The sequence below is a fragment of the Haliotis asinina genome, chromosome 5 (assembly GCF_037392515.1).
Source record: "Haliotis asinina isolate JCU_RB_2024 chromosome 5, JCU_Hal_asi_v2, whole genome shotgun sequence".
Lineage (NCBI taxonomy): Eukaryota > Metazoa > Mollusca > Gastropoda > Lepetellida > Haliotidae > Haliotis > Haliotis asinina.
The window spans coordinates 66,467,014-66,611,192 of NC_090284.1; the positions used below are offsets into that span (position 1 = coordinate 66,467,014).

The 144,179-nt window shown below is 40.2% G+C and overlaps 2 protein-coding genes across 3 annotated transcripts; both read right to left on the reverse strand.

Annotated features, from left to right (window-relative positions):
- Nucleotides 1-7,166: 7,166 nt before the first annotated feature.
- LOC137285097 (class A basic helix-loop-helix protein 15-like) lies at nt 7,167-56,228 on the reverse strand. 2 transcript variants are annotated; one of them, XM_067817305.1, is made up of 2 exons: nt 56,105-56,228; nt 7,167-16,162 (listed from the first exon to the last, which is right to left on the reverse strand). In XM_067817305.1, the coding sequence occupies exons 1-2, from the start codon at nt 56,138-56,140 to the stop codon at nt 15,467-15,469; spliced, it is 732 nt and encodes a 243-aa protein (XP_067673406.1). In that variant the 5' UTR covers nt 56,141-56,228; the 3' UTR covers nt 7,167-15,466. The 2 variants fall into 2 exon arrangements, with proteins under 2 accessions (XP_067673406.1, XP_067673407.1); XM_067817306.1 differs by lacking the exon at nt 56,105-56,228 and adding an exon at nt 30,412-30,549.
- A 48,518-nt stretch (nt 56,229-104,746) lies between these two features.
- LOC137283988 (monocarboxylate transporter 10-like) lies at nt 104,747-111,972 on the reverse strand. Its single transcript, XM_067815654.1, has 6 exons — nt 111,747-111,972; nt 110,076-110,310; nt 109,194-109,533; nt 106,410-106,779; nt 105,695-106,169; nt 104,747-105,467 (listed from the first exon to the last, which is right to left on the reverse strand). Exons 1-6 carry the CDS (start codon nt 111,970-111,972, stop codon nt 104,747-104,749), a joined length of 2,367 nt encoding a protein of 788 aa, XP_067671755.1.
- Nucleotides 111,973-144,179: the final 32,207 nt, after the last annotated feature.

Below are 144,179 nucleotides of genomic sequence, written 5' to 3' on the forward strand. Positions count from 1 at the left end.
AGATGCTTAAGTGTTACAGTGAAACAGTGGCTAGAACGTCGGTAAGACCCAGTCTTTGCGAGTTAAGTACTACCATGTGCAAAATGAATACCGTGAGACTGTTTCAGTGAGAACGCCGATGTCAGGATCAAGTAGTAATACTGCACCAGAAACGTGATCTACATTTAGTGATGTAAAGCGGTAAACCTCCATGACATGCGCCGAGTGGGGACCTTTAGCATGGTAGTCAAGATCTTTAGAGGATCACCATTTTCAACGTTAATACAGATGTATATTTATCTTTTGAAAGAACCCAAGGCAATTATGCTTAAATAGGTCTTGAGTGGACAAAACAGCCCTCAACAACCCCCAACCCCATTCCACGCACACACACACACACACACACACACACACACACACACACACACACACACACACACACACACACACACACACACCACCACCACCAATCCCCCAACGAACAAAAAGTGATAATAATGCAACTATTCTTGTAGTAGCTCGTGTGTGATTCGCTTGGTACCATCACTGTCTGGTATGTTTCCAGTTATTGGGATATGAGATTGTTTCACTCTTTAGTCAGAACATTGCCGAGTTCCTATCGGATGGACGTCAGAACACTTCGTCTTTAGAGGTAGCTATTTGCAGCTGTTTCAACATGAACTGGATAGAGTTGTGACCCGACGTCGCTGTCCAGACCAGACAATGGTCTCTTACACTACGAAGAATGATGAGGCCGCGGATATTGTCCACGAGGACAATGTCCGGTCAGAATGCATCAGCATACTGCACATATTCAGTAACGCACCCGACACCATGTCCCGCTGTAGCGATCCTACCGATCCTACTCCCGCTTCAGAACATTGGATCATTTTGCGGCGCTGGAATCCGAAAATCAGTCCTCTTTTTCGGACAAGGGACGTAGATCTGAATATAAACATAAACATTTTGATAGTAGTTCCTTTTGGTCGATTTACTCTTTCAGTGAAACGAGTCCTTGTCAAAAATACTTTAAGATAGGATAGGATAGTTATATAGCGCAAATATCCGTGCAACTAGTGCTTGCTCTAGGCGTTGGTATTTGTTTCTCTTTGTACCCTACCGTACAAAACATTGTTACATCCACTTACCATGCCAAATTTCAGCTCCATGGAGGCTCTCATCACCGTGATGGGTACCAGGCAGTAATAGAAGATACCGTGCACGAGTGATTTCTCTCTTATACAGTCATTCTTCACATACAAACGTTGACCCTTTAGTTAGATATGAAACGTGGTCAAGGTATTTCTGGATACGGGATTGTCTGTGTTCTATTTAACATTTCATCAGTGAATAGTTCTCTAAATCGTGACGCAAAGGTGTATGATCTGGGGCAGTGCTGGCAAGCACATAGATTTACGCGACAACACATTGGTGCCGTCACGATTGCCTCTTTTCAAGACAAGCCCAAACCCATTTTGAAAACAGATCAATAAAGAGTGCATAATTCACCGCTATACCTTCATGTATTCACCCTGAAACGAGAGAATGTGTGGAGGTGTACAGTTTGTCACAGCATATTCGTTCAAGCGGTACCTCTACAATTAAACCACAGACCACAAAGCGATCTTTGCCCGTCACTTATGAAGCAGTTCAATAAATCAATCTCCAGTATCAACGTCCTTTACCAAGGTATCCATGCTGTGGACGTGATCAACAAGAGTGCAAATCAAAATAGCCTCTGTGATCTAGCTCCTGACTGGAGATTCTGTTCCCATTCGCCAGGCATTAAAAGGATAAAATAATTGGCCAATGTGAAAAACGTTACTTCCTCACGCGAGTTTAAGCTCTGTCTATACACATTTGCATAAATATCAATCCAACGCCACCCGCATTATTGGTGTTAAACATTATAAAAACTCTACCTCTTGTTGTATTTTGTATGTTTTATAACCTAACAGTATATATTTAAGGTAGTAGGTGTAACATATTATACTCTGATTAAAGTAAAAAGAAAACAGAAATTACTTGGTGACAAGTAACTTGCCACCTAAGAGAAATACCAACAGTACCGGAACGTTTTGTCACCATGACAACGCTACCGATTTGATGGTCTCGCAGTTCTGAAATAATGATTGTTATGATAGTGTAGCCACCCCTGACGCAGATAGCATCTGCCAATCTCTCCTCATATTGGCAACCAAGCGTCGATTTCTCAGCATTGAAATCCATTGCCATTCTTCATTGTGTACCTGTGCCAATTCTTGCAGTTTGTGAACGGTAGGATCTCAAACTCAGACCTGGCGATGGGGTTGCTGGAGACGAATATCGGACGACTGCAAGGGAATGGCTATCAAAATGTGGCACGACGATGGTTTTCTGAATTTCCTATTGAAAACGCCGACGAATATCCCAGGTGCTGGAATGAGATCCCACTAGCCAACCCACATCGGCCACATCATTACTACGTCACCACCAGAGGGTTCAGCTGCAACGATTATCTTCTTTTAGCATCTCTCCATGGTCACTTTCACATGTAGCAGGTTTGATCAGATCAATGAAACCTTCGCCATGTCAAGTTTTTTGGGAGCCCGCACCAAGGGCACCACAGACGTTCCTGCCTGTGTCCATCTAACTGCAAACTCCGTCTGGTGATACTCGACCCGTGAAGGTCCGGGGTAGAATAGGCCTTCAGCAACACATGCTTGCCATAAAAGGTGACCATTGCTTGTCGTAAGAGGCGACTAACGGTCAGACTCGCCGACACGGTGGACACATATCATCGATTCCCAACTGTGCAGATCGATGCTCATGTTGTTGGTCACTGGATTGTTTGGTCCAGACTCGATATTTTACAGACCGCCGCCATATGACAGGAATATGGCAGGAGTGCGGCGTAAAACTAAACCCACTCACTCGCTCTGATGATGTTGCTCCCACTCACCATTGCAGAAGTTGCAAGATCCTTTTTTCACCATTGGACACCAGCTACTCACAACTGATGTCGACCTTGTCGAGCTGGTTAATGTTCAAGTTAGCACCAATGTTACCACAGAACATCTTTGCGTCGTGCACGCAAAGAAACTTGCCACCGTATAATTTCAGAAAGTTTACTCCTGGTCATGTACACAAAAGTTCATTTTTAGCATTGTCGTCTTTTACATCAGCAGTGTTGCGATTGCTACCAAGCTGCCCATAGGTTTTAGATGTTGTGTGGAGCACGTTTTGAATTAGTATTCCAGATTGCAGGATTTGTATCGCCTGTTTGGACCAAAGCTTAAAAAATAACTGCCCCAGGATTCGCTTTCTGATTTATTAATACAGCTTACAACCCTAAATACTTAGGATCAGCTTAGGATCAATCTTCAGCTCTCTCTTGAACCGAACGAGTCCAGAACGATGTCTTAAATCTACGAGAGGCGAATTCTATTAAACAGCATTTGGTAAAAGTGGCGGTGTTGTTGACAAACTGATATGACAGTGTCATTAGAATCTGTTGTTGAATAAGTATAGAATAGAATAAGGAATAAAGAAGTATCATATCCATGACAATTGTCCTCATTCTTCATCTCCTCACCTTCTAGAATGCCAGTCAAAGAAATGACTGTGGTATTTATGTGATATACAACGATTCTCATTTTCTTTTAAGCCTTTATAGAATTACCTAAACGTCTACGTCCATCCTGATGCTGTATGTAGTCGTGTTAAACTGTCTTTTCAGCGTCGAAAAGCTGAAAACATCCGTCTTTAGACGTACCTTTAATAGACCATCCAACAAAGTGATCTTTACACAACAGTCAATGGGCCGTCCAACAAAGTAATCTTTATACAACAGTCAGTGTGCCGTCCAACAAAGTGATCTACCCAACAGTCAATATGCCGTCCGACAAAGCTAATTTTGTACAACATTTAGTGTACCGGCCAACAAAGTGATCTACCCAACAGTCAATATGCCGTCGACAAAGCTAATTTTGTACAACATTTAGTGTACCGGCCAACAAAGTGATCTACCCAACAGTCAATATGCCGTCCAACAAAGCTAATTTTGTACAACATTTAGTGTACCGGCCAACAAAGTGATCTACCCAACAGTCAATATGCCGTCGACAAAGCTAATTTTGTACAACATTTAGTGTACCGGCCAACAAAGTGATCCACCCAACAGTCAATATGCCGTCCAACAAAGCTAATTTTGTACAACATTTAGTGTACCGGCCAACAAAGTGATCTACCCAACAGTCAATATGCCGTCCAACAAAGCTAATTTTGTACAACATTTAGTGTACCGGCCAACAAAACAACCTCTATACAACAGTCGATGAGCCATGCTTCAAAGCGACCCCTAATCACCATGAGACCTCCCACAGTGTCTTCGGTAAAACATCCAACGTACTGTCCTACACAGTGATGTCGACGCAATAGTATATATTCCCTCACACATAATGACCTCATATATACCATTACTGTAAATGGACAGTCCTTCAAAGTGATACCAGTATAACAGTGAATGTGTCTATAGAATTACGTAAAAACATCTACCTTCCACGTTATGCTGCATGAAAAATGTTTTTTCAATGTCGAAACGCTGAAAACATCCGTCTTTAGATGTACCTTTAATATACCATCCAACAAAGTGATCTTAATACAAAAATCAATATGCCGTCCATATGCCGTCCATCAACAGAACTACAAAGTGATCACAGTATCACAGTGGATGTCTCAGCCTATAAACCGGTCTCGGTATAGTACAACGCTCAGTACATAAACTACAGAGTTTTGATCACAGAATACATTAAAAAACAAAACAAAAAAACCCCCAAACAAACAAAAACAAAACGGATAATTATTCTGTAATCAGCAACCATTAGTAACATTAAAACATTATATAAACATTAACAATGTGGACTGGCCTATCATGACTTATCATGTATGATATATTACCGTTGTTGAAACGTTTGAATGCACCTGTCCACAGCTGTAAGAAGACTCGCATGTGCGTGTAAATGCAAGTATGTATCTTTGTAGAATGAATGTACTTACTCTTGTGACTAAACTTATTGCATCCTTTTATAGATCTAATGTATTTACTCTCGAGAATATTATTACATATGGCTTCGACTGAAATGTCACGACTCACCAATATATTTTCCCCATGTTATCTATGTATATAATGAATGTACCTACTTCTGGTCAAAGCCACGCCGGAACTGTTGCCATTATTTACCAATATGCATAACGCAAAGTGAAAAGAATGCATTGTCTCTATGAACACAAATACTTACAGTAGTGGTTCAGTGCCATGACTTACCAACCCGCTTAGCCCTAAGCGAATGCTCTGTAGAAAGAATGACATTTTCTTTATGAATACCATTTCTCACAGTCAGTATTGACCATGGCAACGGGACTTACCAATACGCACAAATGTATACGTATATTGTATTATGTTAAATATTATGTGGATAAATGTACCTACGCTTGTGAATACAAAATAATGAATAAAAAACCAAAATGTAACCAGAAAAAAACAAACAAACCCAAAACAGTAATCCCAATACAACAGTGAATATGCCGGCCTACAAAACGATCTCAGTACAACGTTCAGGGTACTAAACTACAGAGTGTTGTCAGTGTAACAGTCAATGTGTCGTCCTACAAAGTGATCTCAATAAAACTGTCACTTTCCGTGCTACAACCTGAACTCAGAAAGTAGCCCACAGGTAGAAGTACAAAGCTCTCTGTTTTCACGGCATGTATCATATATCATCAGGAATAGATTGCAATTTTATCAGGTTCATATTTTGTCAAAAGATTAATGTACGTTGTGTTTTTGAGAGAAAATAGCAGGCGTCATTATCATGGATATAAAAAGGAGATGGCGGCAGAAATGGATACTTATATGAACTTTGTAAGAACAATACAGAAAAAATCGAATGAAACATGAGAACAATAATGGACGCAGTAACCGAGAACAGACTCCTACGATGTTTCAGATTTAATGAGGTCGGTCAGTGCTTACCTATTGTTGTTTTCAAAGCTTATTCGTATCTTTGAAAGGAAACATAAAGAAATTCATTATCGCTCAAGTTACAAATGATCGAGTTAGTTAAAACTAACGTAAAAACGATTCCAACTACCGTACGTCGAATGTAAAGGTCTAAAAGCACTATCACTCCCAAATAAGTTAACTAAGTGGCGGTTGTTTAATTAAGTGAGTGAGTTTAGTTTTACGCCACTCTCAGAGGCAGTCTAGCTATATAGCAGCGGTTTGCAAATAATCGGGTCTGGATCTGACAATCCAGTGGTTGAAAGCATGAGCACCGGTCAGCGCAACTTGGAACCGATGACATGTGTCAACCAAGCCCGCGAGCTTGACCACTCGATCCCGTTGGTGTCCACTTATCACAAGCAAATGTTACTGAGGATCAATTCTATCGCAGATCTTCACGGATCATATAATTAAGTCCTGACACTGACTGTAAAGAGATGACGTCATTCTGCTCATGACGTTACAGTTCTGACATCTTTAGGTCTCTCGCGGACACATTACCGGTGTCGCCGGCGCGTGACATCGATGGACCATTCAAGGCAAGGGCACCCAATGTACACAATAGGCACTGAAGGCGTTGTGCCAATTAAAGGTGATTTTTGGAACTTATTTGTATCATTAGATGAAAACGTCATTTAAAGGCTTAACATAACGTTAACGTTAACATGATGTTTTCGTGTATGGTGTACCAGTTCTGAGATGCTATGCATTTCTTCAGGGTATTCAAACGCCAACGCATGCAGCCTAAAGAGAAGCACACAGTGCCGCATTTTAGTTTTTCAAGTGTAACTGTTCGTGTGGAGTGTATATCACATCACACGATTAACAACAACATCAAAATAAAAACAGAGCCCCAACAATATCTTCAGGACCCTGTTCTACAAAGCGATCTTAGCATTGTGATCCTACGTCTATGTTCCATCGTGAAAATCACGATCATCTTAGTATTACCGTCGTTTTGTAGTACGGGGCCCTAAGTCCTGCTGTACAAAACCACCTTAATGCACATTAAGACTACCTTAAGTCAGTGTTAAGGCATGGGAGTTGCGGTCAGCTAGGCGCTAAGATCTCTTTGTACAACGGCACCCAGACCACTAGTAAGCAAATAGTGACACTGTAAATAAAACACAACACAAAACGCATGTAAAATCTTAAGGAATTTTATTATGAAATTAAGTTTGTATGTATATTCATATGTATATAGATATATATTATGAAAATTCAATAAATATCGCCTTTTCTTAGCCAGATGTGTTATCTCGCCAGTAGCGTAACAGGGAACAACGACAGGGATATAGTCGGGCTCCGGAAAATACACTCATAGATCACTCAGTAAACAATTAGACGAGATTTATAACAGTGACAGGGGATGCAATGATGATGGAAGTAAGATATTAACAACACTGGAATCTACATCTGACAAGAATCGCATTTACACATTATAACAGACATGAAATATATTATAGCGTATTTCTAATGTACACAATTTCTGTCAAACAGCATTCACGCCACGTATTATATCAACTTGTGCATAAAACAAACCATAATCCATACAACCTTTTGATACGTGGTAATATGCTGAACAGCAAAAGAAACGGAACTATGTATTTCCGGTCAAGTTTGTAAATAGAAGACATAAACATGAACGGTTACGGTTAAGAATTTTCATTTACTGAAACATGCGTTTCTTTTCTTGTTCAGTATATTAAATTTCAAGTTTTGTTTTGCTAGGTTATGTTTGACTTTAAACAAACACACCAGGATAACTAAAGCACGTGCTCTGATATATGGTTCTTAAGTTCTTTCACTTGCCGTAAATACTTTTACTTCCATACAAGGTAACAAAGAATTGTTTACAGTCACACAGCAGTATAGTATGTAAATCGACGAATAGCCGGTCCCCTGATCAACAATTGTGGTTTGCGGATATTTTTTCATTTGAATACTGACCTAGTTTTATGTGAATTCTCAAGGTCCTCGTGGACAAAATGCCACTGAGATTTCACGAACAGGTGCGGCAAAGTGTTTCAATGGTTGTAGTCACGATATTCAAAGCAATGGCTTTTTTGGCCTGGGAGAATTATTTTGATAAACATTTGCTCGTTCTCGGGCAACACACTCTTGCCTCACCTTCCCTTAGTTATCTGGTAGGGATTACGAGTCCAAGTTAGTCTTCCATTCACGCTTTCATACAACGGTCATATAATGCAAATTGGACATGTGTATTAATCGTTCACGGCTGACCTACTGTCAACTTCGGGTGTTTCCGGATGAATCCGCCACGTCAAGCTCAAAATATGTTCAGTATTCAGCATCACTGATTAATTTGTTTATCAAAATAAAGTTGCTTGCTGCGAAAATATTCAATATGCTAACTGATAATTGCGCACAATCCGGAACATCCCGAGGTTGAGTTACTTAATGATGTGAGAAGCGCATGCGTAGAAGGAGATGGATGAATTGCACACGTGATCTACAGCCAATCGGAAGACTGTTTGCACCTTCTTTGAATCGTACAAAAATAGTTCTTAAATATCACACATTCAAGTCAATGCACAAAATAATGTCAGTTACACAGGCGTTCTTTTGGAATGTGTCACGCTGTTTTGGTCAGATTTGCTCTTTTTATGTATTTCTTTAGAAACAGAGGAATATTTCACCGATGTAAACCAACTTCAATGTAAGTCTCTTGAAATGTTTGTATGTATATCAGATGACGCTGATAAACTTGTACCAATGGATGATTGAAATTAATCACGAAATCAATGAAATATACCTCTTATCGGAAACATATCAACATCAGCATAACTGCAATGTACAACAAGAAAATATAATGTATTTTAAACATTTTCAAACAAAACAAGTGTCAATAAAAGAAATCAATTTCAGGCACAGTAATGGGAGGTGACATTAAACATCCTCCCCATATTTTAATAATGGCAGTATTAACATCAAAGAACGGGATCTCCCAATATTAAAAATGGGGGTGTCAGGATGTACAGGGAAATGTATACGACACTGACTTCCTAGTACAGGTTTTATAGAACTGATATCTAACAGTTTCAAACAACTATCTTACAGAATAATTGTATCAAAAATGTAATTAACATCTTCAGATAACGTGGTGTTCATGCGGGATGAAGCCTGGTTAACGAGTGTATGGGACGCCATATATCAATGGGGGGTGTACCAAGGGTGATAGGTGGAGCAATAGGCAATGGGGTGCATTGAGCTGTCATCTTATACTGTACTGTTCTGTTCTCTTATTTGTCTTTGAAATAACGTGGATAAAGTGAAAGATAATTGCAATACTAACGTTTATCATGATTTGAACAGTTAACCATTATCAGCTCATAGTATCCAAATAGCAGATATTAAATCTCATCAGTCCCATCCGGCCTGATTTATCCTTCATGCGTTTCAGCTTTGTGGATATCAGCGTGGGCAGGTATATTTCAACGCATAAACATGAATAAAAGTCGTGAAATACCAGAGGTCATGTTTGATAACATATAACCAGATTTATACCAATGACCCAAATCAAATTCGAACCCTACGCAGATAAGCGATAGAGGTATTCACAGGTCAAAATACACCATCATTCAAAATATACACAAATGACAAGTCAGCTAGTCATATTTTCATCAGTGTGCCCAAACACCAAATCACCCAACAAGCAAACTGACCTTTGAGGCTGTTGTATCTTACTTGGGTAAATTACACCAATTTGGTCGGTGCGTAATTAGATCAAAATTGTTGTAAATTCGTGCAATTATGCCGGTGCCTACTGCCGCCACAACGGCTTATTCTGAAATAAACACATGTTCTGACGCTGTAGTAACTTCCTAATTCATAATTAATACATCAACATTGGAAGTTATGAATGCAAAACGTTACATTAACGTAGGTATCATTATGATATCAGCATTGTTGTCATGAAAGGACTCGATATTGCACAATCGACAAATCACACCCCATTCAGCATTCCTTCCCCAAACAGCAGACTGATTAATACATGATGACAACCACACAGTTCAGTCATTTGAGCTGATCATATACTGTTTCTGCAAAGTCATTTCATAGTAGGGACGAATAAAGGTTCTGACAGATATTACCGATTGTCCCAACAATGAATTGTTACTTGAAACAGATTGCTGAGGTTATTTTGAGCCGTTTCTATGACAACATCATTTTACTGTTACAGGAGTCGATAGGCAACAATGGTCACGGTGTTATTAAAAGTTCTATGAAAATGTATTTATCTCGTTCATAATGCGTCACAATTGTCAGCGAACGTGACGCCTTTGTGGTAGTTGTGAAGTCATCACATGGCAGAGAGTGAGTATGTAATTAAAATCAGCAATAACTTCCGATTCATGGTCATTACAGCTAACTACCCTTGCTGGAGAAACACGATATGGACAATGCGGTAGAGAATCGAACTCGGCAAATTAATACAAATTTGAGAAGAGCTATGCCATTTTCGCATCCTACACACAGTAATATTTACCCAGTGGGTTGGAAGGTTGAGCCTGGCTAAAGATCAACCATTTCCCTATCGATTGATGGAGCCGCACCCAAATGTCCACACTTGAAATAAAGGAGAACGCTTTCGAACACGTTAAACTAATAATTGAACTTTACGCTACCTCGAGGAGAAATAGCTTCCCTACAGGGGAAGATGTCTTTCCTCCTGTCAATTACTGATTTACACACTTCTAGCTGTTTTTTAAATCCGTGAAACATAAATAAGAGAGCATGGGAGATCTCAGGAATCTGAGGAAAAACATTAATGGTTTAAGTGCTAGTTTGCCGGTGCCTAAAATAGAAACAGACTCTTCAAAAAGTATTTCCAAGTAATAAAAACATCTCGATTTCGGCTGAATGACTATTAAACTTAAATCAAAGAGGAAAGTTCACGAAATGGACCTTCCAAAAAAATCTATTTATTTTACACAAACATACGCCAACGTGGCCATCTAGAAATGTTGAGTTTGTTGATGAAGATCAAAAATCTTGTTTTGGGGACAGCAAATCGAAACCTTTAAACTTAGTTTGATAAAGGTTTTGTCGATCTATATGTGCCTTTACATGGATATGAAGATCAGGTGACAAATTCTTTTAAAGAGGAACTGCCCACGCATGGTTCAAGTCAAGACGAGGAACACTGTTTTATTACATGCCAAAACATCAATCGAATATCTATATTAAACCTATTGCCACGGAGGTAGAGGGCATGTGTATTTCGCCTATAACGGGATCTTGTAAGGACCTGCCATGCAACCCGCAGACAATCAATATGACGGAAACTGCCCGTCATCTCACTATGCTAGCTACACTCTATGACAGCGATTCTCTAGTACAAGGATGGTCACTAGTGGTCAAGAACTGCGGCGTGGTAAGCGTAGTCACCGAACTAATTGATATTGACCATGCTGGACGCTGGTCATTACCGAAGCCTTGCAGAATACTCTATTATATGCGCATGGGTACTATTGGGAAGCGAACCACTTTTAATCTTTGGGAACATTTGATTAAAAATACACTTGTCTTGGAGTATTGAAAATAGTTTTGATGTGTCAGACGTTCGTTCATTTAGAAGCATTATTCTTAAATAACGAATCACATTTTATATTTCTGAATTAGATTTGACAAACAATGATTCCCTGGGACGCGAAAACTGGTACCAACTGGTCAGCTCGATAAAGAACAGATAATGCTCAGGTTCTGAATATTGACTTTCATGCTAAAACTGAATTATATTCCCACGGAATAAACTCCATTGGTTGGATAGTGTATGGTTCGATAGATCTAATTTCTCCTGATGGTTTTTATGAAATCTAATCATGCCATGGCATAGAATCAAGGGACGAATGGTAACCGCGGTACAGGTCGAATCAATGCTCTTTGCGCAATAGGCACCGTGAACTAGAATAAACACTAGGGAGGCTGAACGGCCAGAGAAGTCCCATGACAATATGTAGCGGACAAAGTCATGACCCCAAATCCCTAGGCTTGACGTGAAACAGGACACACCTAGAACAAGAGAAGGGTTGGCGTTTTACGTCACAGGTTAGACGTTGGCAGGATGGATCCAGCGTTCCAAATCCTATAAACGGCGCTACAAGTTCGTTGTCAGATGGTAAATGATTTGGTCGCCAATACACCAGCATGGTAAAGTGAATTCGTAATTCGTCGCCATGCTGATGGAGTGCCTTTCATCTCAGGAATTTTGCATGTTTTTTTGTTAATCATGCAATTATGGACAATAGCACCATAAATTACAAGCCGGGTATTTATAGCAGAATGGAAGCATATCGGCTTCTTAACGAACGAGACACGCTCGGCATTGTCGTGTAGCGGATGAGTGAGAGAATAGGTCGCTTTCACTGAATTACAAGCCACCTTATAGCATGTCTATTTGTAATAACTCTATCGATCCGGTATTGAATTTTGCGTAGGATTTGTTAAAGCAAATTTCCTTTCCTTTCGAGGGCTCGCCGAGCATATCAAACGAGAGTCGCTGAGTGGGGTTCTTAATAAGCGTAAATTTGCATGTTTCATTCGAGTAGGTCGCGTTTGGACAACACGTTCGATCATCAAGCCATGCCGTTCATCCTAAGTATCCTTCATCACCTTAGGAGTCACTATGAAAATTGTTTTGGGCCCTATCAACAAGCGCAATATTGAGGATCGTGTGTGTTCGGGCAAGAGTCTGGCAGTTATAGTCAATAAATTCGCATTTGCCGCCGTTTTAAGTCGTCGAGATTGTTGCGACGACGTCGACGAACCAATTAGAATTTACTTCTTTACGTCTGGCATACAATGGCTCTGTAAAGAAGTTAAAGTTGTTGTGTGGGTAATGGCATGTACATATAGTCCTCGAAGAGTCATGTGTGCGACTTGGCAACACGACTAAGCTTTTACCTGTGGAAGCCTACTTAAACGCCGGAACGACTTAATACACGACAGGTTGTTATGAAAAGGGACATATCTTGTCCCGCGAGGAAATATATTATGAGATTCTGTGACCTTGGAGTTGCTCCAGGTCGGTTTGTGCAGTACGTTCTGAATCTGTCCGTTCATTTCTGACAGTACAACAGCACCTGAGCCTGTGCGAACATACTGAGTGCGAGTACTGAGAAGAAAACTGAAAATTGCAAACACTGATTAGTTTCGTTCGAAAGAATATAAAAATAATATTGAATCCTAATAAGAAATTTTCGCATTGCTATGGGTGTGACGATCGTTTTTCACTTTCATCCAGAAACACCGTGCCTTTGTTCTTACAGGAACCTGAAGCTAATTATGCCTAAGAAACCTTATTTCCACAGCTTGTAGACGTGATTGCTGAAGACATTATACTTCGTTACCAGTGCGTTAGGAGGTCTGGATAATAATCTTAAAACAGTTTCAGGACTGAAATTAGTACACGATATCAGATTAGTGATGAACGGATATTGAGACATCGGCTTCTGTTCAAAGAAAATTAAAAAAACAACAACATAACTTTGATCATCAAGTAAATATCTTTGATGGTTGTAGCAAATCTATATTTTTTATGAAGCTTGAAAGCGTAGGATCTTTTGGCCTCGTACACAATGGCAATGTTTCTCAGCATATCAATTTCAAAAATGTGATTTCTAAAATTAAATCAGATTGGTTTCTAGAGAAGTGGCGGTCTAACTTCTATAAAATGCAGAGACTGTTGTTGGATGTTGAGGAACTGGAGCGAGTGTTCAAAAAAGCCCGTCAGAACGGGCTCTTGGCGGAAACCTGCCCCCGGTATACGCGAGATGGCTGTACCTACCTCGAAATTGAATACAGTCTGTCATGGACGTTTTCATAGCCCATCAGAATTGCATGTTATTGATTCTGTGACCATAACGACACCATGGCTTATCGGAATGTGCTTCTTCAGTGTATTCGGACGAGGACATTCCACATTGTTTCAAAACCCAAAGGTGAGCCAAAATTACTTGTTCTAGCGTCTTGTTGTTCTGCAAGACACCCCAGTACGACTTCAATGCGATTAAGCAGTTTGGAACAAATTTCATTAGACTACAATAAACACGGTATTTATGTTTTAATTCTCCTCAGCTCTGTTTTCGGTAATGAATTGTTTATCAAGTATTTGGTATCTAGGTACTGTAACCAAAACACACCTTAGGACATAGGATAAGCCTTATACACAATATGATTTCATCATAGATAATCCACCAGTTTTAGGGACATCAACACATAAAGTGAGAATATATAAACGTCTTCGGAATAATGATAATGGTAACACCATTCCCAAGTGGAATCATACTTTTTGTGGCCTTATACAACGACTCTAAGACGACACTTTAACAAAATAGTTTCGTTTTATTGAATAAAAGAATAGAATCAATAAATATATCAATCTGACTGGATTAGACACCAAGTTCAATGATAACAATATTATAGGGGCACCAGATGTTGTGAGCAGAGTTAGCTCCCTTCGGTCAGTGTCGTATACATTATTTTATAATGGAAATAAGTTATATGACCTGTATTTGTGAACATGTACTCATTGCTGAAAGAACGAGAGTCGAAGAGTTAGAACGACTGAAGTCATGATAATGGCAATACTACAAGGTAATCTAAGAATTATCTTACAAACATGAGTATTGAAATGTACAACAGTTGTCAGTTTCAAATATACACAACATTGAATCCTAACCCACTCTTATACACTGAAATGTAATCTGAAAATATGCTGAAAAAATAAATGACTTCTTTTGTCAATTATGACCCAGGCATATCAAAATGAGGTGACTATACTGATGGAATGATAGGAGAGTGTATGATAAAAATTCTATTGATGAAAAGCGTAAGCTACAATCATGACTGAAATGCATGCATTTTGAAAGGCATTTCTAAATTCACATTTCCTCTAATATTACTGTGGACCGTTCCCAGACAGACAAAAAGAATACTTACATTTGTCTTATCTGAAAATAACAATTGGTCAAAACAATATCCATCGATAAATGTACACTAACGTATTTGAAAATAATCTGAACAATGATCTTCTTGTTTCAAAATAAAGGCTTTGTCCATTTTGAATTGAGTCCACTTGTGTTGGAGGCCACATCGTAGCTCATCTGGCACCTCTTACCTTTATGTTGTGTAGTTCAAGACATGAGTAACACGATAGAGTCTAGGTAAGGTATTGCTCCGTTTGATTTTTCACTAACATGATGCTCTCGCGTCATATTTTATACAAAACGCGATGATCTTGTTAGATATTTTGTGGACCGTGAAGCTCCCTTGCAGTTTGTCTCCAGTACGTGATGATCTCATTTGATTTTCACAAAAAGGTACTCCAGCAGATTTGGAAAGGATTTATTTGGAAGAGTCACAATGTCGGATGAGCTTGTTCGGCCGATGGCACTGGCCGATCACTTAGATGATGATAGTTTAAACTTGTGTGACAGGAAAGTGGACGCTCTCTAGTTCATCGTCTTCCTGTAGTTCATGCGAATTGCCATTGTCTGAGACGTCAACATCCAGACCCTGCATGGGCTCAGTGTCCAGCTCGTTACATGACCGAGTTTTACCGGATGTATTGTTTACACTATTCATGTTGTCGTCTTCATCCTCATACTCAAGATCATTAAACTTACTCTCAACCCCCGTCTCCTCGAATGTGAACGGGCGATTTTCTCCACGCATTTCACAAATCACATTAGTAAGAGCCTTGATGTAATTCTTCGCTAAAGTCAGCGTTTCAATTTTTGACAGTTTCCGGTCAAGACGGACGTGGGGAATGACCTCTCGGAGTTCCCCGAATGCGTCATTGAGACTGTGCATCCTCATCCGTTCCCGTTCATTGCTCTCAAGACGGCGCAGGTTTCTTTCACGGGCACTCACTCCCTTTTTCCTCCGCGCTGCTTTGCGTGTGTTCCTCGGCTTCTTCTCCGCTATCTCCTCATTTGTAGAACTTCCGGAATCTGAGGGCGAACTGGGGTTGTCTCTCTTTGTGCCACGTTTGCGCATGTCAAAGTCCTGGTTCTTTAAGCTGGTTATGCCCCAAAGAGAATCTTCACTCGCTAGATCGTCGGACATGCCTAATTCTATGTTCCTACTCATTTCCTCCGCTCGAGAACGCATAACCTGAAAAGATAAGAAATCCTACTTAGAATATGTTACACAGAACGTCAGAGGTCACAAGGTTTGTGAGTGGGTCACACAAACATCATAACAAGGCATCGATAGCTATACTTGGGCCACGATTGCCATTGCATGAACATTCATGGATTCAACAAAACGTCAGCACGATTACTAGGCAAGGTCAAGGTCAGCGGTGCAAGAAAGTGATGCGACCATTTCGCGTGATGAAAGGAGCGGCATATCTGTACAAAATAAAGGTTTTTAAAAATCCCCTGATAGTGGAAAGGGAGGTAATGCATTGGTTTCTATAGATTCTAAGCAAGATATCTCATATTAAAGAAATATGGCGCTTTTACGTCCAAAGGCACGTGAAGGCTTTCGCACTCAAACCGGAGTTAATTTGGTTTTCAAACCAAGGTCCGCATAATTGGAAATGCCACGAGGCCGACAAGCAACTCATTACAACTTGAATTAGTTCTGAGTTTTTGTTCACCAAGAACTTTCTAACAATTCAGTGCCCGGGGCATTTGTTCCCAAAGTCTTATTTTTAATGACGATTCTCGCGTTCACACTCACAAACATATTTAGAAGTCGCCATTGGTCTCTCGAATGTCCTTGCTTGAAGCCCTGGGGAATGAAGTACATGTCATTTCCAACTAAAATTGTAGGCTTTTTTTAAAGATGTCATTGTTATTCAAGCTCTGCTCTCTCCGCGACGAGAGCCAGTGGTAATTGAACTCCGCTCATATGTACAAGCCGTGAGAAATTAGACGAAATATGATTTTGAAAATGAAAGTAGTCATGTACATCATACTTCGACAGGTGGGTGTCCCAGCCGTGTAATCAACATGTTGTTGAAGCAAGATATTGTCATTAAATATGAATTACATCAGAATCTTCGTGTTAGACACGTGTTCATCAATCAGGTATGAGAACAGTCATACCATCCATTGATTGAAAGAAATCATACAATCATGCATAACATACGATCGTTGAGAGATATGTAACAATACACAGAAACATATATCTCATTTTGCTTAAGCCAAATATCCCCACAACACATAAAGTAATGCGTCTCATCGATCCCAGAAAGAAATATATACACATGAGACATAAAATCGTGCACTCGCGAATATTAAGGCCAGTTACAGAAATATAGCCGGTACAGTTTCGGTGACATTTAACGTCAGTCAAGTCTGGCCTTTGAATTACACACTGCAAGCTACAGGCCTGATGTGACATAGCAAGATCCTTCAACCTCAAAAACAATGCAAGGCAGCTGGTTTCTTTGAGAGTTGGACGATTCTGGTCCATCTGCTTCAAGTATAAGGATTGGGGAAAACAAATCGATCACCACGAATATAAAGCGGTGCGGCAGAGAGTTTAAATGTCACCGCCTACGCGAAGGCGTTTGTGTGTTGTTCCAGACAACTCAGTGAATGGACATAGCCATCTCCAAGCAAATGCCACCAATCGTCTGGACTGACCATCGACTTGGACACGCTGACCGATCGACTAGGTGGCTCGTGTTGACTAACGAACAGCGGCCTACATTTTATAGTATTTTCCGATGGATTTGACGTCATGAAATGGCATGCGCTAACTGTGGAGAGCGTGTCAGTTGTCTAAAGCTTCAGATCTGTGTTATAGATCCGTGCCATATGTATCTGATACACGTGTTCCTGTGGTCGATATCAAAATGAGAACTGATATCAACTGATAAGAAGCATCATCAGAGCATATGAGCCCCCACATCGATCACAGAACTGCGACTGCTGAAATTCTATAGGTGATACAAATTAAAATAGCCCTGAAGTTGATGTCACTGTTTGTGCTTTGATATGGACAACAGATCCATTCAGAGATTTATAAAAATATTTTCTTTCTGTAAAATCGATAAAAGGAACAGATTACAAGAGCGCTGTTGTTATAATTACGCAGTCGAACATCAGATACATTAACGAGATCTACTCCTTTATCACGCTTGGCATATCATCCTAAGAGCTCTCGTAAACAATTTTCTCAATCACCATTAAAATCCCAGTTCACATTACTCTTTTTATTGGGTTATTCACAATCACAGACACATCAGTGGCCCTAAGATTTATCAAAACGCATTAGATAAACAAGCCAGTGATGTTATTAATACTCCTGTACTATTTCTAATGATCCATGCAAAACTGCATCCTTCCTGACTCTATCGTAATAGTGATCAGCATTGACTGAAAGCTCTGTTATTTTAACCTTGGAGTATCGGGCAATTAATCGGGAGCCGGCATCATAAAAAGTCAGCGAGGCAGGTTGATAGGATTTAAAAGTCGTTTTGGAATATTCAAATAATAACTGTCCTTTGATGTCGCCTATGAAAAGATGTCAATGCATTGGTTCATGCTGTGGAAATAGCTTAGAGATCAGCCGCTGGCACAAAGACACTTTTTACACACTGTGACAGGCTGGTATTTATCAAGCAAGCCATAGAGGATACCTTTGACATTTGTGTTTGAACAGACTTCTTAATCAAGCGCTGCTAATGTGGACGAGTTATTAATGTGAGATTGTGATGGTGAAAACGCTGCCGGCTCGGCACACCACTAACCTCTGCTTATGATGAATGTAATTAGTAAGGGGAATGGTGGCAGTTATTTGTGAGTAGTTGTTACGTTTCATGTAGCAGTATATGTCCAGGGAGGCGTACCATTAAACACAAGGGAAGGTCTAATGAGGGGGAGCGAGGAGGTGGGGAAGGGGAAGACTAGAAAACAAATGTCACGTGTTCACATGTCTTACGTAGGAAGAACTGAGTTCAATTTTACGCCGCTTTTAGCAAAGTACCAGCAATGTCACGGCGGGACATACCTGAAATGAACTTCACACATTGCGCCCATATGGGGAATCGTACCCGCATCATAGCGTTAATGCTTTGGCTACCCCACAACCCCAAGACACTTGGAAGAAAAGTGTCATCTATACCTTTATTAGCATATAAATAACACATAATTCAATCACCTGTAACATATTTGCAAAGGGACACCATTAATGAGAACACCTATAGTACTCCCTTCACCCTGTCACAGTCTTCATCAGACAGCTGATGGCATGATGACGTAGATCGATGCTTATGATGTCACTCACCAGATTGTTTGCCTCAGAATCGATTAATTACAGCCTGCCATTTAATATATAGAATATTATCGAGTTTCGACATATAACAAGAAACAAACACACATGAAGACAAACAAACAACCTATGGATACAATACTGTATAAGGCAGCATTACTCTGACGTAAGACGAGGAAGTAGGGCGACAAACATCTCCGCGGCAGCTGATAATGAAACAAACAGTTCCATTTTCTTTTCACCAAAAGGTGTAAGGAAAGTCCTCTCTCAGCTGCAATCGATCGCCTCTGGAACAAGCTCGATTTCCATTCAGTCAACGACTTTAATTTGTCTTAGTTCAACATCTAGGGTATTTCTCCCAAAATAAGCTGGTATTTCGTGGACAAGACCTCTGTAATCTCTCCACAATGCCACCACAGGGAAAAAGCAGGGATGTCAAGTTTGGCCTGAACCTTGACATTTGTGTGTGAGCAGTTTACATTTGTGATGAATGGTAATTGGCCACCGATCAGAATAAAATCAAATTGAGAACGTCTAACCTGAAATACACATGTCATCTCCAGCTAAGAATGGCGTGGTATTTAAAGCCCGGAAAGAGCTTTGCTGATCATACACACACGTGTTTGTTACAAGGTGTCTCTGTTGTCGGTATATCCATGTATCCCTATATCTACACGCCCACAACCTAGCCCCAGGTAATGCAGACATCTTGTATCCATTTATCCAACTACCCATTCAAAAATACATTCATCAATTATCCATTTATCTAACTACCTATCTCCCAGTAATACATCCATATTGCATCTATTTATGCAAGAAGCCATTCCCAAATAATGCATCCATATTGCAACCAACTACCCATCACCAAATAAAGCATCCATCATCATTTATACAACGATCCGTCCGAATATGATACATCTATGCTCTATCCATTTATACAACTTGCTCTACCTACCCATCAACCCACCCTATTCCTCAATCTATCCATCAACGCACCCTATTCCTCTGTCTAGCCCTCAACCCATCCTATTCCTCTACCTGCCCCTCAACTCACCCTATTCCTCTACCTGCCCCTCAACCCACCCTATTCCTCTACCTGCCCCTCAACTCACCCTATTCCTCTACCTGCCCCTCAACTCACCCTATTCCTCTACCTGCCCCTCAACTCACCCTATTCCTCTACCTGCCCCTCAACTCACCCTATTCCTCTACCTATCCATCCAACATTCCTTCCCCTAACCTTCAATGCATTTGACTAGTATGACTGTACGTACTCGTTAATGGAATGTTTGAAACGTTAATGTCACCATTTCAACTATCAATTTATACCTTACATTTCGTGAACAGTTCTTAAATGTCAAAGCATTTTACGAAATGACGTTCAAACATCATTATGTCATCGCTAAACTGTACCTGCTTACATATTTGCAAACATTTGCTTGACGTAAAATCCACGGTGCACATGACAAGTGCGGAAGGCCACCACTGCCCTTTAAACATTTGCTCAACTTAAACCTTAGATTCATTACTCCATTCAACACAACGGATAATGTTTCTACGACTGTTTTAATCCATTGTCATATTTCAAGTTGACATTAATAACATGCAGATAATAATAACGCCTAGACACTAATAATATTTATCGGTTAATTATTTAATGACTCGTTTCAGCCCTCACTGTACGGGTCACAAAGAGATGTCAGTACATTCGTCAAACAGAGGGTGAGTGAGTTAGTCTTTTACACAGCTTTGATCATCAGAGCGTCTGCAGTTTATCATTTAAAACTGACTGCTGGAGTATTAAATGAGTAACACTCATTTGGACTGTGTGGCTGAAATAATGCCGATGTGACGTAAAGCCCAACTTCACAGTTCGAAATATTTGGGCCTTGAAGTAGGACGAAGTTTTGACATGCATTTGAAACATCAGTGATTAACGCCAAGGAAGAGATAGTGTCTGTTAACCCACGGAACACGTTTCGTATGAATGAATCACGGATGACACTGGGTATTAAAGAAAACAGAAATCAAACTGATGATGTAACAGAACCAAGCACTGAAGAAAAGCGACAAGCGGGTCATATCGCTCGGTGGTTCCTCACGTGTCGTTATCGCAATCCACAAGCAGGTCACATCTGTGTCTCCTCACACTGAGAATAAGTATTGGTCCCACGTGTCAATAAACCACAACATTTATCTTCAACTTATCAACACCTTTACAGTTGCATAGCAATCTTTCGATTGTGTGCACAAAATATTTCTTAGTCAGAATGATCTTTAAATGTACAAAATAGAATCTTGCACCTTTTGTTACTGGCGGGGACGTCAACGATGTTCAACGAAGATGATGAGCCCTGAACTAGTATAACGATTCCTTCGGGCAGCTCATACCGTATTTATGCAGCTCTAGGAACCATCGTTGCAGACAGAATCCATTAGCTGAAGCACGCCTTACGGCATCAACAGTAGAGGATAAGAGAATAGTGTTCCTGCGCAGCGCCATCGAGAAGTTCGACCATTAGTGAACCTCGTCCTTCAGCAGTTTTCATCTTTATCGAGGTCGCGTAAGGTCGGTAGACTTAAGGGAACCGGCTGTCAATAATTCCGCCCAAATCAGATTACCGCCGATCATCCAAAATAGATACATTTCTAAAAATAAACGGCGGTTTTACCCTTCGTTATGGACTTTCTGTAGGGACGGCTCGATATGGTTTGGTGGTGATCCATTACAAAACAGTTAGAATGGATCGTTGCTTGTTAAGTACTGAAATTTGATCGTGGTCCTTCTCCACATACTACATGAATAGTTAAGTTATAACCAGATTTTAGATAATCCGTACAAAGCTTGTTAGGAAACCAATTCTTAAAGAATAGTGCTGTTGTGAATTGGCATGTACATGGACAGACTTATTACGTTGTGATCATACACGGCTAACCCAAACCTGGTTAAATCAAACCGATAGTCTCGGTCTTGACGGCTTTCGTTATTCAAAACATGGGTATCAATGATGTTGACAGGGTGTGTACCTTAACAGAATGATATATTTATTACTTAGACACTTCTGTCTCTTAACAACGGATTCATTTATTCATAACATTGATTGTTAATGTTGAGCAGGGTAATTGGAATACCATAACGCACAATATACCTTACTTCCGTCGTGACCTACATATATATTCTGCTCTATCAGATAAATAACGAAGGTAATTTTACATGGAAAATATTACCATGAAAAATACATATAGTTTTACCAAGGCCACTTACATTAATGCTAATATCATAAACGAATAATTGTCGGGATTCGATCCGTGACAGTCGACAAATGTGGGTCAATCTGATATAAGCAGTATCACAGCGATTTGTCCTGTGCAAACAATACTATTTGCGGCAATCATGTTTATATATGTGTGTCGTGAAGCTCAGACTTAACAGAGTGTTTACATGTTGTCAAACATGTATGTTCTTCTGATTCTGTAGTATTTACCATTCCCAGAGATGGCTTAACACAAACCATCGTAAAAAGTAAAGTATTCAGTGTGTGTACCAGTTCATTATCTAGAGCAGACATGCGTTTGAAACGAATATCTATCGGTGATACAATGCTCAAACACACCAGCTTGCCTTCTACAAAATAATGGCCTATATACATGCATAATGTTTCTTATAGATTGTGAGCGTGTGAGGCAGCCGTGACTCCTCATCGTCGGGTGAATGTCAGTTATGAGAGTGAGTATTTATTTATGTTTGTCAGTATATTGCAAAGCAAAAATATGCTTAACTTTAGAATGAATGTGTTATCAATATATCATAAACACTATTAGTCTATGCTGTGTGTTATACCCGAATCAATTACTAACATGTGAAAACCGTAAGATGTAATCATGAAATGTCATAACTGCTTTGTTACAAATGACATTTGTCATTTTATTAAAATATTCTAAATATCCCTTTAACGTATTTCCCGAATTTGCATTACAATGATCATATACATGTCAGTATGCAACTACAAGCTTGATATCTTAAATATAATTCTAGAACCTTATCAGCTATGCACAACAGGATGTTCAAACAAACCCCCACAACAAGGCATGCACTTGGTGAATGACAGCCGCTTCCCTGACAGCAATATATAGTGCAGATACCAAGCGAGATGGCGCAATATTTCAATACAATAGCAATCAAGGGATACATTACCTTTCCAGGGCGACAGACCCGTTGACAGGTAGGTAGATTAATGAAATATGCCCGTATGTAGGTAAACCCAACATACACCTGTTCGCTCTCAGCTTGGCCTCGCACCTACTGCACGGACTTAGTAATAGAGCTCCCACCTGTACGTTCAGGATTGATCTAGCTCAACTGCTGAGTGACAGCTATGTATATTTGTTGTCGATCGCAAAAGTGAAATTGACATGCGTGTCCATTTCAGTCCCCAAGTGCATTTGCGGGCTTTACCTAGTCATTTACACGACAGACAATGTTACATCGATATAAGTACACTATCTTACTGCATGTCGAAAAATCAATTTCTTTGGCAGCAACCATTTGTTTCCAAAAGATAGGACTATTTTGGTTATTATATTCATAACATTTCAAACATCTTATTAAATGCATGAAGCTACATGTGTTCTCGATAATATAATATATAATATAATGATATAATATATAATCCTTTTAAAGTAACGATAATGTTAGTAAAAGGACAAAAGGAAATTTCTGGCAAAAAGATCTAGTTCCTGAATGCCCGTTAGGCAAAACCGAGGTATCAATTTCCACTGCTATGTGTTAGCGGCACTTCCAAAACTTCTGATCATAAAAAGTATGGATGACCTGTCAGTCATTATGTAGAATGTCCCAAGGGTTGAAACGATATCAGTGTTAGACTGACAGTGACTGCTACAACCTGGACCTCAATGACCTGACACCGACGATGCATTGACCTGGCACTCATGATGCAGCGATCTGGCACTCATGATGAAGAGAAAGGGGGAAGCATTGTACTGGTAGACCTGTCACAGCACTCGGCGACGACGGTGCAAAGCATACGTATAATATATGTTTGTACATTGCTGACAGTGAAATGGATTCCCCGCCAACAGACGTGTTATGCACCACGGATGTGAAGTCTTTCGCTTGATATGGGCCCAATTTGCACCCTGCAAATACCTAAATTCTGATGTACAGTTTCTCTGAAGCGTAAACATTAAAAACCAACTTGTTTGTGTCCTTTTCGTGTTCATTGCAAAGTCATAATGTTATGCTATTTCATATCATGGTATATTGCGAACCAAGGTACTATAAGCGGTTGTATATATCACCAGTGTAAGATGGCTAGCATTATGGATATTAATATAATTTACAAGAGTGCACGGTTTCAGGAGACAGCTGAACTTGGCCAGTATATGGTGATATATTGCTTTGGCAACCAATGATGACAAGGAGGATTCAGAAATTTGATGCTTTGTCTTTAAAAATAGTCAGATAATAAGCTGGCCATTTAACTAATCTGAATATTTCAGCAACTTGACGTGACGCCTGGGTCAGAGAGTAAAGGTAGATCATCAACGGCTCAACCCATTGCCTTGTACATTTTAGCAGTGCCATCGGGTGCTTAACAGTGATTTTCAGAGATTAAGTAACTAACTTGTACATTTCAGTAGACCGATTTGATCTCATCAGTTAGTACGGTCACTGTCTCAATCGGTCAGTCAATCAATCAATCAACTAACCTGTGTTCATTTAATTCAGTTCGCGATCATGATCATATTTGTAATCAATAAATGTTCGTCCAGATACGTTATCAATAAACATCAAAAGCTAGGTCATGGCAAGGCCCAACCTTTCATTCTGCAACGACGCCGGGGCGATCGACTACATCATGTCTACATCAAACATCAACAATGTTCAGTGCGGATAACACGAATTCAGCCTGTCTGCTCCCTTGTCAAAATGCAATGTGTGACTGACAATTAGCATGTCTTAATGCTCTCGGACATGACCTTTAGCTGATCACGCTTAGGCAACAGATCCAGATAAAAGGCAAACTGGCAGGACAGGGATGGTAAACGTTGTTGTTTGCACTGACATGCAAATATATGTAAATATGACTATTCGACGTATAGTCTATACGTCAATCACATCATGTCTGCCAGGCATGCGTCATAGATAGGTATAATGGTATACACTCGTACAAAAGAATTTCCGAGAGATCATATTTTTTCATTTTATGCGTAACTGATACATGGTATAGACTTTGCATATGACATTGCTTAAATAGTTGCTGTGTCAGCTGTACTTGACGGGGGTGTATGGCAAACAAGAGCGAGTGTCAAAAATGTCGTTAGAAATATTTGACCAGACACATATAACGTAAACATTTCATTTTTGCGATATCAGTTCGGAAACACGACAGTCGTTTTACTAAAACATGACACCATTCGCGTAAAGGGAAAAAGTGCTTTTTATTATTATTTCCAAAGTACGCCCATACATAGCAACAGTAAACTAGCAAATCTATGGCCCATAGACCAAAATATGTCCAATTAATACAAATATTAAAGGGTGTTTTGCCCACACATTCTAGAAATGGCGTCCACAGCTGTCATTGCGTGTATATCTTGTCAATCTTCCTACCTGTGAATTTTCGACAGCTGTAGGAAATATTGTACATTACCACCTGTCCATCAAGTTAGGATCGGCCACTGAACAGTCGGTGCAAAACAAACACTCTGTCGAAGCACCAGCGCAAACAATGACATGCTGCCCCAAAGCGGCTGGAACTCCGTTAAGCCCTTGGTATATAACGGGATATATACGAATGTGTGCTAAGCGCAGGTGCGCGGTATTGAAAGATCCCAGAATTATATGTGCGTCATTTGCTCGCAGTTCAAGATGTACATGCAGTTTCATGGCCCATGCACCTGATAACGACATGTGTGTTATCTTGTATATTGCAAATAACCCAGTTTCTATCAATATTACATATGTGTCACTGTATAGCTGGTCACACTGCCCTAGTTGTGTTCCAGTTTTCAAAGAATGCCGTTTTAAAATCTAAAATACCATCGGTTGTTTTCCAGAAACCGAATTCTTGCAAGAAGCATTCCCAAGACAGCACATGTGCGACTCGTTCAATAAACAGATTCTGAGAAGCATGTAGGTCAGGATGCTATCTTTTAAAGTTTTCACAACATCCGTGAAATGTTTTGAGGAGCGAAGGCAAACAATCTTGGAATGGTTTCCGTTTTCTTGAGAAATGAGCTACGGTATACATAGCATAGGCTCCGGAGAAACGTGACTAAACTTCATGCGAGTTGTCACAGGGTTAGCAAAAACTAATCCTTGAAATCGGAGAAGCCAGAAAGCGATTGCTAACGATTACCACCAGCTCATGTTCTAACAAATGTAGGTCAGGGAGACATGCATTTATAGATATATAGTCCCCATATTAGCCTGTTTTGATGCAATCTACATGAAATTGACAAGTGAGATGCTATTGCTGTTCCATGCATTTTTACGCAATTTGTGCCATGGCTGTGGGATTGACATGCGAGGGACAGATGGTTAAGACGCTGACATTAGATTCTGCTTCAACTATGACGAAGGAGAGAGTAATCGGTGTGTTTTTGAAACTTAACAACCTCAGCTCAGCCGTACTGCTTGTAAATAGCCACAAAGTTGGCCATTAGTGTGTTATTGATTTTGATCTCTGAAACTGTTCAATGTTATAAAACTGTACAAAGAGGATACTATTTATATCTCACAAACACAACACTCAAGGACAGGCGCAAATGCTTCATGAATTCAGTGTTAGGGGAAACACTGATTAAGATATCATTTCAGCTGAATTGAGTACGTAATATTAATATACATCTGTGTGAGTTGAAGTCTAAAAGATCATATATCCATATCGAACACTTCCAGACAACACTGTTTCTCTTTTACGGATGAAAGAACGGTTTAGAAACTGGGGTCATGTCAATACGATATATTTCCAATCTTGGAATTTATAATTACATGCAAGCTATAGACATTACTGTTATACACAATAATACACTCAATGTGACCTTCATGTGGTATATACCAAGGTTACATGAGATATACATATCAGAAGATAATTATCAGTAACGACCGAAATTGAATGTGGGAGAGCAGAGTTAAGTGTTCACGCGAGCAGCTGTGAGGAGTTAATTTGTTCTGTAGTTCAATCATTCTCGTCACGTGGGAGTTAAACCGCGTGTATTTAGTCACCGAAACCGAAAGTACAAATCTAGTACTACCGCGTGTGCAATCAGTTCTGTTGCATCATCGATTTCTAAAGCAGGGAACCCGCGTGTTACGTCCATACATACACAAAAATAATGTTTTTCCAACAGTCAACGAAACACGGAGCTAAAGCCGCTATGCCACGAAAGCTGAAAAATTGCTGATTCAGCGTTTCGAGAATTTTACTCGTTGATGTAATGTCAAGATGTATTTACTGAATACTGTATTGACTGAATACGCGGTGGTGAAAAATAACATATTGAAATTGATATGGCTCGAGATGAGGTAATTCTATCCTCGATACATGTAGTTGTCTTAGTCTTAGCCTACGTTACTGGGAAATGTATTTGGCTTCTCAATCAGGATGACAGGTGCATACATTTCATGTAGGGGGATCGTGTATGTTGTCGCTGTAGTTGCTCTGCAGCCCGGTGATTGTATCCACTTTACTTCCTACCCGGTGCGACATGTTGATGAAACAAAGCGATGTCCATTGCAATCACATTTCATATTTCTACGTTCAACCCATGGGGATTTCTGTGATAACTGGCGGATCAATTTCGATGTAAACAAAACCATTGCGGGTTTGACAGGAGACTCGAGTAGGCTGGACTGGGATCATTTCGACAAACAAGCTGTGGAATTTTGACAGATAATCAGTGAAAACCTTGGTCATATAACGCTGGACAGCTTTGGAATCGATAAGGATGCGGAAAAAACACCTAATCAATAGCAATTAAGAACAATCGGCATTTCTAGGCCAAGGTATACACACAAGGGATTGCTGTCGGATGTACTGAAATATTAAATCTGCAACCAAAGTGTCACTGCTCTATGCAATAACTGAAGCAAGAATTAATGTCAATCCATGGCCACGGGTGCTAGATTTCTATGAGATCACACGCGTACACACACCAGTAATAGACAGTGTTTGAAGAGGTATTTTAGCTATCGGGCCATTGAATAGTACAAGTACATAGCAGTACAAGACAGATTGACGGCTTGAACTAGTGTGTGGAGGGACAGAAGAGCTGTTGAACCCTTGTGAGGTAATTTACAAGGTATAACACTATTAAACAGAATGACGGCTAAAACTAGTGTGTGATATGGTTGCCGAACTGTAGGTACACTGTATGGTACATGCACAAGGTATAACAATATTAAACAATAACGAATTGAACTAGTGTACGAAGGGAGAGAAGAGCTGTTGGACCACTGTGCGGTACATTTGCAAGGTACAAATAGCACTTGTAGACAGAATAAATGCTTGAACTAGTGTGTAATATGTCGAACTGTGGGTACACTGTAGTGTACATCTACAAGGTATAACAGGGTAAGACAGATTGACGACCTGAACTGGTGTATTACAGTACTCGACATATCAATGGCTTGAACTAGTGTGTGATAATGAAGCTGAAGATTTCATTAACACATCAAGGCGAAGATAAATAGTGTCGCTCACATTGTCTCAGCTTTGATACATCAATTCATAGACCCTCAACGGATGCTCCAAATATTCCTTTTGTCTCGGGGGCGGTATATGTAACACAGGAGAAGTCAAGATATTCGCTGTAGTATCCCACATCTTCACCTGGTCCCCGGTGCGCGCCACGTGCCTCTCGCACGGTGGATGTACATTCGAGGCAAACCGTGAATGGGAAATTTACAATTCAGGAAACAATTCTGACATCCTATATTTGATTATGCGTTACGTTATTATGCCTGACAGTGTCATACAATTCTGGTATTACATTTGCGTTTAATATCCATAAACATTGCACGGAAATCCATTACACAACTTCTCCGTATCACCTGAGGTTACATCGGTATCGGTTGCCCGCCTTCAACAGATGCAGTACGTACTCTCAGTTACGTATGGAATATATTGCTATGAATGTGACATTCGTCTAATAAAACAGAACGAAGGCTCCAGCGCGAACTTGATCAATACACCATTAATACAGTCCAAGAGACAGAAGTTGTTAGAATGTATTTATAGCTAGCTAGGCTAATCCAACGGCTGGCAGTTTGGGCGATTGGACACAGCACCTGTCAAAGACAATATACTCAGTGTGTGTAAAGATCCTCGCCGCGCGAGTGTCTTCAGTCGAAAACAATACAGTTGATATTCGGAAAGGAATCACAGAAATATATTGCTATTTTTGAGGATATGCCGTGCCATTTAATTGCTAACTCTTTGCAGTGAAATCTGCAAGGGTTGTATATATCATGTCAATGACTGACAAGCCGGGTGTTCTATGACCGGCCTTTAATGACCCCTTGCGCGATCTTATGTCATTAGCCTGGGGCAGTGGTGCCTGTTCTGGACTAAAGTGTGTCATCGAGTCACAGACAAGCTACATGAAGGCTTGCATATGTACATTTCACTTCATTGCTCTCAGCACCATGTTAATAGCACACTAATAGTTTGTAAATTACACATCGATAGCTGTAGACAGGGATCTTTCATGCGAGAGGTTAATCATTAAGTGAACGAACATGTGTAAGAGAAATCCGTAGCATGAGTGAGACCGTTTCATTTTGACATCTTTTCACTATATGCAAACAGAATAAAAGAGTTAAAGTCATGAGTAAGCAAGTTTCTCGCTAGACACATAAACGTATGAATGGGGTGGGTTTTTTTCAGTTACAATTGATGCAATTTGAACAAAACCACATACGGAGGATCAGCTGTCAGTGAAGATACCAATAAAGACTTGTAAAGAAAGCTGTAACATAATAGGAAAGCGTTGACACGTGCTGACAGTAAATCATGTATATATCAACTCGTTAATTGCTTCGAGAGTCACTCATGTGCATTGCTGTTTGACAAGCCACATGTCCCTTGTCAGGCAACGATATAGCTTACCTCTGGTTTATGAAAGTCAAATGTCCACTCGGTATCCTTGACCAGCTCTTGGTATTCCGGATATATAGGGAAGCCAGAGTTACTAGTGATGGTTCGCACTGCCTCGTCTTCCCTGCGTTCACAGCAGTGTAAGCCTCAGATTCAACGCCACTCACATATCCCGTTAATACGCGGCTTTTGCCCGTGTTATTTTAATAATCGATCTCTCTGTTTCGATAAGCCAATCACATGTCCCGTTCGCTGTGACGTCAAATCTGTAAGGCTGATAGCAGCTCGAGTTAGCTACGTTAGAACAGGAATTATGTCACACCGATTGAGAAGGACCATTTTGGAGAGAAACAACAGGTTGCCTCACTCTGAACAATGCAGTCCGTCTCAGCCAATCACAGAGCTTATGACGTAGCGACACCGTATCTCCCCCTCCCACTAAATGTTAATCATAAGCTGCACGTCGGTGTGAGCGCTGAGCTAAATCGAAACGGAATCACTCGCTAGCTTCATTCACAGTACTTGGGACTTGGGACTTTTCAGACCGAGATTATGCTGTGACAGATGAGGATGGTCGCGACATCACTCCCCCATTCGCACTCCCTCCTGCCCACGCCGTCCAATCGATCGATGCTGACTTATTCGATGAGTGATCTCCGCGACAAGTGAATTCTCCTCCTTCATATTGGAGAGATGTAAAGTCTCCGTAACATGAAATAGCTGTGATATTTGCGTCTACTAGCAAACAATCCACTCTGAAATAGCGCACAACTGTCCAGATTGTTAATGAGAGATGTAAACACAGTATCCCTGCAGCAACCGACGCTAGATTAGATTCATCGAACTAATCATCTCTCGTCTAGAACGAATCGCTTCATCTTGGATTGTCTTTATTAAAATTTGAAAAATAATAACATTAGGTTCCATGCAGCATCTATTGCTAGTTCTGTTTGTCAAAAGGCTGCCTGTACATGATTAACTCTATAATTCCGATCATTTATAAACACAGTAGGTGTTGTGGTAATTGAGCTCTGGTGTCATTTGCTTGATATCGTTCACAATTGATTTAGACTTAGAATGCTAACACCCTAGTAACAATAATATATAACAGCATAGAGATGGCACAACTGCATACCGTAAACCGCATAAAGGGAAGTGGGTTCAGTACCGTAAAAAATACAAAGGGAATCGTAGTGGACACAGTGTAATTATAAAGCGAACAGGTGCATACCGCAAAGCACCTAAAGAGAAACTGAGTCTCTACCTGTATCTAACGCAGTCAATCCTATCCCGGTGTCATACACTTACATTTAATGTGAAATCTAATTACAAATTATTCTTCACATTTTTGCAACACACACCATATCTATCGTGCATTATTGTTTCAGTTAGAGCACATTTCTCACATAACTCTATGAATTCATACATATGTGTCTGTCACACACACACGCACACACAAGCACACGCACAGGCACACGCACATGCACACGCACACACACGCACACGTGCGCACATACACCACAAGAGTAAGGAAATCAGTAGCCGGTGGTACAGGGTGTATCCATTTCTCTCCAATCGATGTCAATTTGCGATTGACGAAGTCTGTGGAGTTCGGCCAGCAAGGCACAGTGTGATAGATGCTAGATGACAGGTAGATGCGTGAAACGAACGCAGCAGCTGGTGCAACAGGTGCTTGTCGATATTAACAAGATACACTGTCACTCATGTTATTGCCTAGATGCTACAGACTATGACGGATGACGGATTACGGTTACTGTTAAACGTCTGAAATGCACATTTGTATGTGTTTAGTTGAACATGTGCTTGCACAATGATGTAGGCTGTACTGAAAGGGGAATTAATATATGTGGATATATCAACTATAGTTTTCACGTTTACAATTTTAACTGAAGTTATTGTTTCGATATCAGGGTGCTCGTTTGTTTTGTCATTTGTCAATATTTTACCTAAGGGAAACTCTTAAGTGTAGCATCTTAACAATTCGAAATAGACCGTGCATCAAATTATCCGTTTATGACAATATTTACGGTAAAGTCTAAACTGCATTATACAAAAATGGTTTGATTTCTAGCACAGTGATGAAGGTCAGTTCTCTTGCTAAAGTGGCATTACTCACTCACTCATTATAAAATACACTAAAACACAGGAATGATTTCTAATGGGCTTTTAAAAGCTTCCTCGATACTTTATGTCACTACTTTACGAGAACACCAGGCCTGTGACTGTTTATTGTTACTCAATTGCCTTCGGTGTGATCGTGATCCACAGCTTCCCTTCAAACACAAAATACAGTGTATTAAAATTCTTGAGAGGCGTACTGTATGGCCCTTTACATATATCACTTAAAGGGACTCCCAGAGCGTGCTCAAAAAGTTCAGTATAAAAAGGTAATCTGTTCATTTCAAGCGGTTTGCAACAAGGGCAGGTATGATTTATGTACACTCAGTTGTTGAACTCGGTGTAACATATATTCCAAACTGTTAACTATCGGAATTAATTTTGAGGTCACTGAGATGTTTAGTTCTTACTGACGTCAAACACACTTTGATTAGTAGCGCACTCGCATGTATTTCAACAGAACTCTCAGTACGTACTTGAGTTTATGTGTACCTCTAAATCTCGCCACGGTAGCCTAGTGGTTAAAGCGTTTGCTTGTCACGCCCAACTCCCGGGTCTGATTTCCCATATGGGTACAATGTGTGAAGCCCATTTTTTGTGTCCCTTGTCGTGATATTGCTGAAATATAGCTAAAGACGTGGTAAAACTAAACTCACTCACTCACTCTATATCTCTTGTTCGAGACAGTATGGTTAGATAGTTAGCATGACACAAGTTTAGATAAGGATTATGAGATTATCCCGTGAAGGATGATCTACGATGACACTCATATTAATATTCATATTTTCGGTTCCGGACATGTCGAACTCGACGGAGATTTATATAACGCACGTTATAACCGGAATTTCGTCTGATTCCACAGCTTTGGCATCACAGTAAATTCGCTGCAGGAAATAGGTCGATACAATATAGTTTGTTTCTACACATGTAGCATCACAAGGAGTTCGTTACATCCGATTATTCGCTACAATAACATTACTTATCACAACCCATGGTTAAAAGTTAGTTCGTTACATCGGGTGTTTCGAAACAATGACAGTATGGTGAGTTTTCACAGTTCGGCTATTATAATCATCCGTTGCAAAGCCAGTAGACACTAGTCCTTCAGGACTTCATTACACCAGGTTTAGACAACTGGTTATTCGAACCGCGAATATTGCTACCAACATTCTTGGTATCGAATTTGACAATTTGGGCGGAAAGAGAACCATCAAATTAATGGATATCTGATGAATACATGAATACATCAGTGAAATGACAGTCTAGACAGACCTATTTGCTTCATTAATAGCTGAATTCGACCACTGAATTATCAAAATACCTCACCTACCACCACTGAAGCGCCACGCCCTCTATCATCAAACAATGTATCTGACAATATCCTTCAAATCTCGTCACAAACGTGTATTTATCGCAACACGTGGTAGGGCTATTTAGCCAAGACATTTGCTTTTCGCTGGCCTATTGTTTGAACCGATAGCTATCGACCGACAATAAATTAGAAGCGGTGTAACTGACGCGCGTTGCTCGTCCTTTGGGATGGACAGTGTCCAGTTGTGTCCAGTGCTGACAAGCAACCCCTCGGGGGGAATGGGGGAGGTGTCCGGTTCACCGAGCTGGTGTTAGATCAAGTACTGTTTTAAAGTACCTACATGTTTCTTCGAAAATATATCTTGTTTTTAAAACACGCTGTGCTGCGATAATTGTCCCTTAAAGCAGTCTCGCCCGTTTAGTGTCTAAAAATGGTCACAACGACGGAGCATTTACAAGCGAAGATTAATTATTGGAGTTTAGACAGCGAGCCGGTCAATAAATGGCGGAAGTTGCAGGTCCGCCCTCTCTCGGGCTGACGGGAAACTAGGAAAGTCATGAGAAAACTCCATTTGGTTATCAAGTCATAGAGGTATATGTAACAGACATGACAGCGAGCGTTCCCGTGTTGCCCTGCAAACCAAATGAAGATAATTCTAGTTGGCTAAGCAGCATTTGTCAATAGAGGGGTAGTTATCTACCGAAGCCTCGTAATTTCACGACGTGGGTTAACACTTCCGTTGTTTGACGTTACCACTAAGCATAGTAGTCAAATGACGCCATCGCGAGGAAGCGATATGTAAATATTGATGTTCCGTCTCAGTAAAGACACGGCGCCTACGCACGCGTAGTTTAGACGTTAAAGTGAATGTGCCGATACTTACAAGGGTGGGCGTATTTCTGTCTCTTTATATTCAATTTGTTTGGTGTACCGGAATGATGTAGGATAAAACAAAATAGTTCTGTATTCAAAATGAGGGATGGGTGATGTTTAAAAGAATAGAAAACCTGGTCTTCCATAAAACATGTCCTATTACCATTGCCTCGACTGGGATAGAAAACAAATGGCAGCACATTCATCGGTCAGTCAATATAGTTGTCCGAACATACAAATGCGGTTCAATAAGCGTGGAATTGAATTAAAAACGCCTTCAGTAGGTTTATTGGTTTATTGTAATGTATTAGGAGATGCACGTCTTAGCGCATAACAAAGTTACGACATGCCGCAAAGTGTCGATGTGTGTCTTTTGATATCTTAAAATGAGCACGGACAACACAATCATAGAAATATGAAAGTTCAACATGATCTCGATAACATGCTTTGGTTTCATTCAGGGCTCTACATAATTACGACATTCTGAAAAGCAGTTCTTATCGACTTATTTTTTTTTCAAACGAAAGACTGAAAGTTTCCCAGTGACTCCCGTTCGCTGCGGGGGTAATTCGGTCGAGGTGTCTCCGTTGCGGAGTGATACATCGATTCTGTAAATTATCTTACAAGAGCAGACCTGGTTTGAGAAACATCGAAATTGTCAACAATTGATTTGATGAGGCGGAGTTTAAAGCACGGAGAATTCTTTGGCGGCAAATTAGGCATAGTTGATTTGATTCCGACGTGCTTTTCAGGGACGAAGGATACTTGGAAAGATGATCAAGTGAGTTCATCAAAGGACCCTTCTGAGAAGGGCGACTAAATAACAGTAGGCGTTTTCTCGCGGTGGTCAGGAAAGAGGAAACGACGTCGCGTTGGGAGGAAGATGTCGCTAAGGGTGTCACTACAACCAGTGGTGCTTGATAAATCAGACAAGCATGCCGTTGTTGCTTGCATTGGTGTGTTCAAGAGCTACGTACCAGAAAATATATAATCAGCACTTCAGAATACTGTTATTTACGGCGATTTAACAACGGATGGTAAGGGATTTTAGAACTAGCACCAATAAAGCGATTGTATAATTAATCCGAGGTGAGACTGCACGTGTTGTTATTCTGCCTTGAGACTACAATGTAATATTCAAATGCTTGGTTATCTATTGACAGCTCGGTTACTTCCGGCATATCAAATCGTTCATTTCCGTCGTGGAGAAATCAGCAAACCCTTTTGGTCCTCTACACGGCTGTCAAAAGCAGAATGATTGATAATTACATAGTATAGAGAGAAATCGGAAAATGGCGGCTTTTCCAGACCACACGACAGCTCGCATAAGAGGAATAACAGTTTTATTGACATGCGTGGTAGACAGCGCGACAAGCATTAATAGTTGCTATAGCTCCACGTGACTTAACCGGAAAATCCCGAAGGTGGTCGATCAATTTGTGTTTGAGATTAACCTGTCAGTTACGCATTACGAGAGGTGGTGACAAAACAGCTGCCATGCTGTGATACTTTTACAAACGAAGTCGAATGGACCACGGTGAAGACGATCGAAACTAACTTCCTTCGACCTTTCTGGTGATTGATTTTCGGCCTGTGAAGCTGTCTGTTCGAACTGTCAGCGGAATACGCAGAGTATAGTTTTTGTTGTTTTCCAACAATTCAGAAAGCTAGCCTTCCCTACTGTTACATTAATGGCATATCAGCTATGATGCAGGTTGCGGCAGTGTCAATTTAATTGGAATTTTGACATATCTGACGTTTTGTAAAGCAATCAACATGTTGGCATGGAGATTCATTACACGTCTACGACACGAGGCGTACAATTAAAAAGAATGTCGAGCGTCTAAATTTACATATTTTGTTAGTCAGGAGGGTTTTTCTATTGTTGGAAAGATTGGTGTATTTTTCTCAACTGATCCTTTCTTATGCCCGGCGGATGTCATTCTCAGTCACATCCGAGTCGATTTTTATTTCTCATTTGTTGTCTCAGTAATTCCTGGAGTGGAAACAGTATGCTCAGAATTTAAACATATTGAAACACCGTAAACCATATTTTTGCGTCATCGTTCCTCTGCTTGAAATCTAATTCGTGATGTAAAAACATTATGGGATTATTCATGCTGGTGTTTCCCGCCTGTTTCGCCCAATGAAAGAAACGACTTAAAATATTAATTTTGTGCGTTCATGAGGACGTCATGCGCACATTGACCTGATTGCGTGAATCTGGGCTTTTCTTAATGTACCACCGTTTGTGAGTTCTTCTGAGAATACACAAACTGTGAAATTCAACCAATGCGGCAGTGGGGTAGCCGAGTGCTGAAAGCATCCGCTCGTCTAGCTTATGAGTCTCCAAATGGTGTGAATCTTATTAATGCCAATACAGATATACCGTATTCTGCCAAATGGACAAAAACACGCAACTGCTTATTTAACTGAAACTTGATGTACCTGCCAGTGACATCCCTTTAGAATAATGCATTTTGATAATAATGTAAAACAGCTTTCATATGATTAAAGTAATGATATTCATCGGGAGCTTCCAAAGTCTCTCTCTCTTAAATATAAAATTCACAAAATATCAACACTTTCCATAAAGCCGGGGACAAAGGGGTTGTAATTCATCCTAATGTCAATATCTTCAACCACCATGCTCCATTTCAGAATGGACATAACACGTGCTACCTGCACCAACCCACTTAGTGTAAGCCCGATCAGGATAAAATCAAAGCCACCAATCCAATTTCCCTATTAGCTGAAGGGAATATTTTTCCATTTACACCAGTCGAAGCTAAAGAGCTCGCCGGGTGTAATTTCTAGCCTACCGACATTGCGAAATAGACATTTCAGTATTGCTGACGTACAGATGTGTGACATGCGATTGACACTGACATTGACAACACGGTGAACATTCCCTGTCGATACTGACCCTCTTCATTAAATTTCTTCCAATCGACCCAAACCATATTTATAATTAATTCATTAATACATATTATGAATTCAAGTAATAAATATTAATAAGTTAGCATTATTTAGAAAATCCAAAACATTTAAAACTAAAATGGATAACGACCTTTCTCAATATTGTTTGTATTAAACATAAATAATCAATGAATACGAAAAGCCATCCACCCAACACACTTCAATAGTATGGAAATGACGTTCGTTCTTGATACAAGCTGAAAACAGGCTGTACAATTCACACGTTTCGAAATACAACATGTCAACTTAACCCTGTAAACAAATGTCACAGAATACATCCTTCGCATATGCCAGTCATAAACTAAAAGCTATTATCGGCGTTCCTGCAACCTATTATTGGACCACGCACGACCCACACAGAAATGTGACAATTCAAGGGAGGTCACTCTGATTTGGGACTGAATAGCCACGGTGCACGTTTTGCGTTGATAATAACACCAATGTATTTGAAATTAACAAACTCTCATGGCCCTATTAATCCCGGCAGTATTTACTGATTAAGTCAGCGCATCTTGGTTATTGTCAGCTATGTAAATATTACAGTAAATTATGTTTACTGTTTGATTTTCACGAGGTATGTTTGCCTGTATAATATGTTGCCAGTTTTCAGTATTTGCATAAGAATCAGCAGTTATGGCGTGACCCGTAATAGAAATGTGTGCATTATTGTCAATGTACATTCACTTTAGGAGACCCATTTAATTATCAGGGTCAAGGTTAGTGCATTTAGATGTCTCCAGATATGGATCGACAATAAATGTAAACAGTCCCGGCAATGTCATTAAGTGACATATGTCAAATTGATATAAACACTGACAGTGACATGTCGAAATGTCATATTGATCCAGTTTGATATAAAGGGTGTAATGGAGAGTTACTATGCACTTTTGTTGTTTTAAAATATGATGTCTTTGTAAGACACACGCACAGACACACATGGATAAACACGGGATGCGCACACACGTTTGCGTTCTTTAACTTCTTTTAGTGTTTTTTTTTATAGTAATAGTACATATATGCACACATTTTACGGTTGCTCAGTAACAGCATATGATTCATTTATCAATGATTTAATATAATGGGAAAGTAAAATAATTTTAACAGAACAGTGTATATCTGCTCAAATTTCATCCTTTATGAAATAATATTTACAAATGCATGAATAAACGCACATTTCATAGTCAACCCATAATCAGCTAAATATCATAATGGGATTTGAAAGTTCACGTCATGCGTCCATTATTCGACTGGTGTCAGTTGTATGTTTAATAGGACCACGAATTACAGTAAAGTTGAAATGTCGCCCCTCAGTCAATATATGCAGATCAGAGCTACCCATTGCACTCATTAAGTTTACATTAACACATAACGCTCGTGTCCAGTCATGTTCATGAACTCCGTGACACTAATACCCCCGTGTCCCGATATAACGCTATTTAGGCTTATGCTACCGAAATGATGCTTAACAGAATTAGCATTTGTAACAATAAGACGTTAGAAAGAGCTAAAGTGTTTGTGACAATGCATTCGCTGCTTTCCATCGTGCCATTATGTATCTTGCCGGATACGATCTGATTGACCCTCTTCCATATCGTTAGTGCGACCTAAAGACAAATATGGTGTATTTGCTGAGATCTGAGTCTTCTTCGCGCATTGACACATGAGATTTGAGACAGGTAGAAGGGATAAGGCTCGAACCCAGCTCAAACGTTAACGAAGCTCTCGAGAAAAAGATTTACACAATTTCCACTGTTTGTCGTACAAGCAATCGCCGAATGTTTCCCTGAAGTCTAATCTCCTTTAATTCCTTGGCCTACAGAAAACTTAAGAAAAAAATTCGATACAATCTTTTGAAATTTAGCGTGTTTGGGACTTTGAGATTATCAGCCGCGAGCATGTTCATCTGTGTTCTGTCCGCGAATGGTACAGATTGATTCAGCAAAGTGGGGATGTATTGCAAGAATTACCGACGGCGCGAGATCTTTGCCGAATCTAATTCAAGCCTGAATGAATAAAAGAACAATAAAAACATCTAAAGGTATCTAAACACAATGATCATTAACAGCCGTTGGAGTACTTCCACTTGAGGAACAAAGAATTGGTTGTGTATTAATGCACTTAAAGTTTACTGACTTTGAAATCTTTGCTATATTGCAACACATTGCTACGTAATTCAAAGATTTGTTAGGGGCATTAAAGCTATGAAATGCAAAGGGCGGAGAGTTTGCTTTGAAGATGTCGTAATACCTTTCCAAATTTCACACTTTAACTGTGAAGGAAAAGGATTAAAGAAGTCTTAATTTGCAAGTGTGACAACACACGTCCATTGTGTCTTATTTTAGACAGCGGGGGATAAGCCACGGTCCAGCTCATCACCATACATGGACCATAAACAGAGACACGAAAGTATGGCTGTCCGGCAGGTCACGTTAACCTAACGCTGAATAACAATCTTAGTGGCGTCGTTAAGCGGCGCGAGGTGCCGGGATGTCGCAAACAGCGGGCAGTGTCGTAAAAGAAAGATCAGTGGTCTACTAACCTTAATGTTTGTAACTGCTTAGTTGACTTTACAAATTGCACCCACTTGCTAAATTTCACGGGCTAGGTGGCGAGACGTTAACTTAGCACCATAATCCGTCACGCTAGATGCACGCTGAAATTGGGACACGATGGCCAAGTGTTTGACCGCTCTGTACGTTAACTGTTAGATTCCACCTATTTACAATAACGGCCTAAACCTTTGTAAAAGACTTCTCATTAATACCGCAACTGTATTTACAGATAGGTGTATATACAGTTAGACGTATTATATGAAATATACAGCTTTAATATGAATAATATCGAGTATTTCGTTAACAGCCTTATTACCAGAAATAGTTTTGGAAATGTTCAGGAAAATCGACCGCAACACTTCAGGAAATAGCCCCGAAACGTATCGAATGTATTATGAGAAATGGTTCTTATACGTCTTATCATCATATTGTCTCTTAATGCATAAAACACTCAGTGTAAGTAAAAAGATTTGATTTGTACCATGCATTATTCAAGTCGAAAAGGTAATCGGTCAGAATAAACTTGACAGAAGGGGTGGAACTATGCTCGTCCCGTCGTTTAAGGTGCCGCGTTGTATTGTGTTACCTCCCTTGGGCATGTCAGGGTCGTAGGTGGGTTCGAATCCTGGTTCGCCTCGATCATGTTTGTAGCTTCACAGCCCTGCTCGTGGTGTTCACCAAATGATCTGCTTCACCTCGAGATCTCCCCCCACGCTAGACCAACACACATGCCTGCTCAGAGTAAGCAAGTGAGCGAGTATGACTTTACTCCGCTTTCACCAGTATTCCAGCAATATCACGGCGAAAGACACCATGGATATGCTTAAAACATTACACCTATGTGCGGATTCGAATCCGAGTCTTCGGCGTGACGAGCAAACGCTTTAACCACTAGACTACCCCCACCGCCCCGCATGTTCATCGCAGTGTTTAACCCAACCTGGCATTCATAACATAACAATATTTTAGTAACAATAGCAACGCTAATGGAGAAGCAAGTTGATTCTTGTCCAAGAAACAATAACAGATACTCACGACGCAAACCTGATACGAGATAAACCTGGATCCCTGGCAATGAGATTTCTATAATAACATCACCAAGCATGGGATGCATATTTCATGAAGCTCTGCGCAGTATTATAGCGATGGTCATAATAAGGGTATTGGGGCGATGTCACCAGAAAAACACCTGTGCAATGGTACGATGTCAGCATCCAAACAGCTGTGCATTAAAACTCGAGTGTAGAGCCTTGAATTGTGCTAAAACCTATTAGAGATGACATCGTTCTTATTTACAATATATGTAACTCGCGTGGCATTGTATATTCTACTTGTGGAGAGTTTATCTCCACTCCGTGCGAGAGCGGCTTGCTGTGTCAAGCCTTTTACGTAATAAAATGTCGTTTTATGCGATGATTGTAAAATATAGCTTGACGCTAAATATTGTATTTATTGCACGTGGAGATATCACTGTATGTTTAAGGGTTCCTGATAAGATAGTATGAGTGTTGTCCCTTTCGAATACATATTTGGTATTAAGTACCATTGTTTTGGTATTGTGGTTGAGTGAGGTTGGTTTAATGCCTCTTTGAACAGTATTCCAGGATATCACAGAAGAGATGGGGAGGAGGGGTGGGGCTTGAGCAGATAACGGTAATCTTTGCAAACTGCCACCTGTTGCAAGGTCATTTTGATCCGGGACGTTTACGTTCTGTTTCCCACCTACCACATAATCACCTAGAAACTTTAAATATGAAATTTGCAATTCTAAACAAACTGATGTGTGACACCTTCAATATGTTATACTAATCATGCTGCTGAAGGAAAGCTGAGCTGAAGCTCAAGCATGTCTATTGCGAAGGGCTTATGCTTCAATTTAATCGTGACTTTAGATGCAAGGTACAAGAGGTCATTAATTCGATGATGATTCATTTTAAAGTTAAACTGAACAGCAAAAGAAACGCAACTCTAATATCTTGGTCATGTCTTTACAAAGATGAAACTTCATTTGTTTCGAATTTGCGTTTCTTTTGCCGTTCAGATTATGGTTGTGTTTTGATATTTCAAGGCTGCAGCTGTTTCTGTTTGTTTGCTTGTTTTTTGTACTTTTCCTGTCTAAGTAACAGTTTACTGATTACTACATTTCGCCACAGATGACAAATATTAAGCTATCGATCTTCAGAATGATTTGCTAAGAGGTTCCGGAACTCGTAAAATCAATGTCGGAATTTATATTGATGCTGTTGATTGCAAATGACATCAAAACGGTGATCGGTTTGCCTTTCGTGAGGCGCATTCACCCCCACGGGCACATATAAATATTATATTTGTCAAATGAAAGCTGCCACATAGGGAGACAAGGCTCTAACGGCTATGCAAAACGGTGCCGTGGTTCAACAAGGCCATGGTATGACTATCAATCCTGTCAATCAAGTTGCCCTCGTATTTGACAGGGTCACATTCGAGAAATTAACAAGCCATTGACAAATAACATGGCCAGCCGACACCTGACAAGTAGATGGATTAATCTCCTGAAAGCCCACCTGTGTGTGGTGCTTATATATATAAATTTTTTAATTGTTTAATTGCAAAGGTTTTCTTTAGAATTCGGAGTCAACTTCAAATATGTACAGCAAGTTTTAGAAGTAAATATCTACCTGTGCCTATCTCAGTTTGTCTGGTGAACGGAATGAATGAAGAATCAACACACGAATTAAGCCAGCATCAACTCAGATAATGAACAGTATTTGAAGGATATGTTTAATGTGTGGGTGTCGCGTTTATCCCCAGATGGGGGAATGTGGCGAAGGGGGTACGTTGACTTGTCATTTTCTGTTTCAATTAGCAAATGTCTAGGTAAAAATGGACCAATCATGAGGTCAGAGGTCAGTCTGAAACAGAACGCTGTGGTCACCTGGCAACGCGGAGAAATGTTTTATTTGTGTACCATGAACGGGTCCACTAGAACCTGGATGACCTGACAGAGGTCAATGCACTTGACTTCCGTCTGGAATTAGACGAGTTTATCTCTAAGGTGTTTTACCGTTATGTCATGTCCGATTGTCGTGAAAATACCCCAAAACGAGACCTCTCACTGTTACATGTTAAATTATGATTAAATGACATATTACTGCACAACCTTAAACTATCTTTGTATTGAATCTAGTGGATATCTATTTACAAGGTGAATTCTAAATGTATTTTTCCATCTTTTTCACAACATGTTTCTTTTTTTTCTGGCCACATGTGGATGCCGATATCAGTACGCATGTCTCGCAGCTGTGAGGATAAGTTTGATATTATATGCAATTGTGTGATATTGTAATACTGTGTCAATCCTGGGAATAATTTCTGAGTGAAATAAGAAGCTAAGTCACAAACTATTCTATGACTTATTTATACATTTGGCCTGTTAACGCAAGATGTAATCATGTTTCACTGCTAGATTAAAATAGTAAATGGTATATATATTCGTAATCATACTGGGTTATTTTGACACAGCAATGTACTTGCAGATAACATTTCAGATTGCGTTTGCATGCGTGTTATTTCTATACTGGATGCACAGTGATATTTACAGATTGCTTCAAATGAATTCGTTGGTTCACATTTGGGGTTTGTACAACAAACTGCCTTATCTAGATTGCATCATTCTCCAGTTGTTAAGAAAGACATGTAACGTAATGAACACAAAAGAAGTGCCATAGTGCTCTAAATGTATCGAATCAATCGAATATCGGAAAATTTGTTTTCTGAAGAAATGTTCTCCGTTATTGAATTTGACGGGATTTCAGTAGCAGAAAGATCGACGAGTAGATATGTATTAATCTCATTTGGGAAGGATGGTCTGTGATGGCGCTGTTCTTCCAGCTGAGCGTGATCAGTGCATACCTCGCCGCATGAAACTAATACCCACCGAGACAACGCCAGTTACTGAGTGAAATGAATTACAAAAATATCAAATCCGCAACGGAATTCAACTCTCGCCTCTGCACTACGCGACGTCACACCCTTGAAGTCTCGCGAGAATTGAAAGATTGTGAGTTACACCATGACCCCACAGAGTGCCCGGTCTATTTTGGGGATGATTGTCTGCAATAACGCGATAATTGAACGTGGCTTAACGAGAGCATAAACCCCGTCATATAACGCTTGTGGGCCAGTAACGGTTAATTGTAGATTGTAGCCATACTAAGGAGAATACAACGAGGTGTCATTATAAAATATCGTGATATCTGAATTTAAGTCTGCCCCTTTATTCTAGCATTTAAATCCTGTGATAATGTCAGAAAAGACCTTCATGAAATCGTTTATGGTTGCACATAAACCTTCTTATTTTGCTACCTCAGCTGTTTTCTAGGGATAATGTTATATAAGGCCTTGAGTTAAATTAGAAAATACATTCAAGAGGCATTCAGTCTGAAATCGAACGGATCCATTTTCCTTTTCAGCGCAAAAGTGAATTATTTTTATTGAAAAAAATGGATTTGGAAATAAACGCTATTAACGAAGCGTTGGCCGTGACAAGACCTGTCAAATGCAATATGACACCCCCATCTCAAATCTTTACACGGAATTTCATATGAATTACCCAAGGATAATGGAAGATCGATACAAGCTATCTTCTTTGAATCCTCGCCGACGCGTTTCCATTGGCATTTCCAATAAAAACAACAAGACATTATGTTCAGGTACCGTATTTTCTCCGAAGTAAACATTTTCAAGACAACATATTCTGATACACTAATGTTTGACTAACTCACGATCGTGAGTTATATAAGGTAAACGATATTGTAAAGAACTATGAAAATGTAGGGTTGGCCAGTGCGTTGATATATATTTAGGAACGAGAATTGAATATTAAAAATTTAATCAAGCAAGTCCTGCAGATGTACGATACTTCGACATACAGAACATTTCGAAACGTACGATATGTGCCAGATATTTCGATCTGTAGAAGCCTATATTCTGTCTAAATGATCCTCAAATCTAAAATGTGAATTTTCAGGCCAGTGGATGTTTGTTTATTAAGTAGTTTTGGTATATATCATCATCTACAACAAAAAAAAACACGAAAGAAAAGGGCAATGTTTGGACGAGTTTCTTGGAAGCGGACTTTGCAGTACTTTTAAGACGTACCAGTACATTAGTCGAACACGTAAAGTTTCTTTTGTTGTTCAGTATATTACTATAGTTAATCTTGCATGATCATGTCCTACAGATTGACAACAGCAATGTGCAAGATCGGATTTTCCTTAACGTATTCTGAGTTGCATAATGCTGTATTTCGACAACGTAGCCACCAGCGCCTATTGCCCCTATGTATTTCATTACCCCACCGATAGCCTGTGGCGTGTATTGATGTAATGGAGTTCACGACTCACTGAGTCCTTTCAGACTTGCTTTTTGACGTATTGCCGACTGATGTGTTTATGTGGTTTTACAGATTTCCCCACTTTAGATATTGTGACATCCTCACCTTCATCGTGAAGCGCCCATTCGGAAGCGAACATAAAAGACGCTCATCACGCAAGACTGAGTCGCCACTTTAAGAAACAAAGTTCGATATAAAGTCATTTAGAGCTAAATAAAGCCTGATGCTAGATGTTTTAGGGCGATTGTTTTTCATATAAAAGCTGAATACATATTCGCGTCAATTCAGTATCGATTTGGATCTCGAATGAACAACCGGAAGCGGAAATGTTCCTTGGGGTTATGGTCGAGCGGACCTGAAAGAAGACACCTTGTCACGTGGTGTCAATATACTGGTATCCCAAGGCGACTGGGTTGTACCGGGACAATGGCTGTCGATGTAATGCCACGACTTGAGGAAATAGGACCACATTAATAGCCTTCATGTGAAAGGATTTACTGTAAGCATGGTGAGAAGCCCTACTTTATTGTGTCCGGGGAATATTACCCGTATGTTTCCTCATTGCCGGCACTTTCCCGTCTGATGCAACCTTTTATTGCTTTTATTACAGTTGATTTCGTATTTGTACACCAAAAAATGTTCAGTAAAAAGAAAAAAAGGTGTGTGTGTGTGAGTGCATGTGTGTGTGAGTGCATGTATGTGTGTGAGTGCATGTGTGCATGTGTGTGTGAGTGCATATGTGAGTGCATGTGTGTGTACATGTGTGTGTGTACGTGTGTGTACGTGTGTGTACGTGTGTGTGTGTGTGTGTGTGTGTGTGTGTGTGTGTGTGTGTGTGTGTGTGTGTGTGTGTGTGTGTGTGTGTGTGTGTGTGTGTGTGTACATGTGTGTGTGTGTGTTGGGAGTGTCCAGGAATATACTTAAGATATATTCATGTATCTTTGGGCTAGGTCTTCATAACAAGAAAATATCACCCTTAAAATTCATGTTCCCTCGACATTTTCGCCTATTATGTACATATGTACACATCAAAACAGTGTCTACACTCAACTAGATACACCACTATCAACATCTTTTGATGAAAACGATGAAGCAACAACAACGGACACAGGATGAGTGGACATACACCTCGGTACGTTGCTTAAAAGTATCATACAGCGGTAAGGCTCTAAAGGAATGAATGAATGAATGAATGAATTTCTTTATTTCCTCATTCCCTATTTTGACCACAGATCAGTTGCAATGTTCGGATGAATACTTGATTAGCCTTTGCGTGTGTTGCTAGTATGTGCAATAACCTGAAGCATCGATAATTCATAGAACTCATAAACACGTAATTTCGATGTTCCTTGGGCAGCTACATCTTTATAACCATGAACGGCTTTGTCACCGTTAGTTATTCTTACTACTTTCGTAATATACACGTAAAGAAATAAACTTTCTGGCACAATCAATAGAGGTTAAAAATTAATTCAGTAATTAGCGTTTGCAGGGTTCGTGTTATACTGAAAGCCACTAGAAATAATACTATAGTCAAGAATACAATGTACATGTATCAGCCGGGAATGTGCATGTCGCTTTACATTACAGCTGAAGGGCAGTGCATGCGCACCCACGTATCTGAAAATTAGATTTCTGGGATGAAGTGTTGAATAACCGAGGCACAACGTATCTGGCAAGTTGGAGCTGATACTCGCGACTTCTCGTGTTTCTGCCTCGGGCAGACATTGGCTGTACCGGGCAGTGAATGAAGATTTAACAGGCTCATCAATCAGTTGCCATGTTAGCTATGCAGGGTCCACTATACACTAACCTATATCAGCCCTAAACATGAAATGTTAATAAAGGTAGGCTCAGCACGTTTGGCACATCATCATGTCAATGGAATATTATATGTTTCAGTGTAGAAAACAATATGTTCCACGGTGTACGTGGGAAATTGTTTTGTTTGTTTGTTTGATTGTTTTGTTTTAAAATAAAAAACAAAAACAAACCCAAAACACCTAAAAAAACATCATTTTCAAAATCGAGTTCCATGAATGATTTAAACTGGTGCACGTATGTCTCAAAGAATAAAAAACGAAAATACTGATAGTATATGTTCGAGAAAAGGGGATGTTTTGCAGCTCTGATTATGACTTTCTTTGAGTAGAACACAGCCAGTCATAACATACCAGTAGCGATTGATAATGGACAAAATTTGCTGGTGTTGACACAGCAACGTCGCGGTGACGTCACTGTATGCCATTGACGCCAAAACCATCAGTACATTGGCTAAGGTTTCGACTACCTCTTTCAGCACTCATTGAACAAACAGGGCGACTGCACAATGTCAATTTGCTGTGAAATACGAAGTTAACACGAAGCATGGCTCTAATCTGCTCAAACGCTGTCAGAATGTGGCAAATAGGCTCCAGATAAAGTGTCCACACCAGAAAAGGCGGGGTTTCATTCCTACGACTTCTTAAATCCGATAGCTTGCTGTAGACCTATATGATATGACGACTCGCGAAGCATACCGGCGAGTATGTCCCACGTATTCCCAGCGTGTCGGTGGGTCGCAGGTGTAAAAACCACGTTGGACGCGGAAATGTCAAAATGGTGTTTACATAACTGGTGGACTAAACCTAAATCAAATATCTACTCTTTTGCCATTTATAATTACACAGACAATTATTTTTTAAGGATATTGTTCTTTTGGGTATATATACAGCAGAAATTGTCGTGAAACATGGGTATTAGGGAGGCAGCAGCTAACGTCAGTGTCTGGGACGAGTCTCACAAAGCCAGTAGTGAAAGCTTGATGGACAGAAAAGGAGGGCAGAGAGAGAGTGAGTATGACGGAAAGGAGGCAGACAGAGAGAGTAGGTAGAAAGAGAGAATGAAAGCGAGGGAGGAGAGAGGTGGGGGAGAGAAAGGGAGAAGGGAGAATGTGAGAGTAGAGAGAAGGGGGAGAAGGAAAAACGTGAAAGGGAGACAGACATAGAGAGAGAGAGAGAGAGAGAGAGAGAGAGAGAGAGAGAGAGAGAGGGGGGGGGGAGAGGGAGACTTTAACAAATACCTTCGGAAGAGAAGTAGTTTTTGTCGTAGTGACTATATTGTTTTGTTATCTATATATGGTAAGTGTACGTAATGCCGCCATGAAGCAACACCAATAAAACGCCCTTGGACATCTTTTTAAAGAGTTTGATAAATCGACGAATGCCACAAAACGTGTTACTCAGAAACCAGGCGAAGGTGGACGCCAAGTTCAACAATAGGGTGGGAGGTAAAACCACCTTGGAAGCCGAGAAACCAAACAATTTCCACATTTTATCGTTCAGAACGTACACAAAAACCGCTGTTCTTAACTTGCACTCATGCGGGTTTGCCATGCATGCAACACAATGTTGTGTAAATGTTATGGTTTTTCTACTGTTTTTTGATAAAAATATTTCTTGCCTTCGTCACGTCAGCAAACACTTTTAATTGAAACTCTCCACTTTACCAGCATTAACAATCCTATAAATTGGCCTGATGCCTATATGATCGGTGTCAAAATTCATTTCCAAATATTACATTCGTCTCAAATACTTTAATACGTAAACCCACCGATCGCTTCCCATACTTTGTCATTCACGGTGTTAATTTAAGCATACAGCGGACACATGACAATTGTACGTTCTAAAATGATTAATCAAGTGAACAGAATAATTATAACATGGCACCTGCGCACATATATTTATATACGAGATGTTTTCAAAGTCATTTTAACACAGTTTGTTATAGTCCTTAAGCATGCTCCGTGAAGGGTAAGACCGTCATGTATTTTATGAATGGATACGAGTACATTTAGTCGTGAGCGACGCACATAGCATGTCAATTGCACACGCCCCGGGCCAACACTGTGCGGGTATATCCAGGCGAGGAGTGGACTTCCGCAAATACTACTTCTTGCAATAAACTCGGGAAGATTTCATTGGTTGCCTCAATAATTAAACCACGTCTTACGTCACGCCATACTTGACCCTGTCAGATTGTTGCGCCCTGCAGTGTTGTTTAATTATAAATGTAACACTGCTATCTGTGCTGAATGTCAGGTACATTTTGCAGTAACTGAAATGGGAATTTTGACATGACGTAATTTCTCTTCAAAAACCGGTTAGCATGTCGTTGTCAATTTACATCCTAAACCACTAATGATTGAAAGAAACATCGGCTATATCGGGACGTATGACCTATCAATCAACACATCAATTTGATGCCCGATGCAGACACGTATAATCGCCAGCCAGACCTTTTTGTAAGAAAAGGGGTGGGGTGGGGATGGGGGGTGAGGGGGTGTGGAACCACTGACTAGTGAACCATGCATCAGCCTATAGGTCTGCTATAAATAAACTGGTGTACGTCAAAGGGTTATGCATATCCGGGTTGTTTTATTTAGGTATCTACAATACATTACATACTCTTTGGAGGACAAGTATATAGGATATTTTCTTTGTTATCAATCCAATGTCGAATATGAACATCAAGTAAGAAATGACAAGGCCCAAAATCACATTTCGAAGCTTGCAAACTGTGTGTCATGAAGAACCTAAATTCTGCTTGACATATTGATAATATCTCACTTCTTAGCAATGACCTCTACATGCACATGCTTGTTCTATTCGTATGTGAAATATACACGGTATTAGCATGAAATATACATGGGAGTTTTTCCATTGGTGAAATGCACACTGTTTTGATGACAAGCAAGAAACCATGCCACCGGACATCCGATCTAACGAGTCGTGAGCTGGGGACTTGACAGATATCTGTCAGGAGTGTTCAGTGCTGAAATTGACTTGATTGATTGGGTATATTTCTGTACTCTGTGCCTTCACATTTGTAACACAACCCCTCAAATGACTTTGCACAATCACCTGACGCTTGGGTTTAGATCAGTTTATGAATATTGTGATTTGTAGATTACGGGTGATTCTGGCAAAAGTATCGGATTGGGGTGGGGTGGAGTGAGGGTGTGGTGAGGGTAGGGTGGGGGATAATCTTCCTCGATTACCTGTTGAAAGGAGCGAGTGAGTTTAGTTTTACGCCGCATGCAGCAATATCCCGCTACGTGGCTGCTCTTTGTATATAATCGAGTCTGCATCAGATAATCCAGTGATCAACATCATGAGCATCAATCAACGCAGTTGGGATTCGATGACGTGTCATCCAAGTCACCTACGACAAGCATGGGTTACTGAAGATAAATTCTTACCCTCATTTTACAGTGGCGACAATTGAATGATGGAGCGCAAAATGACACTGGGTGTTCGAGAATAAGGTAATCCTATCCTTTACTGTGCGGTGGTAGGTGGTGTTGTAGATTCGGACTGGCATAAATGAATGAAAGTAGTTTTACGCTATAAGGAACAGAACACTTGCATAATGAGTCAGTCAGTAATTGCCCTCGGGGCTACACCAATACAGAAGTATGATAACTGACTGATACAATAATTCCCTTCTGTGATAACTTGACACTTTCCAATTTTATCGGTTATAACTGGCTTTGACTTTGATACTGGTGATGTATGGTTGTGCTTTTTTTGTTTTTATATATATATTTTTGGGGGGCGGGGTGGAGGGTCAAAGAAAAGACTAAAGTGTACATGCATGGCATGATGTTTGAGATTTGTGAACTAATGTGGCGCCCGGGATTATGACATTTGTACGACATCATGCACGCACGCATGTGCATGCGCTTGCACATATACAAGTCGGGAATAAAGACGTTTGTAATGTACTTGCTCGCTTAAGTACGTATTTTCACTAAAATATGCACCATACAGATATCATTATCTGTCAGTTCGTTCCAGCCGCGTTCGCTGTAACCATAGTTTTCTGAAATATCCCCATTTCGAAATATATACCCAAGAAAAATATACCTTGACAGTGAAAACAAACTGTCTTCTAAAACATTTTCCCCACAGTCCCAGGTCCCACAAGCCCTAACATCCACTGTCCAATCACACTGAATGACCTGAGCTCGCTCGCTCGCTTGAAGGTGCCTGTTAAGCTATTGACTGACATGTCTATAGTTTTTATTGCTTTTTGGAGAACGGAGATGGGCTTCACCTCATCAATTTCAACATACATAAAACTGAAGTACAGCATATATAAGGTGTACTGTATGTGCATTTACTCAGGGTAATTAGGTCTTCCTCGGGGCATGTGTTGTGCATTTGTCTAGTAGCGAAAACGACCAAAGAAAAAATGAAGTTGCCTTATATAAACAAACGAATGGGAGATCTAGTCACGTGATAGGGATTCGCGTGATGACAATGACACGAAGAAATGACATTCCGACTGGGATGTGTCGGAATATTTGAGACAAACCAACACAGAAATTGGCGAGATTAGCGAACTGGATCAGCTTAGCAACTTCCTTTGTTTTCTGCCGGTGGTTTGATATTGAGGGGCGGGCTGCTATGATCACTTGCAATAGTTACGAGCTGTGCATTTTCTTTGTTGTTTGAAAATCCTAAATAGGTTAATCCATCAAAGCAGTTAGGCTGTGTTTACCAATTGTTATAGTAAAAGTGCCGGGACTTGGTACACATCCCGGGCTATTTGATGCGTAAGATTTACCAGATGGGATAAACTCTAAAACTGCTAATTACCTCAGTAGCGCTATGAGGAATTTATTTTAGGGGATTATTTGTACCTCATAGATGGGTGCGTTTTGCTCGAGTGTTTATTCAAGGGGATTACCACTTTGCCCATCACTGTATAGCTGACGTCATGGCAAGGTGAATCTAGGAATTAGTCTTATTTTTTCAAAACTTGAATGATGAGAAAAAAGTGGGAGCCAGAGGGTAAATTTATGCATTCAGTTTTATCATTTTTGCTATTCGTTTCGGTTGGTCAATATGATGTAAAACGCTGCAATGTCATTTTTCGATTTCTGTCATACACCGATCGATGATGTAAATATTTTACATAAAATATAAAAGAAAACGTGATGAATATCCGTTATTTCATTACATGCAGTAACTTACTCGTGCATAAACACCCATTTCACTAATGAAATTGACAAATCTTTGAAACGAATCATCCTCGAGTCAATGCCAGAACAAAAATAACCTCAAACGATACTGTTGGCAAATTAGTGTCTTAGGCGCAACAATCAGATTCGTGTGTTGTCTGTTCGTGATGGAATGATCCGGATAGGGATAACGGTATACACGGAATTTAGTCGAAACGACAAGATTAAACAAACATGTCAACAATTGTCAGGTCAAGGGGTCAAGGAGAGACGGTCCAATATGAAATATACACGTGCGGCTTTATTGAAATATGTCATTCCCGCATCTATGATATATCATGTATCAAATACATACTTTCCCGTATGTAGTACAATGTAAATCATAGTTCACACGCTGTGATTGCTACAACTAGACATGCCTGTCAATTAAATGTCTATTTCACACGATACAACACATTGCATTTTGTGTAAGCGACACGCATGTACAGTTCAAGTAGAATTGTCAAGAAACTGAATAGGTTAACATTTAACATCAGTATATAATGACCTCAATCATCACATAGGAAATAAAGATATTTGTAATTGTATACCCCCGTTTACATATACCTTAATGTACACATGCTTACATAAAACATACCATTGCATACATAGACCGCGATTATGTGTGGTTGTTAAAAATCTATTATAACAAGCAAATATGCTGTCGACATAAGTAGGAACGGGGAGTACAAGTGCTGTGAGAAAATATGTGTGTCTTTGAACTAATATATGATTTGGTAAACATATGAACTGAGACAAATAGTAATTTTGCAATATACAGACTAATGTACATATAAGCTGGGTTGGTTAGTGACTTTGCGTGCTGCGATTAGGCTGAGAGTTTGGGTTCGAATCCCGGATGGGACTCAACCCAACAAAAGTACTAGAATCTGTACTTCGCTTAGAAAGTGTAAGATCAAATGTAACATGTATTACACACAAAATAACCTATTACCTATACTGTTATTTGAAAGGTTTGTTTAGCAAACATTTCCGTTTTGCTTCATACGCATATTTAAATGTCTTGTATATATGCTTGACACAGATATTATCCAGGTGTAAATGTGCCTTGTACTGAAGCCAGTTGCACATGTGACTTGAGAGGGAATAACTTTGAAAAAAAAAAAAAAACTTTTAAAGTTTACGGGAGTCAAATTCTTCTGGAGTCGGAGCATTTCTCAGATTGTAAAGTAGTTACTTATACCATGCAGGTGTCACCCTACCTGTAACCGCAGTATCTCCCCGTGCATGTCGATAAAGACCGACATGTTGTGGCAGCGCAGACACCTTGAAATCTGCAGAGTGATCTTGTGATATATTTCAGAGCAAGCAGTTCACTTTGATATAGGGACATGTGACATGCCCGATTGAATTTCATGCAATGTGTTGTTGTTTCGGGATAACAGGTCTCTTGATTACGTGGAGAATAAGTTTATTTAGCGTCAATATCCGGGATGGTGCAGCATTCGCTTTTTACACAACATGTGCGAATAACGTGTTTGCGCGTTTGCTATTGATGATACATTGCGTGCGAAACAAACATTTGACACTTTATCCGTGATCTACAAGATGTAGGCACGTTTTGGTTTCTATTTCAGTGACCTAATCAATTTCAATACACTGTAACAAGGATTTTAGGATTTTTTAACAATTACGGTCCGATTACAGCTTTATTTCAAAATTAGGTGGCGTACACTGCATAACCTTTGTTATCGTCAAAGTGAAAAGAAACATCCTCCCTGTGAATAAATCAGCGAGTCCAAGACACGAAGTCAAATACATCTTGGACTGGTATTCAGCCTTAACAAATGTTTATTTGTTTATCCTCTATAATTAGACCAGTGACATCACGAAATGGGACATGTGTATTTTGTATGCATAATATTAAGCTATATATAGTCCCACATTCACGACAGAAACTACAAGCGATTTACTACAGTGTTGAAGCCTTTGCAAGCCTCTTCAATGGGCATTCAATGGATCTACCCTCCTTCGATCTTGTTAAGTGCTTAAGCACCGTTTTTACGACCATTCACCCAAGCTCTCTTCAGTAAATTACTATTGACATAACTGCACATTGCAAGCAACCTCATGTGTCTCTGTTATATACATTCCCACACCATCGCGTTTTAAGGAGTTACGGTTTTTTTGTACTTTCTTATATCTAGGTCTTAGAAACGTATTGCGAGGAGAGAGATGTGCCCGGTAAAAATGAGCTGTAGATTTCGCGTATTAACGACGTACGGTGCCGTTGTACATGACGATACACCTATCAATCACTGTCAGTGTTGTCTGTGGCGGCTCATGCATAGTGTGAGATCCCAAGTCTGGCGTCGATATGATTCCGAACAATCTTCCGACAATGTTCCGACTATATTCATTGGTAAATACATGGCAAATACCCAGTGATATAAATACTAAATAATTTTCAGATAAAAACTTCAGACATCAACCTTCCGAATATATATCAACAATACCGATGTGTAAACAGTGTTGTAACATGATATAATTCCATTCAAGATTATATAATGGATTATAATGACAAACTGTCGACACCGTTTGATTTACATATCATTACATGTTTCTTACGGAAACATACATGTAATTTTAAGCGAATTCTCCAGATTCTTGCGTCAATAAATTGAGCTATAAATCCTCGTTGAAGAAACTGGGAATATTTTAGAAATAACCTACAAGGCCGACGCTCTGCTAATCACTGTTACGATACTTTTCTTGAATATCAATGACAATAACAGAAGTGACAAGTCGTTATGTATGATCAATCTCTTCGTGGAAAATTCCCTTACCCTTGTCACATAAAGCCACCACAGCTGAAACCGACAGTAAACCGCGACATGTACACATTAAGTGAACTCTGCATCAGTGAAATCTACAACTATTACGAGGTATCCGGATGAGCAAACACCTGTGTTGTGTTTACACGTGCGTCCTGTTCCAGCGTTATCTTACAGTCTGATCACAATCTTCAAACATGGCTTGTAAAGTATACCCCATCGCAAACCAGATTAACTTTTATCTGTAAATAGATAGCCCTCCTTTCACTGTACACATCGTGAACTGGTTGTATATTTCAACGCCATTTGACATGTTTTTTATAAATCAGCTGAGACGTCAAGGCTGACATGTGTAGTATTTATCTAAGCACTGGTTGTAAATATATACACAAACAAACTGTTCAGAGTTGTCATCGAAATAAGGTCAAATGAAAGCATTTCGTCATCAAGTTAGCGTTCTAGTAACTGCATACCAAACCCTGTTTGAAATTCTCGCACGATTTTAGAAAATCGTGACAGTCTTAAAATCACTGTCGCGAAGTCGGGCACACCACATTCATCAAGTTGAAGGAAAGGGACAGGTATATTACAAAAGAAACAAATAAAGGTGCGTGGACAGCGAGAGAAACTACTCACTATATGAAGGGCCGATCTCGACGTCCAATTGTACATGTGTTAAATCCGCAAATTCCTTGTTGAAGATCTTGACAGGCAGCTAAAGGCCTTGTGTGCTACTGTTCGCTTAACCACACGCTGTGTCACTCAATCCAGCTAACTTGGGAATCCTTAGGTGAACTGTTACTTTGCCTCGGGCTGCGCATGCGTCATAGACCACCTATCCCGATAACTTTTTACAGGTTGTGTACTGTTTGGGGACAAACCGTATATAAGCGATGCTCAGTATCAGAGCCCGGTAGCTAATTAATCGTGTATCTTCGATGGTGGTAGTTATAAACAGTTTATTTAAGGGGGTTTGTTTTCATAACTTTGATGACATCACGCGGGGTTGTACGTCTCGAACTGTCCCGAAAAACAGGGAAATCCCCGACGGCTAAATATGACGCGCATTGTTTAGACCAGAGACCGCAGGCTTTTGTTTCCGGAAATAAAACACCGTGAAGTTATTTAACTAGCGCCTTCCTCTATTTACACCCTACATGTCAGTCAAGGAAATGACTTTATTATGGGGATTAAAATTAAACATGTTTAAGATTAGCTGAATGTCAAGGTAGAGATTTGTCGGATGAATTTAACTTAGAATTTCAAAATTTAATTAAGGCGGCTGGGAAATTCATCAAACTGACGACCATATCAATCGATTTCTGAATGAGATAACCAGCCTAGTAAACCCACAACGCTATTCTCTTCCTGTTATTGATTACACAAAAATACCGTTGGGAAATTGCGTAATGGTATGATACATCTTTTATCAACTTCCTTCGAAAACAGATTACATTATTTATAGCCAAACTACATGTATATCTAAACTTCTTTATGTGTAAAATATAAATATAGTATCAAAGGATATATTTGTGTACTTGTCTGTCTGTGAAATGTTATTAATGTGCGGGAGTTACAGTTAAAAGTGTACTTAGAAACAAATCATATTATTTATGCAGATATTGTTTATGTAAAGTGAATTTATATAAAATCTACATTTTTAAGTTATTTAATTTTATTCATTTTTTGTAGGTATGTAATGTTTGGGCTTCTGTTTAGAGCACACCCAGAGCATCCTTTGTCTATCGTAGAAGAGATCGAGAATCAGAGAGAGAAGAGTTAGTGAGTTTAGTTTTACACCGCTTCTAGCAATATCATGGAGGGGGACACCAGCAATGGGCTTCACACATTGTACCCATGTGGGGCATCGGACCCGGGTCTTGGGGTGACGAGCGAAGGTTTTAACCAAAAAAACTACCCACCGCCCCACCGTGAGTAGGAAACGGGGCTGGGAGAAGAACGTAAGTGGGGGTGGGAGAAATTCGAAAAAGGTAGAGGTCTTGTTTAAAGACAACAACTAGGAAGCGTAATGAAATAAAGTTCCGTCAGTCTCGATTAGTCTCATGAAAATACAAAAGTACTTCGCCTATTAGAACGATTATGGGAATACCAAGGTTTCAGCTCTGTTTCAGTACTGGACTGTTCCACTGGAGTATCAGATGTCTCCGACTTATGTCATCACGGTATTTCCTCATTTGTTATGACATTAGACCGTGATGTCACACTACGACAAGTTCCGTTAAAACCATATCGTGACCTCTTATGTGAAGAAGACACATATAAGAGTTACTATAACAGGGGTGCTCACACGACACGCAAAAGCCATTCATAACCTACGGCTTATCGAACAGATTTTACCATGCGGGCTCCGAAGCATTAGAGCAATACGGCACGTAGTGTCCAGAATCACCAATAGTTTATGAAGACGTAACTCTTGCTGATGCATTAAGTCATCAATCAAATGACAACATCAAACTGATTCTTCTGGTTTACACAAGTACAACAGCTACAACGATTTAACCACAAGACTGCCCAACCTCCCCGCAACATATTGTAACCAGAGCCTTTGGGGTAGCCTATTGGTTAAGGCGTTCGTCAGTCACGAAGACCCGTGTTCGATTCCCCACATGGGCACAATGTTTGAAGTCTCCGTCTGGTGTCCCCCGCTGTGTTATTGTTGGAATATTGCTAAAAGCGGTGTAAAACTAAACTCACTCACTATTACCACATTCATTAGCAGACAGTTACTAAAAGAAAATGTTTTGCTGCCCTATGTCTCTTTTTACAGAGCACAGAGTGCGAAAGTTTTATTCCCAGCTGCCCCTTAAAGACGCTAAGTAGTTGTACTTGATGTTACCTTGCCTGTCGTGCGCTGTTGTTTCTCAGCGGACTGGCGCTGTAAAACTGTCATCTATCCAAAATAGCCCAAGCATGAATTATATTCAACTTGTTACACCTACCCACCACAGTTCATATTTGTCTCTGGGGATATTTCCTCCACACCCACTTGACTGCATTTGTAATGCAGCCTTACACACGGGGATGATCCATGCATGATATAACTGTTGCCTGTCATCTGATATCCTGTATCTGTCATCTGATAATCACAAGATGATCATTTATCAACATGACCACAGACATGTCACGTGACCCAGGTCGTTCTCAAACCCACGTGGTGTCCCGTGGTGTTCATAAGATACTCTTTCTACATACATTATAAATCATTCAAAGCATGTGGATAACGTCAACCGTTTACAAAACATTAGCTCTGTATCATAGCAACTCCTGCTAGAAATTATGGATGACAAAAATAGATACGGAGGTCGATAGCAAGAACCACTACCTCCTGTGAAATTGACAAGACGATTCCTATTTCGTTTGGCCATGCAGTCGGTATTGGAAACCTATTACTAGTCCACTGAACCCCTTAGAAGATAAAACATTCCCTACATTCGTCACCACTCACTCTCTCCCCTTCGGCCTGTAACGGAATGACACTTGTCATCACGAATGCAGTTACTATGAAACGCATAGAATCATACATCGTCAAGTTAATCGGAAGAAATCACCAGTGGTAACTGTTGGTATTTCAGATAGTATTATTTCTAACATCACACTTGTTTATGACCTAATCGGACCTTACAATGGGGATTTCATATAGCTGTTGAAAGGATTTGGCGGTATTTTTGACAGTTAGGGTTGTCATCGCTCTATTCAAATTAAAGGTTTCAAGTTAGTTTCATTGAGTTGGAACAGCTGTATCGAAACAGCTGGAATGATATTATATTAACTCCCTCAGTAAGGCCTGCCTTCAGTATTGATTGTGTCCGGGGCAGTGAGAATAGGTTAGTGCTTAAAGTGTTCACCCTCACGCCGAAGAAACGGTTCGATTCCCCATTATGGTACAATTTGTGAAGCACATTTCTGGCATCCCCATTTGGGATTTTGCTGAAATATTACTAAAAAGCGGCATAAAAATTCACTCACATATGATTGTATCCAAATTCCATAACAAAAAATCTGAGATACTCTATATGTATGATTCTAACTGTGTTGTAAAACAACAATCACTCGACACATGAAAATGTAAGATAATGAATAGCTTAGGGATTAGTCACTCGTACAAGGGGTTATTTGTAACAGTCACTGTGGTAGTTCCTCAAGTCACCCCTTCTGCCCCCTGCTTACAGTCAGTGTGTGATGGACTATATTGAATGTGTCTGCGGAATTGGTAAACTCCGCCTGCTGCTTGGTCAAGAGGAGACGGACATCATCACTTTGACACGTCAGCGCATCCTATGTGGCATGCTGTCTAGACGGTGGAGATATACTCAGACGCACACTCGACGGAATGAGGGGATTAATGTGAGTAAGACGGAAGGAGTGACACATGAGGATTTATCCGAGCGTTAATTAGGTATACATGTCGTAGATTGTGGTTAAACCTGTGATGTGGGAGAAGAGAGAGAGGGAGAGAGAGAGGGAGAGTGTGTGTATTCGCTCTCGCGCGCCCATGTGTGTGTGTGTGTGTGTGGTGTGTCTGTGTGTGTGTCGGTCTGTGTGTGTGTGTGTTGGCTACAGAACTTACTAATGTGACAATTACACCACACCAAGCTCCCCTACCGAGTCACAGGTGAATCACTGGTAAATGCATCAGGAGGCTGTTGACTGGCAACTGTTGCTATACGAATGCCCCAGCAATAGCACACCAGTGGACACTAAAACCAGATTTTAGACATCGACAGCGCAATATCACGAACGAACGGTTCACCAAGAAGACTGCGCGACTGCCCTCCCGACGTGTGCTGTTTGACCACACAGAACCTGAAACATTGTCTTTCTTCAACCAATGACAACAAACAGTCGTCACGACTTGTAACAATACGTCATCATTCATCGTTTCCTGGAACAGTGACGAATCATATTGTCGAAAAATGAGACCAGTGTTTTGTTTTGTCCGTTTACATGATGTCAGTCAGAGCATGAGGAACGTGATGGTCTTTTGTTGTGAACTACATCAGCATCTTGGCACAACCTTTTATAAATGTGATCCCGGATGTGTTCAAATGTGAAATAAAACGAAGTAAGCTGTTCTTATCAAAGTTTTCTTGAAAAAGAAAATAACAAACAACATTTTTGCACCTTATTATGTAAATAACGTGCCATTTTGATGGATGGCATTTTGACGAAATGGATTTTTATATCCTTTTAAATGGCTTCTGCAAACTGGCAAAGGTTTGCTAATGGGACGGTCTCAGCAGTGCAGCATACACTGTACATATAAATAATCCGGTGGAGTTGGTCATTATTGTGTTGTGTTATAGTGATGCGGATTTCAATTCACGTCTTGGGGAAGGGCGAGCAGGAACGTGCCATATGTACGCACGCTATCAACCCCTAGGCAGTATTTGGGTTAACCGATCTACCCATTGTGTTCAAAACACGAAACATCCGCATGGGCAGCTTAGACCGTCTTGTAATGAGCAATGGGTGTTTCGTTATCGTGGGAATCACGGAAGGAATTTTAGTCGACGGTTTATGTACAATTAAGTTTGGACAACCGGGCCAACCAATAGTATGAGTGAGTGAGAATATTCCAGCAAAATGGTTGCGGTCTGTAAATAATCTAGTGTGGACCAGACAATCCAGTGACCTGCAGCATGAGCATCGATCTATCGAGTTGGGATAACAAGACATGTGTCAACCAAGTCGTATAAACTGACCACCTCATCACGTTAGGCCCCTCCCAAGTCATTAAAGAGCAGTTGTAACTCAGATCTTCAGGGATGTTCATATCACGAGCACCGGTCCACGCCATTAGACTCTTCTTCTCTAATGTAACCAGAATAAGCAATGTATATCAATCTTTATTAAATAATTGAAGCTAATGTATATTCCCTAACTTTCGAAGGAGATCATTAATTAGTAAAACGTGAGAAGGACGTGTTATGTCTTGAATAATTTGAGGTCAAAATATTGATATTATCATTGCAGTTGTAACAAGTTCGGAATGACAGTATGACAAGGATCTGAGCTGTACTTCACACCCGTAGGGAAAGTGCCAGTCTTCAGCTTTGACATATACTGATGTTACACGAACGACCATGTTTATCACATAGGGGGATAGACACCTGGTAGACAGCACGTCCTCGTTCCTCACACACATCACTGTTCTGAAGGGAATGTTGACAGGACCAAGAAACACATTTGTTACCGAGTGACCTATAAATGTACAGTATCTGACGTCAGCTGACGTCAACAGCGCTGCCCTGGTATGACTGTGATTGAGGTACATACTGACTGCATGTGGAACCTGTCCAAGTATAGCATATGGGGTGTGTGGGTGTGGGTGGGTGGGGTGGGGTGGGGGGGGTGGGGGGTTGAGGGATGGGGGTGTGGGGAGTGGGGTGTGTTAAACGTTGGCTTTATACATAATACCCATGTTGGGAATCAAACATGGACCTTCAACGCGCGTTTCCTCACTTAATATGCTGGTTAATTTGTGCTCGTCGTTTTCATTGGACTGAATTTCGCATGTTTGCGTTTCCACGTATGTGCAACGCACATATGATCTTTATCACGTCTGTCAGTGAATACCCGTGAAGGTCCGGGCTAGAACTGATCTTCACTAGCCCATGCTTGTCGTAAGAGGCAACCAACGGGTTCTGTGATCCGACCCTCTGACATGCTTGGCACATGTCATCGGTTCGATGCTCATGCTGCTGTATTGTCTGATCCAGACTGTATTATTCACACACCGTCTCCATATAGGTGGAATAATTCTGAATGAGGCAAATAAAACCCACTTTCAATGAATAAATCAACAACTCACCTGGGGATTGGTCGACAACCACCTGACGGAGAATGTACAAATATTGCAGTTGTTAAGGTTGTTATTGCAGGATTCGCGTTTTGAAAGCGTTCTACAGTTTAGGCAATGCTCTTTGTCACTGCCTTCAATTGTTTTTAACTTCGGACAATGCCATGTGTCACTGTGTTCAACTGTATGGACCTTGAATTGTATAGGACAGGCAAAATGACATTTTGAATGTTCAAATTTACCATTACATTCATCAAATTACTTTCCAGGGCCATGATTTTCAAATATGATTTTGTTTGGAAATCATTAATGTTTTTAAAACGAGCAGTTATTACATGAAGATTCATGGATTCCAATCAGTTTGTCGGTGTTTCCATCGTGGGCATCACGAGAAGTTTTATGTGCGTGCTGAAAATCATTGCAAAAATACAGGGGGTGCTTGATTAAGTTCTCTCAGTTCTCTGCTGAGTTCTCATATGCATCCGTTGACGTATCCTAGCATCATCACCACAGCACATTTGTGACTGCATCCAGCACAGGCAGACAGTTGTTCAGAGGGTGAATGTCTTCACAGACAGTTGCTCAGAGGGTGAATGTCTTCACAGACAGTTGGTCAGAGGCAGAATGTTTTCACAGACAGTTGGTCAGAGGCACAGTGTTTTCACAGGCAGTGGTTCAGAGGCAGAATGTTTTCACAGGCAGTGGTTCAGAGGCAGAATGTCTTCACAGGCAGTGGTTCAGAGGCAGAATGTCTTCACAGGCAGTGGTTCAGAGGCAGAATGTCTTCACAGGCAGTGGTTCAGAGGCAGAATGTCTTCACAGGCAGTGGTTCAGAGGCAGAATGTCTTCACAGGCAGTGGTTCAGAGGCAGAATGTCTTCACAGGCAGTGGTTCAGAGGCAGAATGTCTTCACAGGCAGTGGTTCAGAGGCAGAGTGTTTTCACAGGCAGTGGTTCAGAGGCAGAGTGTTTTCACAGGCAGTGGTTCAGAGGCAGAGTGTCTTCACAGGCAGTGGTTCAGAGGCAGAATGTCTTCACAGGCAGTGGTTCAGAGGCAGAATGTCTTCACAGGCAGTGGTTCAGAGGCAGAATGTCTTCACAGGCAGTGGTTCAGAGGCAAAATGTCTTCACAGGCAGTGGTTCAGAGGCAGAATGTCTTCACAGGCAGTGGTTCAGAGGCAGAATGTCTTCACAGGCAGTGGTTCAGAGGCAGAATGTCTTCACAGGCAGTGGTTCAGAGGCAGAATGTCTTCACAGGCAGTGGTTCAGAGGCAGAATGTCTTCACAGGCAGTGGTTCAGAGGCAGAATGTCTTCACAGGCAGTGGTTCAGAGGCAGAATGTCTTCACAGGCAGTGGTTCAGAGGCAGAGTGTCTTCACAGGCAGTGGTTCAGAGGCAGAGTGTTTTCACAGGCAGTGGTTCAGAGGCAGAGTGTCTTCACAGGCAGTGGTTCAGAGGCAGAGCGTCTTCACAGGCAGTTGCTCAGAGGCAGAATGTCTTCACAGGCAGTGGTTCAGAGGCAGAATGTCTTCACAGGCAGTGGTTCAGAGGCAGAGTGTTTTCACAGGCAGTGGTTCAGAGGCAGAATGTCTTCACAGGCAGTGGTTCAGAGGCAGAATGTCTTCACAGGCAGTGGTTCAGAGGCAGAGTGTCTTCACAGGCAGTGGTTCAGAGGCAGAATGTCTTCACAGGCAGTGGTTCAGAGGCAGAATGTCTTCACAGGCAGTGGTTCAGAGGCAGAATGTCTTCACAGGCAGTGGTTCAGAGGCAGAATGTCTTCACAGGCAGTGGTTCAGAGGCAGAATGTCTTCACAGGCAGTGGTTCAGAGGCAGAGTGTCTTCACAGGCAGTGGTTCAGAGGCAGAGTGTTTTCACAGGCAGTGGTTCAAAGGCAGAGTGTCTTCACAGGCAGTGGTTCAGAGGCAGAGCGTCTTCACAGGCAGTGGTTCAGAGGCAGAATGTCTTCACAGGCAGTGGTTCAGAGGCAGAATGTCTTCACAGGCAGTGGTTCAGAGGCACAGTGTTTTCACAGGCAGTGGTTCAGAGGCAGAATGTCTTCACAGGCAGTGGTTCAGAGGCAGAATGTCTTCACAGGCAGTGGTTCAGAGGCAGAGTGTCTTCACAGGCAGTGGTTCAGAGGCAGAATGTCTTCACAGGCAGTGGTTCAGAGGCAGAATGTCTTCACAGGCAGTGGTTCAGAGGCAGAATGTCTTCACAGGCAGTGGTTCAGAGGCAGAATGTCTTCACAGGCAGTGGTTCAGAGGCAGAGTGTCATGGCAGGTCGTCAAGTATCAACGGTGCACAACAGACATCCAACTCAGACCACCACGCACACGAATCTAACCTATCAGATATTATTCAGAAGAATTGTCCTCACTTCACACTGCGCATTGCCAGTGACAGGATACGGGTATGGCTTAGGAGAGGTGAACGTCACTCATAGTGTTGTTCACACGGTTAATATATTTTTGGGAGGCACCTTAATGGTCGATCCGCGTTGATTGTCGTTGACGAAATTCTTACCGGTACCAAGTTTTGATGCAAAACCTTTTGGAATTTCATACATTTACATGGTCCTGGACTGGCATTTCAACATGGCAACGAAACATTCTGCAGTTCTAATGCCTACAACACGTCAGTGTCAATGTCATGGACTAGTTATCTAGTTCCCTAGGTTTGAGCGGGAACATGAACACATTTGAGATGAACTGGACAGACGGCTGCGCACAAGTAGAATGAACCCCCGAACTTGCAAAGTCTCGGACATGAACGATCGTCACCACTCGCTCCTTTCTGAAAACTGCAGAAAACGCATCCCCGTATCGTTGAATGTTATATTACAGCAAACCAATCATAGTGAGCTTTGTGATCGATTAAAAATTGTTGAAAACATATGTCGCAATCTTGACATGAAAAAGTACATGAAGTTGTAAATTGAGATAGGTCTATGCACGATAAGCGATTCAAACCTACACATTAAAAGTGCATAAATCACACAATTGTGATGCAAAAATTGAAGTTATGAATTGAGCTGATTCCATACATGGCATGCGATTCAAAATCCCCACATGATATATATCTACAGAGCGGCTTCTCATGTTTTCGTATTAGCTATTTTGTCTGTCGATCTGTTTGACGTTCCAGATATATTTCAGTGCAATATCCACCTTGACGTGATAGATAGCCACGAGTTTCAAAACAATATATTTTCATATATTATTAATCAACGTTTATCTTAGATATTACGATTACATTTCATTTTGGTGAGGATATTGGATCCGTAATATATTTCTCTGTCAAATAAATTATGCATCAATGTTACATATTATAACGAAACTGGCAGACAGATGTATTACGTTCATAGGAAATTGTTGATAACACATGCTTCTTGTAGAACATGCCGTTTCCCTTATATGTATCTTTCGACGTATAGCCAAAATGTAAATGGAATATGTTAATGAATGTTTATGAGGATAAAGTGAATCTCTTCAGGTTTGTCATCAACATCATCATATGCTATGTCACACAAAACACAACCTGGGAAATTTAAAATGATAAAATACAAGAGATGTATGGCTCTTTTAAAGCGTTAACATCACCTTATTTAAAATATACATGAGTAGCTGAGAATAACTAATTATTCTTGTTATTTCCAAAGAGGTATTAATCTCCATGAAACAACCATTAACATAATCAATTTGCAATGGGCTGGCATACATGCAGTCCATGCTCAAAGCGCGTAGAGCGTAGCTAATTGCATAGAGATATTTCAATAGACTATCCTGTGCAAATGTGTTTGTACGGGGATTTGAATGTGACCAAGTCAGTACAGTCACCGAGATTCTTCTGTTGAAGTTTGGCCTAGGCCAGTGGTGCCGAATGGGCAAAGGATCGGTTTCCGTACTGCACCGTTCATGTTTTGGGGACACCAAGTAGAGTTTTATCTTATGCGAACGAGGTGACTTGTACAGAGAAAGAAGATTGGATAAACATATAGGGGCAGTTCCAGGTAGACAGCGGAAGACAATGAATTCGTGTTGTTATGATGTTTATCAGTATTTCAATTACTACAGGAACTGCGTTATAGTTCTCTATTTAAGTAGTTCAGGTGTTCAGACGTCAGTGTAGGCAGACCTGTGGGCAGAATGTTTGCTACAGGTTGCTTTTTATGCATTGACACAAGATTCATATAACGTTGATAGTGCCCCCATTTATTAAGAGAAGTCCTAGCCGTTCGTCGGATTGTCCCGGGGTCACGAATGGAACACGCACTCACTGACCAATGGTGACAACTTCCGGTTAGATTCTCATCATGTTGTCCTATCATTGAGTGGACGTTGTGTTGCCGTCACGGCCGTCACATGAGGTCACCCTCGTCACTGACTGTTTCCACAGTTTCATCATTGGGACGTTTCCATTGGAGATTCTAGAAGGTCATGCGTTATTCTTCGAATCAAATATTTCCGCAATCGACTTGCCATCTTCCTAAATGAAAAAAAGACCTGACGGATAAAAATCCCATTTTTATTTTGTCATATACAAGGATAATACAAAAAATGAAAATCTCCTCCAACATACTGGTCAATGGTGGGGCAGTTGTGATGGACCTTTCAACATCTAAACATCTTCTTACATCTGGCCCCGATTTCTCGAGACCCGTGAAGGTCCCGGGGTAGAATAGGCCTTCAGCAACCCATGCTTGCCATAAAAGGCGACTCAGCTTGTCGTAAGAGGCGACTAACGGGATCGGGTGGTCAGGCTCGCTGACTTGGTTGACGCGTGTCATCGGTTCCCAATTGCGCAGATCGATGCTCATGTTGTTGATCACTGGATTGTCTGGTCCAGACTCCACTATTTACAGACCGCCACCATATAGCTGTAATATTGCTGAGTGCGGCGTAAAACTAAACTCACTCACTCACCCCGATTTCTCGAAACAAACTTAAGTCTGAGTTTTGACTTAAGTTCAAGTTTTTGCTCAAATTTGAGAAATTTCAGGAATATGCATTTTCCAGAAAGAAAGTAAATTGGTATCCAGCTCAACCATAGAAGACAATCTGAATTTGGTGGACAGATTTCTTTAGTTGTTTGGACTTTTTTAGTCTAAAATATGCAGTTGAGATAAAAATTCAGCTGTTTCAAATTGTCAAACTCAGTTTAAGATTTGAGTTAAAACTTAAGTTTGTTTCGAGAAATCAGGCCCTGTTTTCAGATCCCTGAGACCAAGCATTATTGTTTAAATCCACCATTTGAAAGCTGCATACGGTGTCCAGAATATCCAGAACTGCCTGAAATTGTAGAATTGACAACCTTTTGGAAACATATATGCATAAAATTGGGGGTTTTTTTGGTAAAATATAATAACATCACCGGTAGATAATGAAAGTATACCCAGTTAAAGTGTATCCCTTTCATTGAACATATAAATTAGTCCAGAAATGGGAGATGGATTGAGATTCTTACTCGAGTTATGCGTTCTATTTAAAGGATGCTAAGTAGTCCTATACATTTTTAGGATCGGTGTGACCGCCACACCTCGCTTGTTCACATTGTTTGTAGACAATCGAGTAATTGCCGATTAAAATACCGAAAACGAATATGAGTTTGAGAGTGAGAGGTGTAAATAGTAGCTCGTAATTAAACCTATTACTATCAGTAAAACACTTGTTAAACCACGAAGATCTCTTTTTAGAATTGATCTTCAGTAATCCATGCTTGTCGTAAGGGCCACTAACGGGATCGGGTGGTCAGGCTCGCTCACTTGGTTGACACATGTCTTCGTATCCCTGTTGCATGTATCGATGCTCATGCTGTTGATCACGGAATTGTCTGTTTCAGATTCGATTATTTACAGACCGCCACCATATGGCAGGAATACTGCTGAGAGCGATGCAAAAACAACAATCAAGCAAAGCAAACCCAAACCCATATGTTGGGTAGCTGGCCCCCATGGGTAAAGAGATCGAATAATAGTTTACTAAACACTATGACGCAGACAAGCATTATTAGTAAGGACTTGGACTGAGCATACGAGTTTCGAGTAAATAGATATGCGATGAATAGAGTAAAGAGGTTTTTGGACAGCCAAGTTTAATTGTCTACATGCAACCAAGCTGGCGGTGACATCTCTGTCTTTCGGATTCAAATGCCTGCAAGAAAATACTTTTGATAAAGGGATATCATATGTGCCGAATCGTGCTCATTTGCAGACAGATCAGCTAGCTTAAGCAACACGAACTTTAAACAACTGTAAATCCCAATTTTTAAAAATAAATGTGTAAGAAACATGACTAGACCAGGTCCCCGCGAGCTTAAGCTTTCCAAGGGACGGTGTCAAGCATTCTGATATAATTTTCAATCTTAAAAAAAGCATCAAAAAGCAGTTCGCATTGTTCCATTTAGATTCCCTCAAAGCCCGTTTCCTTGTCTATGTCATATTAAACGGTAACTGTAAATCAGAGATCATCCACTCAAGAGTGTATAAGATAAGGTTAGATAAGGTAACATACTCATAGGCAACTCTCATTTTTTATCTCGTAGCGACACACTATTAAAGAATCATTGACAGGTCAACTGCATCAGTATGTATTCGATCGGTTTGTTGTTAGAATCAAACCAGGAAGTCTATTCCTGTTAACCTTGTCTTTATCATGAACCAGATCACGTTATTAACCATGTATAGGATCTGTAAGTACATATCCTCTTTTGTACGTCTAGCATAGCATCGAAGGAGTCGGTGGGATAGCCTGATCGTTAAAGCGTTCCCTCATCACGCCGAAGACCCCGGTTCGATTCCATACAGGGGTACAATGTATGAAGCCTTTTCATGGTAATGCTGAAATAAGGGAGCGGTGGGCGATCTGCCTAAAGCACCAGCCTAGTGATTCAGCGAGGTGTGGGGATCGAGCCCACCTGTGTACCTCATTAGGATGAGAGAGCCAAACTAAAGTCGGTACGCCCATGGAAGCAAGTGTTGTATACTCCCAGGGAGTTGAGATTGATAATACGACGTGAGACTGACATCCAATGATCGAGGGAAACAAATCCCAGCGCCTTGAGCAAGCACTAGTTGCATGCATGGATATCCGCGCTATATACATGTCCTATGATAATATAAATATTGCTAAAACGGCGTAAAACTATACTCACTCACTACCTTTCAGTATCATATGGGCACACACATAACCAAGCTTAATGGCAGGAGTATTGCTATAAGGCGTCAGGTGACAAACCAAAAACTATGTACATTGTGCGCGGATTGCACTGGTGGTTGCCTACAGGCGTACCGTTGCCGCGAACATTTGGTATCATCACCGTATATTGTGATCGCACAAGTGTACGATACCTGTGTACAAAATTTACACAAAGTGTTTGAATATTTGCGACCTGTAAGTCATGAATACTTTTTCCTAAATACTAGTATTTGCGTTGATTTGGGAAAATGATCATAAAGCACGAAGTGTGTACTTTCTTTTGTGCATCAGTTTACTCAGTACGCTGTCTCAACGAGGGCACAAGGTTTACTATATCCTTTGGTTTAGAGAGGTGATCTGGCTACACAGTAACAGTAGGATGGTGATGTGACACCTATTGTTGTGTGAGCAGTGTTTACATACACTTGTCGGCTGAAGCGTGGTGGGTCGCTCGCTTCTGTTCCTGGGGCAGGAATTCGCTTCTGGTATGGGGAAGCAATCACTGCTCAGCCATTCGGACACCAGCTGCGATTGGAGGGGTGGGGCACGGAACAGAGACGTCGGTTTGGAGAAAGAGGGTGGGGTCGGGAGGGGGGAGTTGGTGGTTGGGGTCGAGGTGGGGGGGAGGTGCTGGATTGAATGAAATTTCCAGTTAAGATGGGGTAGAAGAAGAAAATGGTATATGCCATGTTTGAGTTCATTCACAATATGATGACCCCTTAAAGGGGATATTGTCATGTTGGATTATACTGTAATTAGCTGAACAATGGGTTATACTGATGTGAAAGCTATATTTGACGTTAACTTCCGTATACAGTAAATATGCTGACCGTAACTCAGTTTCTACATGACGTGGTAGAACCATTCGTCACTCTTTACATTTATTCTTTAAACATTCCAAGTCTTAAAATGTCTGTAAAATATGAACAGTCAATATTAAATGCAGTCAACTTAACTTAACTGTCTTTGAAATTCTCATTAATAAAATACTTCTTTCCGCGTGTCAGTTATGCACCGGTGTTGAAATGTCTAAGGGTGATAATTGCTCATTCTGAACAAAGGCTCAAAGAGATCAACATATATCTGTCTATATCGATCAAAGTCTCTCAAAACAAGACTCATTAGGATTTTTATTTTGTCACCAGCATTGTACCCTCTCGTTGACTTGTGCCGATCTTTTCCCCCAATATGATATATGTTTACATTTATGAACTAAAATACATGCTATAAATTACGATATTTAACGTTTAAGCCAAATCCAATCGATGTAACATAGAGACGCGTATTCTTCGGCTGCGTTTAAAAAATGACTCAATAGCAAGAAAGAACAATGTCTAAAATCTCTGATTGACGTCACGAACTTTGGCAAAGTTCTTTTCATCCATATAAGCTCAACATATCCATCACAGACAACTAAAGAGGTACAATAATGTTGATGATAAACTAATGATATGTTATTTTATGATACCTTTTTTCACGTGCACTGTCACTTGACTTCTGTGATTGATAGAATAAACTGTTAAAAAACCAGAGTGTGGTAATTGCGTTTATCTGCACCTCGGACGCGAGGGCATGGTACGGTATAACCATCGTAGTGCTCCAACATTGGTAGCAACAATACACTTGGAATAAACCCATTTCCATTTTCGTACATGATCTCCGTCTTTCTAGTTTCGTACTATATGATGATTTATTTGTTTGCTGTTTAACGAAATCGGATTTAACGGTTATCAGATTCGACGACTTGGTTGACACATGTCATCGTACCCCCTTTGCGTAAATCGATGTTCATGCTGTCGATCACTGAATCGTCTGGTCCAGGCACGAATATTTACAAACCGCCACCATATTACTGGAAAATTGCTGAGTGCGGCACAAAACTAAACTCACTCACTCGCAGTATGGGGTAACTGGTCCGGGAGAATAGCCAGTTCTGGCACACATGGTTCAGTAGATATGTCAAATAAGGGTACGTATTAATTGCGAAAAAAGATCATCGTCATTGTTTCATGGAGACACTGCTTTGGGCAGAGATTTCTTATGATTGTGGAAAAGGATTTTGTCTCTTCTACTGCATATACACCTTATACGAGAGGTGTATGGCGAGAACATACGAGAAGAGACGGACATGACTCGTTTACCTACCGGACACAAATTAGGATCTTGAAGTTGACTACGAGTAAGCACATTACGGGTGATACACCTTTTGTAGAACATCGAGTTTCTTTTTTATATACCAAGCTAATGATAGATTGTTTAAAAGACCTGTTAGGGTTTGATGGATGTTAAGTATGAAATACTAAGTTATGTTACGAAGTGGATATAGGTCATGTCACAACGTCTGTCCCAGAGTATATGAATTATCATGACATAATGATTGTAACTGTCTTAGCACATGTGCGACCAACTGATATGCCCGAGCGAAGAACATGAATATATGCATTAAGAATTATCGGACCTTAAGAACATCAGCCACAACGCAGAATGCCTAAGTGATCGTGATGAAGGTGATTGATTGACGAGGAAATCATTTCATGAATTCAAAGTGGCTTAAAATGACTTGCACTAATTCGTACGTGAAAACGCTTCTCATGGAAACTGTGGAAAACCAGTGTTACAGATTTGAAACCTGTCCAGAGAAGAAAAAATGTGTGGGGAGGAACAGGGTGATGTTTTTATTCGTATTGTCTTTTCGTCCTGTGCACACTCAATTAGTTCATCCAGATATCAAACAAGGGATGCGCTACATAAATATTAGCTAATATTATCAACCTCTGTTGTCTCGATTTTTAACGAGATTACGAATGTACTGATTGAAGAGTTCCATTACTCCACTTTTAGCAATATTACAGAAATATGACGGCGAGGGACATCAGAAATGGGTTTCACACATTGTACCCAGCTAACGTACTGAATCATATTTTGGAATGACGTAAACCCTATTCCCTATTCACAAAAATCAAGTCAAAAGGATTATGTCTGAACATTTCATACACCCAAACCGAAACAAAACATTAAAACCGAGGAGAGATCAACACACTGCGCATTCACCGAACGTGTTAGCGATAACTAAGCCTCTATATAAATGGCTTCTTCATAATGGACACTCTTTCCAATTTTAACTACTCCCGGCTGAATGTTTATATACTTCTTTGTCCCTTGGTAATACATCTTGTAATAACAGCCCTGGGCGGATCAGCTTCTGACCACAAAATGCATGAGATCTCTAAAAGCATGTGCTCAAGACATAGTGACGAGTGTCTTCGGTTGCGCTGACCCATGGCATTTTTCACGGCACCTACCATTTATACTACTTTTCTGAAATAGTTGACCATAATCTGACGTGTCATGAGATAGTCCAAGGGTGGGATTCCAAATGAATCACAAAGAATAGACACCGCCAACTTGCATTCTTCAGGTAAGTGAGTGAATATTCAACGTCACTTCGGCAATACTTCAATTTAAATTAACTTTGAATGTTTCGGGACTGACGTACCCTCTCAGGAGGACAATATTTTAATTCTTCAGGTGAAGTCACGTTGGATGATGTTACCACTTCTGTATGGACAGGACCCATCCGTTGTTATAAAATCAGTTGGCTATATGCAAATCGAAGTCTATTCTGACGAGAGATGAGTAAGTGAGTATGTTTTTACTCCGCCTTTAGCAATATTCCAGCAATATCACCGTGGGACACCAGAAACGGGCTTCACACATTGTACCCATGTGGGGAATCGAACCCGGCCTTCAGCGTGACGCGCGAACGCATTAACCATTAGGCTTCCCCATCGAACCCTCACGAGATAATGTCAGATTAGCAGATCCATAAAAGCCATCTTACCGAATCCTTCCTGCCTATGGTATTCCTTAACTGTCATGAGATGTCCCCAAAATGCTGGCAATCTGACGTATTGTTACTCTCGGACAATCTAGGCGGTAGCTGCAGGTTTTCCTGTTCTTGAATCGTCTTTGGGGCTTTTCTTTTCCCGCTTGAACTTCACTGTCCACATCTTGACCTATAGGAACTTTTCAGTAACAGAAAATACCCAGTGACATTTATGCCCTCAGAAATATACAGTTTTCTTGTGCGTTTGGTTTCGATGCTGAATGTGAATTACAAGTCTCTCGTAGTTAGACTCATATCTTTTCAGCCAATGGCATGTCCATCCATAAACTGGATCATGTCATCGACGAGTTGTACATGATCTTCGTTCATCACCTGACAGGGATGTGAAAACAGACCGATGTAAATAAGCTTCGAATCGGAGCCCACCACGAGTAAAGTTTTTAACAAGGTCTTAACAAATCCTTCCGTAACCCTAAGAGAGTCGCACGTCTGTAAAATGTATGGTTTACAGGAGGTTAAATGGAAGGATGATGATGTTTACTCATACTTTACAATAAAGAGACAAATGAAACTTCTGCGACTCTTTAATCATATTTGACCCACATTCACATAACACGTGCATGATGAAAACAACTTCATCCCTTTCTTGGCTCATCAGAGTCACAATAGCAACTTCAGTAGACAAAGGTTATGGCGAACTCAAAGAGTCCATTAATTCTAGTTTCTTATAAGCATAGTTCGTTATACTCATCTCGACTAAGCCATGCATCAAGTTCGTCACATCGAGTTCGTCACATCCGTCAGTTTGTTACATCCATCAGTTCGTCATATCAGTCAGTTCGTTATATCCATCAGTTCGTTATATCCATCATTTCGTCATATCATCAGTTAGTTATATCTATCATTTCGTCATATCCGTCAGTTCGTTATATCAGTCCGTTCGTTATATCCATCAGTTCGTTATATCCACCAGTTCCTTATATCTGTCCGTTTACCGTATCTAAAAGTTTCAAAACCACATTTCATTGTAGGCCAAATCAACTTGTACAAATATTTCAATAAAGAGAGCGTGCTTGGCCAATGTGATCGTACATGTTTGATGACAAACAGTGCATGTAAACAACACGATTCAACTTAAACTAGGTTATTATTCGACTATTGATCACAGGTCAGCTCCAGCAGCGCGTGAAACGTCAGCGGAACGGCCTAACCTGACCTAGTTCCGTCAAATATTTACACCCGAGGGATAAATACTAATCCTTAATACTGCTTTGGAGATTTATTCCCACATAGTGTAAACGATGCCATGTCTCCCATTGCCCGACCCCCGGCAAACTGCCCGGGGGTAGATATGAGGGTAGCGGGTCAATAAAGCAATTATTGCTTGATGGACTTGATCTTCAACAGGGCATTTAGTGTAATGAAAACGTCACGTTTATCCTCCCTCTATAGTCTAAATGTCTCGCTGCGTTAAAAGAATGACGTAAATCCTATAACTGGAAATTTATGAGAGTTTTAAGTGAAACCTTAAGTCCGTCTTACCCACTGTATTTTTGTTAATGATGTCTATTTTCTTTGCAGCTTCCTTCTAAATAAGCTGACAACTACATGAGGACCCTGGGAAATTCTATACAGAGCACATGTAATTAAATACTGAGATTATCTCACGAGGACCGCTAGTGATTTGTGTGAAGGTGGGGCATATAATGGTACATTATTCCGTAAATAGATATTCATAATGACCCGTTATCTATTAACAATGAGCAGCATGTCGTAAAATGTCATCCATTATAGGTTCAGGAACTTAGTCCCCTGTTTCTCACACCTACAATATAATTTGACTCCACTTTTTAATGGAACAGCAAGAGTTTTTCGGTATAAGTGACGGGGATAAATGTGTAGAATGTTTACAACCCTCGCCCTCTAAAATAGTTTAAAAAAAATAAAATAAAAAATAGAATAAAAGGGCAAACAAAAAACCGAAAAAGACAAAAAAGGAAAGCAATACAAAACAAGCAAACACACAGACAAACAAATAAGCAAAAAACGAAAACAAAGTACAAAAAACACAAACCAAAACATACAAAGAACCACAAAACAAACAAGCAAAATCACCATTCTTTTCAACATTATTTAGCTGTATCTTGTCTGATGCTATTTCAGTTCGAAATATGAGTGTTTGAGTGAATATTGTTTCATGCCATCTAAATCCTGTCCCTACTTATTTAAGTAATGGAAGTGATGAGTACACACACACACACACACACACACACACACACACACACACACACACACACACACACACACACACACACACACACACACACACACACACACACACACATATATATATATATATATATATATATATATATATATATATATATATATATATATATATATATATATATATATATATACATATATATATACATACATACATACATATATACATACACACACATGTATATATATATACACACACAGATATACACACACACATATATATATATACACACACACACGCACGCACACACACATAAATATACATATACATATATATACATATACATATACATATATACATATATATATACACACACACACACATATATATATATATATATATATATATATATATATATATATATATATATATATATATATATATATATATATATATATATATATATATATATATATATATATATATATATATATATATATATATTCAGTAAGTAGACATACAACATATATATATTTATGTTTATATGTATATAATGTATGTCTACTTTTCTCATTATGTTAACCCTTAAATGGTGGCATACATTTACTCTTTCAGAATTTCCCTATCTGTTCAATTTGTTCATTTTCCATATATCCATCAACTCATCCGTATTTGTGCCATGACGTTACTTTGACCAGTGGTTCGGTTAATTTGGCAACAGAAGAATCCGTTGCGTGAATCGATACACTTTGCCACTCAGGTAAAACTTACAGGTTTAATCAGCCGCTCTCAAAACAAGGATTACATTCAGGATAAATCTGATTGCCAACAAACACTGAGGGCAGGACGTTTGACTATTGCGCACATCTTGGGTATTCATGATTAACTACCCCAAATCGCGACTGTCGGATCCACCGATCCACTGTTTACACGTGTTGTTACAAAAATGAAATAAGGCAGCACCCAGACCACAGCCAGTTCCACAATGCGTAATCCCAGGGCACCTTCCTTCCGAGATTCAGTTGAAGTTCTGTCAGGCCTGAGGAGCAGTTGTTTCACACCTCAAAAACTTAACTGTCACGTCTCGGAAGCTTTTGTGTCAATACCGCAAAAGCCAAATGTCCAGATGTCAATGTGCTTCACCTCGGTAGTCAATGCGTTTCACTTTAGAGGTTAATATGTTTCACATCATAAGCTGAAACATCAGGCCTCAGAATAATGTAATGTTTCAAGCCACAGAAGAACATGTGTGGTACGTCAGAAGTTCCACAATGATGACAGAAAAAGTTTAAAATGTAAGAATTCAGTTCATTTCCATTAAACTTCAGGGAACCGTTTGTCAAGGCTTTTGTAACCCTAAGATCTGGTGACTTTGCTCGTAGTAGGCCTACCTCCTATACTATAACACTGACTTGCGGCAGTCGTAGCGAAACGCTAGTTGTGAAACGGGGCCATGTTTACCGCTGGTTAATATGTTTGAAAACAATATCTAGCACGTAAAGGAGCATACATCCAGTCACAGCAAACTATCGATTAACATAACCAGAGAAAACAGAGCAAAGACAAAGACATACGCATTGTTTTATGTCGAAATGTCTGATTTCGTCATGGTTAGGAACAATCTCCACATAGTTCAAAGACACCATAACACTAGGGCTATGCTTCCAACAAACTAAAAAATAGTGTATTCAAAAGCACATCCCCCATGTGCACCCCTCATAGCATTTATTCATAGCGAGCAGTCAAAAATATAAAAAAATAACACCAATCAAAGTGTCACATGTCTGTGGGAAATGTACTCGGTATCTTGTCTTGAAAAATGTGAAATGCTTCTAATTTGTAGTCTCTCTTGAGGTGAAGGGAGGGAGGGAGACCGTGACTCCCCATTTCCCCACAAGGAAGTGACCCCTGGGGCACTGTTACCTGACATGTTTATGATACCTCTGCGCGTTAGACATGATTGCCTCTCATCTCGATGTACCTGTGTCAACACACCTGTCAGTCATTGTCGATTTCAGTGTCGGTAACGACGATCCCCTTGCAAGGGTATAGTATACATTTAGCAGTGTAGGGAAAAGTCACATTGGCCTCGATGTTTGAAGCACATTTTCAATCACATGGTCTAAAGCACAAGCAAGATAGTGATCGTTTATAATGAAGCAAATAAGCACATGCATGTGGTTTCACCTTAGGCAAGTGAGTTTGTTCACACTTCGCCCAGCAGAAAATGGGTACCCGGTGGGATAGGTCATATGACTATAACAATTTAGCGCTTAACTAGAAGATTGGGTTATTCGGAGTAATAATGTGTTTGCGCTTTGAGCTTGCACAAGTGTGTGAAAACAGGCGCTTTATAAATGGACATTATTATTTTTTAGACAATAAAACATGCATTTAAAAGAAAACCTTTTCCGGGGTATAAAAACATGTGCGTTATTACCGTCACGAAATGTGATGGATAACCCAGTGGTTAAAGTGTTCGCTTGTGATACCGAAGTCACAGGTTCGATTCCCCGAAATGTTACAGTGAGTGAACCCAATGTCTGGTGTCCACCTCAATGACAGAGTAGACTGGCCACATTCAGCAACATTCCAGATAAATGACGGCGTTTTTTTTTTCAAAAATGATCCAGTATGAGCCAGATAATCGAGTGATTGACATCTCGAATATCGATCTACGTTGACGTGCATCAACAAATCCAGAGAGCCTGTCCACCCGATTCCGTTAGTGAGCTATATCGACGGGCCGGGAATTTGGAGACGTATTCCTACACGGGTCCTCGGGGGTCTTGTATTCCAAACTACAGTGTGTTCTTGTGTTTGAGGAGAATTTCTGCCAGTCGTAATGTGCTGATATAAGACGCCAGGGAAACAACGTCGTGTAGTAAATTGTATTTTATCGGATAGCAAATAAGTGTCATACGAAACCTTATTTCACGTATTTCAGTCAGTAGTATTAGCAATAGAAGTAGTTACAAATGTAGTAGTAGTAGTAGTAGTAGTAGTAGTAGTAGTAGTAGTAGTAGTAGTAGTAGTAGTGCTGGTGGTGAGTGGATGAGTGAGGTTATACTCGAGTCCGGAAGAGACAATCCACTGATCACCACAATGAGCATCAATCTACGCAGTTTGCGATGTTGAGTGAGGGTATAGACGAGTCTGGAACAGACAGTCCACTGATCACCACAATGAGCATCAACCTACGCAGTTGGCGATGTTGAGTGAGGGTATAGACGAGTCTGGAACAGACAATCCAGTGATCAACACAATGAGCAATCTACGCAGTTGGCGAAGTGATAGTACAGTAGTAGTGTGAGTGAGTGTGCATGGTTTAATTCCTCTTTTAGGGTTATTCTAGCAATATCACCGGTAGGCAATGTTTCACGTAAAAAGCGTGTATTTACTGGATTATATGATTGACAGCGGATCATCCTACTCCTACAACGTGGATCGTTGCTCATTCTAGCAATCACTGGGCTGACTGGTCAAGGCAGAATCTGCAGGAATATTGCTGGCGTTAGACACACATGTACACTCTCTACAAGTCTACATCTGAATCCACCAGCTTCAGCTGTTCCTATCATTTCCTATTACAGCTGCCATATGACGAAAGGAATCGCCGTACTTCAATCTTAATGGGGATGTGTGCAGACATATTATAGTTGGACATCAGTTGCAATACGTTTTTTTAGCATGTTCTCCATTTGGGATAAAGATTTCTGCCTATATTACATGAACAAATTTGCAGCTCTCAACATGCTGGATACTTATTTCCTGCAATTTTTGTTGGAAGCAGAGCAAGAGTACAATGGGTTGGTAGAGCAAGAAAGGACGAAAAGAATAAGAACTTGTTGGGTGAGAAACTGGCTTTAACCTGAGAGGCCAATGGCCGTGGAACATTTCATCAGCTGATAGAGGATCTCTGCCTCCATGACCATGAGTCCTACAATTTCTTGAGAATCACCCCACCCATGTTTGATGAAATTCTTGAATGCATCACCCCTTCATTAAATAAGACGTCTTTCTTGGTCCACCCTCTTTTTCCTGTGGAGGCGTGGTGATGTGGATGTTTCCATCTTGAAACTGGTAACGGAAATAAGAATGGGCTGGTAATCAAAGCTGGACATGTCTGCTATTACCACTGCACACGCTATAATCAGAGTGAGAATGTAGTGCGAACGGGATGAAGTGTCTAAATACGAGCTGGTTGAGTTCAGAAAGAGTTAGAAAGGGGTAGTGCATATTAAGAACGTGGTAGGTCTAATTCAGAACGGATATACACTGACTAAGAACGGGGTTGAACTGCTTGTAAACGCTGTTCATATGGGATAAAGGCGCATTTCTTCCCAGTCAATACGTAATGCCAACTGTCTGGGGATGGGGTACAGACGAGGTAGACATACTGACAATTGTTTTTGTTCGAACAAGCATCATAATATATATAATCCTTACACGTTTTGTCCCGTTCAGTCTCGTTTTACAGTTATTGTTCAGGGTCAGGACGTCCTAAGAACTACAAATGTACCTTGGTGTGCCTCAGGCCTAATAGCAGGTGGCATGGCCGGACCAACAGAACTCCATCGTTCGTTCGTATGTGCGACAAGACTAGACTATACAAGAGAGGTTTGAAGTTCCTCTTACAAACAGCATTTGATGTTTTTCTTGATGTTCCATCTGAATAAGCCATTGTGAAAGGAACACCAGAAATGTCAATGTGCTTATCAGGATTGATGGAAAATCCAGCCAGTCTTCCAAATGAATGACGTGTCATGTCTGTACCTTATGAACATTGCAAGCGGAGTTGTTGTCTCAAAGGATATAATTCACAGCTTCTTGCATGCTGAACAGAGCAAAAGGATTAATATCATATGTAGTCACCTGAACTCTTCCAAGACAAACTTTTGGTCACCTTACATCGTCTGAACCTGAAACTTAAAACCTCCTCTTCTACATTGATTCCCCAAAAGGCTGGTAAAGCACCACACAGCAAATGGGTGACAATTTGGGTGTTCACGAAACAGTCTTTACGTCTTGTGAACAGCTTTTTAATGCTATGTATGTACCAAATAATCCAGAGATGCGTGTAGAAGTAGTGAGAAAAACTCCCACCAGTCTAAAACATCTTATTGAGCGAGTTAGCTACCAAATGCACGTGTGAATACAACCAATCATGAAGATTCCTTCACCAGTTGGCCATGGTTGGAGCACTTGTGATGGTCAGCTTATCCCTTTTTTGATGTCGAGAGATCCTGCTCCCCGTGAAATGGATGAATTGACGTCGTGTAAATGTAAAAGGTCAGCATGACAGCAGAGAGATCTATGTCAATGCAGATGAACTGGTTTATTGTGCACAGAGACATGTCTTTTTGTATGGCAGGTGATTGTTGCCCCAACAGCTTTGACTTGTAGATGACTCCAATTCTGACATGATGTAACATATGATGTGAAAGTAAGTGAAGAGGTGAGTTAATAGTAAACTTCTGAATGTATCAAAAGTGATTAAGACTTATCTGACAGACCACTTTGAATAGCTACAACAAGGCCTTTCTTAATTGAGGGGGCACTATCAACATTAAAAGTGTGTTATATCAATACGTTTATGGATAAAAATAACCTGTTAAAAAAGTAAAGGGGGCAGCTGTACCCCTGCTTCCCCGGTCCTGTACAGCCAGAGCTTAGAAGCAGTTATCGGCCTTGAAGCATAGTTTTCTAACACTGTGGGTGATGTTATTTCATCAACTATTTTAGGCAAGTGAAGCTTCCATAAACCATACCATTGAAATTTAGCTCTTTTTCTATACTGTACAAAACATTTGACAGCAAATGAATTGTTTGTTTACATATCAGTGCAAACTTAGTCCTCTGCTATACATAAGTGGTAAAACTACAATGGTGGCCATCTTAGCAGTTATTTGAATTCTGGGTAATATGAAATAGTTCCATATAACATGCCATATAAACAGGAAACAAAAACAACTGGCTCTAGGTGCAAAAAAACATAATGAACTTTCAATCGGAGAATCAATAAAATCCCCTGCCTCAAAGAATAAGCTGTAAAACATGACATGTAAACCACGACATGACCGTACAAAATTACCTGTTTTGTGCCCAAAAACAAAAATATGTCAAATAATTTCTACATCCTTTAGCAATACAGAGAAGTCAAAATGAAAGTGATCAGTTTGATAGTAGTAAAACTATCCATGATTAACTGTGACGTGTTGTCGGGCAGCAAACTAAATGTCATGAAAATGCTCACTGACCCCCACCACATAAAATGGCCTGTGAAAAAAAAAACTGATACCACAATCTGAGAGTATTACAGGCCTTTTCATGAGCCCAAGACATCACACTAACTGAAAATAGTGTCAAATCAAATGATCAGTACTGGGGAAGCAACGACATCAAATTTTTCAGCTGCCTCCTCCTAGACTACTACCAAAGCCACAATGACACGACTGCAACGACTCCCACCTACTCCAGAATCGACTATTCAACCCCATTCCGCTAGTTCCAACATATATTTGATTTAGCATAACTGCCATCCAGAAAAGACATTGCGACTTAAATTGCACAGATAATTCATGAGGAGCACACGTTATACTGATAGCTGAAGGCAGATTACAATAAAATGTCGACCGTCCGAAATGAGTTACGCATTCCATTGCTGAACCCAGTCGCTTTGCATCTTGTGAATATTTATGAAGAAAAATAAAACTTTGTATAAATAATAGTGCATTTGACACCAAGGCATTCTATTCATAATGAGACCTGACTCCTTCGTCAGCATTAGGTTTGGTTCACATTTTAAATGATGATCTTTATTAATGTTTACGCATGCTGGGGAATGACGCAAGCTGTATAGAGATAAACGCAGTATGTTCAGCACAAAACAAGCCAGATCACAGTTCTCGACTTGATATAGGTCTATAAGCATGTTTCTGGGAGTTTCGTCCAGCAGTCTATCATTTCCGGGACAGGCACGCCTTAAACTTAGTTACTGCCTCACCGTCTTCTTTTGGCTGGTTCTTGTCGCCTTTGCGCTGCGACACTTTATGCAATTTTGAAACCAATCTGTTTTACAGATTTAAAATCGATCAGTCTGTCTCAAATGTTTCGTGTCGGGGAAGAAATACTTTGGAATCTGTGTTCAGTGTTGATTGACAAAATAGAGAACTGAAACTCTGTCCTTACAGCTGTAAATATCTGGTGATAAAACGTAAGAGGATTATTAAATTGTTTGCATGTTCTCAGTTTCGTTGATTACACTACCATGACCGTATTGTACGTTTCCGCGTGACTGTAGACGTTATTCAGATATGTCCATTAGTGAGGAGTATCACCCTTAGTTTGATGAGGGTAAGTTTGTTGACACGGTGTAACGTAATACGACTGATGGGTAGAGTTAATCATTACTGGCAAGGCATGAAAAACATTAAACTGAAATACTTCCCGGAAGATTTGTATGAATATTCAACCTGGTAAACTCTGGAGCAGTCGGCATACCGGTACTTTAAACACTGGCGAATAAATGCAATCGGTACACAATAAGCTCAGCTTTAGACTAAAACCTACGTTGAATTGACATGGCAAACATTGGCTCGCTAGTTGACTTGGGAAATGTGTGTAGAATGAGCTAACAAGTCCTAGCATAACTGTGGGGAAAACGAAAAGCAGCTGGCGAGCAGTGAAAAGGTGAATAGAAATGAGGTGTTACGTCCTGTTCAATATATCTGCACCTACAACTGATAGTGAGCGTGGGTGCGTTGGCGTGCGTGCATGTATGCATGAGTGCGAAAGTGCGTTAACGTCCATGCATGGACACGAGCGCGTTAGAGCTAATCTAGACTACTGCCAGTCTCATGGTGCAAACGAACTGAGATATTATGCCTTCACAAGGGCGCTCAAAGAGATTTAGAGAAAAGGTAGGGAAAGGAATTGTTACTAGCAAATAGAGTAAATGTGATGAAATTTGCAAGATGTTGCGGTAATGGTCAAACAAAAAAACATCGGACGTCGGTTCAATATACGGTTCATACGGTTTACACGGTTCATTATATTCCTGGATTTAAACTTTCCAGTCATGAAACACTGGATTTCATCGTTTTTAACTACTTTGACTATAGTTTTAATTTGTGACTGCATAAATTATGCCAAGGCTATTTGAATTTGCACCAATGTAATAGTGTCTGAATCTTATATACTTTTAATATAACATACGGAGAAACGATTTACTAGTAATACCATTTTAAAGGTATACGGTCATCCAAAATATATGATGACATAAAGGTTTAACATGATGACATAATACTAGATCATAACTGAGCTATATTTCAGATGTAATCACCACACAATACAAATATAACTGACATAATCTTCAATCTGTTATCCAGCTCTGATGTGTACATTACAGAGAATGATTCTGCTGTCATTTCAAAATCATTCATCTACCATTACAAGATATTGTCATTAATTCACTGGAAAAAGAACACTTTCTTTTTATTTCTAATTAGCCCGTAGTAGGCCTTGATTACAGCATTCTCACTGATGATGTCATACAACAGCCCTGAACATCACAGTTACACAGCCCCAACACCACTACCTTAAACAACGGCATCTGCATGCCCAGTTCTAAACAACCTGGGGTGGTGGTGTAGCCTAGTGGTTGAGGCCTTCGCTCGTCACACTGAAGACTCAGGTTTCGATTCCCCACATGTATACAATGTGTGAAGCCCTTTTTTGGTGTCCCCAGTGGTGATATTGCTAGAAACTAAACTCACTCACTCACTCAAAACAGCCTGGTACTTCGACATCTATCGGCACAGTTCAATATAACCTGGAGCTACGGCATCTGTCTGCACAGTTTAACACAACCTTAAACCATGACATCTTCCTGCACAGCTCAGCACAACCTGGAAGAATGACATTTTTCTGCACAATTCAGCACAACCCTAAATTAGGACATCTTCCAGCATAGATCAACGCAACCTAGAACTTCGACATTTATTTGCACAGTTCAGCACAACCTGGAATAACGACATTTTTCTGCACATTCAACACAACCTTACCACAAATAATACCATGCAGAGATGCTGGAGTCGGCCATTTTAGATGGAGATACATGATGGCAGAACAGTACCTTGGTTTGTCTACTTTCAACAACAGAAATGTCTAGTCGCAATGGTGTCTGCAGGTTCTGGCGGAGCCTGTTACCTTTGAATGCATTGTAAATAATGCATGCAAAACGTTATACGTTTACAATGCACCCCTTGCAATTAGTTTCAGAATATTTTAGCTGCACCATGTCTCCACATATTCTAAAACTGTTATGAATGGCGATGTATACACTCACTTATATATCTACCCAAACACCGTACAGTCACCTCGACAGATTCCACTCTTTCTTGATTGATTACCACATGACACTTGCTCACACAAACAGTCACAGAAAGTCACAGACTCACGTCCTTCCACTTCTTAATATACAAATGCATGCTCATGCCAAATTTACGGTGATGAGTCATGATCAGCCTCTTCCATTGTCACACATGATTTCATTTTGACGCCTGTAACGAAATCTCGGTTAAGTGAAACCTAATTAAACTGAAAGTGTCATGGCGACCAATCCAGAATATTACTGCAGCGCGATTTATGTGCATATTCCTATTCCCAACAAAAGAACTCGTCAGCTGTTTTTACCTTTGTTGTGGAGAGTATGCACTGTAAAGAAGTGTTCAAGGTAATGCAGAGAAGCTATAAAATGTCACATGTTGATGGTGCTTAAAGTGTCACCATACAAACTTCGGAATTTCAATTACTGTCATCGTCCGTGTTGCGCAGCGAGATTACGGAAGACTCTTAGTGCGCTTGGCAAATTGGTACACGAAAACCTATTTTTCTCGTGGTGGTAAAAAGGACAATACTTGCCTGCAAACCTCTCGCCTGACCTTTTCGATGGTCAAACGACATTTTCCTTCAAGATCTTCACTAGCCACTTGAATAAGCGATATTCATTGCCCCATATGTCCCCTTTCTGCATACACTTAGACTGTTTGTTATATCGGTTAATTTGTACCAATACGCCTTTGGACATTCAGTGCAGAACACCTACACTGATGAACAAATGGCAGTATTCTTGATTTACTATTCACTTTGCTTGATGATGCCCCTGAAGATCCGGGTTAGAACTGATCCTCAACAGCCCATGTTTCACTAACGGGATATGGGTTACAGGATCCTTGACAGTAATACCTGTCATCGTAACCAACACGAGAAAGTTCATGGTATGAGTGAACAACCAAACAACAAAAACAAACAGGACTATGTTCGTAAACAGCTGGAATGAAACAAACAACATGATCATTCGATGGTGATGTATCGGATACGGGTGATGTCTTTTACGCTTTAGTTTACAGTGTATTGGTGACAAAGGTAACCTGAAAACTATTGAAAATTAATCTATCTGTAACCTATCTGTTGTCACGTGTTCGTAAAGTGGCATCGCTATCCGAAATTGGGGACATCAGAAAAAGAAAGAAAGAAAAAAAAGAAAAAAATCTGGAAAGATCTAATAGCAGTGACGTTATACAAAGCAAACTATCTCTTACATAGTGAATATTGATGTTGTTGTTGCTTATGTTGTTGTACAACGAAATATTCGTATTGCTTAACGACGCATTGTGGCGATCTGAGCACTGAGGCTAATATGAAAATACCTTTCCGCATACTATCATGTTTCTAAACCAACCTGGTGCCCGATTGTGCAAAACTGTCGTGCCAGCACGGACCACTGACCCATCGTGGTCTCATGTTCCTGATGATTGATAGTGTTAAAGCTTAATGGAATACGGAAATGTATGTAGGGCACTGCCATGAGTGTGGCACAACCGACATCGGCAGGCTATGTGTGTCCCGGGATATTACCTTCCTAACCCACAAAAGACATGTATCAACTCTAAAAGTGCTTGAAATGGTGACAGCTTTGGAGCATATACTTGTTAAACAATGCACTGACACCCTTCAAAACAACATTACCGTTACATTTATCATGTGAATGGATACTTAAAGTGCTATACTGCGTCACACAACACTAGTCTCAGGGTCGAAAATAGACTTTAAATTGCATGCGCCTGTTTTGCAGAACATCCAACACGATGTTGTCTGAAGGTCGGTATGAAGCCTAGCAAAGATGTAACTGAACCTGATGGGTTATATGTCTTAATGCATATGTTTGACAAACAAAATATGGGTACAATGTGTGAAGCCCAGTTCTAGTGTCGAATCCTAGTTTTTAATCTCTGTTCCTGTATCTTGGTGGTTTCATCAAGTTCATGAACATCGGAGACCCGAGTCCCTAGCATGGTAATCTACATTTCCTCTTTATATATTGCATCATCTTGCATAATTTAAATGTTATAAATTTATAACTACTTTTATTATTATTTAAGTCTCTGATAGACTAGTTGTGTTACTGTCTTTCACTTTATATTTACCTGTAATTATTAAAAATATGTAACTTTATATAGTACAATATAGCTGCAATACTGCCAATGTGACTTAAACTTTTAACTCACTCACTCTGCAAAAATGCTGCTGGCATCAAGGTCACTTTGTCTTTCTCTCACTCACTCTGCCAGCGTTCTTGCAATGGGGACGTCAAACCGATTGAAAACACACTGTCACCATGTAAGGTATGGTTGTATAATCATTAGCATTATTGCTGATCATTGATATTTACCAATCATGAATCAGCGTACACTTCGGAAATTCTATGAACATTTTGATAAATTCTCATTGATCTCTGTGGCATTGATCCTTGCATCCAATGATTTTCACACGGAAATAACTGAGCTAATTCTCACGGAACATATACCGTAATGACATTGAAAGTGAATATATCTACACAGCTTTACGCTTACCTAGTATAAAACCTCTCAACAGTCACGGATTGTATGTGTTAACAACACAGACGTGTAATCAAGGCGTGTGTGGTGCATGTGAATTTCAACATGTTCATGTCAATCACAGAGATGGTGTCACGTCTTCACAACAGAGTAGCACATGCAAGGTCGTTGTCGCCATATCTTCCCATGATACAGTCCCTATAGAAGGTAACAAATATAACTAGGTTAATGTTACACAGGGGCGCCGTCGTTCCGGGTAGTTCCCGACCCATTGAAATCACTCGGACTGATTCTGGGACACTGTTTATGAATCAAGGGTATAGATTATTATGTACACATAGACACATGAAACATTCATTGCAAGCATGTCAGACACACGGGTTTCAGTGTCCATATATACCCGACGTTCTGACAGTTTCCCACAGGAGACTCTACGTCATGTGGAAATGCTGACGCACCTGCTAGCGTTATAAACACTGTGTACGAAATGTGAACAGGTATGCCTGATTAAAACGCCGGTGTATGTAGTCTAAGAAAGGCTGAGAGTTTGTATGCCTTGTTGATATGACAGGTGTAAGTATGGCATGTGAAAATTACAGGTATGATGGCAGTATTTATGCCATGTAGAAATTACAGGTGTGCGTATGTCATATAGAAATGACAAGTGTATGTGTGTCATGTATAAATGACAAGTGTATGTGTGTCATGTAGAAATGACAAGTGTATGTGTTTCATGTGGAAACGACAGACATGTGCCATGTAGATATGACAGGTGTAAGTATGACATGTGAAAATTACAGGTATGTGTATGACATGTAGAAATGATGGAAGTATTTATGCCATGTAGAAATTACAGATGTGTGCATGTCATGCAGAAATGACAGGTGTATCTGTCTCATGTGGAAACGACAGGTGTGTGCCATGAAGATATGACAGGTGTGTGTGATGTACAAATGAAATGTGTATGTATTTCTTGTATAAATGATAAGTGTACGTGTAGCATGTAAACATTACAAGTGTATGTGTGTCATGTAGAATGACAAGTGTATGTATGCCAGGTAGAAATGACACGTACATGTATGTCATGTGGAATTGACGGGTGTGTGCATGCCATGTAGAAATGTCAGGCGTGTGTCATGTGCAGAAAGCAAGTGTATATATGCCATGTAGAAATGACAAGTGTGTGTGCGTGTGTGTGGTATACAAATGGTAAGTCTGCGTACGCCATATACAAATGAAATGTGTATATATGCCATGTACAAATTACAAGTGTACGTGTGGCACGTGGAAATGACAAGTGTATGTGTGCCATGTACTGGTACGCATGCCATGTAGAAACGACAGGTGCGTCTATGTCATTTGGAAAGGGCAAGTGTATTAATGATATGTAGAAATGACAGAGACATAAGTAACATTTTGATATGGGTAGACATATCATAATATACAAAACGGGAATTTCCACACCATGTTGATATAGTGAGTGAGTGAGTTAGTTTGGTGTTACGCCACTTTCAGTAAGATTCCAGTAATATCATGTCGGGACTCATCAGAAATAGACCTCACACATTGTACAAATATAGGGAATCGAACCCGGGTCGTCGGTGTGATGAACAAACGCTTTAGCCACTTTGCTTTCCTCTACAACACATGCTGATACAACATGTATATGTGTATCAGGTTCATATGTGAGGTGGTTATGCGTACAATGGCGACAGGTGCATGTTCAGATTTGAAACGTATAGATGAAAAAATACCTGAGTGCGTGCAATGTAATATGTCAGAAAGTGTTACATGTTGAATGTTACGAGCAGGTATTAAATGTCCTGAGCTATCACCGTGGGCAATGATCTATCACACAACTGTAAAATACTATTTTTTAAGGACGAATAGGACTTTGAAATTGTGTGTCTTCAAATGGTATATAGTCTAAACACTTCTAAGTTAAACGGTGCAGCTACTGTAACGCAGATGCCTGCATGTGGACTCAAGAGAAACAAGAACGTAATTGAGATTTTATAACAATATGCCAGCACTACCACACGAGGGGATACAGAAATGAACACCGCACATAGCGAGCAAATTCTGCAATAACATACGGGGTATCCCACCCAATAAATCGTCTTCTCCACAGTATACAATCTAGGAAGATACATTGCAACAAATCAGACAGAGCCCGGTATAGCAACGCCGCAGTAGCTTCATCACATATGCCATTAAAGCCGTACAGATCGCAAGTGCCCTGCCTGACCTTGAGGTGACCATCGTGACCACTAGCTTGACACCTTGCTCAGAGAGGGGTCGTAAGTCACGAACAGATGGAGCCAGCAGAGTGATCTATAAGACCATTGTAATGAACTTGGAAAGGTTACATGGAACCTCTGTGAAGTCGCTAATGTACACGTGTTTGGACGTGTGCGTTCTTAATGATTGTACAGGCGAGTAAACGAGCGTGTGTTTGGCAGAGTAATGCTAAGTAGAAACTGGTATAGAGTTCATATACGCGGTTTTCGGATGGGTGCGGGGGCAGATGATGCGAATGCTGTTGTTTCTACTGAAGATAATGATCTACAGATGGTCTTCATGGTGATAATGACGAGGAATGGATTCCATCCCGCCTTAATCCCGTTGCACTTGAAACCCGTCCGTTCACGCAGATTGTACAAAACTGGTTTCCGAACATTCCTGATTATACTTCAATGCTCCGCTGCACAAACCTATCTTAGCGCTGAGACTGTCGTAAAGCCATGTTAGAGCATGAGCTCCACGGTCACGTTATAGCTAACATGGTGAGGATGGTGTAGAGATATGTGTGGGTTCGAATCCAGGAGTAAATGTTACCGAAAAGGTTCGCGAATTACGATATTGTAATCCCAAATTAGTGTGCACTACGGTAATCTAACAACGTCTGTAGGCTATCTACAGTCGTGCCTTCAACAACTAGTGCTACTAGTCACTGGATGCGCGACTCCGATGGGTGGCATTAGGAAGCTTTCCACTCCCACAAACGAAAAAGAAGCAATTACCATGAAACTCCCGTGGAGAAATCACGACAGTGATACAATGTCTCTATCACGATCATTCCCAAAGGAGAGCGATTTTTTCACATTTGTCCCGTACCATATAACATATAAATAATTCATAACCAACCAGCAAACACCACGTGTTGTCATAAGTACGATCTAAAAATGTCTATAAAGGCATAATTACTTACGTCACACATACTATCATATATATATATATATATATATATATATATATATATATATATATATATATATATATATATATATATATATATATATATATATATATATATATATATATATATATTACAAAGTCCACATTTGTACATGAATGCTATAGCAAACATTACTGCTTGTTTTAGTCACAGTGGACGGATGGCAGCATGAGAAAGTCATCACGTGCGGTATAACAAGTGTACATGAACAGTTTATACCAGAACAGTTAATTCCTTTGTCATCAGTGGCCAATAATTACTGAATGTAATACATGTCTAGGCTCACACGCATGGCACTACATATCCAATAATAACAATGAACAAGTACATATTTACATGCCAATAACGACAGGTTACGCCGAACAAGCAGAAGGTAGGGGTTGCATTTCGACAAGAATGCTGTTTACATCACGATATTGACGTCAACCAAGTAAGCAAACAAAGATCTGTACTGTCGGTCAATGTGAAAAGCTCGATCTCTAGCTCTGTATTTAATGAAGTAAATATTTGTTTGTTAGGTTAAAATTACGAAAGTATTCCTATAGCATGCGAAAAGGAAAATGTTATATACACATGAGTTACACAATAAATAATATGCAAACAATAATTTGGTTTCATCAATTTTATGCTAGAACTGACCATACTCTCTGACATTCATTTCCTGGTTAAAGCTAATTTTCCCTTCCCAGTGCCCTCAACTCCCCACAGGAAAACATAATGGTCAATCCCTTACCACATCCAGTTTTACTACATTCTTAAATATTCGGGTAAAGTCATTGTATCGTATGTAATTAAGAGCTTTATCGTTAATATCACACTTACAAAACGACTGAATTTTTACATGCTTGCACACTATGGTGTACCTTGTTTAACTTTCCTAAAATGGAATTGCATGATAAAATTGTATGTGTACTTTATTTAACAGATTATGCAAACTTATTGTTGTTAAAGTATATTCTTACATTTACAATGAATCGTCACCAGCACCCATACAGTGCACTGCTGAAAACCCTGGATATGAGCATTTTCACGGTACTTGTTGGGATCATGACCCACAAAATCTCGGAAGGGCCTACTGCTTGTACCAGGGAGCTAATTTCCTGTCGTGGTTAAACTGTTCGCCTTTCGCGTGAAGCTGTCATTACCGTAGCCACGATCTCACCTGAAAGTGAGACGCCCAACTATGACAGCAGCTTTCATAACTTACAAAACGCACTCCAATCTCCTGTGATATACAAAGATATATAATTGAGTTTTTACAAACTGCACGATAGTTATGCATTCAAAGAGAAAAATCTACCAATTAATCTACAGAATCCAGAAACGTAATCCCACCAAACCGTTGAGGCTTCTGTCGTTAAATTAGGGTCAGTTATCTGTCACACTCACCGAAGCAGAACGATCAGTGAACGGATTCCACTTCAAAGCTTCCCAAGTTTGCCGGAAGCTAAGAGCGCCGAGTGCGCATTATTTCAGGCCATTTATATTGACATTTTTTTAAAAACATTGGTAAATATACTGATGGATCGGTTCGAAAAGTAAGCTGCTAATTTCTGGAGAGTTCTCGAGAGTTCGTCAGTACACTATATGTAGGGTTATAATATTTCTTCTTTTGCAAAATTACAAACACGGATGATTATTTGTTTGTTTGGGTTTTTTTAAAAAAATTACTTGGATTAATTACAAAAGTATTCTAATGTTTCATGTTACGCAGAGTTCGTCGTCCTATGCAAGCCACTGGCCGCAAGTAGGTGATTGCACTCAGCAACCCATCTTAAGATCGTGGGCCACGCCAACGACAAACACCAGCTACATCAACGTGAGGTGTCAGACAAGACTTTGCTCAAATGGGTTTTACTTTTCACCAAACAGTGAATGCATTTTGAATGCATACCTAAATTTGATTATAAGGCAAAACAATTGCAATCAAAAGATACCTTAAACGTACAAGCGTCATTTCTTTCTAATCCCTATTAATCCGCATCCAGTGAAATTCTACGAATTATGAACATCCTGTGAGATGGAGCCTCGGTTAGATGGTGTCAAAAGTAGGGTAGGATGTAGACTGCTTGTGTTAGTCGGGTTACTTCCGGGTTTACAGTGCTTGCCTCACAGAGATACCATGCTGCAGTTTTACTTGTACCCCACTCAGACACACTATACCGACTCCCTGATGACCTGTCACTGTTTTATTCCCTTCATGAAGAGCACCAGGACAACATGACGTATCATCTTATCATGAATTGTGGTTTGACTGGCTTTGGCATTTGTTGTAGCTATTGTGGAAGAGGTGTTACCACTTTAGTACCTGTCAATATGAAGCTTCATGTCAAAGCCGGGTTGGTATTCTGACTTCACCAGAAAGGGTACTACCTGTTGTCTTACTAAATTAAAGTCATCAAGTCCAGGAGACAGAGGAACTTGACTATTTCGCTTACTGTAGACTACCTTATGTTCGCGTGCCAGGCGGCCGCACAAGTACGCCCACCACAGCCGACGTCTGGTCGCTTCACGAAAACTCGTTATCGTCAACAACTGTTCCGGAAGCCCGTCTAATTACCGAAAACGCGACAAGACCTTCTGTACAATCTGTTGTGCGATGTACAAAATCAGCAGGATGTTTGACAAACATGTAATGCAAACATCCAAAGCAGAACTCAACACGGAGGCTTGAACCTGCTCTGGAAGGGCTGGTGATCTTCCAGGAAACTTCATGTGTGCCGTTGTAGGATACAACTTTAACATTACGACGGTCTTAAGTCCACGATGTCCATGAGCATCATCTTAACGCTAAGGAAGCTTTGTACAGCGGAGCCTGATACAAGTAGGATTTCTGTCGGTGGTAGACAGATCCTACTTCAGATTAATGCTTACATACCAATACCACCTGTGAGAAATTTGGTAGACCTTTCCATGTAATGAGCACATTCAGTCGTTTCGAAAAGGCAGTATGTTTATTGCAGCAATGTGAAGGCAGGGCGAAGAAAGCGCGAGAGACACATGAACTGCACTATTAACAGGGTAACATCTCCTGATGGTATCTGGAACATGTCATAATTTGAATGAATAGTATATCACGCCCATACTCAACATGGCCGTCACGTCAATCCTAGTGACATTTAATTCATTCGCAGCAAATTAGCACACATGGTTTGTCACCTCTTGACAGTATAAGGTATTTGAAATTAACAATTTTTTGTGTATGCGTTTATTATACCTGGACGGAGAATGATGACGATTTCTTGACCATACTCACATACACTATCACTTGTGGGAAAGAACTGCGCCTTTACCCATTTGACCACTTTGACCTTTGGAGGTATAGCTTCACTGTGTCGTTGCTGTTATGAAACCAATGTCAGAAGACCTATGTCATTTTCAAAGGAATCATGATGAATTCCCTGTCTTTGGTATTTGTTTTCCCGACGGCCCGAGTATACCTGTTCAAACCACGGTCTCTTGTCCTCACAAGGCACAGCTGGGACCATTCGGTCATAAGAACTGTCAGGTTGTACCATTTGCGTCAAATCTTAAGCGCACTCCTCTTAAAAAAAAAAAATAATGTTCTTTCATGATTAACATGCATAAAGTTGATTTATTAGACAACACAAATAGCCTGATAATCCATCTAAAAAATCTGGATCAAATGATGAGTCTGACATTGATCTATCACTCAATGTCCATATTTAAAGGGTTACATTCCATTTAATCACAGACTTATATATCATCATGGCATCTTCTTAACACAAGCCGTGATCTGACTGAAGGAATATCAAAGAGACTCACTAATACAATTTAAACGATTAGATATGCGTTAACCAGGGATACTCTACAACAGGGATAGGTCACTCGCCTGCTTTCTTTACCATTTGTGCTAATTAACGTGTGCCTCGTCATGCTCCAACGCACACATTTTCTTGGCTCGTTCCCAGCACAACTTCAGTTGTGTTTAACAGAACTTCAGCCAGTTTATTGTATCAGTCGGAATTTTACAATGAATGAATCAATCAATCAATGAATTACAGTAAGAGTTAAGAGCAAGAATTATGTGAATGAATGAAAGAAATAAAGAAAAAGAATAAAAGAAAGTAGTACCGCGGCCTTCCCTCCCAACACATGTTAAAGAAAGCAAAAGTATCGCGAGAACAAGTGTTAACATCTGCTGTCCTTTTTAAAAATCTACTTTGAGACATTTTTGTTTACATTGATAATTAATTCAGATATCTTATTGCATGTGGGGAATGAAATGGACATTAACAAAATGTTAAAGGTCACATGCAACGTAAAACACAACTTTGCAGATTCTGGTACCTTTCGGTATGCACTTACCGAAACAAATCATAAAAAATGCCAATTCAACCTATAAAGTTGATAAAAACGCCATGAAAGAAAAGCCCGCGAAATCGGAGTTCAAACGTTTCACTAAATTCCCCCCAGCGCTGGGGGGAAAACTGGTTTCAACGGCTGTGCTGCGCTGCCTCCATAACGCATGCGCAGTGAATAGGTTCGAGGAGCTTGAAACACTATGCATGCCCAGCGTCTGAGGTCGTGAGCAGTAGTCTAATCTTGGTTGTGTACACAAACAAGTAAATAATCTACTCGTTACGTAAAACAACTTGTTGATTGTAGTAAACAGTCTCTGTCACAGAGAAAGCTCAGTGTCTGGTTTATTCACACCTAAATGTCTGTCTGCTAAAGACAACATGCAATACACAGCTTCAATCATTGACCACGTGCAATTTGAACTTAACACCTATCAGACTATACGACATAAAGAAAATAAGTTGATTTACGACTCGTGCACCCGAGTCCCGTGTCTGCCACATTATGTAATTAGGCACGTGTGATACACATGGCATGTTTTTATGTCTGTGGGTTGAAAACAAACTACATTCATTTTTTTTTCGGATGACTGGATCTGACGGAAACTGGTGCAAACTCTTGTCAGTTTCAAGTCCTGCTTTGTACTTGGACGAATGACAGATTCCAGCCACGCAGTAGTTTACCATCCCTACTGACATGATTTTTTATTTGATCGAGCGCAAATTCAGAGAACATGTATTTTCCAAACCCAACATCTCTATATACATTCTTCATGGATAACGACTTCTTTTCGTGTATATGATTTTATTTGACAACAGTATATGAATCCATACTGAAACGACGCATCAAGTACACAAAAAGAAGTTGTTATCCATAAAGAATCTTACTTTCTTGTGACTGGCTATACTTCTAAAATGCCCATCAAACAGATCATCTTTCTGTACACACAACGAACCCTCACCATATATATCAGCAAATGAAACAGCCAATCGGAAACCGTCGTTACACTTGAGTGCAGATCCACCCGCTATGACTGGGTTCGGTCTCCCGAGGGCTTCGTTTCGGGGGAAGTAAGCCCAAGTGCAAAATATCGCACTTTTGAATCGCGATTGTACGCTTATAATTGTGTTATTTGTTTTTTTAAAAGCAGCAATGTATATTGTATGTCATGAATAAGTGATAAATCTGTTTTAATTATGTTTGATTTTTTGGTTGCATGTGACCTTTAACTGACACTGTCACACTGCCCTCAAAAATATAGTGTAAAACTGTCACAAAGCGTCCTAAAACAACTTTCCAGTTTTGTCAAACAATAAGATCAACAAGAAAGAAAACAGTTATGCAACTATATCCCTCAAGCATCAATGGCAAATCAGATCAGATCGGCAATATGTCATATTTTTCACACACCTCAAATACACACTAACATTTCCTTTTAGATTATGAAACTATCACTATTACTTGCAAACACATTTCAGCTGATTGTACATTCCCCTCATATGAATTAAAGGTGTATGTGAAAGATGTTTTTGAGGAAGTAACTAGAAACACTCGAACAATGGCGTGTAGCATTTCAATGGCCGATCAGGACAGATCGGCGAAATATCATATTTTTTACGCTCCTCAATTACACCCTACCATTTTTTGAGTCATAAAACTGTCACTATTACTTGCAAATACCCTTCAATACCTTTACCTTAGGTATGTTTCCCTTCTAAAAATTAAACGAATGTGTGAAAGAAGCTTTTATCGGCACAATTTAGTCTATCTTCGCGGTGAATCGAAAATAGAAGCCAGTGAGCTATGACATACCGACTTGAAACTTTACTACAAATCTGCTGTCCTGATACGGACACTAATACCAATTATTTGACTTAAACTGAAATGACAAAATAGTTACCTATGTTCTGCACTTAGAATTTCAGTTGGTGCAACACTCAGCGAACTTAATCAGCTGTTGAAAATAAACCGGGCTCAATTTTAAATACTACGCTGCCACCATTTTGCCTACACTGGTTACGTAACGACGAGACATACGTTCAGCGGCTTTTCGAGGAGTTTCTTCTCCCATTCTATATAGGCTCCCTGATTTATCTATGCCAATTCTTTTCTCGTTTTTTATTTGTGACACTGTATATCTTTCATAATTAGTGTTTTACCACGTATATTTCCCCCTAACTGTAAATATGTAGCTGATTGCATAGACTTATGCTAATCTTCCTCAAAAGAACGTAAAACATCCTTTGACAGGGACAGTCAAAACGGAGAAAGTTCTGCTAAAACGCATTGACTAGAATATACAACACTCATATTCAGCAATTATGGCATAATGTTTCTAAACGTATACCTCACACATGAGATATGTCAGTTTCTACCTTTCGCTAGACATGCCACGCGAGAATGCACGTGACGTACCAATAAGTCTCGTGACCCGTGTGACATCTCGCGTGACAGGTCGGCAGACATTTTAATAGACTTCTTTCCCTGTAGAAGGCTTCCCACTTAGTCATTACAGAACGCACGCCACGAGCCTTATAGGTTAACACAATGTACCTTACAGATTCGAAACAAATGGGAAGGAAGAGCAGTACAGGCTTGTGCATCTAGTTAATTATGGACTGCATGTTTTGTACTGTAACGGGGGAGAAAATTATACAGAGATGCGTAATTTATTAGACTCTGTCACGATGTGAAGAGACGCTGTTCTGTAACGTCAGAACAACATGAAGCTAAACGAACAAACTGAATGACAAATCGGATCCTTCGTGTACTTGTCCGTGTGGAATTCTCAACAAATAATAGTGTATCGTTACGTGTTTTTCGATTGAAATCTTATGTCACAGCATACTGTGTGGATCTTTGGAATTTGCTTTTGAGTTTGGCATGTCTACTTTAGTGGAGACATTCCAATGTTAAGGAAAAGAAATGCACACTGGACATTGTGAGTAATTGCTCTCCAGCCTCCAAAGCATCAATACATATCCAGATTTCATATGCGACTTTGGGGACTGAAAAAACCATACCAGAGTTATATCTGGGGTGGGGGCGGGGGTGGAAAGGAGAAGGGTGGAAACGGGTCCTGTACAACCCGAGCAGCACTGAGACAGCCGGTTTCACTTTTCAGGGTAGCGGCTTCTTCCGGTTCCGGTGGATTTTCCTTGCAACGCGCTGTAACAAACTTACTGCAGCATGCATCCACTGACGGAGTAATTTGCATATTCTACGTATCGTATTTACCATTTTGTCATCAGTTACAGCACTTATACATTTGATCTTTTCATAGCGTGTCACACAGTGCAGTATGAAGATGGGACATCTGTCCTGCTTGAACAATTACTTTGTATTGCACTGGTGCTTGATAAAAAGCTTACTTCATGATGTATGACCCATACTCACGACAATAAAATCCATCTCATCTACAGAACACAAGGATTACATCTTAAGCAGATTTTTTTACAATGATAAATTATTGTGCATATTTTTGTTATCTGAAGACCATCAAACACGGTTGATTGGCCCGAGGGCCAATATGCTACTTAGTGGTGGATATGAAACAGCTTGACATGCGAGCTGTTCACGAAGGAACAGCCTCTCTATAAACGCCACCGTACTAAGAGCGTATATATACGACAGGTGTGTCTGACAATTATCTGACAATTCGCACAAACTCGGACTGTTGTATTTTGTGCTTTGCTCAGTACAACTCCATTGGCTAAACGTACCATTACAGACAACCTTCTTCTCACAACCACCAGACCTACCCATCTTAGCCTCTAAGATTGGAAGAGATCACTAAACCTCACCCTCGTAACCTCTACGATCGGAGCACAACCGCCACACAACCTTAGAATCTACTATTTGACAACAATGACCAACTCTCACGTCATTAGTCAGTACGATCAGACCACCATGACCAAAGCCTCCTTGACCTGTACGATCAGATTACAAAAATAAACATAAAAAAATCAAAGTTAAAAACCCCGTGAAGGTCCGGTGTTCAGCAATCCATGCTTGTCATAAAAAGGCGATTCTGCTTGTCGTAAGAGGCAACTAACGGGATCGGGTGGTCAGGTTCACTGACATGGTTGACACATGTCATCGGTTCCCAGATGCGCACATGGATGCTCATGCTGTTGATCACTGGATTGTCTGGTCCAGACTAGGTTATTTACAGACCTCCGCCATATAGCTGAACCATGGCTGAGTCCGGCGTAAAAACAAACTCATTCACTCAATCACTCACTCAGATTACAAAAGCAATCTTCACCATCGTAACGTCTTCGATCAGACCGCAATAACGAAAAAACCTCACCATCCTAGCCTATACTATCAGACTATAACCACCACAACCCACACCTCAGCCTCTGCCTACAATTACCAAGTGCCAGAACGCATCCTACAGTACAATCCAGCCCCGAAGCCAATGTAATATAACTGTTATAGACTGTTAAGCGATTTATGGAGATTACAATCAACCAGCCGTCTCACACACGTGCAAGTGCTGGCGTGCTGATCTAAGGGACGTTACTCTGTCAATTCAGGCATTGTCATTGTGGCTCAGTTGTTCCGTAAAACGTGTACAGTCTTCACAATAGAGAATAATAAGTCTAGATTTTATACTAAAACAGATTCCCAAGGCAAAATTAGGATTGAATATAACTCTGTTATAATTTGTCTTCTGTTCCCATCACCATATCTATCTATCTATCTATCTATCTATCTATCTATCTATCTATCTATCTATCTATCTAATGTTTTCTTTATTTCCACAATAATAAACGTAACATACCTGCAGATCGTGCAGCTCGCAAAGGCTGTGCTACAATGATAAATATTTACAACATAATAAAATGGTATAACAAAACAGTCTAATAAAACAGATTATTAAAACAGTATTTCAGTTTTATCACGGTGGGTGACTTCTATGAAACGAAGGATATAAATTTTATAGCATTTCGGGTAAACGTATCACCCGTATACTGCCAAGGGGAGATAACTTCACGGTTGACGTCATCGATAAAGACAGATAAAACAGATCAAATGCACCTGAAAAATATATCCTTGAAAATCCGGTCACGCATTATGATGAAGTAAAAGCGATTATTTGCAGTGACATAAATCCCAGGCTTGTGTTACAAGCAAACATTTTGCATATCCATAGTTAAAATGATCCAAATACATATTTGAAAGCTTAATCACTATTTTGATAATTTAATTTCATGCACTTGATTTTCTGTTCTACTTATGGCTGTCTGGAATGCCGAAATCGATGTAGAGCGAACGCTTTCACCACCCCGTCGCCTCAAATCAGACAACCACAACAGCAAGTGTGAATCAACAATTTATAAGGTTCATCGACATAAACTTATCAGTAAGTTCCCACAGAAACATATCTGTGAGGCGTAACGTCAAAATCAGCTGTTTGTGGGTTCGATTCCAATATTTTAACCGATTATGACGACGGAATATCCTCCAGTATCAAAGCTTTTCGAAGCACCCATCTCACTCAAAATATATCTCAGCGTTCGCTCATTATGGCCATGGTTTGAATGTCCTCTTGTGTCTTCCTCCTGTTTCTGGTGTCCCCATCAGTGGATTTGACGGAATATTATAAAAGCGGCGTTAAACCTTCCTCACTCATTCACTCATGCTCAACAATCATTTAACTGTGATCAATCCTTCCTGGGTGTACTTTGCGCTCTGAAAGTGAAATAGTAGGCGATCTGTTTATTGGCCAGGATCAGTCACTTCCCAATCAATGTGTCAATCATGCTTCATTCTGAGTATTTGTAATACTCTCTGAGCAGCTTCAGAACACCACTATCGTATAAATATACTCCACATGTTTACAATGTACAAACCGGTAATTTCCATTGCTTTCGGGGTCAACACGTCAATTGTCATGTGTGGTTTGTATTAAGTAGTATGATGACATTAAAAAGTGAATAATATGTTCTTTATTATTCAAATACTTGTTATCTCCGATCTAGAGGCATGACTCCCTTTGATCTGTATAATCGCTTAGTTCTCTGCTATCTCCGTTGTGTGCACAAATCCCGGAGGCGACTTGCGAAAAGTACACATCGGAGACAAAGAATTTTTAGATCACAGATCGCTTCATGTTTGAGTCCTTTGGCCGAATGTTATGTCTAATTTTTGTTGGCGTTGAATATACACTGTCAGTCATCCTACTGAAATTAGGCAACTGTGCAGTATTTGATGTTGTGGCATTTTTAATGCAAAAAAATCACGATTTGTGGTGTTTTCCATAATTACTGCTTAACTGTTCACAGGATAATATCGGAATCTGTATGATTAGACACTCGCCATCGTGACACGTCCTTGAAGAGATTTGGTGTCAAAAGTTTACACATTCAGTATCCTGTGTTTCCAACATTGGCGTTGCCACAGACTTGACGACGACGACCACGCGTGGATGACAGTACGCGATTGGAGAAAGCTTGGGGACTGCTATTCACAAACGTTGGTTCAAACAACCAACGTTTGTCCCAATTCAGCTAACGTCAATGGTTAATTCTGGATTTGACGTCACGACGCTAATTTTCACCCTAATCCTGCTCAATAGCACCCCTGCACTGTCATTTGAGCAGTCCAAATCTCGACTCGTCAGTTTCTAAAGAACCAGTCCTATCTTGTCTCATGTACCGTAGATGCTGTCTGGTAAGAACTACCTGTCGGTGACGTTGGACTAAAATTGAACGTTTTAGTCGTCGGGTCCGGATATCAGAGGCTAGAGACTGACCAACCGTTCCTAGGTTTGCTATACCAGGTGTTTGAACTTCACCTGTAAAGCATGCATAAAGAGAGTAAGTTCATTGTGCACAAAGTGCACGCACCATGTGCTATACGTTACATCAAAGTGCATGCAAAATGTTTTGCTGCATGTTTGCTTTACGTTAGAGGCGACTAACGGGATCGGGTAGTTAAGGCTCGCTGACGTGGATGGCACATCTCATCCTATCTCATGCACATGACATTATCAATGCATCCAGACTCGGACATTTACAGCCCACTGCCATATACGCTCTACACATGACGTAGCTGTGGGCGCAAACACATGTTATTAGTGAACAGTATAGTGTAATAACTATTTCTGACTTTAACAAGTCCCGCTATTTAACTTTGTTAAATTTCTCAGCTCATTAACGCACTTTTTACATAGTGGTACAGAAATCTCATCTGACAAATCACATTCGAACCCCCTTTCAAACATTCAAGGTAAAGAACAGTGCATCGATGTCATTTGGGCACTCTTTGACCTAAGTGGTCAGTAGAAAATGAGAAAAGGGAGAAACTCACACGCAAAATGTCGGATTAACGAAACTTGGCTGTATATTAATCACTGTATACCCTATCAAACTATGAGCAAACTAATTAACTGACTTTAATAGTTAAGAAAGGTATGTTAACATTTTGGTGATTGCATTAACGAGATTTCTATCTTGTTGATTGAATTAGCAAACCTATCTTTATTTATCCTTATTTTTTGTTGTTTTTCTACGATTGCATAATGATTAATCAGCGTACACATCTTTTGTCGAAACTGTAATGCGCAGAATAGTTTCAAAATGTGTGCTTTATTGTTAGAACATTTCACCAGTGGTCAGATCTGTTGCCCAAGTTGCAATCTATTCTTAATTTTATGGGTTCACGCGTCTTGTTCTCTGACTTCATCAGGAACAGGTACGTCATTCTTGCCGTGAGTGTTTAGACTTTAACGAGGAAACCAGCTACGTCAGAAGGATCGTGATACTTCCGCATCCTTCGTCTCTGGTCATCTGAGATGATGTAATTTTTATGATGAAAATTGATAAGCAACACGGTACATGAACGCATGTCCATCACAGTCCCCCGTCAAACCTCTCCGTCCTTTCTCATGAAGTCGATAGCTTGAAGTATCATTTCCATCACACTGTTGAAAAAGTCCATCTTATATAGGATCTGTTTCGGTGTTATTTCTTGTAATGAGGAAAAGAATATTGCAGTGAACTTAACCAGAAATATGAACCGTGCATATTTTCGGATCACTGAGATAGGAATAGAACCTACGATGTGCACATCGGCTTTCCGAATCCCAACTTATTATAAAGCTTGTCATAATCTGTAATGTTAACTTTCAGCAAAAAATACGTTCTTAAGAAACAGTACTCGGTAAACTCCGGAAGACTTAGAGGTACAAAGTACAAACGAATCCAAATGCAGTTAATTCTCATATACGTGAACAAGTTCTCCTTTTCGACCCCACTGAAGGGACTTTAAGTAACCATCCGAACAAAACACTCGTACTAACGGCCTCTTGGATGAGTAAACTGTTTGTCAGTTTTCCCTCCGCCCACCGATCGACTGTTCTCGTTCACGCGACCAAATCACGTACAGACGTGACGTCTTGCGATACTCGCGGTGTTTGCGTCCTTGGTGTCCTGACTGAAGAGCTCGTAAATCCATTGTTCGTTATGTTGACTCTTTACCAGCACTCCAAGGAGAGTGGCTGTACTGACTGATAGGACAGTCTTTCAGAATACTAGGACAAATCTTCGCTATTTTCTTGATACAATCACAAGCAACATGCAAGTACCACTGACGATTCAGAGCGGTGAGGTAGGCTAGTGGTTGAGGAAATCGCTTGTCACGCCGTGGTCCGGGTTTGAGCCCTCTATAGAGACAATGACTGAAGTCGCTCGTTGTGATATTGCTGGAATATTGCTAAAAGCGGCGTGAAAACTCATTACACATGGGGTTCCTGGTTTCTGTGGCCCAGTCCGTGTTGATTATTTAAACGGAAACACATATTTTTTACATACTTAATCGGCGCAATATCAAAGTAAAATTTACTCACGGATTTTACGCTGGAAGAAATGAGTGTGTTTAATATTATGACGTCTGACGACCTACAACATGTCTACGGCATGTGCCCGTTCGGCACATAACCAATGTCCCAAGATCAATACAGTCACTTCCTTAATTAATTAACGTCTTTGAGACTTTTGTTCCACGAAAATGTGCCAATCTGAACAAAACATGAGTGACAGCGTTAAATAAGGCAAAGCACAATACAAATTAGCTTTCAGATGTCGCACGCTTTAGGACTGTCAAACTCGATTTTTGGAAGTTTGATTTCTACAGCGAAGTTCCTGTCACTTTCTACTATTGCCAGATTGCTCTTTTTACCTGTAGATTCACCTGAAAATTTACTGACCAAACAAACTGAAAAGCTACTAACTGTACATTTGCCTCACGTACACTGACTGTCCTCCAAACCCCATGCTTGTCTTATTGAAGACTCTGAAGACCAGTGTCAATGCTGAATCCATGGTTCCGTCCAATAAAGCAACACTTCAAATATAGGAAAATGACAATCCTAACACTGAAATTTTACTTTAAAGGACAACCAGCTTGTGTGAAGATACTGTCACGTACGTAAACGGACATAATGAGTCTTGGAAGACAACTGAATTGCTCGCTACATCACAGCCGTGTTCACCCTCCGTTATTTCGATTTCGACATGTCGCTACTTGCAGCTTTCCTAAGAGATCCCTATCCACGACTACACCGTAATATATGAACTTCAACACAGTGCAGTCTAGGTGATTTAACGTCAAATTCAACTTGATTCATACTCCCTAAGCCACGTGACTTCCAACACGGGTACTAATTGTTTAGCACTGACATTACCACAAAGCATCTGTTGTAGATATGAAATATCAGAATGTCATTGATTGTCTTCATCTTTGAAAAGATGACTGAAAACGTCCAATTCCAGACCAGTTCCTGTACTAGTGCTGGATGTTTTCCGAAGCCTGCTTCGACTGGAGCTCTGTATTCCATCTCCCGACGCGTCGGATGTCCGACTTTGAGACTCGGTAGGCACCTGTTGACTTGCACCGCCGGCTGCCAGAACTCCAGAAGGCACAAAACCACTGGAGTGGGTGCCGCTCAGACCTAAATCTGCAGTCCTGTTCAACGTGCCTCTTGAGTTTACAGATCGTATCCGTCGCTCATTTTGAGGTCCAAGAGCACAACTTGGAGTTGGAAGGTTCTGGGTGGACCTGTTGCTTAGCGTTCTGTGACAAGCTTTGGAAGCTTCGTCGCTGCCCCTGAATGACCTGGAGGCCGACCCACTTTTACCAGAAGACATGGACATGTCTGATATCCGTCTGGAAGCGATGGTTGCGAGGAACATGTCAATGTGCTCCTGGAGGAGTTGATCCACGGAACTGGCCATCGATGACACGGGGCGTGAGGAGACTGAGCTGATATAGGTCTCAACAGGTGGTGTTTGTGTGTTGATAGCTTCAGGGGACGGTGGTGGTACCTGTCCATGGGAATCTGTGTTTTGAGCGTGGTATACTGCTTTACGTAATTCCTCCAAGTAGCCATCGATAAAAGGATAGCCTCGTCTCGGGATGGAAATGAACTGGAAAAAATTATAACTTTCTTAACATCGATAAGAAGCACCCACGGTAAGTAAAACTGTATGCACATTTGTCGTTCAATGCCTAATTAAACAAAATCTTAAATAAACCACATGAATTAGTTATATGAAAAAACTTCTGTGAAGACGTTCTGTTGCAATTACTGTCATGAGCTCTTCAAGTACAACTACTCCGTTTTAGAATGGTCAGCTAGTCGTGATGGATTTAGTGAATGTACCTGTGACTGTCCTAATGCATCATCCGTCGGGGCCGAGTTGTGTGTCATGGGATTGGACTCCTCTTCATGTGCATCGTGACCAAATTCAAATGTGCAATTATCAGGAACAGATCCACTCGTAGGATGAACGCCGACATGTTTCTTTGTTTCATCTCGTTTCGTACCCGTGTTCTCTGCTAGGCTATTCTGTTTGGCCGAACCATAGTAGGGATCTATGAAGCACGGCACGCCGGCATAGGGCAGTGTTCCGGTCTCCGGGATGGAGACATGAATCGTCTCATCAGAAGATCCTGAAGCTGAACTTCCGGCAGATCCCCTTGGACGGTCTTCAGCCTCTGTGCTGATGACCCGCATCACATTGGTCGTGGTGGAGGTGCGCTGGGCCCAGGGAACAAAGAATAATATTGCAGCACCAAGGATTACTGGGATGCCAGCGATGTGAAAGGCGACGTTGTAGTTGCCGGTCATGTCGCAGAGGAAACCTGTTAATACGGAAACAAACAGTTTTAGTGAAAACGTAATAACTTGTACAGTTCTCATGATGGAACAAACATTTAAGTTTCGAGCAGGTTATTCTGTGTATAATAAATGGATATTTTTCACGTGTTTCAAACAAGAACATGCTGAGCGAATTGCAGGAATCACATGCTGCCTGGGACAGATGTAAAATGTATTAATTCCTGTTATATATTTGGAAGTCGTTGCCAACAGTCACTGCTCACCTGACACTGGCGGTCCCAGTGTAAACGTCAAGGAACAGACACAGGACATAAAGCACCAGGCTAGGACAGCCTTGTCAGCTCCGATCAGGGAGCTGGTCAGTATGGGGAGCAGCACGACATAGCACCCGTCCACAAGCCCAAGGACGATGGAGTATGTCAGGAGACCGGCAAATGATTCAATGCTGGGAAGGATCATGAACGCCGTGCCTGTGGTGATCATTGTAAGTTGGTGGAGGTGGAGGCGATTCAGGAAGCCATATTGGACAATCTTGCCAGATAGTATACGGCCGATGGTGGTGGCGCACCCCAGCGCCATGAGCAGGTAGGCTGCAGTATCGGCTGATATACCCTGGTTCATGGCATAAGACACCTATAAACAGGACGACAGAATCAAGAAGGATAATCTGATAAAGAAAAATGAAATGCCGTTTACTATGGCTATTTGTTACTGAGAATGTTTGACAATGTATAAAATAGGTAGACCAGGGCCCACTTGCAGAAAACGATCCTAGAGCTACAATTATTGTAAATCCTTAAGATCGCGATCTTAGGCTTCGGCTACAATCGTCATCCACTTGCACAAAGTGATTGTAGGCTAAGATCATTGTAAGTTACAATCAAAACTTACAACTGGTCGGAACCAATTGTAAGGAGCTATGATCATTGTAGTCAGTAGCAAAATGACGTTCAAGTTCAGTCAATTTCACGCAAATAATTAGCTTTACGTTTGGGGATTGCTTTCATATTGGATAAAACTGTATGATTCGCCTCGACACTTCAACAACACGGAGAATGCAACATCGATTTAACGTCTGAAATACCGCTATTTGGGGTAGTGAACAACATCATTATCGAGTCGATATCATAGAGTACAATTCTCACCCGATTCGGTGCTGGAAAAAGTATGAACACCATACCTTTTTGATAAACAAGGAAAGGATAGCAACGAAAGGTGTCTGCATGCGATTAGCAGTGGCCATGACCTTTTCAATAACTCAAGGGCAGCTAATTTTAGTTTTTACGCAAGATGGGAGTTGTTTCCCTTTGCGTATTATACCGTTGCTGTAAAATCTGCCATGCCCCAATACAGTGTATGTTATATTGTCGACAGCGCAGATCTCCACATATATTTCTTTTCGATCATAGACGTGTCAATAATCTACAGTTGGTTAACGTACCAATTTATGTTTCTTTCTGACGAGAGAATGTAATCTATGCATTTTAAATATAATACATGTATTCTTCAAACGGGAAAATACACTTGCTGAGGCATGTGAAATTTGCGTAGAAAGGTTTTTTTAACAAAAAGAAAAAATAATTATCAACAAATTAGAGTAAAGCAATTAACATACTGTAGATAGGTATTTAACAACACATACAAAATACATGGAATAATAACGTTTTCATATTTCCCTGTCATGCATTTTCCACAACACTCCCACAGTCATGTCACACTTTCATATCTTTAAACATCTAATACTTGTGGGATATATTTGGGATTTTACTCCAAATAACAGCGACCAGATGCCAAACTCAGATTCATTGACAGCCATTGACAAATCATAGTACATTTAGGTGTTGTATCATAAGGAATTTTTGTTTATAATTTATGATATCTCTTAATTTTCATGAGTACTAGGTCAGTAACTCAAAACCCAAATTTAATGTACCTGTTTGTATTTCAATATTATTTTATCATAAAACGTGATATTTCTGTGGTTGCAGTATGGCATTCTTAGTTCATAAATAATATTAGTATGTAGAAAAATCAGAGAATAGCCCACGAGGTACGAGTTACCATACATGTTATCTTCCACGTTACCATTACAAAGATATGTGGGGTTTTCTTGCTTTTTTAATTTTTTAAAAAAAATTTTTATTTTTTTATTTTTTTATTTTTTTATTTTATTTTATTTTATTTTTTGCTTTGTTTTGTTTTGTTTTCATGAAAAATCTGCAAAATGCGATTAAGGAAGAAATGTCAGTTGCGTGCAGTAACCAGTTCCACGTTTTATTTGCGCTGCATGCTATGCGCACTTGAAGACAACTGTAGACAGGAGTCGAGTTTAAGAAATTTCTACCTCCAACGTTGAAGATTTCGATCTTAGTTAAGATCGCGATCTTAAATCCATGCTGTCTTAAGATCGTCTTTGTGCAAGTGGATTAGGGCAATTGTATGGTGATTGTAAACTTGATTGTAGGGACCTAAGATTGATTGTAACTAAGATTGCTCTGTGCAAGCGGGCCCAGTCCAATCGGCTGGAATACCTATCGCGATCTGTCAGCTTAGTCAATGACAAATGAGTGAGTATGGTGTTACGCCGTTGTCAGCAATATTCCAGCAACATCACGACAAGGGAGGCCAGAAATGGCTTTAACATATTGTACTCATGTGAGGAATCGAAGCCGGTCCTTCGGCGTGACGAGCGAACGCTTTAACCACTAAGCTACCCCACCGACCCTAGTTAGTGACGAAGAAAGCAGTGGCTTATAAAGCCCACATTAGTGAAATCCAGTGTGCGTCCTATCGTAATCGGAAAGAACTCGGGATGAAGGAAGCAGTGGCGCCCACTCTACTCCAGCACTACTTCATTATCTTTAAGACTGGCCACAGTAACTTATCTCTTGGACCTAAGCATTATTGTATGGAACCTTGTAAAAATGCGAAGAAGTGTTATTGTATGTGTTTTGGACACTTACAGTGAATACAAGCGCCACCGTTTTTTCGGTTTTAAGGTGGACAGGTTTGAATGAAGCACTACGTAGGTATGGTAAACTACTTACTAGATGCACGTTAGGTATGAAATATCCAAACATTACGAACGCCGTTGCCACAGCCCATAACACGAACACACGATTCTTCCACAGCTTTAGGTCTTCAATAAGTCCGCGGATCACAGGCTGACTAATGTTGTCTATCGGACGCTGCGAGCCTCGAGGGAGAGGCTTGATGAGGAGGTTGAGGAAGCAGAGAGCGATGTAGGCTCCCGTCATATACCTGAATGTCATTCTCCAGCCGACAGTGTCAACGAGTCGCTGACAGGCCGGCGCCAGTGTAATAGACCCCAGACTACTACCAGCACATACCAGACCAGTAGCAAGACCAAGGTATTTGTCGAAGTAGCTGTGGAACATATAGATGATTCAATACTTCCATAGTTCTAATTTTTTTATGGCTATTAAACGTCAAACAAAGCATAACTTCGTAACATGACTGTTTCTTAAGTGACTAGAAAATCTAGTGATTGACTTCACGCCCATCGATCTCCGAACATGGGATATGATGCCATGCAGCAAGCACGTCAGCACCTCTGACCTCTCGATGCAGTTAATCCATGGTTTGCTAAAGACCCAACAATAAACCATATATTTACGGAGGAAAGCAGCTCTTGACTGCTCTGTCCGACTATGACGAACATGATCCAGGCTCTAATTTTAGGACGAGTTTTATCACTTCATTGATATAATTTCAATACTGTAAATTGCTTATACTGCCTCTTTAATACGTCGTGCTATAAGTCGTCATGGTTTCTCGGTTAAAACTCCCCTCAGCTAAATCCCACTTATTCTTCTGACCGTAACAGTCCCATACATGACATGACATATAGAACAAACGCAACCTGAAGTACGAGTACGTTGCCGGGTGTTTCCATCAATCAGACCTACCCGTTTGCTATCACCATGGCAGGGTTGATAACAAGGCTGAATCCAATGCCGTAGAGGAAGGGAAAAGTTACAAACATCACATCGATGTTGGTCACAAAGGAAGTGGAGAATACTGAGACAGCGCAGAAGGCACATCCGGTGATCATTGACATCCGGTTTGTGTATCGGCGAACAAGGATGCTGACGACTGGGGCAAACAACTTCATCATACCATAGGTCAGTGAACCCAGCCACGCTACAACACACGCATAAAATTCTATTGGCAGGGGTTCAAGTCAAAGCGCAAGTATTAACTTGGCTGGTACGTGAAGTTCTTGTTTTCCGAGGTACATTATTTCGCTTGCAAGGGTTACGTCCCTTTGTTTGAAACACTGTCTTGCAGAAATGATAAACTCATTCATTATCGACACATATACGATGGTAAACGGAGACAAAAATAGTTTAAGCAGAGCAGTTGTAATCTCCTAAATGTGTGCACATATCCGCTGGCCGTGTGTCTGTGACAAAACACATTAAACGCCCCGCAGGTTTATGGCTGCTAATCACATTTGGAAGTGAGAATGGTGGTGCCGATATTTTGGAGATCTCCGTGAACGTTAAAGGCAAAGTAATACATTCTCACATGTGAAATTCCATATGTACATGTCTCATATTGTGAGTCTGATCTTAAAGCAGATTTTATTTCGTCTATAATACTGATTTATGAATCACAGGATATGCATGATATCAGGACTTCTTGAAGATATATCATGTCGGCCTAGTGCTACCCTCATATGCAAAGGCACATCGAAAGTCCTCCCGAATAATCACATGAGGTATTAGTCTAAATAATAATTGATGCCGGTTCGATGGCAAGGCGTCATATGTTAGAAACGATTCTCCACATACAAACTTATGGGCGATGGTTAAAACCTCAATCGACTCTAAGAAATCCCAGTCCTTTCGTGTATGAAAAGTGTTTTGTTCGTCGACTTCAAACATATCGTTGTAAGCACGTGATCAGTCATGAAGTCACAACTGGGAGTTAAAGTTATGTAGCCTTATATCGGTATCCCTTATATATTTTACACCCGCTTCCATTGTCTTCGGTCTGAAAATCGTTAGTATTTCGTAACTGAGGAATTCTTGGAACCCGTACACCTCTCACACATCTCCGTTACGACAAATATTTTCTTTCAGTATAGATTAGCTACTTCCTAAGTTTAAACTTTGATTTCTGAAGGTATACAATTTACGCTGCACAAACCAAAGGAACAACAACTCTTTAAGGTTGATAAGAAAGGAAGACTGTTCTGTCTGTACTGATGTGCGCAACTTTCATTGGCAGTCACTTCTATGAACAATGAAGAGAGTTGCAATTGAATATGTTCGCCTCTATGGAAATGAAGATCTAAAACATTACCGTAGTGTCGGGACGACCTATCCCCTACAATGAAAAGGGTCGGGCTGGATTCTAGGACACCGGGTACCTTCCACCAGTATATTTAAGAGTGTTCAAGAGTTCCTGCCTTACGCTTTATGGGTTCTTTTCCCGTTTTCAAGGTAATTTTGATGTAGATATGGAGTATACGTACGCACTTATTCTTGAGATATATTTAATATTGTGATACTGATGGCAGGTGTACCACAATAGCGACCGGCAAAGTACTAAGAGATATTCAGTCAGTTTACCTGCTTTGGCTTTGGTGGTTCCAAATTCCTCTACAAACTTCACATAAAACACACCGTATATGTTTATCAAGCCATTGATAAACATTTGGTCGAACACAGCGCATACACAGATTATCCAGGCGGTTCGGCTGTCTTTGATATCTCTACTTCTCCTCTTCTCCTTCTCCTCCCCGTCTTCGTATACGACATTGTCGATCAGTCCTTTCTCAAGCTCAACCGACGCCATTTCCTTCCTTGTGTACCGCCTACATGACTCACATGACAGTTCAGTGTGACGTCATTCTGATGACGTCACAAGCACAGTAGAAATGACGTCATGGAACATACCAACAGTACAGCTAAGCTGCCCTTCGCCCCACCTCGCATATCAACATGCTGGCGCAAGTAGTGAGTGAGTCTGTAAATAATCGAGTTTGGACCAGACAGTCCAGTGATCAATAGCTTCAGCATCGATCTACACAATTGAAAACCGATGATCTTAGCGCTAAGATGATCGTAGCTCACATACTTTAACATATAGATCTACTTAGGACTGTCGTAGTGTTAAGATTGCTTTGAGTTACGGGACAAGTTATCACCCGGATGTTTATCCGAGTCTAACGCAAGTAGGTGTGTGGAAAGATGGATGCAGTCTGAGAGTGGACGAGCGTATTTTAGCAACTAGGTAAAACAAATTCATTGTTTAAATTATTGTTTTCATGCCTTTTCCCATGAATGAACAAAATGTTTTATGAACCATTGTGGATGAACAACATACTCCGAATTTCCGTCTTTTACACGCATGAACTGAAATCTAAGGACTTGACAAAAATTTTCTGTGCGTATACTGTTCTATAAAACTCGAAATAAATGTTATAATTAGTCGTCAGATTGAAAAGTATACACACTGCAACACCCTAGACCCCACCCCCACCCCCTCAACACTAAAACTGAAAGTAATTACTGTGTTTAATTAACTGTAAATGTTGCACTATTTAGACTGATACACGGACAAAGCTTCGCTTGGTGCCCTGAAGGTGTCAAATCTAGAAGCGCAAATGTACATTTACACAAGGGCATTCTGATGAGGCCCAGCGTTACAGTGTGCCGTTGTCACAGGTCTACGACCAATAACACACACTGATGGTACGGATTTTGTCTTCTCGAACTCTCCTCTAGAACTGTTTCTCCTGCCACTAGTTGGCATTTTTGCAATTGTCACTGGTGTATGTTGACGAACACTCAAATCAAGTTCAACCCAACCTATACTGGGTTGAGATCAAGAAGCCCATGACAAGTCAATGTTTGTGTGTGAGGGGCACGCGCGGCGACTCTTAAGAATGTACCGATGTACCATATAGCTGTCAGATCTCCTTGTGTAGGTGGACAAGCTGCCTTCTAATCAATCTCTCAGTTGGTGAGGAAATGGTGATTCATCAATGAGCCAGACTCGTCGCCACTTTCGCGAGTCCTTGACTGCGAGATCTTATTCCATCGCAAATGTTGTCGTCGACACAAACATCTGAATACAGGCATAAATGTCGGTGTTTTGCTTCTAATTAGTTCCTGTAGCCGACCATTGCTGTCAGCTGTTCCGGTGGCAGCAGCATGGAGATAATGATAAAAGACCCGGATGGAGCCTCTCATGCAGGGAGTGGTGACTCCAAGTTGGGCCCAGTGGCTGGTGTTGCAAGCTGTCGATATCCGGAGCCCCGGATTGTGTCTTTTTGTCTGCCGCTTCTCAGGCGAGTTCGGCAGGTATACCGAACTCTAAAAACATGCGCATCTGTGTTTGTTGAAGTGACGAACTACTGTAGTATTTGTGACGGTAAATAGTAATTCACTCAGTAGTATTCAGTCTCGGCAAGCTCACGGCAAGCGTTACGTTGTCTTCTTGATTCAAGTCCTTTTTGTGTCTATCGTGTTTATTAATAATAAACAATACACTGCTTAAAGCTACAAAAGATTCACGGTTCAGTTATAAATATGTGACTAACATCGTTGTCTTGTGTCTGTTGTGATGTGACAGTGTTATACATTGTGACACTATGTTCCAAGTGTTATTTATTATGTCCCTTGGTCTATGTTTTAGTAGTGTTTTTAGTTTATGAACGTATTGAGTTTTGGTGGATATCAGTTGTTATCAGGAAGTAGAGTTGTCGTTCTTGGCTATACTTGACGCAATCCATCATTACATGATGTCATCCTCGATGAGAGTTATATTATTACAGTGACGAAAGGTGCACAATCTCGAGGTATTGGGGTGTCGCCCGCTTTCTATGGCTAGTCTGAAGTTGCTATATCCAAATCTTGCAATATAACGGCGGATGACACCAAGGGGTTTCGCGCTTTGTACCCACGTGTGGAACTGATGTTTTTGATGTGACGAGACTAACCAGAAAACTATCCACCGCGCCCAAATAGATGGATGAATAAATTAGATAACATATGTTGCAACGGGTGTATCAGTCATACTGGCTGTCGGCTCACAGAGCTTCGTCAACATGATTAGGAAGAGACGATTCCAAGCTTCGGATATAAAACTGATGTCCTGGTGGAACTATTGGTAAGTGAGCGGGCAATGACACATTGTAGAATCACACGGCATAAACACATCACGATAAAATACATTTAAAGCAGTAATTTACAAAAAAAAGATAAATTTTGGCACATTTGGTGGAATGCTAAATGCACTTTAACCACCTTTGGGTTTATTTAAGCTCTAAATAGTTGCCAAACGTCACCATACTGACGCCGAAAATGCATTTAAGCCGAATCACACATAAAATCGCAATTTGGGACCAATTTTCGATTGACATTTTAAGCTCTGACAGTTCCCTGTGTGAGTTGAACTTAATCTCATTTAGTTTTTAAACAGAAAACCCACACCAAACATCACTGAATAATTCCCTCTTTTGGTTCATCCCAGTCAGTAGTTTCAGCACAGATATACTTAGGTATCCGAAGGGAAACATGTCACACCAACGTGTTTCTCAATTTGTTTCTCAATTACCTCACCGAATGAGTAACTGATGCGTCCGTAAAATACTTTCGAAAAAGAAACGTTCTCCTGAACGATCGGCTTATACGATTATTCTCGAGTAGTTTAAAAGTTCATATTTTTTTCAGTGTTATTCATCACAAATCTTGGATATTTGGGTTTAAGAGCGAGTTCTAGGTCATTGCTCGTACACAGTGACGTACACGTACAAATACAAGAACGTGCTGTAACTATTCCAAACTGACATCCGCATTCATTGTGTGATATCATGATATCATAACTAAATACCCCACTCAAGCCCCTTCCTGTTTTGGGGGTTTAGGTTAAAGAGGAGCTAACTCCTCTGTGGCTATTTGGTTTGTCATAGGCCCAATGAATACTGTCACACACAGGTCGTAACCTTTGACTCCCAAAACATTTTCTGCTCAGTCCGGTTCTAGTATTAATTCTGTATCTTTCTCATAAATATCTGTAATCCTCATCCAATGCAACAGGCATAATGAATAGTGTCACACACATTTCGTAACGTTTGACTCCCAAACCATTTTCTACTCAGTCGGGCACTAGTGTTGATTCTTCATCTTTGTCATAGATGTCGCGATCTGTAGTCCTCATCCAGGCGTGTTGGTAGGCCAACTCCTCAATATACTCAAGAACTGGCCTCGTATCTAATAAAAATATCCGCTTTTAAGTGCATTATGACCAGCCTATGTTACCGCAGACTGAACGTGCAAGACGACCGTGTGCCGTGCAGATCCTAATTACTGACTCCGTCGAGTTGGTTGGATTTCTTACAAAAAAAAGTAGGTATGCACTCTCCACACATCAAACACAGCCAAGATGTAAAAGAAAGTATTCCAAAGTTGTTTTTATGCAACTAATTTTTCCACGAACTGTTGTTAAATTAACTTTGGACTTAACTTTAGCAAGGTTACAATAGTAACCCATGGCTCCTTAAATGTCTGTGAAAAAACATATCGATCCAGTGAACATTTTGGTTAGAGTAGGATTATAGTAGCAATGCACACCATGCCATTTTTAAAATTCTACGAACATTTTTCCCACGTCGGAAATTTATTGTGTGTTCTTTGTGCTGACGAAACAGGACAGTTCATCGTGTCATTGAAAATCAGGGGCGGTGGGGTAGCCTAGTCATTAAAGCTTTAGCTCGTCACGCTAAGACCCGGGTTGGATTCCCCACATGGGTACAGTGTGTGAAGCCCATTTTCTGGTGTCCCCCGCTGTGATATTGCTGGAATATTGCTATAAGCGGCGTAAAAGTAAACTCACTCACTGAAAATCAGATATTTGTTAAAACAGACTGAGAGGTATAGTTGCTAGTTGTTGGGATTTAGGAAAACCGTCAGCGGAAATGTTGCTTTTCCAGGGTAAAGCATTAATATTAACTGTGTCGTCTGTTTTAGGACAAAGTGATACAAGGCGACCGTCGACACCGACGCTTCTTCTTTCCCATCAACTTCATCTTCAGTAGCCCTTGCTTGTCGTAGGAGGCTATTAACGGGATCTGGAGGTCAGACTCGCTGACCTAGTGGACACATGTCATCGTATCCCAGTTGCGTAGATCGATGCCCGTGCTATTGATCACTGGATAGTCTGATTCAGAATCGATTGTTTAGCGACCCTGGCATATCGCTGGAATATTACTGAGTGCGGCGTAAAACTAAACTCACACTCACTCTTCCCGCCATGGGAATCAAACGTACTTTTACCAAGCAAGCCGCCAAACCGCAGCATTTGATGTTGCATAATAGTACACAGTTAAGGGAATGAAAAATGGTTTAACTGCTCAAATCAGACAGACACGTGGTCGATAGTAGCTTGAACGCTGTTTGCTGCGATCATGTTGTGGCAACATACCAGTTCCACTAACCACGCAGGGGTCGCATGTTTACGTATAGGAGATACGAGAGTCATACGTAGCACTACGACTGCTTTGTGAAACGCGACCCAGAGCAAGACATCACTAGTTAGACAATGCTGGTTGTACGAACTGACTGCAATGGATCGGGTGGTGAGGGGTCGCCATTGCATGTCATCATACCATGATGTCGGGGATCCTTGCTCAACACTGATCAACGTTATATGGATAAAACAAGCATTAGCCCATTAACACACCCGACGTAACCCGAATCATAACCAGCAATGCCACACACTATACCCATGCAGGGAACTGAACCGGGGCCTTCGATGTGGCGAGCGAACTAGTGTGATACCCCATCGCCCTAAGTATTGCTGAAACAGTATCAGCTGACAGTGTTACCTACAGCAGGCTAGTGAAAACTGAGGTGAGCATGCCAAAGTGGTTTTCCACGCAAACCATGTTGATGCCTTGCACCAGCCACTGCGTGATGCCGTCACACCACAATCTGGAGACAATTTAAAAACATCTATTTAACCCTCATAGTTAAGGGAAGCAGCTCACCACATCCGTCCGCCCGAGACATTACCCCAGGGCTCGGAAGCTGGCGAAGCTTGCCTGGCTAATGTGTGTTATCTATGCGGATCTAGCCCTGCAATTACTGAAGTTAGAAGTTTCCTCTTTTAATGTCCTTAGTTCGCGACATCCATAAATTGGAACGTGAACATTTTTTCGGGAATGGCACAGTTTCTTTCACCATGAATAAGGAGAGCAGTTCTTTTCTGGTAATTAATCTTGATCAATGTTCGGTTAAATACACAGACTGCAAGGTGTGATTCAGTCTATAAAGGCTCTGTAATTACATCGAGGCAATTATCGAGGATTACACGCTGTGTATTAAATACGTATTTGTCACTGACACTGACGTGGGACACTCTACCTACGTGTAGATGGCTTCCATGATCACTACCGTTTGCCAAGAGAATGTCTTGCCATGTTGATTGTCAGAACCCCGGTCAAGTGACAGCAAAACGCGGTAACGAGCGTTGGTACTGAATGAGAAACTAGGCCTGGTCACGGAAAGGGAACACAGAAGATATTGGTAAGTGAGTGAATTAACTCTTAAAGTCACAGTGGCAACAGTTCAGCCATATCATGACCATGAAACGTACAGATTAATAAAACATTTTAATGATATGAAAACATGTCAACAAAGGTAAGAAAAATGGCTAGAACATCACATCCTTTTCTATTTAAAACTTGCAGGCAAGCATAATTATTATTCCCTAAGCGACACAGTATAAAAAGGAGTTACAGTGAGTGAGTTACATAGTTAACGTCACGTGGGCAATATTTCAGTCATATCAAAAAGGAGTTATATAGTCGGCAACAACTGAAGACAGATCACTATGCAAGAGACCATGGAGACTTTCAGAACCTTTGCTATACCGGCATAGCCCCAGCTGGATTTTCACCAACCCCTCATCTGTTGGCGAGTATGGACAAGCTTGCCATGAATTATAATTACATATATTCCAGAAGACATGGAGAAGGCACACGCGCATGCACTTCGATATGTATCTCGTAACGTCGAGGCCCACCTCATCTCCTCACCCGCCCCAGGTCCGTTTATGGACTACTAGTTTATAGGAGTGCAGATACCTATGTGTATAATGCAGGTACTATATGCACTCGATTGTCTTATACAGTTGTTATGGATCTACTAATACAGATGTGTTCGTTGTGCTAGCGAAACTGTACAGTTTATTGTTTCATTGAAAATTCTGGGACGGTGGGTTAGCTTAGCGGTTAAAGCATCCCTCGTCACGCTGAATGCAAGGGTTTGATTCCCGACTTGGACACAATGTGTCAAACCCATTTCTGGTGTCCCCCGTCGTGATCCTGCAGCAATATTGCTAAAGACGACGTAAACCTCACTCACTCTAGAATGATTTAGCATTTCGCTACACCATCCTTCTACTATCTTGACACATCCCTTGTGTGCTTTAATAAACCGAGGGGTACGCGGTTTGATGTACCCCATGTGTACCCTGAGCTCCCCTCGAGATAAACACTGCAATGCAGGGTTTAAATGTTCATTCAGGGCGCTGTCATTCTCTTTGTAGTGGAATAAAGATAAAACAATTCCGAACCAATCAAATAATCTTAAGACCGACGCATCAATACATTAACAGATTACATCATTTAGAGCAGAAAATCGTTTTCCAAAAAACGTGAAAGGACTGCGTAATTTGTTCTGTTCTAGAATACAAAACCTTTCTGTTGTCACTAAATCTCCCCGGAGAGATGGATTTGTAGCCGAGATTATTCACACATTCGCTGTTATGAAAGGGATTGGATTCGCATTAAAGGAAATTGTAGAAAGGATTATTACATTCATATTTTTAAGGGGAAATTAATCTTTGGCAAGCGTGAAGTCTTGTTCCTTTCTCAGTCAATCCGTGATGCGCTCAATGACAGATTTGAGGAAATGGTTAAGATTCATTTGTGAAGCACACGTAACTGTGATTTCATTACGATTTAATGCGCCAAGAATAGTGCAAGAAAATGTTGGACGGAACAAAGCTGATTACGTGTTGTTTAAAGAAAGTAATTGATTTTTACGTTATCAATTCCACATGACTAAAGTGGGAGAATCCCTTCCAAGAAACCATTTGTACTTCACTCTAAACCTATAAATATTTCTTTAATTACATACACTTCATCTTCAACTAAAACAGGGTTAAGAACGTCTGCCAGAGAAATTAAACTTCATTGTCTCTTGTTTATTGATTTGGAAATGTGTCTGAAACCCTTATCATTATGCCAGTGTTTATTCCGTCACTTTTTATCTGGTGTTCATTGGGGACCGACGTCCATTACAATTCTACATAACGAAGCTGAGGTAAGCTGTAAATTGCACATTAAATATGACAGATGGACACGTAGGAACGCTACATTGCTCAAACTCTATGGTTTTATCAGATCTTACGCCATAAACGTAATGCTACATGTATATAGCTGGACAGGATATAAATGTGTTTTATTTTAAAAGCTTATTCAAATCCCACCATTCCGTCTTTTGTTCTTAATACATTAACTGGAACTCTTGATCTGATCAAGAATTGTTTTCAACATGGGAAATTGTGACCCGTTCATTATTTGACTGGAATGTTTGACAATGAAAACGCCTATGTTATACGTATATATACTATATTTTGTCACCACAATAATTTGTCTTTGGTGGCCACTTTAACTGAACAATTACACGAATCACCGTACAAAGATCAAACATGATTTAAGTGTTAATCAGAAATAAAAACTGTTTAATCTGAAAACAAAAACATTCTTCTAGAATCATTATTAATAGTCTCCCTGTTAACCCGTCCCGTGGGGATTCCGGATAAGAGGATGTCTCCAGAAACCACAATTTGTTTGTCTGGCACAATGACTTGATTATCATTGTACCCAAAAGGCATAATTTATCCTTGACAATATGAGTTGTTATATTATTTTCAAGCCTGGATATTGCCGAGGGTAGCAAAATCCACTTCATCCAGTTTTGTAGGTTGAGTTCAGGTACTCGTGTCAGTAAATAATCGAGAGACAAACATCAAATCATTGTCATGTCATGTCATGACATGTCATGTCAGGTCCCTGAAATGACAACTTCAGGGGTGACCAGAATGTCTAGGATCACAATGGCATGCATTCACTCACTTCTAGGGTTTGTAAACAAGATCTTCAGATGAATTTTATGCGAAAGCTCAGATCTTTTAACACTGACCATACGACTTTGAATGTTTGATGCATCAAAACTGTTTTACTTTTTTTCTGTTCAGTTCTGCTTCTCTCCAAAACTAAACCACCTGTTCAAACATTGTCGACATATGTATGGGAATCGAGTTTTATTGTCTCCGAAAAATGCTTATCCGACATGTCGCATGATTTGCACTCATATTTTAAACTTTTACTTAGATTCCTCGTTCCTAAACTTCCCACTAAAATGTTCGAAGTATCTTTGGCATTAAAATTGTAAACGAAGGTTAGACCTAATCACAGTTTTTCATGCATCGGTCTACTAGTCTCTTACAGTACACACTGGTTTTCCTTCTCATCCTGCTTATTTGTATGCATGTCTAACGAGACAGCGCTTTCTTTGCGTTATTTGTGTAACCATGCTTTATGTCACACAGAGGAAAAAACAGTTTCCTTTCTCGGGCTATAAAGCATTATTATCGTTATTATCGTTTTACAGACAAAGATAAGAAATGTAGCAGAGAGGTTTAGAGTCATCCGGGCACAGTAAGGCACCAACGGTTCATCATCAGTTCAGGGCCCATCCCAGACAGCGAATGTGACGTCTGCTGGGAAACGCTATCAAGTCGATCCCACCAGGAACCATACGGAAAAATATGAAGACTTCCCAACAGTGCACACGTATTACCCAGATTGCCCATGGATGGACCTCAGAGTGTCCAAGCCACGGGGTATCATTATTGCACCTGAATGTCAATGCCAATACCGTGTGCAACCTGAGCAGAAACTGATTAAAAGTTGCTCAGTCAGACTATATTTACACATATTGTCAATTCCGTCGCATATTACCAGACCATGCTGCTCTAGAAGTGGCTTCGTCCCTCAGAGACGCTACACCCATAACATGCAAATGGCATGAGCACCAAATATTGTGGTAGATGCATACTAAACATATAATTGATATCTCTATGTGTGCTAAATTTTGTAATCCCGTCTGTTAAATCTGTCTGTGACACCTGCTGTATTTGATCGCTGATCACTTCTCCATACTAGTGACTTGCTCGTCCCACGGTCCTCATGTCTTTACCTTTACGACTCTTACAGTCGCCTACCAGTCCTAAAGATTCGATGAAATATTTTCCCTCTAAGAGCGTATGTTACATTGATGACTATGATGAATATATGTGGTTCAGTGGTGGACTGCATTCCCAAATATAATAAGGTTGCCTGCTCTACTGTAAGAATATGGTGTCTAAGCACTCGTTTCTCGTGGTTCTTATGGTGTCAGTGGTAAACCGACAACGGCAGTCGGCAACGGCAATTTCCCACCGATTTGGGCAAATGTATTTTCACGGAAGTGTTATCTGCAGCTCACTAGTAACTCTACATCTAAGATCATCAAAACATTCTTTAGTGTTTTCATTTAGTGACGATATCTGACACGGAAATATCTTTCACTTAAGGAGACACTTTTTAATATGCTACAATGATTCTGTGCTACTGAATCTGTGAAATAAAATGGTTTCATTATATACACTGTTTCTCATGTTCTTTCCACAGAACTGGTCTTTCAAAAACTCCAGAAACAAATACTAAGAAGACGGCATAAAGCGTTGGTTTGGACGTCTGACTAACCTGTATGATTGCTAACTCTTCAAAAAAGTAGGGAATAATGAATATGAGTATGGGTAGGAAGTAAAAACGTTAACAAACGTTTCAAGGACAGACATCTTATGAACGCACCGCCATTTCCCTCTATTACCACCCCTAAATACAACGCAGTAGCCTCATACACGTGCATGTTCGCCCATTCTTGATTTTCACGTTTTTTCAAGAAGGTCGAGAAATCACCTAGAACATTAAGTTTGACACCCATCTTGCATCACATATTTGTTAGTGTTTGTTTCCAGTCGTTTGTTTTAAAATCAAAACCCTATACATGCAAATTACATGCCATATACCAGTCATCTTTCAAAAGCGACAATTCCACATAGCTACGGTTGTAAGGAAGTGCTAATGGTGATGTACTCTCAAAACATTCAATAATATCACATCTACATTGACTGACTCCGATAAATGTCGTAAATATTTCAATCGTAAATAAAAAAATGAAGCTCCCCTACATCTTTTTTGAAGAGTAAATAAAAACTTGTCCACGAGGGACAGTTTAACAACTAGAATATCACAATTAACACTAAAACGAGCGTGAAAAGTTGAAACTAATATCACTGTTTGGACAATACAATTTAAAAACAGGCTATGGATCGCCAAAAACATAGTTACAGATAGATCAAGAAACTTGAAACTAAAACCCAGTGACGAAGAAAAGTAAACCCACCAGCATATCACAGATATCTATTTAAGACTAGTTAGATTTTCACAATTAACATTAAAACGAGCGTGAAAAGTTAAAACTAATATCACTATTTGGACAATACAATTTAAAAACAGAGTACGGATCGCCAACAACATTGTTACAGATAGATCCACAAACTAGAAACTAAAACCCAGTGACGAAGAACAGTAAACCCACCAGCATATCACAGATATCTATTTTAGACTAGTTAATCTAAAACAGTTTAACTATAGAGGACAATAAATATAAAAACGTGCTATGGGTTGCCAACAACTGAAGGTAGGTCACCACACCATGTGGATATATATTACTTTTGCTACCTGCGTGGACCTTAGCTGGACAGTCCAAGACAGTTCACAATCAGAAATGTTTCACCTGTCCCCATTTGGAGCATATTTCCAACATTAAATGACTATACAGACGAAGGTGGAACGTAATTCAGACGTAAAGAAGACATGAAAACCACCGTTCTATTCCGCATGCACCTAACTGCACCTGGGGAAATCAGCAGTGTCTGAAGACGATCGAAACGGGATTTACAGCATCAGCTTAATAGCATCTTGTGGAAGTGTTTCTTGTGCTGTGTTACAGTGAATACATACAACAATGGACCATGTGTTTGTTATGTTTTTTTATTATCTAGTCATAGATATATCACTGTGCAACCACCCTCTAGTCACAAATGTTGCGTCAGAAATTATAGACTGTAGATACATATATATATATATATATATATATATATATATATATATATATATATATATATATATATATATATATATATATATATATATATATATATATATATATATATATATACTTTTATAACAACGAAGAAACTGTCTGGATTGATTACAACACAGCTTGGATGAAGTTGATCCCCTGACTGAATTAATCTTCAGCAAACTATGTTTGTAAGTGGCTACATATGGAAACTGAGGATGAGTCTCTTTGACGTGGTTGATTTCATGCCATCATATCCAGATTGCATGGGTGGGTGCTCTTGGTGTCAATCACTGGATTCTCTTCTCGTTCGTTTACAGACTGCTGTCTGCTGAATGGATTTGAGAGTACATCTAGCGGTTGGCAGAGTGCAGCAAAGATTGCAATATGACGGTATATCGTGTCTTAACATTCAATAAATTGTGCCTGCAGCTCAGTCTATCCCAAACCTTTCTTACTGTTTATTATGATGGATGTGACTGGATTAGGAATATGCTGAGAATTAGTTTCTACTTCCAAGGAATTGGAAGTTCGACCCACCAAAGGCAGCGTAACATTTGTGACGCAATGAGGTCCGTACAGGACTAGGACTCGTATGTCTCGTTTTTCACTGATATTCAAAATATTGTGTCTGAAAAGATATTGCTTGACTGATCATATCACTTTAACAATTATATTGTATATTTATATAGCACTCACGCGACTAGTACATGCTCGAAGTGCTGGTATTTCAGATTAACTCAAATTCATGAACAGTCACACGATTTTTCATGTTTTGCTAGACGATGCGCCGTTGAACAACATAAAACATCGTGGTCTGAAGTCATTGCCCTTTCTTTCAGACATTCTGGTTTATTTTCATTTAGAATCAGTTAGGTTTGGCGTCTGAATGTCACAAAGCGAAATGGAAATTAACTAATGAAGGCAAGTCATTATTAGATCATCCAACTCAATTCAAACGTCATCTGGTTTCCTGCCCTTCCCGTGGGCATGGCTTCAGCGTCTTGAGGATGTTGAAAACAAACTTATCACTTCCGTATACAAAGTACCTGTTACTCGTACAAACATATTTTACCATGGTAGTGCATCTGTCTGGTGGTGCCACGCTCGCTAATGGAAGGGTCTTCTCTTTCGCACTCGTCTGTGGTTTGGAGAGTTAGATGAATGTTGTCTCCGAGGATAGGCTTCCAGACAAGAACTGTAATATGTGACTACTGACATGAAGAGTACAGACAAGAAGAGTGACGGTGTTCTATATGTTCATGCACAGAAAACATTGGGGACAGTGACTATCAAATATCACACAACTGCAGCTTTTATAAGTTCAACCAAATATTTGATTAAATAACTCGGATTCACTTTCCTGTTTCATCTCTGCATGATTAGATCACGTCAAAGCCATAACATCGCATAGATTATAAACAATTTAAGAAACCGCTATCAGTTGATAGGAGCTGAATATATTTATTTGTTACATTAATCTCATTTGTTACATTTAATCTCATTTGAACCTCTTTCCAGGTGCTAAGGATGCATGTGACTGTTACAGGAGAATGTGCCTAAATAGGCATAGCAGTACCTTAACTTCTTGTATTGACATTTCCATGGCTCGGCATGTCAGGTACCTACTAATTAACCTACACTTGTCATTTTGATAATCACACTCTATCGTACATTCACTGTGCTCATCAGGGCATACCTTAATGCGAATACTTTCCATATCTCATATTTAATAGAACAGTTAAAACAATCTGAACAGATACTGCAGCTTTCCCTGCAATTAATATTCATCTTTGTTATTGAGATACGGTTTGCCATGAGTGAAAGAATTTCTAAACAATACACCATTACGCTAATTACAGAACATCTCGCTCGGAATACTAAACGAATATTTGCTACTTACGTTGTTATGAATCTGTCTGGGGATCTTATTTCCCATGTAGGGTGTCGTTGTTGGGGATTTTAACGACTGTTCGCAAATAAATAACGATTATTAATCTATTGGAAATTGTGCTTTACATCTTTGAAACTGTTACGAGAAAATAACTGACACACTCACAAAACTATCGAAGTAAACACAGAATGTTTTGTGCTCTTTGTACGGCTAATATATATTGGCGTATACTCCTTAGAGCTCATGTGATGTATTCAAGTCGTGTCACATGCACAGGGGGCGGTGGGGTAGTCTAGTGGTTAAAGTGTTCGCTCGTCACGCCGAAGGCCCGCGTTCGAATCCCCACATGGATACAATGTGTGAAGCCCATTTTCTGGTGTCCCACGCCGTGATATTGCTGGAATATTGCTAAAAGCGGCGTAAAACTAAACTCACTCACTCACTCACTTACATGCACAGGTGTTCGTGGATGTGACGGCTAATGCACGGAACGTGTATTGAATGTGATGGGAACAAAATGGAACATACACATTCCTCGTGTCAAGTGTTCCTTGGTAAGCCACTACACATTAATGTTAAACTTGACAATCCAGCACCATCATGTTTTATGCAGTTTTAGTCTATGACACCGTCACACTGCCATTCTGTATCACCCCCATGGTGGTAAGTGGTGAGCGACGTTAGTTTGCAAGATATGTGTGTTTCAGAATGAAAGGTAACTTACACATGACCATTGAAATATTACTAACATTTACAGGAATGTCGTTGAACAAAAGTTAAAGGTTCGTAAAGTAATTCAAATGGAGTAGATCTCCTAAGTCATTAATATAAACATATATTAGTTCTCACCGCAGCAATTCAAGTCGTGTCGTATTTTCACTTAGATGCAGAAAGTTCCAACAATTAGCATTAAGAATGATTGATGGGATAGAATGTAGGATTCGTCCAGCATTGTCTACCTCTGTGGGTGTCCCTTCATAAGAGAAAAATGTCTTACATGTCTCTTGGTCGAATTATTGGTTGTGTCGAATTGTTTGAACACGTTACATTATCATGGTGTTATCAGTGACGTTCATTAATCATTTGCATTGTCAAAATATTCTGTACAGTAAAAAACGAATGCATTTTTCGTCTTTAGACTAATTATTTCGAGGAAATACGATAATATCTTTCGTAATGAATGCCATTAAAGTAAGATACCAGAAACAAATCATCAAATAATAATTATTATGTATTTAAGGGAGAAAAGACGGTAACAGTATCAGTCCTCTGATGGACTTGTACAGGACCATTTTCTAGAATCCTTGGAGTATAATCTGTTATCTGTCAGACATGGAGTCCACAACGTCATTCGGTATGCGACACAACGCACCTTGGGAAATGAGCTCCGTCTGAGGCTATAGGTGACAAGTACAGAATCTAAATGTTAGGAACATAAGTCTGCAGTTGTGAAAATATGTCCATTCGTTTAGCGCGATTTGAGTTTCTACAGCTCTATAGTTATCGTTTGAAAGCAGTCAGCAAGTGGTGTATGTGTTTGTTACTTCGATAAATATTTCCATTGTCCAATTATTGTTTTCGTTTTGTATTTTACGCCTAGAGAACTGGTCTGTCGTGATTGGTCATTAACTGATGTTAATGCTTGCATTGTATGATGTTGTCGTAAGTCCGACGAGGCAAGCTTCTTCACCTTAGAGAAGCAATATGGCGGCGGTCTGTAAATAATCGAGTCTGGACCAGACAATCCAGTGATTAACAGCATGAGCATCGATCTGCGCAAATGGGTACCGATGACATGTGTCAACCAAGTCGCCTCTTACGACACACATAGTCGCCTCTAATGGCAAGCTTGGGTTGTTGAAGGCCTAATTCTATCCCGGACCTTCAACGGTTCTAATAGAATTATTAACTGTAATGTCATTTAAGAACTGAATGCCAGTTTGTGTGTTTGCACAGAAAAATGAACGATGTCAAAGCGCTGTATAAACTCGTGTGAACGAACAAAGCTGGACGGAGAGTATTCTGGGAACACCCGGAGAGAAGTTCACATGACCGAGATCGGTTAGAAAACGTCCCCATACGAATGAACGATGTTTACACTCGTATGGACTATTTGAAGGGTTTAAGAGAAATGAACCTTGACATTTAGATCCCATGACCGATTTCCCAGCCAGTCAAAGCAAAAGAATCTGAGTAAACGAAAAATCTGTGAAAGTACGAAATTATTAGATAACATACCACTGTCTACATATTGATAAATATTTTTGGCAAATGGAGTTCTTTCCATCTCCCTTTAGACCAAGCAGTGATTGCCCAAAAAGGAACGGTGACACGGATAACCACAAATACCTCTGTGTCGTCAGTTGTTACATGAGCAAAAAGGCCTAAGGCCATATGTAACAGCGTTTGGAAGCAGCAATACTCCAAATTTCACGGATCATAAAGAGATCAATTTAGTGTGTCAATTTCTTCTATGCATTAATTGTACGGTATGTATATACTAGCCACATGAAGGAACTCTGCATTGTCAAAAAATCATTCCAGTTGATATGTGCCATAAAAATGTCAAAGGTACATATAAACTTTAATGGGGGAGACCATAATACGTCGGGAGAATTTCAATTTAAAAGTCAGTCACAATGACGTAACTAGTCGAAAAGCGCTACATGGGTCAAACGACCATGTCACAAGCTCAATAACGGGTATGTCCAAGATCGGTATTGAGAACAGCAGTGCAACGACGTCGCATAGAGCCTATCAAACGTGCAAGGAAGGCTTGTGGGATGTCACGCCAGATTCTCTCAAGTTCTGTTACAAGGTCAAGGACGTTATGAGGCGGATGAGGAAGGCGGCGTAGACGTCGACTCATCTCGTCCCAAACATGATCTATCGAGGAGAGATCCGGTGAATTTGCAGGCCAAGGCAGTAAGTCATAGCAACCCTTGCCGTATGTTAACCCAGGGTCATGACGTTGCAGAAAAGGAATTGCCACAGGTCGAAGAATATGATCCCATACCAGTTCAGTTGCCCTGACCAATCACCAAAGGAGTTCTTTAGAGTGATGTTATGCCACCCCAAATCATCACGGAACCACCATCAAAGCGATTCCTCTCCAAGACACAGGCCTGTGCATAACGTTCTCCCACACGTATATAGGCACGTTGACGTATATTACCATGGGAAATGTTAAACCTGAACTGATCTGTAAAAACAACATTTTTCCACCAAAACACACGGCCTCGGGAAAACAAGGGTTTGCGGACATGAATTCGGCACCACGTTCGGCGAGCTTGTCGATGACGTTGTGTCAGGATAGGCCGTATGGCGGGACATCGTGGTCTGATAACGTGATGACGTAAACGTTGTCGAACTGTCCTGGAGTAAATACGGCGAAGTCCCGGGATGGTCCGGGCAGCCATAACTGCAGTCTGGAACCTGTGACGAAGATGGGTCAACCTTTTCCATCTGTCCTGTCTCGGCGTTGTTACACGTGGACGTCCAGACGTCTGCGACTCACCAGTACAGAAATGGTGTTCCGGTGGCACTGAAAATGTGCAGCCACTTGTCGTTGAGACATTCCCCCACCGACCATCCCAATGGCCTCATGACGTTGTGCAGACGTTAGCCTTGGCATCCCATGCGTTTCAATAGGCGTGTAAGTTTGTGAAGGATCGCAAGGGCAGGGGTTGAGCTTTCCAAAATGACAGTATTATGTGGCATTCATTTGCTCTGTTTCCCTTTTCCGAACTGCACGTGCAGCACCGTATTGCGAAATACGAGGACGAAAGGACGAAACCACTGACCACTGATGTTGGATACATGCCACTAATCTCTGCGTTTCAGTCCTTATGTGTCTATACAGGTTTGATAAATTTAGATTTTAACTTTTTGTATGCACAGTTTTTTTATGTGCATAGTGTATTTCGAAGAAGACTTCGCTCCAGGCGCTTATTGAAAGATAATCGTGTGAGGTGAAACAATGTACACCAACAGAATGCGTAATTCCTTTAGTAGGAATGTTTTGGAACATCAATTCTCCAAAATAAATGGATTATTGAAACATCAATTCAATGTATCAGTTTCGAAAAAGATCTTCCTCCAGTTGATTTTAGGGTATATCTTTCAGTAGAATCTCAGTTCCAGACGCGTATGAAAGGAAACAGATCGTTTAGAAATAACAACGTGTCCAAAAGGTTGAGACACCTCGAACTTGAGAAGAAAATCATGATCATTTTGAATTATCTTTTCGCATAATTCTCTCTTCCATTTGCCCCTTTACTTCACATGGAACCGTTTCGCTGAAAAGTCGATAGATTTCAGGCGTGGGCATTTTCAACTCAATATTTTCTTTTTTTTCGTTGCTGCTTATGCGATAGAATATTGTTACAAAATGTTCAATTAAACAACAAAAATATCTCCCAAATACACTTGCATTAACTTAGATACCCACTGTAGTGTCCACCTTAATCGGAATGTTTACAGTGTATTTCGTCATGGGATGCTTCGTATCTCAAACACAGCACATCCCCTTTAAGACAACAATGATAGGACTATCATATTAAAGATAATCTATCGATGTAGAATGAGGAAATAGTGGTTGAACGTGAATGGATAGTGAGTGCTGAGCGGGATAAATTTTACGATCAGCAATATTCCAGCTATATGGCTGCGGTCTGTAAATAATCCAGTGATCAACAGCATGAGCATCGATCTGTGCAATTTGGGACCGATGATATGTGTCAACCAAGTCAGTGAGCCTCACCACCCGATCCCGGTAATCGCCTCTTACGACACACATAGTCGCCTTTTATTGCAAGCATGGGTTGCTGAGGACCTATTCTACCCTGGACCTTCACGGGTCAGTGAAAAGATAGACGCAAGTCGGATATCTTGAGAGGGTATGCACAAAGCAATGATTCTTCGGATTCAAGTTTTCAAAGTCAGGGTGCCTGAGATTACGGAGGGTTATTTACATAGAACTGAAAAAAATCAGTATGGAACTGCTAAAACCGGTAGCTATATGTTACGATATGAACGCTCTGTTTATGAGTTCAGGAACAAATACTGATTCATATGTGCAACACATAAAAACATTCCCACAATGTTGTGTACCAGGTTATTGATCTTGAACAATGTCGGAAACCCTGAAAGACTTGCCAATATTTATTCTTTCAGGTTATTTTGGTGTTCAATGGAGACATACGTCCATTGCAAGTGCACATCACTCAGCTTAAGTATGTAGCATATTGTACATTGAGGAGGAACCCGTTAAAATTACATTTCAGAACGTCAACAACTTCTTCTTTAAACATTATAACAGTAATGCTAGACGGTAGAATGGAAAGAATGCTCAAAGGATACAAATGTGTATATTCAGACAGACCAAGGGGTACGTTCAAACACACTGCCAGACTGGAGGTTTATATCAGGCCTTCCTATACATTTCTCTTTGGTAATTAATCCCAACTTTTGGTCTGATTAAAATCCCTAGGTAAATAACATCTAGTCGACATTGGCAGATGTCTTCACTCATTAATTGACTGTCCGACACGTGCCTGGACTGTATGGCACTTTAAAGCGTCTGTGCTGTACGTAACGGTACTCCAATTTGGTCTCTGATACGACTATGCCTCTGATAACCAATTCAACGGATCACTTACATGAAGAAGCGGTATAAATATTAAAGACAATAATCTCATTGTAAGACGGATTAAGTGTTAATCAGAAAATGAAAACCGTGTAATCTGGGTAATTCAATGTAATTCTGAAATGCGTATCACCAGGAGGATACTTTCCACCTAACCATTCGCGTGGGTATTCCGGAGAAGCGCAAGTCTCCAGAAACATATGATTGCCGGATTGTGTGGCTGAGAGACTGGGTTATTATTATACCCCAAAGACTGTGATCTTTGATGATATCAGTACTGGATTAGTTTCAAGTCACAACCACATGACCTGGATATTGTTGAGTGTGGAAAAATCAATTTAACCCAGTTTTCTGTCAAGCCTCGATTCTGCTGAACCGGTAGACTTGTCACGGATGTGATCCAGAATGAATTAATTGTTGTTTTATGGTAGAAATATATAATATCCCTATCAAGGATGTCCCTTGAGACCGTCCTGTCTAGAACCGCGTGTGAAAACCTTCTACATGGCGTGTAGACCAGGCTTTCCACCTTTCATTTGCCCTTTTCTAACAGGTTGGATACCCAATATATTCTACTCACGAGATGCCGACCAGTCCTTGATTTACCCTTGTACTGCCGAGCGGTAACTACAAGTCCCATCTTTGCATGTGATTTGGTATTTGAACCATGGGATCGAACCAGCGACATCAGACAATGGAGTTGTGTATATTAACACTCGTAATAAACCAAAACGGTATGCGATTAAGTGTGTTGAACATAAGTCTCTTAACTACAGGAAATCCTCTGTTGTTTTCAAAGGTCAGTTGTTCCTTCTTATATCTGCTGTAGAAGCCGCACGACAATCTGCACCAGACAGATGTTGCGGATAAGGTGTAAAGGGGTATGTTGAGGCATGTGTCCCTACTGGCCCTTGCTTTACATGTAAGCTGGTCTTCCAGACCTTTTGCAACTACAAAACTAATGACATGGTAATAGCCTGGTCATTAAAGGGATCCCCTGTCACGCCAAAGACTCGGGTTTGATTCCTTTCTTGGGTAACAATGAGTGAGACATATTTCTGGTGTGCCCGTCATGGCAATTCTAGCTGCGACATAGAACCTTACTGACTTACTCACAAACAAAACCTGCGAGTGCTAAGTAGTTCCGATCATCTTAAAATGATATCCAAATCTTGACACATGCTTCCTCAGAGTCGGTTTACAGAACAGAAGTACATTTCTACGGGAGATTCGTTACAGATCTGTAAACTCATACCTTGGAGTCAATGGACTAAAATCAATTGCACACTTTCACCTCACCGTATCCGTTTTGATGTACAATGTCACTCAACGTCTTGGTCTGTTGTAGAGCACTTTTCTATAGTGAAAAGTGTCTCATTAGCAAGGAATTCTCTAGGTTTACGTATGTGATGAGTGAGTGAGTTTTGTATTTAACGTCACATCGGCAATATCTCGGTCGTATCGTGACAAAAACAATTCATATAAGAAAAATGACAACATTTTCAAGAATATAACCTGCCACGATGCGAAGTAAAAGACTAGAGTATCACAGAGATGGGTATGAAACTAGCATGGAAAAGTAAAACATTCTAGTAATTAAAGCAGACAATACAATATAAAACACGGGCTATAGATCACCAACAACTGAAGGTAGATCACCATACTAGGGACCATAGGGACCTACAATACCTTTGCTACCTGCATGGACCCTAGTTGGATCATCCCCTCAGCCGCTGGCGAGTGTACGAAATGCTAGCCAAAATGCTACGATTAAAAACTCTGCAGACTTAAACTCACATCAAATGTTTTGGGACTTACGTACCCTCTCAGAATGGCAAAGATTGTACAATACTTCAGCCCACTTTGAGGACCTATGATGTTTCTGGTACTGTTTGCAAATTCTTTCATTGGCGACATCTTGTTGGAGGGTAGGAGCAGTAGACGTTCACTATAGCTGTGTTGTTCCATGGAACCGTCTCCGGACGACAATACACTCAGCCAAAACAAGGTTCAAGGTTACTGCGACATGACCAGAGGATCAGACACATATTATTATGTCCATCACATGTTGCCACGTCAAGGTGTTCCTAAATAACTTTAGCTCAACGTGGCGCTTGGGTGGTCACAACGTCCTCACCTACGTTTCGAATAGGTACAGTTGCAGCCACAACCTGTAAATGAAGTGAATGTGACTGTAGTAAATGCAACTAAACTTATCTTCAATACCATAAAACATATATGTCTATATATATTAAAGTTTCTAATGATACCTGCTATAGTTACATCTGCAATATCTGTTCGCTAAGACATCTTCAATATGTTAGTGACCTTGCATGTCATCGAGCGAGTCTTCACAGCGTCACCTTCTAAACATTTCTCACCAATCCATCATACTTATGTCATAAAATATATATCCCTCTTTTTTGTGGGGTATGATGAATATATGTGGGCTGCTAGTGGACTGCATTCATAACTGTAATAAGGTTGCCTGTTTTATAGCAGGAAAAAGTATCTAGCCACTGCGTCTGTGGATCCAGGTGCGATTTTACATTTATTCCGTTTTGCCAATATTCTAGCAACATCGCACAAGGGTCACCAGAAATGGGCTTCAAACATTGTACTTATGGCGGGATCCAACCCGGGTCTTTAGCATAACGAGCAAACCCTAAAACCACTACGCTAACCCACCGCCCCTGTGAATCAGGGGCCATGACCATATTCTATAGTGCGTTAAGGAATAAGGTTATTTTACGACAGCCCACCGTCGTCAGTAGTGTGACTCGTGCTGCTACAACAATGGTACACGCCCCGGATGACGGCTTTTATCACTTAAATTAATACTTCACATAGTTTTGACAGAGAAACATTTCCAGTATCAGTAGACGGGGAAACGAGAATTGATCGTAATTCTGGCAAAGACATGATTCAATGCACCTGGGGAAATCAGGTCTGTCTGGCAGCGGCCAGAATTTGATCTTTGGCAATTTTCAGAATCGAAGTGATAAGGTCAGGTACAGTACACCCTGACCTTTGGTCAAGATATCCTGTGGCAATAGCTGTTTGTTTGTCACCAAGAGTCGGTCAGAAGAAGAAAGCAGACTTGGCTTGGGCTATGGCTGCTGACGAAACTGCACCGATTCTATTATCCCAGACGGCCATGATAGATATGATAATGTGAGGATGAAAAGGAAAGATTTTCTCTCGTTGCCGATTTAAAAATAATCACCTAACATAAAGGTAAATCCCTCTCTTAAATCACAGCAAATCCCATACAAGTAGGATCGGTATCAGATATCATTCAAACATTCAATAGTATCAAAGACATCAACATTCCACTACAAAGGGGTTCAATAATTGAATATTACATGCATGTATTCTTTTGAAAACACATCTTGTGATAACAGTGTGCGGCTGCTGATTTCTCAAAGAAAAGGGTCTCAGGTGTTTGTCCCATGTTTCGGTGTACAAATTTATTACCTCAGTCTTTCTATTCTGTTTAAATGACTTACTCGAAGCATATACTGTTATGAGGGTGCATTTTTTCTACTTTGTACAATCACTGATTTGGTGATAGTTATTTTGGGTCACATTTCGCATCATGTATGTTAAATGGCAATAGTGTTTTAGCGGCACGTCTTTTTGTGATACCGTTCCAGAGTTGCCTCCCTTGACTGGACGTTTATCTTGTTGATTTCCGGCTATCGAGAAAGTGAAGGGCGATACAGCCACGCTGTGGTCGAATGTTCCCGACACTGTGTCAGTATATATAAAGGTTGGTTGTTGTGTTGACGGACACACACGGACTGACACTGGAATTTTCATATTACTGGTGTTGTGTTCATCTGCCTACCGACATCGTCTGTCTGTCAAAACATCATGCAGATGTTCTAGATTCACACTTCGTGCCTGAATGCCCTCACACTGGAAACAAGCTCCATTTAGAACGTGAGGTCTCACTATACATGGCAGACTCTGATGAGTTGATATTTTATATTTGTGACCCATCACCGTAGATTTGTGACTCAACTGCATAAACAGTAAGAAAAGATTCAACCCGTAAGGAAGTGATCGTTATTAAACAACAGTAAAATGGATACTGTACAGGTGCTTACTAGTGCACTTCGTGATGATACAAGGGCTTCAAGAAAAAATAATGTTTTGTTCATACCCACGTGCCCATGCAACAGGTGTTTAAGTTTCAGAGGTCACGTGCACTACATTTTTCTCAAAAATGGCATCACTTACACTTAAGGACTCACTTTTACGGATTCTATGCCACTGTGTTTTATGATGATTTAGAATCATTTGTTCAAAGTCATAGTGTCTCTTTTCTTACCATAAAACCGATGATAACTTCATTTCCTTCAACATTTCAACTTCTAAAAGAGATAAGAGAATACATGCTTAGAAGTACAAAAAATGAGGCGTTGGTTACATTGGACATACACTATTTTCTTTAGGATTTCAACAGCTGACTTGCCTTTGCATGTTTCCTACCTGCTGAATGGCCATGATGGGACAAAGATTTCGACATTTCATAATAGAAAGATATGGGACTTCCTTCAGTTCAAGACTCACTTCAAAATATACCACCTTTGATTTGCTGATATTATCGACAATTTATTATCTACATTTATTATCTGCAGATTCATAACAACAAAGTCGGTGATAAACATGTCTTACAGTTTGCCGACAATGTACAGTTCTGTGCTAAAAGCACTGTCTCACAGAGAATCGTCAACATTTGAAAAGATGAAGGCCTGTGGGCAACAAGCTGTCATTAGATGTGATATAGAAAGTAATTCTATATTGAAATCAGTTTGCTGAATGATTCATCTGGAAACAGTACTTTTCTTTATGCAAAACATTTTTAAAGCAGAATCTTCCTTGCTAAACGTTTACCATTCTCCACTGATTAGTGAGTGGGTGGGTGAGTGAATATGTAACGTCACATCGGCAATATCTCAGTCATTCCATGGATTAGTGCCTTCTTATTTACTCTGTGAATTATAATGATCATGTCAGCAGCTAAATATTCCCAGTCTGTTATATATAAGGAATTAATCCTGAAATGAATTAGTGGCAGATAATTTATTGCCACTTTATACATTCTGTGCCACTGGTTCGGCCTACCAACCATGTTGTAATGTCAAAGGTTACAAGACTTCTACAAGTCTTAGTGTCTGACACAATAACATTTACTTTTTACTGCAATCTTTCTTTAGAACCTATTTTTCATTGACTACTACGTTCAGTGTACGTCTTGATAACGTGATTATAGGTTCATATATCGTATATGTTAAATCCATTTATATTCTGTATAATCATTTTTCAGTGTGGAAATATACTAATACTATTGTGAGACGTCCATTTGTCTTTAGAATATCAATATTTTGCTGATAATGATTTGGGACAGTTCAAGAACAGAATTCACGAACAGGTGAAGTTCATCACCATCAGAAATGGTTCAACCGACCAAAGGTTGGAGCATATTTCCAACATTAAATGACTACACAGACGAAGGTGGAACGTAATTCAGACGTACAGAAGACATGCAAATCACCTTTCTATTCCGCGTGCACCTCACTGTGCCTGGGGAAATCAGCAGTGTCTGAAGAAGACCGAAACTGAATTTACAGCATCACCGTAATAACATCTCGCCTACCGTGTGGTGTTGCTTGTGCGGTGTTACTGACTGGTGTCACTGTGACAGGAATGACCACACATACATACCCCCATACACACACACCACCACACCCACACACGTGCATGTACACACGCACGCGTGCACATATATATGTGTACAAACACACACACGAACAAACACACACACTCATATACATATGTATATAATTATATATATATATATATATATATATATATATATATATATATATATATATATATATATATATATATGTGTGTGTGTGTGTGTGTGTGTGTGTGTGTGTGTGCGTGTGTGTGTGATATGTGTGTGTGTCCATGCATGTGTCCCTCTCTCTTTCCCTCTCTTTTCCTCTCCCCCTCGAATCGGTAGGTGAGTGTCCTTGACTTGGATGCTTCATGTCGTGTCGAAATTGCATACTGATGCCAGTTATGTCTGTGACTGGGTTGTCTTCTCGAATGTTTACAAAGAGCATATCCTGTAGTATGCAGTGTGCAATAAAATCTGTAATATGACCGTATATCTTGTCCTTACTTTTAATTGATTTAGTAAGGGGGAGGAATCTTCTATCAGTGCAAAGTTTATTCAAATCCCTTCTCATCCAAAATCTTCTCCTTTTCCTGATCTCAAACAGTTTTTGTAAATTTTAAAATCCCACACCTGATTTTTTCGTCTTCTCTGCGCCTTACTCACTGTTGGGACCACGCATTAGCGTCAACATCAGCTTCAGTAATCTTTATTCAGTCAAACACAAGATTTCTAATGGAGTATGATACAATCGTTGCATACTGATTTGAAAATATATAGCTTTAACATTTGTTTTTGATAAAATATTGCTTACAAGAACATATCAAAGCCCTTGCACAATAAACTCACGTAGAGCCTAGTCATATCGGAGGAGACGTGACTTTTTGTTCGTTAAAGTACAATTGAACCATGCAAAAAAATCTTTTGTTTAAGTATCGTGCTTTTTTTTCTTTTAAAATCATTTACGTTTGGAGTCTGAAAGTCCTGAAGCGTTATGGAAATTAACTTTCGAATTTAATGGAAACACAGTCTTTTTTGATCATTCCGATTAATTCAAACGTCTCTAGTTTCCTACCCTTCTTGTGGGCATCGTCTTCTTGATGATATTGAAATCAAAGCCAAACCTTTCGTGTGTTAAGTACCTGTTACTCGTACAAACATATTTTCTCATGTCGGTACATTTACCTGGTGGCGTCAAACTCCCTGATCTTTTCCGCATCAAATTATACTTCTTTAATTAAAAATGTCTCTCACGAAACAACGATATCTGTGAAAATATCATTCATTTGTTGTTATCAAAAGCATCATTGTTCATTTTGAAGACAGTTCATAACGGAATATCAGAATAATGTGTTCTAGGGAAAATGCATCCAACGAAACCAATTAGCCTTTCTGCATTCAAGTTCGGTTTTTATAGCAAGTTCAATCAAATATTTGATGAAATAACTCGGATTCATTTCCCCATTTCATCTTTCGCGATTGCACAACGTCTGAAGCCATAGCATGGAGTGAATACAGATTAGTAACACTTTGAGAAAAGCGTTGTCATTTGAAGGGTTGTTGAAGAGATTTACTCGTCACGCTGATCTCAGATTCATTTCATATTAATGCTTTTTTTCAGATTCTAAGGATGCAGCAAGTGAACTTGCATGTGTCTGCTTTAGCGGAATATGCCATTCAGCGGTACCATGGCACCGGTATCTGAGTATATCACAAGACGTTCTCTTGACAGTTTCCTGACTACCTCCACCTGTGGCTTTAGCAATCATTGCCTATCGTCCAAGACCGACCTGCAGGCTATAATGTGGAATGTAGATGTATGGAATATAGATGTTGAATGATTGAGTGAGTTAATATTTAGCATCAACAATATCGTGACATAAACAATTTAATTTATATTAATATGAATATTAATAAATTGTGATCATAAAAACCTGCCATCGAAGGACAGTACAAGTACTAGACTATCACAGATATGAACATATCACTAGCATGTGAAACCAAAATATAGTGTAATTGATACAATACAGTTACGGGCTATAGATCACTGACAACTGAGGGTAGATCACCATACTAGGGACCATGGGGATTTACAGTACCTTTGCTACCTGCATGGACCCTAGTTGGATTTACATCGTCCCTTCAGCTGTTAGCAGTGTAGACACATCTAGCAAAAAATTAAAAATACACATATGCTACCATTAAAACCTGGAAAGTTTAAATTGACTGTGAATGTTTTGGGGACTTACATATCCTCTCAGGAGGACAATAATTGTACAGTACTTTAACCCCCCTCGAGGATACAGCCACTAACAATCTGAGTTACTAATTCAAACTTCCGATAATAAAATATTTATCTCTTTACAAATCACATAGCAAATCTATTTTTTAATGAAATAATTAAATGGGAACTAATATCGCTAAAAAGATCCCTTGTGATGGAATATTCAACACAGTTCAGCAGATTTTGAATAAAATATCAACAGCTGCATGTGTTTACCGTTACTTGGTAACAATCAAAGAACCAACATTCGCAGATCAGCAAAGATGTCTTCAGCTTCTATTGCTCGTTTCTTTTGCATAGGTTCACTTTACTCACATACGTTGTGTTGGTACGATAGAGCATTAAGACCTTTTACATCACACCCATTGCTTTCAAAATGTGAGTGAATAAACAGTATTTCTAAGAGATATCATTTGATCTTACACAAGCAGCCTTTCCACATTTTGTTTTATGTTAAACAGCTGTCTCCCACTCTCAATTAACCTTCATCTTTGTTATTTAGACACGAATCGCAAAGAGCTAAAGATTCTTATAAACCCAAAAAATCACCAAGAGAAATGTCGAGCATCACCCACTGGATACTGAACGGATATTTGTCACTTACACTGGTATGGATCCTTCCGGGGATATTATTTCTCATATAGCGTGTCGTTGTCGAGGTTTTCAGCGATTGCTCGCAAAGTAATAACGGTTATAAATGTGTTGGTAATTGTGCTCTTAGGCTTTGAAGCAGTTACAAGAAAATAACTGTCACACTCGCCTAACCATTTCAGTGAACCCCAAACGCTCTATTGATATTGGAAAATGTGTCAAATAAAATGTTTTGTGCTCTTTGTACAGCTAATATATATTGACGTATACTCCATGGGGATGCTGTGATGTATCGAAGGGACCCATTCCTTTCCATTCCTGTTGTGTGTAGATGAGACGGATAATGCACGAAACGTGTATTGAATGCGATCGGAACAACACAAGGGACTTACATATTCCTCGTGCCAAATGTTCCTTGATGAAAGATTACTAGTTTATTTCAAACCTTGACAATCCTTCAGAGTTCATTGACATTTGCTGTGGTGTTAGTTCAGTTAATCGTACTACTGTCTTTAGGCTGTGACATTGTTACTCTACTAAATCCCCATAGTGCTAATCAGCGAGAAAGTTTACAGGGTGTGTATTCTAGGAAACAAAGGCGTGCGGTTTAACATTGCGCACATTACTGCTATTTGCATATGCTACAGTGATTACACAAAAGGTGCGGTGGGGTAGCCTAGTGGTTAAAGTGTCCGCGCGTCACGCTGAAGACCAAGGCACCATATGGGTACAATGAGTGAAGACCTATCTTTCTGGTGTATCCCCGCCGTGATATTGCTGGTGATACTGCTAAAAGTGGCGTAGAACCATCCATACTCACAGTATATAATAACCTGTCACAACTATGACATGACTTATTGACTTCACTTCGAATCAATATGGGATTTGAAATGATCAGAGGTGGTTAGAAAGTAGAATTACTGGCGTCCGCTTCATCGACACAAACAGATAATATTCTGTTCAGCAATTATTGTAATTTACATTGGTTTTCTATAACATCATCGTTGAAACACCACCCCAGTCCAATTACCGACTCTTAAAAACACGTAATGCTAAATTAAAACCCTTAAACAAATACACGCGTAATAGTGATTAATAGTTGCTGTTACATGTCCTTGCTATAAAACGTGTATATCATTTACACATACAAGAAATACCGACAATGAGGAAACGCGTGTAAGCGTGTATAGATGCCAAGCATTGTTCTCTGACCCAAGTCTCTTTATCTGACTCTTTATGAATATAATGCTAGTTCTTCTGGTAGAAATACATGCCGTGTCGTATTCTCACTTAAAGATACTAGAAAGCTATCATAGAAGCATTATTGACTAAAGGAAGATGTAATTAGTCTACTATTGTTGGCACCCAGCAGAAAACATTTACAATACCTCTTGGTGGAATTTTTGGACTGCGAAACTGATTGAACACGTTAAATTTTTATGGTGCGACGTTGATGAGGGATTTCCATTTCTCGAAAACCTGTGTACAGCAAACACCAGTCGCAGATTTTGTCTTGAGGCCAACAACATAGCACTCCGATTGAAAGTCAGCAATGTAAGATTCATAAAATAAACATCTCAAAAATATATTGGGGGCAAAAGGAGATGGTAACAGTCGGTGAAGTTACATTATGAGGAACTATTCGTTAATAATGTATCCCCCACTGCTATAGAAGTGCAAATATCCTCTTAAGCACCACTGTGCAGAACCATATTTCTAGAATCCTTGCAGCAGTGGTTCCTCATTCGGTTATCTATCAGACAGGAGCCTACCATGGTATGCGACACTATGCACCCTGGGAAATCAGCTGGCAATTTCTGTTAGGAAAATAAGTCAGCAGCAGAAAATATGACTCCACTGAAAATATAGCATATTCCCATTTGTTCGATGGGATTTGTGTTCCTGCAGTTCCGAATCCGAGACGACTTTCTCGATATTCTAGACGTACTAACTGTAATGTTTCGATGTTTAGGTACAGGTATCTTCAAATTTACACGTTTGGAAGACGGGCTACATTCCATCACGCTTTTCACTCAACACTTTTGCACTAACATGAAAGGTCAGATGGGTAATCTCCACCTCAAACGTAGTGTAATGTTTCGGTACATGTTTCGCAGTAGTCTTAGTTCAAGAAGTTTACGTATAGTATAGAAACTAAGCATAGACATATCAACATGTCCACTGGTCTAGACAGCACACTTGATAAGTGGAAGGTTCCAAATTGCAAGCGAAACAGCGACACAGACACTATTCTCCCTAAATTATCTTGTCATACTGTTGTTTAGGAGATAAATTCTTCCATACAAATCCGTTGACAATATTGCACATATCAGTGCCAATGTCATCCTCAGAACAAGGGAGAGTATGAGATGTATACGCATGCATTTCCTCATTAAAATGCACATCAGCGAAGACTAGCCATCTGTCATAACGTCATTTAGATGTAATACTACTGTCAGTTGATTGAAATACAACTGCATTGTAACATTCGACAAAGCAATACCAAGCAAACGATGTGTCCATATTCCCTAATTGACAAATATTAACAGTGAGTTAAAGCGTAGAAGCACTTCCGAGTTTCTTCCAAGAGATTAACACTGGGGGTAATCCGTAAGATACTATACAAATTACATGAATCATTGAAATTCAATAATCTATCTTTAGTCATTAAACAGGAATTTAGTACTTTAGTCCGGAGTTCAGCAATACTACATTTGCTGTGAAGACTGGAGCTATGATGAATGCTTTTCTTGGACAGTGATATTCATATGTTCTGACATGCATATGTGCAGTATGTCAAATAATTTAACACATCTAAACGCTGTACTTTGCAGCTATACCACTCTTTACCAGTTTCCATTAAATCAAATAATGTTACAGAGACGTTTGTCATCTAATGTACATTCAGCAATACAGTGACGTTTACCATTAATATACACACAGTATTGCACAGACGTTTACGATTTAATGCGAGTATGGCCATGCGCACTTATTTATCGTGTACATGCAGTTATACTTTGTAGGTTACCCAGAGTTTGCTTCGTACTGATTTTCATTAAAGTTCTTTGTTAATGCTAAAGAATGCTATAATCTATTCCCGTTACTTGTGGTCAGCTTTCATCAGTAGCGCGTACGTTTCAACGAGGGATGTCAAGTGTCAAGATGACGGATCACGTATTTTGATTGATGAAGAAGGGACATATCACTTTTACGATTGATTCGAGGTGCATTGTGGATTGTATCCTCGTTGCATTTTCGTTTGTATCTAATGACTACGTTTTCATGGCTTTTGACCTGGGAGCAATGAGTAAACTAATCATTTCTACTCGATAAAGACAATAGACCCCTTCGAAGGTTAACTGATGAGATAGTAAGTATTCGTAAGAGTTCTCATTGATTTGGGGAGCCATGTGATAGATATCGTGCATTTAATGCCTTAGTTCCCTGATTATTCTGTCTCCGCCAGACATTGGCATGAGATTAAACCACTGACGCACGATTGCCACAGTAATTGTATAAATTATATGAAACATACATTTCATCGTTAATTTTATCATGGCCACACTGTCCCACCGTTTATTATTTTGTGCATCTAACTAACCACATCGACAATTCACGACCAGGAAACAGGTGTTTAGAGCTTGCTCTTGTAATATGGCTTCTCAAATTAAAGGATCTTGTACAGGTCAATGATGTTTCCCAGCATGAGGTTTTGAGTTTTGTCTCTGGAGAAGCAGATTGACTTGAATGTTGGAAATATACAGGTAGCACATATGCATATAATTAAATAACATGCAAGTTGCTTTCAATTCAGATTTAAAACGAGTTTAACTATACATGACAATACAAGGTAAAAACAGGCTACATATTGCCAACAACTGATGGAGGATTACCATACTAGATTTACACCCCAATTCACAGCAATGTTAAGCTTTCAAGTAGGATCATATACATTAAAAACGTCCAAAGCCTTCACAGAGAATTGCGACGACTATGTACATTTTCATGTACATTAAAATACTGAATTTCAAGAAATGTAGCGCCCGTGGTGACCATTTTGCAACAGTATTAAAACCCCTGAACCCGTCTGATACTATCTCATCCGTGAGACAGAACTTTGAAAATGCTAACTGGAATTTATACCGTATTCAGCACCCTCCTCGTGGCGAATGCTGGGTAATGCTAAAAGCTCGCCAACTCCCGGTGTGGACTCGGGGCATATTTGGTAAACCAACCCGTTAGCCGTTAGTTACGGCCCTGTGTCGGGGAGGACGGGAGTCTGGGGGTTGAGTTCACTGAGATTCTGTAACCGTGTTCCCTTTGCTCAAAACACCCCTTCGCCCCTTACTTCACCTACACGAGTGGTAGAACTGGCCCGGTTGGTCACGCCAAGCAATCAGCTACAACTATGTGATGCTCAAACTGGCCCGGCTGGTCACGCCAAGCAATGAGCTACAACTATGTGATGCTCAAAATTTATCAAACTGTTTACTTGATTTTTCACGCTTGGCCAAACTATGTTGATCTAGTAATTTCAAATGCATAATTTCATGTATGTTTTGCCTACAGTAGTATGAACAGAAGGCCATGGGCTAATCTGGTGGAATTACTAATCTTGTAACTTTTTT

Bases quoted from the DNA above. Each gene is read 5' to 3' on its own strand.
- LOC137285097 (XM_067817305.1), bottom strand. From the start codon at position 56,140: ATGTACAATTGGACGTCGAGATCGGCCCTTCATATA. The intron at 16,163-56,104 runs GTGAGTAGTTTC...TTATCTTTTCAG, and splicing joins CGAGATCGGCCCTTCATATA to GTTATGCGTTCTCGAGCGGA.
- LOC137283988 (XM_067815654.1), bottom strand. From the start codon at position 111,972: ATGGCGTCGGTTGAGCTTGAGAAAGGACTGATCGACAATGTCGTATAC. The intron at 110,311-111,746 runs GTAAACTGACTG...CGTGTGTTGTAG, and splicing joins AACCACCAAAGCCAAAGCAG to CGTGGCTGGGTTCACTGACC. The intron at 106,780-109,193 runs GTAAGTAGTTTA...TCCTGTTTATAG, and splicing joins TCATACCTAACGTGCATCTA to GTGTCTTATGCCATGAACCA.